The sequence below is a fragment of the Bufo bufo genome, chromosome 3 (genome assembly GCF_905171765.1).
Source record: "Bufo bufo chromosome 3, aBufBuf1.1, whole genome shotgun sequence".
Lineage (NCBI taxonomy): Eukaryota > Metazoa > Chordata > Amphibia > Anura > Bufonidae > Bufo > Bufo bufo.
This window is the reverse complement of record NC_053391.1, coordinates 176,331,940-176,476,118: the sequence shown is the minus strand read 5'-3', so window position 1 is coordinate 176,476,118 and position 144,179 is coordinate 176,331,940. Positions and strand designations below refer to the sequence as shown.

General features: G+C 44.8%; 3 protein-coding genes and 1 long non-coding RNA gene across 4 annotated transcripts; 2 read left to right on the top strand and 2 right to left on the bottom strand.

The window, feature by feature from the left end:
* The first annotated feature begins 10,070 nt into the window (after window positions 1-10,070).
* On the top strand, window positions 10,071-30,628 carry ATP6AP2 (ATPase H+ transporting accessory protein 2). The gene is made up of 9 exons (XM_040423770.1): window positions 10,071-10,233; window positions 15,025-15,152; window positions 15,926-16,054; window positions 17,845-17,940; window positions 20,730-20,867; window positions 22,295-22,348; window positions 23,579-23,728; window positions 26,665-26,784; window positions 28,588-30,628. The coding sequence occupies exons 1-9, from the start codon at window positions 10,188-10,190 to the stop codon at window positions 28,780-28,782; spliced, it is 1,056 nt and encodes a 351-aa protein (XP_040279704.1). The 5' UTR covers window positions 10,071-10,187; the 3' UTR covers window positions 28,783-30,628.
* Window positions 28,974-31,478, bottom strand: LOC120994896. Its single transcript, XR_005777495.1, has 2 exons — window positions 29,806-31,478; window positions 28,974-29,768 (listed from the first exon to the last, which is right to left on the bottom strand). It is a non-coding gene; the product is annotated as an uncharacterized LOC120994896 (long non-coding RNA).
* A 3,739-nt stretch (window positions 31,479-35,217) lies between these two features.
* On the bottom strand, window positions 35,218-90,451 carry C3HXorf38 (chromosome 3 CXorf38 homolog). The gene is made up of 7 exons (XM_040423771.1): window positions 90,133-90,451; window positions 70,360-70,494; window positions 59,211-59,333; window positions 54,546-54,695; window positions 46,878-47,090; window positions 45,888-46,005; window positions 35,218-35,660 (listed from the first exon to the last, which is right to left on the bottom strand). The coding sequence occupies exons 1-7, from the start codon at window positions 90,319-90,321 to the stop codon at window positions 35,572-35,574; spliced, it is 1,017 nt and encodes a 338-aa protein (XP_040279705.1). The 5' UTR covers window positions 90,322-90,451; the 3' UTR covers window positions 35,218-35,571.
* An 80-nt stretch (window positions 90,452-90,531) lies between these two features.
* DYNLT3 (dynein light chain Tctex-type 3) lies at window positions 90,532-123,078 on the top strand. The gene is made up of 5 exons (XM_040423772.1): window positions 90,532-90,665; window positions 96,255-96,296; window positions 106,796-106,919; window positions 115,722-115,799; window positions 122,360-123,078. The coding sequence occupies exons 1-5, from the start codon at window positions 90,639-90,641 to the stop codon at window positions 122,434-122,436; spliced, it is 348 nt and encodes a 115-aa protein (XP_040279706.1). The 5' UTR covers window positions 90,532-90,638; the 3' UTR covers window positions 122,437-123,078.
* Window positions 123,079-144,179: the final 21,101 nt, after the last annotated feature.

Here is a 144,179-nt window from a genome sequence, read left to right as displayed (position 1 = left end):
ACATACAGACGTTTGAATGGAGCCTTACAGGGGGGTGATCAATGACCCGGGGGTGATCAGGGAGTCTATATGGGGTGATCACCCCCCTATAAGGCTCCATTCAGATGTCCGTATGTGTTTTGCGGATCCGATCCATGTATCAGTGGATCCGTAAAAATCATACGGACGTCTGAATGGAGCCTTACAGGGGGGTGATCAATGACAGGGGGGTGATCAGGGAGTCTATATGGGGTGATCAGGGGTTAATAAGGGGTTAATAAGTGACAGGGGGGGGTGTAGTGTAGTGTGGTGTTTGGTGCTACTTATTACTGAGCTACCTGTGTCCTCTGGTGGTCGATCCAAACAAAAGGGACCACCAGAGGACCAGGTAGCAGGTATATTAGACGCTGTTATCAAAACAGCCTGTTAGGGGTTAAAAAAATCGCATCTCCAGCCTGCCAGCGAACGATCGCCGCTGGCAGGCTGGAGATCCACTCGCTTACCTTCCGATCCTGTGAACGCGCGCGCCTGTGTGCGCGCGTTCACAGGAAATCTCGCGTCTCGCGACAGGACGCGTATAAGCGTCCAGGAGGAATAAATCAACCACCTCCAGGACGCGTCGCTGCGTTCGGCGGTCCGGAGGTGGTTAAAGGGCATCTGTCATATTAGAAGGCATCTGTGTTGGTCCCATGTTCATATGTGCCCGCAGTGCTGAGAAAAATGATGTTTTAATATACACACTTGGACAAAATTCTTGGTACCCTTCCGTTAAAGAAAGTAAAAGCCACATTGGTCATTAAAATAGCTTGAAACAGACAAAAGTAATAAATAAAAATTTACTGAAAATCAGACATTGCTTTCGAATTGTGGTTCAACAGAATATAAAACAAACTAATGAAACTGGCCTTAAAGGGGTTATCCAAGACTATTAAATGCCCCCCACACTGAATATACTTACCTGGCTCCCCACTCCGCTCCTGGTCCCCATACTGCCGCTTCTCCCCGTGCACAGATGAAAACATCTGATGTCGGGGGGAGCAGCCAATGGCAGGCGGTGACAGGGACGAGCCTCCCTAACATCGCAGGTGACGCTAGGGAGGCTTGTCCCTTTCTGCTATTGGCTGCTCCCGCCCGACACCGGATGTTTTCATCCGCGCACAGGGAGAAGCTGGGATCAGGAGCGGTGCAGGGATCCAGGTAAGGGTACTTTCACACTTGCGGCAGAGGATTCCGGCAGGCAGTTCCGTCGCCGGGACTGCCTGCGGGATCCGTCAAAACACATGCAAACTGATGGCATTTGTCAGACGGATCAGGATCCTGATCCGTATGACAAATGCATTGAAATGCCGGATCCGTCTCTCCGGTGTCAGCCAGAAAAACGGATCCGTGATTTTTTTTTTTACATTTTTTGCGTTCTGAGCATGCGCAGACCGCAATGCAGGATCCATTTTGCCGGAAGACTCTGGGCCGGATACGGCATTAATGCATTTCAATGGGAAAAAATGCCGGATCCGTAATTCCAGCAAGTGTTCCGGAATTTTGGACGGAGATAAAAACACAGCATGCCGCGGTATTATCTCCGTCCTGAAAAGTAAAAAAGAACGAACTGAAGACATCCTGAACGGATTGCTCTCCATTCAGAATGCATTAGGATAAAACTGATCAGTTATTTTCCGATATTGAGCCCCTAGGACGGAACTCAATGCCGGAAAAGAATAACACTAGTGTGAAGAATACTACACCTTGTGCCCGCTTGACGTCACCTATGTCGAGCTCACGAGTCGCGGTATGGTCACGGGGTTACCAAAAACGTGAAGTTACGCCCTCCAGAGGAGCACGTAAGGTCAGCTTGGTACAGTTTACACAGACCCCTCCTGTCCACACGGGCACAGAGAAGCAACAAGCTGAGAGCGCCTTTTCACTGCCGCAGTGAAAACAGCGCTGTATCAGCCCAGGTATCTGCCACCAGCTTCTCGTTTGATATAAGCCCCCCCCGCTAACGGGATTATATAGGGTGAGAAACCAACCCGCAGTAGCTTATAACTAGGCCAAAACACGTACGCGGGGATTCGTGATCGAGATACAAGATAGCACAAGATTAAATTATATATTTAATCGCCGTAAGGGCACACTAGATATATCACAATATACAGAGAATATATACAGTGGTCTGAGGTTACAGATACAGGTTATATGGGAACAACAGGGTAAGCAGTGTAAAAGTCAGTTACCGGGTAAGATGAAAGTTCCTTTGGGTTGTGAGGTGTTCTTTGCTGTAGTCACATGAAGGGCAGTGATCTCCGCTAGTTCTTGGGTCCCCCTAAACACATTACACGATGTGATCCTTCTTCAGAGAAAGACTCGCCCACTTGCTGGCACAAGCCTTTTAACCTGTAGCCGGCCCCTCCCCTCCCGGCATTTGGTAGGGATCCACCCCCCTCTTCTGGACTGGCTGCAAATGACCCACAAAACCCTTTAGGGTTCATAGCTCCAGTCCAGAAGGTCACAGGGAGATGGTTCTGGGACCAACGGATCCGCCTGGGTTCCGGCTACAACTAGAGTCCAAACATGGTGCCGCTATTGGGTTTCTGTGGGGAGATATGGATATCTCCCTTCCCTGGCATGCCCCCATCCAACAAAGCCTATGGGCCTGTTCACCGTGGCCACCGGGACACAAATATGTATCCGGTTTGCGCCTGCGATGGCCGGGCGATTCATAATTCCTTATGAAATGTAGGTGCCAACATGTCTGGGAGGTATCATTGATCTTGGGCAAGAGCTGAGACCCCCTGCTGGGGGTTTTCCTGCAGATTTGGCTGCCTCCAAACTGACTGGTTGTGGTGTGACATTATCCACCTGGGGCCTCCTTGAAGCCTGGACCCCTGGGGCTTTCTCCCTTGCTAGCTGACAATCAAATGGCTGGAACATACACTGCTCAAAAAAATAAAGGGAACACAAAAATAACACATCCTAGATCTGAATTCATTAAATATTCTTCTGAAATACTTTGTTCTTTACATAGTTGAATGTGCTGACAACAAAATCACACAAAAATAAAAAAATGGAAATCAAATTTTTCAACCCATGGAGGTCTGGATTTGGAGTCACACTCAAAATTAAAGTGGAAAAACACACTACAGGCTGATCCAACTTTGATGTAATGTCCTTAAAACAAGTCAAAATGAGGCTCAGTAGTGTGTGTGGCCTCCACGTGCCTGTATGACCTCCCTACTATGCCTGTGCATGCTCCTGATGAGGTGGCGGACGGTCTCCTGAGGGATCTCCTCCCAGACCTGGACTAAAGCATCTGCCAACTCCTGGACAGTCTGTGGTGCAACGTGACGTTGGTGGATAGAGCGAGACATGATGTCCCAGATGTGCTCAATTGGATTCAGGTCTGGGGAACGGGTGGGCCAGTCCATAGCATCAATGCCTTCGTCCTGCAGGAACTGCTGACACACTCCAGCCACATGAGGTCTAGCATTGTCTTGGATTAAGAGGAACCCAGGGCCAACCGCACCAGCATATGGTCTGACAAGGGGTCTGAGGATCTCATCTCGGTACCTAATGGCAGTCAGGCTACCTCTGGCGAGCACATGGAGGGCTGTGCGGCCCTCCAAAGAAATGCCACCCCACACCATTACTGACCCACTGCCAAACCGGTCATGCTGGAGGATGTTGCAGGCAGCAGAACGTTCTCCACAGCGTCTCAAGACTCCGTCACGTCTGTCACATGTGCTCAGTGTGAACTTGCTTTCATCTGTGAAGAGCACAGGGCACCAGTGGCGAATTTGCCAATCTTGGTGTTCTCTGGCAAATGCCAAACGTCCTGCACGGTGTTGGACTGTAAGCACAACCCCCACCTGTGGACGTCGGGCCCTCATATCACCCTCATGGAGTCTGTTTCTGACCGTTTGAGCAGACACATGCACATTTGTGGCCTGCTGGAGGTCATTTTGCAGGGCTCTGGCAGTGCTCCTCCTTGCACAAAGGCGGAGGTAGCGGTCCTGCTGCTGGGTTGTTGCCCTCCTACGGCCTCCTCCACGTCTCCTGATGTACTGGCCTGTCTCCTGGTAGCGCCTCCATGCTCTGGACACTACGCTGACAGACACAGCAAACCTTCTTGCCACAGCTCGCATTGATGTGCCATCCTGGATAAGCTGCACTATCTGAGCCACTTGTGTGGGTTGTAGACTCCGTCTCATGCTACCACTAGAGTGAAAGCACCGCCAGCATTCAAAAGTGACCAAAACATCAGCCAGGAAGCATAGGAACTGAGAAGTGGTCTGTGCTCACCACCTGCAGAACAGCTCCTTTATTGGGGGTGTCTTGCTAATTGCCTATAATTTCCACCTGTTGTCTATCCCATTTGCACAACAGCATGTGAAATTGATTGTCACTCAGTGTTGCTTCCTAAGTGGACAGTTTGATTTCACAGAAGTGTGATTGACTTGGAGTTACATTATGTTGTTTAAGTGTTCCCTTTATTTTTTTGAGCAGTGTATTTTGCATGTACACTGTGTACAAGCCAAAAGGTGAATCAACTGACAATCAGGGCTGCCAGTAAATAATAACCCATTTTCCTCACAGCTAGTGTGAAAGTACCCGAAGTATATTTATTGTGAGGGGCTCGGGCGTATGGGGGGCATTTAATAGTTTTGGAGTTGGATAACCCCTTTAACTTAATATTTTGTTGCACAACCTTTTGCGGCAATCACTGGAATCAAGACATTTCTGTAACTCTCAATGAGACTTCTGCACCTGTCCACAGGTATTGTGGCCCACTCCTCCAGCTGTCTCAGGTTTGAAGGGTGTCTTCTCGTGTTTCAGCTCCTTCCACAGATGTTATAGGACTTAGATCAGGGCTCATAGAAGGTCACTTCAGAATAGTCCAATGCTTTGCTCTAAGCCATTCTTGGATGTTTTTAGCTGTGTGTTTTGGGTCATTATCCTGTTGGACAACCCATGACGTGTGATTGAGACCAGGCTTTCTGACACTGGGCAGCACATTGCAATCCAGAATGCCTTGATAGTCTTGAGATTTCATTGTACCCTACACAGTGGTGCGGCGAGTGCGGGCCGCACCGGGTGACACCAGTCTGAGGGGGTCCCAACACCACTAGCATTCCCCCCTGGTAAGCGATCTGTCTGCTAGAACCCCCAACCCCCCCCCCCTTTGGTGATCTGTCTGCTTAGCCCCCACCCCACGTCAGAGTTCTGTTTACTATCCAGGCCAGTTTCATTAGTTTTTTTTTTATTATTATTCTGTTGAACCACAATTTAAAAGCAATGTCACATTTTCATTAGCTGATTACAGTACATTTTTATTATTACTTTTGTTATTTTCAAGTTATTTCAGTGACCATTGTGGGTTTTTCTTTTTTTTAACGGAAGAGTACCAACAATTTTGTCCAAATGAGCCTCTAGGAGCAACAAGGGCATTGCCATTACACGTAGAAGCTCAGCTCTCTCTGCAACTGCCGCGCCCTCTGCACTTTGACAGGACCAGGCAGTGAAAACGTCATCATACCGGGCCCTGTCAATCAAAGTGGAGAGGGCGCGGCAGATGCAGAGAAAGAACGGATTTGCATATATAAAAATGCACTCTCCGCGCTCGCTTGGCTATTTTCGGAATGGTGGCGGTACAAGCGCACTGCGCTCTCCTTCACTTTCAGGGACCCATTGTAGAAATAGATGCCTGTGCCAGAGGTGGGATCCACACCTGACTTTGATGTCATGTCCTTGCGATGTGCCATACAAGTCAGAGATGGGCTAGCTCCTTTAACATGTAAAAAGTGAGGGGAAAATGGCAGCGCATCTAGTGACCGCTTTCATTATTATTCCATTATTAGTACACAGTAGGGCCAGCACTGCACTTGTCTGTGCTGAGTACAGCGTCAGGACGTAGTGCAGGTAAAGTGAGCACTATGTCTTGACGATGTGCAACATTGGGTCACAGTGCAGCGCTGCAGGAAGAGTGCACTGAACCAGCGCCATCCGGAGCAGGAGAGGTAATATTATTTACTTTATGTCTAATCTAAGGTCTGATGAAGATTGGGCGGCTGATCTGAGGTCTGATGAAGATTGGGGGGCTGATCTGAGGTCTGATGAAGATTGGGGGGCTGATCTGAGGTCTGATGAAGATTGGGGGGCTGATCTGAGGTCTGATGAAGATTGGGGGGCTGATCTGAGGTCTGGCGAGGATTGGGGTTCTGATTTGGGGGTCTTATGAAAACTGGGAGTCTGATTTGATGTCTGATAAAGATTAGGGGTTTGATCTGAGATTTGATGAAAAAAATTTTTTTCTTATTTTCCTCCTCTATAAACTAGGTGTGTCCTATAGAGTGAAAAATATGGTAATTGTCATCGCCTGGTCTGGAATGACCCAATCTATTAAAATATACCATTAATTAACCTGCAAGAACTGTAATTTCCCCTCAAAAATTTTTATTGAAAATTATCAAAAGGTCCCATATATCAGAAAATGGTATAAAAACTACAGCTCACCCCACAAAAAACAATCTTCACACATCTCCATCGGCAGAAAAATAAAACAGTTATGGCTTTTGAAATGCAAAGGTCAAACAAAAACCGCCGAGCCTTAAAGGGGTTGTCCAAGGTTTTTTCAGACCTCACAGCATGGCCAAACATGCAGTGGTAATTATACTTACCTGGTACCCACCACTGACTCTGCAGGTCCTAGGTCTCCTGGCATCAACATCCATGGCTAGAAATGAGCAAAGCTAGATCCGAAGTTGCTTCGCTCAAAACTTCGTTTTAATGCTGTACAGAGATTTGTCTCCGTACAGCATTAAAATGTATGGGCTCTGGCGAGGCAAATTCGTTATCACCAAAGTCTTGCGGAACTTCGGTGAATAACTTTGAGATTTCTTTTTCAACTTGAAAACCATTTTAAACCTTGGTTGCCAAGCCGGCTTCGGGACTGAGGTACCAGTCGGTACAGAATCCTACTTCTGATACCGGTTTTAAAATGGTTTTCCAAGTCTAATTATCAAACGCCAAAGTTATTAATGATAACTCAATACACCTCGCCGGAGCCCATACATTTTACTGCTATACGGAGATGGCTCTCTATACAGAATTCAAACTAAGTTTTGAGCGAAGCGACTTCGGATCTAGGTTCTGAAGTTCGCTTCGCTCATTCCTATCCGTGACTGCTGCAGCCAATCACTACGGCGGTCACGTGACGGGTGACAAGATATTGATGCCGGAGGACCCTGGACCTATGGGGCCAGAACCCAGCAGGGTTTTTCAAGGGTCATGCGACCAAAGCGTGGCTTGAATCACCTACTGACTAATTTTTTATTTGTGTACATAAAACTTATATCTTTATTATTTCACTTTAAAAGTTAAACTCTAAATTTGTGATTAAAACTCCTCAGAATGAGCGGTGAGACTGTTGTATATATTTATATACCTCTACTCAGTATATACCACTGGATGAAAGGGCTGCCTGATAACTTTCTCAGGGCTTACCCAAACTCCTAAATCTTCACAGCAACTTTTATATTTAGTTGCTTGTGTGTCTCTGCTATGAGAGCTCACTACGCTCTATCTGATTCTAAAAATTATGCTCCCGCTACCCTACATGTTTCGCCGAACCTTCGGCGTCCTCCGGGGATATGCAGGTTTGCAATGGAGGGGGCGGTCCCTAGGTTTTATGGGTTCGGTTCATGAAGGTCGGATGGCCTCGGCCAATCCGAGCTGTACTTTTAATGATTGGCATGGCTTGATACCAGTTATCCACGTCACCACCCCCTGGTGACGTGATCTCAGATACTCCCATTTGCCCGCGTCACTTCCACTTCCGCCTGTGACATAAACGGGCCTCCGAATGATGGAGTATCCGGTATCTAAAAAGTTCCGGTGCATAGGTAAACATGTAGTTGGTCCTTTACTAATGACGTACATCCCTGCGTCCAGCGCTTGGAGATGACGTCTATTTACAATCATCATCCTATGTTATACCTACGCATGCGCCGGTACTTTAGGATATTTGCAAAATATGTTATCCGATATTTATACAGGTATTGTGCCTTATGAATGGGCCTACATAAACACTTGGGGGAGTACTTACAGATATACCTCTTATGTCCCTTATTCTCTCAGAGCCAGGGGTGAATTAATATAGAATAATGAATATACAATCCATATAATATATATTCTGTTCGGTTTCATACTGTATATTTTAATCCATAATTACTACATGTTCTATTGATCAACATTGGTATATATCGAATATTATTTCATGTTTAGGTAAAGTATTCACTCTCTATTATACTATGCCATATACCCCTCTTATATAATATTTAATTATTTCCCCATTGATCACTCATTGTTGTGTACTCCGAAAAAGACAAAAAGCAAAAGGTGTTCTTCTTTTTTTATTATTATTTTCTTTTATTTATTTTTATTTATTTATTTATATTCTTAAATAAAAAATAAAAGAAAATAATAATAAAAAAAGAAGAACACCTTTTGCTTTTTGTCTTTTTCGGAGTACACAACAATGAGTGATCAATGGGGAAATAATTAAATATTATATAAGAGGGGTATATGGCATAGTATAATAGAGAGTGAATACTTTACCTAAACATGAAATAATATTCGATATATACCAATGTTGATCAATAGAACATGTAGTAATTATGGATTAAAATATACAGTATGAAACCGAACAGAATATATATTATATGGATTGTATATTCATTATTCTATATTAATTCACCCCTGGCTCTGAGAGAATAAGGGACATAAGAGGTATATCTGTAAGTACTCCCCCAAGTGTTTATGTAGGCCCATTCATAAGGCACAATACCTGTATAAATATCGGATAACATATTTTGCAAATATCCTAAAGTACCGGCGCATGCGTAGGTATAACATAGGATGATGATTGTAAATAGACGTCATCTCCAAGCGCTGGACGCAGGGATGTACGTCATTAGTAAAGGACCAACTACATGTTTACCTATGCACCGGAACTTTTTAGATACCGGATACTCCATCATTCGGAGGCCCGTTTATGTCACAGGCGGAAGTGGAAGTGACGCGGGCAAATGGGAGTATCTGAGATCACGTCACCAGGGGGTGGTGACGTGGATAACTGGTATCAAGCCATGCCAATCATTAAAAGTACAGCTCGGATTGGCCGAGGCCATCCGACCTTCATGAACCGAACCCATAAAACCTAGGGACCGCCCCCTCCATTGCAAACCTGCATATCCCCGGAGGACGCCGAAGGTTCGGCGAAACATGTAGGGTAGCGGGAGCATAATTTTTAGAATCAGATAGAGCGTAGTGAGCTCTCATAGCAGAGACACACAAGCAACTAAATATAAAAGTTGCTGTGAAGATTTAGGAGTTTGGGTAAGCCCTGAGAAAGTTATCAGGCAGCCCTTTCATCCAGTGGTATATACTGAGTAGAGGTATATAAATATATACAACAGTCTCACCGCTCATTCTGAGGAGTTTTAATCACAAATTTAGAGTTTAACTTTTAAAGTGAAATAATAAAGATATAAGTTTTATGTACACAAATAAAAAATTAGTCAGTAGGTGATTCAAGCCACGCTTTGGTCGCATGACCCTTGAAAAATTCTGCTATACATTGTAATAGCGTGGCCACCTCCTGTAGGACCTAATAGTCTGTTGCACACAAGAACCCAGCAGGGGGCACCAGGTAAGTATGACCACCCCCGCTGTGAGGTCTAAAAAAAATAGAAATAGGCACCATCCAAGGGGTTAAAATTTGGTAACGGTCCTCAATATCATGAAAAGAGTCGATGGCATCAGGACATGTGAACCTGTGTAACGTACAATAAGTGATACATAATAATTAGAGTAACACAAGGGCTGCCTGACCCAGGAGAAAACAAGCTCCCGGTTACTGCATTCACGTAGGACCCAGTCGGAGTCGGACTCGGCAGGTCACTAGGCACGACCTCAGTGTTACTTCCGCCTCAGCCATCCCTGAGTGGACGGCGCCTCTGTCAATCACACTTAGCCCCCTCCCCGGCTGCTTGCGGTCACATGATATAGCTCGGGTGGGGCTTACACTCAGTCGCGCTCTGATTGGTTGATGTGTTGTCAGTCAGCAGCTCTCCGGGAAGAGACGTCCTGCTCTGGGATTGCGGGTCTGCTGGATCGGCTTCTGAGAACCGGTCGTCGTGTCATCAGCAGTGACTATGGCTCGTCCAGCAGCGCTCACCCTCCTCTCTGCGATCATAGCAGGTAAGTGGTGAGGCTGGGTCCCGGGCCACCACCTCCCATTCAGTAACCTGTGTGTATGTCAGCTGACTGCTTCTAGGAGCCCCATCCGGTGTGATCGTGGATCGGGGGGTGGTGTGTAATGTGTGGGAGCACTGGTGACGGTCCCTGTATTCTGTACTGGGAGGGGAAGTGGTATGGCAGTGAAGGAGCTGGAGGCCCGGCTGTGAGGGGTTAATCGTGTATGTCACATGATAGCAGGTCCATTATATAGTCCATTCATTCCAGCAGATGGGGTGGACCCTCACCACCCCCTAATACTAACCTTCTCTTCTCCTTACCATGTGATATATTGTTTTACTCCAGGAGGACCTTAGATGTGGCCCTTTAATCTACCCAAGGGCCACATATTAGGATCCACTCCCCCATCTGCAGGGGCTGCACGTTCCTAGTCCCCACCAATTCTATCTTACAGCAGAGGTCAGCAACTCCTAGCATGCCCTATTCACTTCTATGGATCTTCAAGAGTGCGTATTGAGAGTGATAGTTTTGCAACAGGAGGTTGCCGTCCCCCACACTACAGTATGGGTGGGGTGACCGTTCTACTGAAAACAGGGGACACAGGGCCCTTTTTATGTTTTGGGGATCTGTCTCCCACCCATTACTGTGGCGTCTGATACATTTTATGATATAACATGCATGATCTTCTGCCCTATACGTTACACAAGAAGGAGATGGGGCCCTCAGGACGAGCACCTAAGGGCCACTCTTTGCCCCTCACTGGTTCAGACGTTCTATATTTTTAAAGATTTTTTTGGCTTATCTGAATGACAGAGGCACATATCATCCAAGGGCCCCGTGCATGGCCCAGGCGGTATATGCCACTACATACCAGCGGATTGTGTTTGTTCACTGCTGTGTGACTACTGTTCGTCACATGATGGATGATGGGCCATGCACTCTTCTCCTTTTTGTTTAACTCTTTCATGCTGCGTTGTAATGAAAAGCCTCTCGGCTCAGTGGTGGAAGACGACGTCTGTGTGATTTCTTTCCCCGCTTACTGAGTTCCTTATTCTTTAAGGCAATAATTTCCAGAAGAGTACTTCCTATTTCACATAACGTGTACACGTGGAGCTCTTTCTTTCTGCCATTGCCTTATACTGCGTTAAAGCGGTTCTCCGAGATTGGGAACCCCTTTTCTTATGGCCAGGCAGGGTACAGAGGATAAAAAACCTCACCTGTCATCGGGGCTCAGGTTTCAGTGCTGAGCTCCTTTATCATCTGCTTCTGGTGCCCACTTCATTGGACGTGTGCCATCGACACTCGTGTCATGTCATTTCTGCTGGGCAGTCAGTGGTGGCAGCAGACACGCCGTTGGCTGGCAGCGATGACATGTGTGTTTTTACCTCTGTACCCTGCCTGGTCTCAGAGAACCCCTTTAATCTTTCCTGTATGATTGTCTCCTTGTCCTCTGCTGCCCCTTGTGTCTCATGGGTTTCCGTATACACATGTGACCCGTCTCATATGGGACGCTCTGTCAGAAATCTAGGAGGACAGGCTGTAAGATACACATTGCTGCCCGAGGGCAGGAGGATTTGCCAGCTGTAAGCGTGGAGGAATACTCGCCATTTACCGTATTTTTCGTCCTATAAGACGCACCTAGATTTTAGAGGAGGAGAATATGAAAAAAAATGTGAATGACCCCCAGACCTCAGTACAGACCCCCTTGCTCAGAGCAAATAAAATAAAAAAGATCCAATTGCCTCTCCTGCTCTGGACACCTCTGCTCCCAGGATCCAGCTCCATCTCTTCCTGGCGCGCACAGTGTGAGATCACAGCGCGCTGATGTCCACACGCTGTGCGCAGTCGCAGCACAGCTGACGGGAGAGGACCAGGAAACGTTTTTTCTTTTTGGGGGTGGGGGGGGGGGGGAAGTTGTGTCTTAGGGCTCATGCACACGACCGTATGCCCTCCGAGATATACGGTCCGTGAGTGGGCCATATGTCCCGATGCGGCATACATCGTGCGCACAGGAGCACACAGCATTATAGGTTACCGATGCGCACAGCATCATAGTAACCTATAATGCTGTGCGCTCCCGTGCGCACGATGTATGCCGCATTGGGACATATGGCCCGCTCACGGACCGTATATATCTCGGAGGGCATACGGTCGTGTGCATGATCCCTTATGGAGCGAAAAATACTGTAGGTTGATTCATTCGTTTCACAAGGCCTCTGGAAAAAAATGAAAGCTGGAATCTGGTTGTGATTTTGAAGGACATCTTTAAAAATCAATAGTTTTGATAAAATGCTGCGTTTCCTGTCATGAAACCCTTTCCTCACATCTACCAAATACATAAAGGTGACCGATGGCCATCTTCCCCTGTGATTTATATGATGCCAAGTCAGATGTGTGGAGACCCAGCAGAGTCGCCCATTAATGTGGCTCTTGTTTGTAGGGAACATTTATAACGTTGTCAGTCGCAGCCTAGCAAAAGAAATAAAAATCCAGTAAAACTTATTTTGGTGGTGGACGTGTTCGCCACAGGATTTTACGGTAATGAAGAGAAACCAGCTGCAATCAGCGGTGAGGCGTGACTGGATGTGGAGATAGCGGAGAGCACTATGTCCTCAGATCTACACTCTCTAGAACAGCCGCACCATCTGTAATTTGGAAATTTTTTTATTTTTTTTTTTGAGCACTTCCACTTCAAAATCAGCTAAAGAAAAACGCCTCAAAACATTTTCCCATTAATTTTAATGGAAAGCAGCACTTTCTTTTTTTTTTTTTTCCACATGGAAGAAAGGAGCAGCAAGCCCAATCTCGGGGCGTAATCCGCTCTGAATCTACCATTGATATGAATGGCAAGTATTAAATAAACAGCTTTGTAAATATCCATGAGTTTTTTTTTTTGCGTGGATCTGTGCCAAAAACCACAAAATGAAAATGCAGTTTTGTATTGAACACTCATTGGATAAAAAAGTGTAAAACATGCAAAAAAAACACGGAAAATAAGGGTGGATTTTACACTGAATTTTGGAGGTAAATTTTTTAAATCAGTCATGTGACCATGCCCGAACTGTTGCTTCACACACACTTTTGTTAATAGTGGTTTTTGGGTCAAAAAACTGCTTCAAACACCCGGCTTGATTGAAGCAGTTTTTTGCCTAAAACTGTGACCCAGTTCTTGCTCCAGTTCACATTTGTAGTTGAGTAGCTCAAGGATTTCTGTGACTTTCTGAAGGGTTCTTCTATCATGGAATCAGCGATGATATGTGATTCTGGTCCTCCTCTCAGTAGAGCAGTTTTCTACAAGACGGCTGCCATTTATTATCAGACTGCGCTCCATGCAGAGAGATTTAGTCTAACATTTATAAATCGTGCAATCTACGGATTATAGATAATGTGTGAAGTGGCTGCTTGATGGTATTGTCTATGCTCAAGGGTACCTTATGAAATAAGTATGGTGGGGGCAGTCCGGAATAAGATGGCTCTAGGTTTCTTCAAGGGTTTAGAGTGGCTTGTTGACTGTAAAGCTCTGTATTTACAGTCAGCACATCGTCAGTGTGGTGTGTATGGCAGGTATGTGTCAAGTCGGGGAGAGCCGGTCTACAAGTGTGTGTATAGTAAACACATGGATGGCTTCTGGTGGGATCTAGCCAGTGTTTACCAGAATAATGTGAGGTCCCAAACCACCTTTATGTGCACGAGACAAATCTGAAGAAGCCAGCTGATTATAGGCTCGCGTCACTCTTGTCACAATGGCATCCGTCACAATAGAGTTTGATTGTAAATAAATAAAAAAAACTCTGCAGGATGGAAAAGCGTGGTGTGCTACGCTTTTGTATTTATTTATTTTTCTAATGTAAGCATACACACTCCTTGCACACGGCAGCAGGGAGCTTACCATGGCAGCCAAGGCTTCAGTAGCGTCCTGGCTGCCATGGTAACTGATCGGAGCCCCAGGATTACACTGCTGGGGCTCCGATCAGAAGCTGCCACTGCCACCAATGAAGAGGGGAGGGGACCCTGTGGCCACTGCCACCAATGATTATAATGCTGGGGGGTGGGGTGGCGCGGCGCACTGCGCCACCAATGAAGATAAGTAACCTTTTAATACAAGTATAGGAGGCGGGTGCCGGCTATTCTGTGGCATCTGAGGGGTTAACTGCCGCGGATCGCAGCACCTTGTCAGAGGTCGGGTGTCGGCTATGTGTTTCTGCAGCTGCCACCCGCCGCCTACATTTGTATTATCTTCATTGGTGGCGCAGTGGCCACAGCTCCTCTGCCCCTCTCTCTTCTCATTGGTAGCAGTGGCACAGGGGGAGGGAAAGACTCCTTCTCCCCTGTGCTGCTGAGGAGAACATGGAGTGCGCTGAGAGCAGTGTGCGCCATGTTCTTTGATACTCGGCTGCGCAGTAGCGGTAAATGTCAAATCCCGGAATCGATACCGGTACAAAAGTATTGATAATTCGATACCTGCTACAACCCTAAAAGGGACATTAAATCTGTGGATTATCCTAGTTACATATCTGTTGCTCCCATATATGTGAATGGTATTGGTGGCTGTATTTACAAGCTGAATATGATCGGTTGTTGTGGGAAGTTGCAGCCGGCCATAGATTTTCCCCTGCAGCATCTGAAGATTTACATGAAGACCATGAAAATAATGGACAGCCTCATGCTGGCAAAGCAGGGGAGTACTTCTTCTGCTGATAGTGGTGGTATTAATAATAATAATATTATACAGGTGTATGTGTAATATATAAAATGACTAATGTACGGTATATAAATTTTTATTTGATATTTTAGTTGCAGCTGCAGACTTTAGTGTCTTGAAGTCTCCCCAAAACCAGATCTTCAGGTCAGGAAACTGGCCACTTCCCGGAGAACGGATTCCAGATGTGATTGCCTTGTCTATGGGTTTTTCTGTTGAAGAGGTAGGTCTGCACTGGGGCAGGTTTACTAATACTGCCTAACAGTACGATAGTGTAAGCTTAGACGATGTAAAACTGCGCCAGATTTGTCATCTAGGCTGACGCTGGATGGTAAATGCGTCCAATAGTTAGACTGCGTAGTCTAGTTTTGCCATCTAAAGTTGGCTTAGTATTACTCCAAAAATGCTTCTCCCCGTGCGTGGATAAAAACATCCGTGATACTAGGGAGGCTCGTCCCTGTCACCGCCTGCCATTGGCTGCTTCCCCTACGACACCGGATGTTTTCATCCACGCACAGGGAAAAGCTGCGGCAATGCGGGGACAAGGAGCAGCAAGGGGAGGGACCCGGGCATATGGGGGGCATTTTTTAGTCTCGGAATACCCCTTTAAGCCATGCACCTTTACTGTTAAGCCAGGCCCCCTTATTGGACATGATTGTAAAACGATTACAAAAATGCAGTGCAAAGCCATGTACCCCACTTTTTGTTGGTGCGAATAAATCTGCCCCACTGTGTATATATAGATGACCCCTTTGGTCCTAAAACGGTTGACCCATAAAAACCCATATCGGAATAGCCTGGTTAACATACCAAAAACAAGTGCTTACATTTGCTAATTATTGTTTTGTCCGCCATGTTAGTAATCGTTCCATTTGGATTTGTAAGATTATTATTTTTTTTTTTTCTCTTTTCTTCTGGATATATGTTTTACAGAGACTGCTGTGTCTTGTGTGTGTATAGTTAATAGAACAATATGTCTCTTCTTGTGTCCTTCAGGATTTGCCTTGGCCTGGGCTTGGAGTTGGCAATATATTTCAGCGTCCACGTGCCACTGTTTTAGTAACTGTCACCGGTGTGGACAAACTTCCTCTGTCAGGCAATGAGATTTCTTACCCAGTAGAGAATGTAAGTATTTACATTCCAAGTGATATTGATGCATTATGCCCTCCGTGTATGCGGTCCATGTGACTGCCACGTTTCCTGGGTCAACAGTGGCTCATGTGAGCTGACTGCGTCGTAGTGATCTATGATGGTGCGAGTTCCAGCCCAACTTCTGTTCTACAGTTTCGTAGCTCCAGCATCGTTTGAGTACGAGACAATGGACCCGAGGTTTGGTTGGCCCTCGCAGCATTATTGGTCCAGGAAATGTTGCCTTCACACAGACTGCATTCCACTGCCACATAAAGGCATCCTTTGTGTGACTGGCATGACATGTGCAAATATTTCACACCTACTGTCAGTGAGGCACCGACCGTCTCCTAGAACCGATTTTCTGTCTTTTCTAAGTGAACGGTGAGGTACTTGTCTAACACATCAGTAGTCCATTGCATTAGTTGCAGGCACACTACAGGGCCTAAATGTGGGCCCAGGTAGAAATGGTTGGCCAGCTAAAAATACAGAAGTGCATAGACAGCCAGCTAATAGAAATGTAATGTTGGTAGACATATAATAAAATTTTCTGTGAAACTCAATCGGTGGGACCTGATATGTAATAGTTTATCAGGCGGCCATGACACAGTACATAAACCACATCTAACAGTAGAGAACCATCACAAAAAAAGCTCAACTCAAACTTTTAATGAAGAGCCTGCTAGTATAATGCTTCAATCCGAGGAAAACCATTAACATTTTACATTTGATACATTGCCGAAGTGCTACATATCCATCCAGATCTACTATTTAGGCCTCTTGCATACGAACGTGTGCGCCCCATTGCCATTCTGAGGGCATTCCACATCACGGATGCGGACCCATTCACTTCAATGGGTCCGGAGATGTGGAATGGTGCGGAACGGAAGCACTGCGGAATGCTTCCGTGGGGTTTCGTCCCGTACTTCCGTTCCGAAAAAAGATAGATGTCCTATCTTTTTGCGGAACGGTTGAATCGCGGACCCATTAAAGTGAAGGGGTCCGCGATCCGCTGCGGCTGCCCCATGGGCTATGCTCGTGCATTGCGGCCCGCATTTTGCGGGCCGCAGCATGACCACAGGGCGCACATGTTCGTGTGCAAGAGGCCTTAAAGGGATGGCCACCTTATCAGAATTTTCCAAGAATGTTGTTAAAATCAATATGTGACTTGCCCTTATACCATTATAATGGAATAGCTCTGATGACCTCATCAGAAGTCCGCTCCCTCTTGTTTCAGTACAGTCTCCTCACTGACTGTATGTGACTCCTGTCTGGAACATGGCTGCTGATGGAGAGACACATGACCAGATGAATCTGTAGGTGGCCTCCGTTGAATAACATTGTACATGTCACTGTGCATGCACTAGTTTCTGACGATGTGCGCAGCATTATTCAATGGAGGCCGCTGATGGATGGGTCTAGTCACATGTCCCGCTTCGGCGGCCACTTTATGGACAGGAGCACCATTCAGCCAGTGAAGAGACTATACTGTAGAAGGGGGAGCATATCATTGCACCCTGAATCTATTATAACACAAGAGTAAGTTGCTTCTAGTTTACAGCACTTTACAGTTTTGGTTAGGTGGCCAACTTTAAGGGCAAACAGTATTGCTATAAATGCCCCCAGAGGACTGTTGCTCAGCTTTTCCAGAAACAGATATACATTATTTTCTTTTTTCTATACCATTAAGCTACTTGTGACCATGCAAAGTAAAATTCCAATATTGTGCTGCTCTTTACTGTACAAGCGCTGCTCTGACATATTATTTAACTGCTGTTGTCTTACAGGCTGTTCCTTACAGTGTTGATGGTGTGGTGAACTCCATCCATTCACTGTTTTCTGAAGAGATGCCACTAGTTCTACAGTTGGCCCCCATCGAAGAAGTAAGTGTGTGTAGTATGTAATTGTGTGTGTGTGCGCGCGCGTGTATACGTATGTGTATATAAAATATATGTTCGCACTCCTCAGCATTGAAATTGCAACACCTAGAAGGAAAAGTCATGGAAGTTTGGAAATCACAGGACTGATGGACATATTAATGATATGCAAATTATAAAAAATGGAAATAAAATATTCGAAACCTATTGATTTTAGTATAAGTATCACCTATGACGGCCACACCCAGAAATACATGCACTTACAAGGCTTGGCATGCTACGAATGAAGCTATTATTGGTTGTCTGAGGAATGTTCTGCCACACTGAGTGCACTTGGGTGTGCCAGTCATCTGCAAGATCTGGTGCTCCGGAGATGCTGCATGCCACGGTAACACGTTTAGGCCATGTAGACTGCTCGTGGTAGCACGAGCAACATGCAGCCTGGTGTTGTCCTGTTGAAAAATGGCCCCCGGTACACTGGAGAAATGGCCGTATCACTGGCTCTGTGACTAAATCAATGTGACAACGAGCTGTTGGTGTACCTTGAAATAAAGCCAAGAAGGGTTCGGCTACCATATATTATGCCACACCACAACATAATCCCAGGAGTAGGACCGGTGTGACGTTACCTTGTAAATGTCTCTTCATGGTGTTGCCCACATGGTTTCCAGACTAATCTCCGGCTATAGTTGCATCTGAGACAAAAGCGGGACTTGTCAATGAAGAGGATAGACTTCCATTGTTGTCTTGCTTGGAGTGAGGTCAGTGGAGCACCTGTAGCTGGACATCTGGCTCGTAGCCCAATGTCATGCAAATGCCCTCTGATGGCTTGTGTAGAAACTGCTTGCTTCCCTAAGCTTGGGCTGTGACCTCCAATTTGTCTTGCAGTACAGAATGGACCACTACGCTCCAATCTTCTAAACAGAATCCGTCCGTGCAGAGGTTCGCCGCTGTGAACCTCTGGTCATTCCAGTTCCTCGTTGTTCTCCCAACCTCTGGGACACAGAACGTTGAACACTGCTCATGTATCTGGCTAGGTGTGTAGTGCTCTGCTGGAGTGATTAAAATAAAGTCTCTCAGTTCAGGACAAGTAATGATAACTGTCACATTGACAAACCTGAGGCCCATATAACTTGATCAGATTTTTGAGGTTTCATGTGGCTAAAAACTTTGCTTTCAATCTGGCTTTTATGGCCCTCCCACAGATTGGAGCTAGGTGCTGGAAAACATCATCATCTGCAGATCTTCATGACACCTGCTACTTCTTCAATTTGCATAACATTACGGCTTGTCCTTCTTGTTGTTGCAATTTAAATATTGAGGAGTGTATCTGTCCATCTATAATTCTTTAAGGATGCCATAATTTAAAGGGGTTGGCCACTTTTTTCTAAATGCTCTTAAAGTGCATATTTTGGCACTAGAATTTTCTCCTGGCTCATTGCTGGCAGAAGGACTGCCCCTCCATGGCCCATGTAAATACTGCAGAACTGTTGCTGACCCGTCTATGGCAGCCAGTATAGTAGCTGAACTGTTCCAGCGGTTGTGCAGAAGAGGATGCAGCTGGAGACTGCCAAGAAAGTGGTTAAGTGACTCAATCGCATGAGCACCACCATCTTTGTTGCAATAGAATGGGCAACACGGCTCTACACTTTGCACGTGGGCCATGGACAGGCAGCCAGGAACCGTCTAACCTTTGTCTCAGAGTCGATGTGCTAGGGATGCGGCACCTGGCCTGTAGACTGCTGAGGACAGTGATTGGCTGCAGTGGTCATCGCTGCGGTTTGTAAACAATGTCAGGGGTATCTGAGGAGCTCTGGAGTAAGGGGTGAGTATGTGATTATTTTTTTTATTTGTTTGTTTTTATTTTTTTAAGCTATTGAAGAAGTTGTCAGATTTTTTTTATTACGTCGCACTACCCCCTTAACTTTTCTAGTAAGACTTTTGCCATTTCAGTCCTTCATGTAGTATCTTTGCAAAAATAAAGCTTGATTTGTCATACCTAGGACTCGTCTCATAGTGCTCTTGGCCAGTGTCACCTTCTTTCCTTTGTTGATTGTTCCTCCTCCATGCATGGACAGTACTGGGTGCTGCTGGTTTGAGTGTGATCTGTGTGTGCATGTAAACACTTTAACTGGACTAAACTTATACACGACATAATGTTACCACCTCGCTCTCAAAGCGCTGTTTCCTCCTATTCTCTATTCCAATTCCATTATTATTTTTAAGGAATAGGTTATATGGTAGGGTAGCGAATTAATGGAGGAAAGCCATCAAAAACAACTCCTGGATGGATGCATGGGGGAGGGGGTCACCAATAGACTGTAGGAAGAAAGGCATTCTAGCGCCTTTCATCAGCATAAAAACTCTGAATCACATCTTTATGCATATTTAAGAAACTGTGTCCATCTCCTACGCATTTCAACCCAAGTCAATAAAGATTCTATTTTATGCTGATTCAGGGGTGCTGGAGTTCCTTTCTTTCTATTATTTATGGGGTTATATAGTGACAGCATATTTCCCTGAACTGGTTTGCAAGCCGACCAGAAACCAATTTTCCTAACCATTTTAAAGAAAAGCAGTAGATACACTACTAAACTTCTACGTCTTGGTAGGAAACCCAGTGAAATATATAGAGAAGGATGTGGCCATGCTGCCTTTGCAACCAATGAGTGAGAATTTATTTCCCTCTGCATCTGATATCTAAGATGCATGGAAGAAATGCCATATTCCTTTTGCAACTTCCATTTGAAGACGTTTAAGGTTGTGAATTCACCTTGTTTTTTTCTCCTCTCCAGAGGGTGTACATGGTTGGAAAGGCCAACACAGTGTTTGAAGACCTTGCAGTCACTTTACGACAACTGAGAAGTCGCTTGGAGCAGGATAACTCCATTCTTGCCTCTGTGTCTTTAGGATCTTTATATAAAAATGATGAAGTAAGTTCATGATGCTGCGCAGTCTAGGGCTGGGCGATATGGCCTAAAATCTATATTGCGATATAATGTGAAGCATATATGCATTATATACTTCTGTATGTATACAAATTAGAAAACTTCTCAAGAAATTTTTAATATGTGTATGGTGTAACAGATCTTTTTCCAAAGATGAAGACTAAGTGTTAGTAAAACACAAATTTCATACATGTCCCCCAGAGCCAGTGCCATCAGCCCCATGCCATCATCATCATCATGATGTGCATGCCAGGCCCTGGCTAGTACAGCGCGGTGTGGAGTCGGGAGGCCACGGAGCGGTGAGTGAGAAGCTTCTTCAATTCACTACCGCTCCGTAGTCATATCGCGGTCCGGCGATATAGACAAAATCTGTATCATTGCACAAATTCATGTCGTGCATATCGCCTATATCTCCCACCCCTACTGCGCACATGTATAACTTCACCTTTATCGGGGTAACATTTTTCCTGGCTATATTAATATACGGTACATTTATAATATGTTATTCGGAAGAAGTGTATGGTCTCATCCTGTGAGCTCAGGAGGAGGAAAGCCTGTGCTTCTGTGCTTTTCTTACTTAGGGTTCAGCTTTTAAAACCCCTGCAAAAAGCTGTGCTGTAAAAGAGGCCATAACCCTGCTCCATATCATGGATGTATGGCGCTGCAGGCCAAGCATTAACACCAATTTACAGCACAGCAGTTGTGCCCACACACTCACCCATGGTTGGTAACATGCAGCAATCCAGGTTTAACCTGCGATGCAGTAGTGGTAATGATTTTAGCAAGGGATAACTAACTGATCAGTGGGGGTCCAATCTCTGGGACCCCCACTAATTCTGAGAACGGGGGTAACGTTCCCACGTCCTGATGGAGCGGCAGGTCGAGCATGTGCCCTGGCGTTCCATTTATTTTCTATTGAACCTCCTGAAATGGCTGAGCACTGTACTTTAACTTCAGCAGTCCGATGGAGAATGAATGGGGCATGATCGACCTGTCGCTCCATCATGATGGGGGCAGGACCACCATACTTGGGATCAGTGGGGGTCCCAGAGGTCAAACCCCCACCTATCAGTTCGTTATCCCCGATCCTGTGGATCCGGGATAATATGAACATTTGGCGTAACCCCTTTAAGAGGTTAATGGCCAGTTCTGAAGTAGAAAAGTGCTGAGATTGAGTGGATTGGATCTATACCACCTTCTGTATTAAATAATACATTGCATCTATATTTATGTATACACAAGTAGGAGAAGGAAGCTTCAGCGCTGCAGGGTGATCCCGTAAAAGCTGTTTCTTCACTGTATTTTGTACTAGAACTCGCTTCCATGTGTCAGACGAAAAACCTCCTTAATCATAGGCAATTATTCATGTATACACAATGCTGACATTCAGATTGCAATGCCTGTTATTTCAGATTGACAGACTCTTCCTCTCTGAAATGCAAAGTCTTCAAGATATCCCAAGTTTGGTGAGTGTCTCATAAACTGATGAGAGATTGTGATAATGATGAACAAGCAGAACATTCAAGAAAATGAAGTTCGTATTTCTGAATATTGTCCACCCTTTCAGTAGGCTCGCGTCATATGTACAAAACTTCAGAGGACAAGGAGCTCTCAGCGCTATTTGGCTGAGGCTTCTGTTCTACTGGGACCTGGAATAATAAAAGATTTTTCCTCCTGAAGAACCACAGCTTGGAATTAAGGCTACTTTCACACTCTTGTTTGGCGCGGATCCGTCATGGATCTGCACAGACTGATCCGTTCAGATAATACAACCGTCTGCATCCGTTCAGAACGGATCCGTTTGGATTATCTTTAACATGGCCAAGACGGATCCGTCTTGAACACTATTGAAAGTCAATGGAAGATGGATCCGTTTTCTATTGTGTCATGGAAAACGGATCCGTCTCCATCGACTTACATTGTGTGTCAGGACGGATCCGTTTGGCTCAGTTTCGTCAGACTGACACCAAAACGCTGCAAGCAGCATTTTGGTGTCCATCTCCAGAGCGGATGGTGACTGAACGGAGGCAAACTGATGCATTCTGAGCGGATCCTTTTCCATTCAGAATGCATTAGGGCAAAACTGATCCGTTTTGGACCGCTTGTTAGAGCCCTGAACGGATCTCACAAACAGAAACAAAAACGCCAGTGTGAAAGTGGCCTTAAGCGGTTGTCCATTTTTAAAAAAAATCTAAATCCTCACTTCACCCCCACCCAGTGGCACCTGTGACTAGATGTATACTCTCTGCCACTTGGTTCCAGTTGTATGGGTCCCGGGATGTCTGCACTGCACTTCCAGTCAACACGTGTTAACGTCCTGCATGGGCATTGTGACTTGCGCCGCTACAGGTAATGCCTGACCGCACTTGTCATTGGCTGCAGCGGGGCATGCAGGAAGTTTACATGCGGGACTGGAAGTCCGGTCAAGACAACCCGGAATGCTGGAAGCAGTAAGTATTCTTCCCTTGCTGGGAGGAATAGGGCAGCAGTGATTAAAAAAAATAAAATAAAATTTAAAGAAAGTAGACAACCCCTTTTAATACATCTCGCGTACATGTCCATCTCTATATCCATCTGAACAGAAATAGGTCACCACCAAGAACTTCACCATGAAGAAATGACTGGCGAGCAGTCTGTTTTCTGCTTCTATTGTGCTGCATTTCTAGATAAATACATTTATTTCATTTTTAAACCAGCTTTCTCGGCATAAGCATCTTGCTAAAGATAACGTTCCAGACATTTACGCCTTGGAATTTACCGGTCTGGAAGAGATCAAGAAACGTTATGGAGAGGACTCTGTGAAGTTTAAGGACGCCATCAGAATTCTGTCAGAATGTCTACAGAAGGTAATTCAACTATATAGATTTCCAAATAGAAGGTCTTTCACAGTAAAGGTTTTTTTGGGTTGTACTCGCCTGACCAATCTCTAGCTGCTCTTGTACTGACATTACCTTTGAGTCCTGAAAAATTCTAACTTAACGATTTGTTTCACGGTATGCAACAGATCTCTCAATTTGTTCTGATGATGACTCTTTCAGTACTCAATTGTTACCATAGGTAGTACTAATAAAATCTTCACACTAAAGCTGATCATACATGAGACAGTGATTGGTCGCATTGCGAACGATCCCACCAGACTAAACTGGCCGACACAGAGTCAGATTATTTTTTTAAAGGGCAGATTTGTACCTATGACACTGGCTGACCTGTTACATGTGTGCTTGGCAGCTGAAGGCATCTGTGTTGGTCCGATGGTCATATGTGCCCGCACTGCTGAGAAAAATGAAGTTTTAATATATGTAAATGAGCCTCTAGGAGCAACAGGGGCGTTGCCATTACACCTAGAGGCTCCCCTTTTTTTGCAACTGCCATCCCCTCTGTAACGCCCCCATTGCTCTTAGAGGCTCATTTGCATATACTAATATATGCGGGCACATATGAACATTGGACCAACACAGATGTCTACAGCTGCCAAGTGCACATGTAACAAGTCAGCCAGTGTCATAGGTACAAATCTGCTGACAAATGGCCTTTAAAGGACTTCTGTCATCAGGAACATGGTTATTAAACTGGCTGACATTAGACATGTGCTAATATCAGCTGAAGCTAGCAGTCTCTGTCCCTTCTTTCCATGTGCCTCCGTTTTTGTGAAAAATGAACTTTTATTTTATGAAAATGAGCCTCTAGGAACAATGGGGTGTTGCCCCTACTCCTAGAGGCTCTGTTCTCCCTCCTCTGGCCCAGCCCTCATCATGCCCTCACATTTTAGAAACTACACCCCTCAAGTTATTCATACATTTTTCATCAATGTAGCTATGTGGGGGCTTGTTTTTTGTGGGACGGGATGTAGTTTTTATTATCATTTTGGGGTACATATGTCTTTTTGATCACTTTTTTTTTTTTGTGGATGTGAGGTGACAAAAACAACAATTCCGTCTTTCTTTTTTTTCTTTTTTTTTTTATACAGCGTTAACCTCGCGGGATTAGTAATATGATACTTTTATGGATCAGGTCGTTACGGACACGGCGATACCAATTATGTGTATTTTTTATTTATTAAGATTTTTTAATTACATAAATGAACAGATATGAGAAGACAAGACTATTTTTATAAAAAAACATATACCTTTCATCTATTGCAATGCACTGTATAGTATCGATTACAGACCCTGAGGGTCTTATCAGCCTTTTGTCTGCAGTTTATGACATTTATTAGTGTTACATCACATGGGATTTATGATCCAGTTACATTTTAGAAGATCCAGCGCCATTCAACATAAGAAGTCATACCAAGATAATAGACCGCTGAGGAAGGTCTTGATGGGCCAAAACGTCCGGTCGCCAAATCTAGTGAATGTGACTACTTTAAATCTTCTGAAATGTAACTGGATCATAAATTCCATGTGATGTAACACTAATAAATGTCATAAACTGCAGACAAAAGAAGCTGTGTCCCGCAATTTTCTATTTGGTTATGACTTACAAGTCCTTGCTTGCACCGGCAACAACGGTGTGCAGTGCTCTACCTCCATAACATTGATCAGCCTTAGGCACACGGCAGCCTGGACACCTTTGTAAGGCGCCCGATTGCCATGGCAACGATCGGGCCACTGCCATCGCAGCAGCAGCGGCGGCACGATGTAAGACAGAGGGAGCTCCTTCCCTCTCAACCCCATAGATGCCGCGGGCGGCTGCTGACCGTGGCATCTATGGGGTTAAACGGCGGAAATCTGTGCCAGCACCGATTTCGGCCACAGCAGCACAGTGTCAGTTGTAAATTACAGCAGACACTTTCTGTTCATGCAGTGGCTCTGTTCCTGAGCCGCTGCCATCAGAGCCCTCCCAGAGGATTGGGCTGCAGGGGGCAATTGTGGCATATGGGGGCAGTATAATCATTGGGGGCACAGTGGGGGCGTCATGGCTGATTTCAGGCTGTGATCTCCAGCGTGGAGATCACAGCCTGAAACCGGCATTTTAACACTAAAGCGCTCCGATTGGTTAGTCTACAGAGACTAACCAATCGGATCGCTTGCCGGCAAGGGACCACTCTGATTAGTCCCTTGCCGGCTTCCCCGGTGTCTGTTCTTCGGGAGAGCGGAGACTCCGCCCCGGTCAGCAAATTGGACATGACTGTACGTCTAAGTACAGTAAGTCACTTGCAATTTGTATGTACAGTGACGTCCAAATGTGTGAAAGGGTTAATCTTGTGTATGACCAGCTTAACAGCAGGATTTGGGACATTTTCATTCATTTGTAAACCTTTTGATCCACATTAGTGTCCCCTGTAATAATTATTATTATTATTTATTAAAGCGCCATTCATTCCATAGCGCTGTACATATGATAAGGGGTGCACATACATAATACAGACAATTGCACTAATCATAAACAAGACAAGTTACAAACTGGTACAGAAGGAGAGAGGGCACTCTGTAATGGCACTGAACTGTGGGAGCTGAGGACTGGAACTTCCCATTTCCTTCCTGGAATTTTTTCAGTTCGTGCGCAATTCCAGAGCGGCCCTCCATAGTATCATAATGTCTGTTTCCTTAGAAGCCCCCAATACCCTCCACATTCATATGGCGTTCAAGGGAAGATCTTTAAATCACTACCAAATCTTCCATTTAAAATCCTCTTTTTATGGTCACAGTGAATATTTGTTACCCATTGGCCTTCCTAGGATGTAACCACAATCTGTCTTCTATATTCTTGTCAATATATGCCATAAGGGGAAAAAATAACTTCCTTATGCTGATATCTAAGCTGCTTCCATGTTGTACAGTTTGCAGATGACATGCACAGTATCTATGGGGGAAATGCAATTGTGGAAGTTGTCGCAGTGGAAACATTCGAGACTCCCTTGACGAGGAAGAGTCGTTCTATCCTGGAAACACAAACTGCTGTAAGTACTAAAATATGGATTATTGCTCTCATTAAGAGAAACCGGTCTGATAACATTTAATGGCTAAAAAAATAGAAGTAATAATGTTACATAACAAGCTTTCAAGACAACTCTGGTCTGTTCCTCAGGCATAATGTAGCTGTGTCTGAAGAAACAGCTATATACCATATTTCTCGCCCTATAAGATGCACCTAGGGTTTAGAGGAGGAAAATAAGAAAAAATAATAATTTTCATGAGGCCTCAGCTCAGACCCCCAATGTTGATGAGCTCTCAGCTCAGACTAAATAAATCCACTCCTCTCCTGTTCTGGGAGCCGCTCCCGCTCCTGAGATCCAGTGGTTTTCCTGCCACACTGTGCTGTGACCTGACATCTCGCAGCGTGAGGTCACAGAGCATGTCCTGTCCACGCGCTGTGCGCAGATCACAGCACAACGTCCGGCATCAAGAAGACCAGGGAGAGGTGAGTAGAGTCAGCACAGGGAGCACTGTATTTACCACTCCTCGGTCCTATTGTGCTAATGAGCTCTTCCATAATAGAAGCGCTCATCATGGGACAACCCCTTGGGCTCCTGAGGTAATTTACATATCAATAAGATCGATTTTTTTATAAGAATCTAACACACACAGAGCATAAACAGTGGGATAATTTTAAACACTGCATGGAGACTAATGGGCACATATAGCGATATTTATATCGTTAATCCTGGTGACAGAATTTAAGCTTCTGTTCGGTTTCACTAACAGGACATATTGAAATATGTAATTTCAGGCCGTACCTGCCGCCAAGCTTAGGCCTCTTTCACACTTGCGTTGTCCGGATCCGGCGTGTACTCCACTTGCCGGAATTACACGCCGGATCCGGAAAAACGCAAGTGAACTGAAAGCATTTGAAGACGGATCCGTCTTCAAAATGTGTTCAGTGTTACTATGGCAGCCAGGACGCTATTAAAGTCCTGGTTGCCATAGTAGGAGCGGGGAGCGGGGGAGCAGTATACTTACCGTCCGTGCGGCTCCCCGGGCGCTCCAGAATGACGTCAGAGCGCCCCATGCGCATGGATGACGTGCCATGTGATCACGTCCCCCATGCGCCTGGGGCGCCCTGACGTCACTCTGGAGCGCCCGGGGAGCCGCACGGACGGTAAGTATACTGCTCCCCCGCACCCCACTACACTTTACCATGGCTGCCAGGACTTTAGCGTCCCGGCAGCCATGGTAATCATTCAGAAAAAGCTAAACGTCGGATCCGGCAATGCGCCGAAACGACGTTTAGCTTAAGGCCAGATCCGGATAAATGCCTTTCAATGGGCATTAATTCCAGATCCGGCCTTGCGGCAAGTGTTCAGGATTTTTGGCCGGACCAAAAAGCGCAGCATGCTGCGGTATTTTCTCCGGCCAAAAAACGTTCCGGTCCGGAACTGAAGACATCCTGATGCATCCTGAACGGATTTCTCTCCATTCAGAATGCATTAGGATAAAACTGATCAGGATTCTTCCGGCATAGAGCCCCGACGACGGAACTCTATGCCGGAAGAAAAGAACGCAGGTGTGAAAGAGCCCTTAGTCCCTAGAACCAGGCCTGTAAACCAGTGTGCATTGGTGGTTACGTGGAAGAGCCGGAGACAGCCACCTCCACTGGAATTTGGAGATTGGTAGGGTATTCTGTCACATTAGCAAAGTGTCTGTGTGTGTTTGTATGTATATGTGTATGTGTGTGTGTGTGTATATATATATATATATATATATATATATATATATATATAATAATATAATTTTTTTTTTTTTTTTTTTTTTTGTCTCTTTAGAGTACTCCCACTGATCCTTACAATCTGGCCTACGAATATAATTTTGACTATGCGGTCGTCTTCAACATCATCTTGTGGATCATGATTGGTCTGGCTCTTGCTGTTATCGCAATCTCATACAACCTCTGGAACATGGACCCTGGCTATGACAGTATCATCTACAGAATGACCAACCAGAAGATCAGGATGGACTAATGTTGAGATCTAGTAAATTATTTAATTTTTTTTTTGGTTGTTTTTTGTTTCTTAAACGTGAACCTGTCAGTATGCAACAAGGCGGGAAAATCTGGCTGTCCCCTGTAGTGATCTAAATAAAGGTGTAGTTAGAGAGATTATTGAAAGAAGAATTGGGTAAATGGCAGCTGCTACTTTTGTGTCCTGGTGTGGCACTTCAGCCCTTAGGTTATGGCCACATGGTTGGGTTTCTGCATGCAGTTTTGGAAGCCAAAATCAGGAGTGAATTTAAGAGAAGTCAAATGTGTCCTTTATACGTGCTGTCCTTTTATGATCCACTCCTGATTTTGGCTTCCAAAACGGCATCAGGATACCTGACCGTGTGGCCGTACCCTTACTTTGTATTGTGCATTTTTATCCTTTTTTAAATGGAAAATGATCATTAAAGGCCAAACGTCCTCCTTCCACCCCTCAGTGTCTCTTCTCTCCTCCTATTCTGCTAATTTATAACCTTAACATGGAGTCAGCAGACTAATGAGCATCCTATCTCTCTGCTTACGATATGGAGAAGCGTAACCTTGTTACCCAATCCATGCTTCATGCCCAGGGCAGCTTAGAAAAATTCCAGGTTGCTTTTGGCAACATGTCCAAGACAATATTAATACATGAGGTCCCATATATTACTGGAAGATGCTGCTATCCATCTGATCTATAATTATGTTGGGTAGGCAGATTCTGTTTAATCAAGAAGACTAGCTTAGTAGAATGCACCTACAATAGCTTAACCACTAGTACAAGCCCAAAATGGGGTTAATGGGCAAGGTGTAAATGGCGGCATGCAACAAACTGTGGTTTGAAATATGTGGTGGAAAAATCTGACAGCAGAATCCGAGGCAAATCCTCATACTGCAGACTTGCAGTCTGTCATACTGTGGTTTAGCCACAGTAGAGCTAATCTGTGTGTGTCGACCTGCCCGCCACAGTAGAGCTAATCTGTGTGTGTCGACCTGCCCGCCACAGTAGAGCTAATCTGTGTGTGTCGACCTGCCCACAGTTTGTCACTTTTTTTTTCTGCAATTTGAAATCTGCATAAGAATAAAAAAAATCAGTGCTGTATTCACTACGGCTCTGACTCCCATTGCAATCAGTGGCACTCTGAATACACACAGATTTCAGCACTGTATATGCATAAAAAATCTGCTAAGTGTGATTTCATGTCGTTAATGTAAATGCTCCCTACCATAATAGCCTCTAATATGCAGATTAATGTTCAGATATAAATATATTGATTTGATGAATAAATGTGATTTTATAGGTGTGTAGAATTAGCCTTGTGCTCTGTTAAATATCTGTATATTGAGAATACTGCTGGCGCTCACCTGGACATGGCTGTAAATGTTCTATTCTACTGATGTAAATATATAAAAAAATCCAGTAAAATCCTTGTCCATATTTATTCCCAAACTTGTGCACGTCTCATTGCATACTTTTCCCCAACCTCCCAAATGTCCTTGTGGATTTAAGGCGTTCAGCTTGTATTCCACTAGGACAGGGATGGCCAACCTTCAGCTGTTGTAAAACTAAAATTCCCACGATGCTCAGCTGTAGGCAGGTTGGCCATCCGGATGTCGGATAGGTGCAGGTCCCATCTCTGGAACTCGCACCTATCGTTAGAAAAGAGAATAGAGGGTGATTGTGCATGCGCAGCCACCCTACATTTATTTCTATGGGAGTGCAGAAAATAGTTGAGCAGCGCATTTTGGCTATTTTCAGAAGTCTGATAGAAATTAATAGGAAGCGCAAGCGTGGCCACCGCTCCATTCACTTTCATGGGGCTGACGGAATATTTTCAGCACTCCCATAAAAATGAATGGAGGGTGGCCACACATGCGTGATTAGCTCTTCACTTTGCGGACTGTTTTCTAAAGATAGGTGCGGATCCAACCTCTGAGACCTGCATCTATCAGACATTGGGGGCATATCCTAGCGATATGCTCCCATTGTATGAGATGGGCCAACCCCTTTAATGATTCCAAGAAGCGGGTTACTGATGGCCAAAGAGTACATTCTCACCCATGCATTGCTCAGCAAACTGTGGCGGTCTTGTGATGCTGTCTTTAGATGAAACAAGTTCTATCGGCTTGTATCTGTAGAAGCCATATAGGCAAATGCATCATAAACTGCAGCAATTTACAGTAAAAGGCACGTTGTTTTGCCACCCAGCACAATATCACTTCTATATGGCATGTTAGAACCCACCAAAAATATAGCCCTGTTTTATCATCACATGATCCACCAAAAATGAACAGCAATAGGTTTATAGTATATAAATGTTAATTATTAGATTATCAACAAATACAATAAACTGAGGATAGAAATATAGTAATATTTTGTGCCCACGATTGATTGCTCTGATGCTGATAACATCCCTCATGTAAATGGCAGAAAATGACTATTAAAACACTGAACTTTTTAGCACATATGAGAACAAGACCATACATTATATCGGTCCTGTGTGTTCAGGTGGACTCTATGCCAACCCTGGGTGGTACAGAGGGAAGACGCTACTATGAGGGTCTTGTAAAGCTATTTATTGTGAGCCCTTTACACACCCAGCTTATTGAATGTGAAAGTTATTCTGTTGAATATTGAGGAATATTTTCCCTGATCTGTCTTCTGAGTACTGGTAATTCTGTACAAATAAACTGTCCAAAATGGAGTAAGTTATTTGTTTATTGTAGTTAATTGTGCAAGTTATTTCCCTTAGGCCTCTTGCACACGAACGTAAGGGCTCCGTGCCTGTGCTGCAGGCCGCATACGGCGGTTCCGCAATACACGGGTCACCAGCCATGTGTATCCCGCATTCACTTGAATAAGTCCACAAATCCGGTGGTGCGGAACGGAACCCCACAGAAGAACTACAAAGTGCTTCTGTGGTGTTCCGTTCCACAAAAAGAGAGAACTTGTTCTATCTTTTTGCGGAACGGACGGATCGCGGACCCCATTCAAGTGAATGGGTCTGCGATCTGCAGCGGCTGCCCCACGATCGTTGCCAGTGCATTGCGGACCGCAGCATGGCCACGAAGCCCTTACGTTCGTGTGCAAGAGGCCTTAAAGGGGTTTTCTGGTAATTTTTATATTGATGGCCTATCCTTGGGGTAAGCCATCAATATCAGATTGGGGTCGGGGGGGTCCGACAGCTGTTCTGAAACTACAATTCCCAGAATGCTCCATTCACTTCTGTGGGAGTTACAAGAACAGCCGAGCAAGTGTGCATGCTGGGAGTTGTTGCCTCACAGCAGGAGTGCCAAAAGTAGCCGTCTCCTGCCTTAGAGGGTTTGTCCCACCGTTCCAGCGCTGCTGCTCCGATCTGTGTTTACACGCTGTAACAATGATGTAGCTGTATATGTCTACAACACCGCTGCAGTTTTAATGAAGAGCGTGATATTCTGGAAATGGCAGGGGATTAAAGGGGTTATCCGGGAAAACCTATTGATGGCCTATCCTAAGGATCGGTCATCAATATCAGATCGGCAGTGGTCTGACATCCAGGACTCTCGCCAATCAGCTTTTAGAAGAGGTCGGGAGCTCCATGAGCACTGCTGCTTCTTCCTAGGCCAGTGAAGTCACCGTACATCAGTCGCAGCTCAACCTCATTCAAGTCAATGAAGCAAAGCTGCAATACCAAGGACTGCTACTGCACGAAGTATGGCACTGCCGGGAGCCCGCATCGCTCACCAGCTCCCTGAAACGCCTCATGACTTATGCTCTGTATCAGTTCCCGATCATTGCCATGCTCTCGAACAAAGCAAAAGATTTATCAAAACTGGTATAAAGGGAAACTGGCTTAGTTGCTTGACGCAACCAATCAGATTCCACCTTTTTACTGTCTACAGGAGCTCTGAGAAATTAAAGGTAAAATCTGATTGGTTGCTATGGGCAACAAGGCCAGTTCTAGTTTACACCAGCTTGATAAATGACCCCATAAGTATTTATTACAGCTCGGCGATCGGTCACATGTGGTGCCTGTCGTGGAAGGGCTTCCAACTGGTATTTTTCAGCAGGATAATGCTTGCCCACACACAGCAAGGTTCCCAGAAATATCTGTGCCAGATTGTGACACCTCCTTGGCATGCCCATTCGCCAGATTTATTGACAATCAAGCATTTATGGGACACCATCTATGGCAACCTATGAGTGTGCAGGAACTACAGACCCAGCTGCAACATCTGTGGGCAAATGTGCCGCAGAATACCATGCAGAACCTGTATGCCTCCGTGCCCATCCGCATCTCATCTTGTATCCAGGCTACTACAGCCTCCTTTCAATTGTACAGTTTTTTTCAATAAACGTATCCTTTCTCTCTAATCTTGTAATCACCTACATATATCGCCATTACATTCACACATAAAGTGTCATTCGATTCCAACAACTCCTTCTTGGTGAGTGTACATGCATACACATTATAGCAATGAAGTGGGCATACATCTTCCCTGTCTCTTCCATCCCTGATAATAATATTGCACTTGTATGCACTATTGTATGGATAAGTAAAGAATAGAAAAACATCTAGAACAATAAAAATTAGGACAAAGGAGACATAAAGGTAAAAAGAAATGTTTGGTTGCTTTATTACAAATACATTCAAAACCTTCTGTGTCATAAAAATCAGTATAAATTATTCACTCATTGAATCCCCCGTCGCTGTGGTGGTCCCTGCTGGTCTGTCCATTTTCCTGCAGTGATTACATGCTGTACATCCACATGACTTCTGAAGCCGATGATTGGCTGCAGAGGTCACATGGAGGCTCATTGGTGCTGGAGCAGCAGGGGTTTTAAAGGTCATCTGTCAGCAGATTTATACCTATGAAACGGTTACATGTGCGCTTGGCAGCTGAAGGCATCTGTGTTGGTCCCATGTTCATACGTGCCCGCACTGCTGAGAAAAATGGGAGCGTTGCTGTTGCACCTAGAGGCTCTGCTGTCTCTGCGCCCTCTGACAGGACCAGGCAGTGTAAAAAAGACCACACCGGGCCCTGTCAATCAAAGTGCAGAGGGCACAGTAGTTGCAGAGAGAAACAGGTCAGCCAGTTTCATAGGTACAAATCTGTAAGTTTTTTTTTTTCCTTACCAGTTCCGGCAGGTGCTTTTATTCCTTACAGTGTCCCTGTATTTTAGCAAAACTTATGATATATCATAGCGATGAGACCCCCGCTGATCACTAGAATGAGGAGAGAGAAGCGCTCACGTAGACGGAAGTCTACTCTACTTCTTCATTCTTAGCACCGTAACAGAAGAGTAAGAAAACATAGTGGAAATATGAGGTAGATGTCCCATTCAGTAGATATACCTAAAGTACATTGGGGGAGATTTATCAAAAGTGGTATAAGGGAAAACTGGCTTAGCTGCCCATAACAACCAATCAGATTCCACAGTTTGGCAGCTCCTGGTACGCCACTACTGTAAAGACTATTATGTCGGTCATAAGTGAGACCGGACTAGTGTTCTAGTGAACCATTCTTCTCTGCTCGGAGCAGCCTTCAGATACAGTCACACCAGGGTTGTCAACCGTCCAGAAATTCCTGGACAGTCCGTAAAAATAGGCAACTTTTGTCCTGTGTCCGTAAAAAAAAAAAATTGATATGTCCGTGCTTTGTTTTGAGGCTGATGGTACTTGAGCAGGTTATCTGTGGTAATTAGTATTAATTCACAGTTTCCAATTAACACTAGTAATGAGTTTTTATCAGTATATTGAACTTATAGAAATGTATTACTTAGAATTTTTATTATTCATTATGGTTTTCCAATTTGTCAGTAAAAAATGTTGTCTATCCGTGATTTTTGCATAACTTGTCCAGTAAAAAGAAAGATTCCGGTTGGCAACCCTCGTAGCATAAATGCTGCAATTATCCACAGCGGAACAGGATGGGGAAAGTTCACAGCACCAGAAAAGTGGATGAAATTTCAGAAATCCTATCCATATCATGCAGAAAAAAAAACTGCGGTGTAAGGCCTCATGCACACGGCCGTGTTCCGTGGTAACCCGGCCGGGATTCCTTCTGACAGCAGGAGCGCACGGCGTCATTGGTTGCTATGACGCCGTGCGCTTCATGCCGCTGCTGCTGTACAGTGATACACTGGTATGATCTATACCAGTGTATCACTGTACAGCAACGGCGGCATGAAGCGCACGGCGTCATAGCAACCAATGACGCCGCGCGCTCCTGCTGTCAGAAGGAATCCCGGCCTGGTTACCACGGACCGCTCTCGGACGCGGAACACGGCCGTGTGCATGAGGCCTTAAGCGGCTTGCGCTGCGGGTTTTCAGTCCGCAGAATATCAATGTATGCTGTAGGTTTTACCCATAGCGTCCAACTTTTGCAATGCAAAGGGAGAAAACTGTGGAAACCCCACAATGCCGCTGCAAAAACCAGCCAGATCCTATGTAAATTTTCCGCAGCAGACCTGCCACAGATAGTTGTACCCTAAGGGCTCTTTCACATGAGCGTTTCCTTGTGGGAATCACGTTCCGGGACAGAGAGATCGTGCAGTCTGGACTACAGAAGAGCACGGCATTATCATGATTGCTGTGTGCCTCTGGCTGACCTTTTTGTGACTGAACCATACTGAGATAAAGCCGTCAGTATGATTCCATTATAGAAAGGTCAGGCAGAGGCACACAGCATTATCCATCATGATAATGCCGTGCTCTTCTGTAGTACAGAGCAATAATTACAAAAATGCCTCAAAAACACCAAAATGCTGTGTGGAGACTCTTCAATCCATTTCTATACACGTTAACGTCTGGCCTCAGTTTTTTTGACCTAAAAAAATTGCTGTTAAAATCACCAAACTAAACACTGTGAAAAATGAAGCAGACAGCTGTGTGTAACTCCAGCCTAAAGAAAGGGGGGAAAAAAATATGTTAAAAAGCATGTTTCACCTTTTTTTGTGAAGTGTGCTGTCTGAATTATCATTTTACCAGTTTATTGTAGCAATATGCAGGTTACAGCGCTATGAAGCCTCTATTGTATATAGTATGGCCGAAAAGATTAAAAAATCTATTAAAAACACTCAGTGAAGGCCATAGCAATCAATCACTTTACAGCGTTCTTTTTTTAAGGCATAGTTGAAAATGAGAGTGATTTGAAAGCGCTAGGACCCTTCTAATTATGGTCCCTTGCCCCCATTTGAATGGAGCACTGTACTGCTGCTCCATTCTTCTCTATGGTACTACAATTGCAACTGCTGCTCCATTGCAATGTGTGGGAGGAGGGGGCCAGGGACCCCTATCCTTCAATTTCTTACTCTGCATATACTCGAGAATGTATGCTGTAGTACCAGATACAACACATGCACAACAGTGGTATTCTCATGTTAGGTCCCATTCAAACATGCATATACTACCCAGCTGTACACAGTATGCTCTGTAGCTCCTCCTAGTGGGGTCTGCAGGCAGCCTGTACATCATCTTTTAAACCTTTGTCAAGGCAGGTGATCTGGAGCTACACTACTCACAAAAAGTTAGGTATATTTGGCTTGTGAGTGAAATTTCAGAATCAACCTAAAATGCACTCTAACCTTTACAGGTAAACTTAAAGGGGTATTCCTATCTTGCTATTTCATCCTCACCTGCAGCCAGCTCTGCCGCTCACTTCCTGGTTTCCTGCTTCTAAGACTGGGCGGGCTTACGTAGTTTGAGTGAAGGTTGGCCACGCCTCTGTATGACATCACACTGAGAACTGAGTTCTTATGTGCTCCTTAATGTGGATAGAATGAGTCATTAGGCTGCAGTGTCTGTGAAGCCCCTCCCCCCTGCTGGGGAATCGTTACTCAGAGAGCTGTGATAAGTGAGCTCAGTAACATGCTACATCTATCTTCCCTGAACCGCTTCATATACAGCTCTGCTACATCTGTCTTCCCTGAACCGCTTCTTAGGCTACTTTCACACTTGCGTTCGGGGTTCCGCTTGTGAGTTCCGTTTGAAGGCTCTCACAAGCGGCCCCGACGGATCCGTACAGCCCCAATGCATTCTGACTGGATGCGGATCCGCTCAGAATGCATCAGTTTGGCACCGTTTGGCCTCCGTTCCGCTCAGCAGGTGGACACCCGAACGCAGCTTCCAGCGTTTTCGTGTCCGCCTGGCCGTGCGGAGCCAAACGGATCCGTCCAGACTTACAATGCAAGTCAATAGGGACGGATCCGTTTGACGTTGACACAATATGCTGCAATTGCAAACGGATCCGTCCCCCATTGACTTTCAATGTAAAGTCAGGAGTCCCTATTAATATACCATCAGATCTGAGTTTTCTCCAATCCGATGGTATATTTTAACTTGAAGTGTCCCCATCACCATGGGAACGCCTCTGTTAGAATATACCATCGGATTTGAGTTAGATTGTGAAACTCAGATCCAACAGTATATTCTAACACAGAGGCGTTCCCATGGTGATGGGGACGCTTCAAGTTAGAATATACTAAAAGAACTGTGTACATGACTGCCCTCCCTCCCCTGTATTTAACTCATTGGTGGCCAGTGCACCCCCCCCCCCGTTTTAACTCATTGGTGGCCAGTGCGGCCAGCTCCCCCCTCCCTCCCCCCCTAATTAAAATGACCGACCCCCCCCCCATCATTGGTGGCAGCGGAGAGTTCCGATCGGAGTCCCAGTTTAATCGCTGGGACTCCGATCGGTAACCATGGCAACCAGGACGCTACTGCATTCCTGGCTGCCATGGTTACTTAGCAATTTTAGAAGCATTATACTTACCTGCGATGTCTGTGACCGGCCCGGCGCTCCTCCTACTGGTAAGTGAAAGGTCTGTGCGGCGCATTGCTTATAGCACAGACCTTTCACTTACCAGTAGGAGGAGCGCCCGGCCGGTCACAGACAGTGGCCACCAATGAGTTAAATACAGGGGAGGGAGGACCAATGAGTTAAATACAGGGGAGGGAGGGAGGGGTCTGCCCCCTGCTGCCTGGCAGCACCTGCCAGGCAGCAGGGGGCAGTCATGTACACAGTTCTTTTAGTATATTCTAACTTGAAGCGTCCCCATCACCATGGGAACGCCTCTGTGTTAGAATATACTGTCGGATCTGAGTTTTCACGAAGTGAAAAATCAGATCTGAAAAAAACAGTTATGCAGACGGATCCGTTCTGAACGGATGCAAGCGTTTGCATTATAGGAGCGGATCCGTCTGTACAGACACCAGACGGATCCGCTCCGAACGCAAGTGTGAAAGTAGCCTTATACAGCTCTACTACATCTGTCTTCCCTGAACCACTTCATATACAGCTTTGCTACATCTGTCTTCCCTGAACCACTTCATATACAGCTCTTCTACATCTGTCTTTCCTGAACCGCTTCATATACAGCTCTGCTACATCTGTCTGCCCTGAACCGCTTCATATACAGCTCTTCTACATCTGTCTTCCCTGAACCGCTTAATATACAGCTCTTCTACATCTGTCTTTCCTGAACCGCTTCATATACAGCTCTGCTATATCTGTCTTCCCCAGTCCCCTAGCAGCACTGTGGCTAAACCGCTTCTGATACAGCTCTGATACATCTGTCTCCGCTGACCAGCTTTAGATACAGCTCTGCTACATCTATCTTCCTCTCCACTACCAGCACTGAGTTTCAATCACTTCAAATACAGCTCTGCTACATCTGTCTTCCTCTCCACTACCAGCACTGAGTTTAAATCGCTTCAAATACAGCTGTGCTACATCTTTCTTCCCTAAACCGCTTCTGGGGTGCCAAAATGTGTGGGATTGTATGGGGGAGGGATTATGCTGAGGGAAGGGGTGAGTTGTGTGTTGGATTGTATGCGGAGACTTATTTGCATATTAATAAAATGCTGGATTTCTGTGCATTCCATCTGTGTAGTTAGTTTACTATGGGTAAGGGTACATTCACACAGCAGCCCCCCCAGCATACAATTCCACACATCCACCCACTAAGTATATAATCTCACACAGCAGCCCCCCCAGCATACAATTCCACACATCCACCCCCTAAGTATATAATCTCACACAGCAGCCCCCCCAGTATATAATCTCACACAGCAGACCCCCCCCCCAGCATACAATCCCACACATAATCACCCCCAGTATATAATCCCACACAGCAGCCCCCCAGTATATAATCTCACACAGCAGCCCCCCCAGTATATAATCTCACACAGCAGCCCCCCCAGTATACAATCCCACACAACATCACCCTCCTCAGTATATAATCTCACACAGCAGCCGCCCCAGTATATAATCTCACACAGCAGCCGCCCCAGTATATAATCTCACACAGCAGCCCCCCAGTATATAATCTCACACAGCAGACCCCCCCAGCATACAACCCCCCTACACATAATCACCCCCAGTATATAATCCCACACAGCAGCCCCCCAGTATATAATCTCACACAGCAGCCCCCCCAGTATACAATCCCACACAGCATCACCCTCCTCAGTATATAATCTCACACAGCATCACCCTCCTCAGTATATAATCTCACACAGCAGCCGCCCCAGTATATAATCTCACACAGCAGCCCCCCAGTATATAATCTCACACAGCAGCCCCCCAGTATATAATCTCACACAGCAGCCCCCCAGTATATAATCTCACACAGCAGCCCCCAGTATATAATCCCACACAGAATCACCCCCCCAGTATATAATCTCACACAGCAGCCCCCCCAGTATATAATCTCACACAGCAGCCCCCCCAGTATATAATCTCACACAGCAGCCCCCCAGCATATAATCCCACACAGAATCACCCCCTCAGTATATAATTTCACACAGCAGCCCCCCAGCATATAATCCCACACAGAATCACCCCCTCAGTATATAATTTCACACAGCAGCCCCCCAGTATATAATCTCACACAGCAGCCCCCCAGTATATAATCTCACACAGCAGCCCCCCAGTATATAATCTCACACAGTAGCCCCCCAGCATATAACCCCACACAGGATCACCCCCTCAGTATATCATCTCACACAGCACCCCCCAGTATATAATTTCACACAGCCCCCTCCCCCCTGTATACAGTCCCACAGGGCCCCCTACATACAATTCTCAGCCCCTCCCCAGTAGTTACATCCACCTCTCCACCACTGTCAGACTCTCTCCCCTCTCTACATCTGTCTTTCCTGAACCGCTTCATATACAGCTCTGCTACATCTGTCTTCCCCAGTCCCCTAGCAGCACTGTGGCTAAACCGCTTCTGATACAGCTCTGCTACATCTGTCTCCGCTGAACAGCTTTATATACAGCTCTGCTACATCTATCTTCCTCTCCACTACCAGCACTGAGTTTCAATCACTTCAAATACAGCTCTGCTACATCTGTCTTCCTCTCCACTACCAGCACTGAGTTTGAATCGCTTCAAATACAGCTGTGCTACATCTTTCTTCCCTAAACCGCTTCTGGGGTGCCAAAATGTGTGGGATTGTATGGGGGAGGGATTATGCTGAGGGAAGGGGTGAGTTGTGTGTTGGATTGTATGCGGAGACTTATTTGCATATTAATAAAATGCTGGATTTCTGTGCATTCCATCTGTGTAGTTAGTTTACTATGGGTAAGGGTACATTCACACAGCAGCCCCCCAGCATACAATTCCACACATCCACCCACTAAGTATATAATCTCACACAGCAGCCCCCCCAGTATATAATCTCACACAGCAGACCCCCCCCCCAGCATACAATCCCACACATAATCACCCCCAGTATATAATCCCACACAGCAGCCCCCCAGTATATAATCTCACACAGCAGCCCCCCCCAGTATACAATCCCACACAGCATCACCCTCCTCAGTATATAATCTCACTCAGCATCACCCTCCTCAGTATATAATCTCACTCAGCATCACCCTCCTCAGTATATAATCTCACACAGCAGCCACCCCAGTATATAATCTCACACAGCAGCCGCCCCAGTATATAATCTCACACAGCAGCCCCCCAGTATATAATCTCACACAGCAGCCCCCAGTATATAATCCCACACAGAATCACCCCCTCAGTATATCATCTCACACAGCAGCCCCCCCAGTATATCATCTCACACAGCAGCCCCCCAGCATATAATCCCACACAGAATTACCCCCTCAGTATATCATCTCACACAGCAGCCCCCCAGTATATAATTTCACACAGCAGCCCCCCCCCCCCCCCGTATATAATCTCACACAGCAGCCCCCCCCCCCCCCCAGTATATAATCTCACACAGCAGCCCCCCAGCATATAATCCCACACAGAATCACTGGCACCCTATTAATGATCACTGGCACCCTATTAACAGATTAAACTGTGTTTATTGTGATGGGAGTACCCCTTTAATGTGACCTTCTCTAAACTTTTGAATGCACATGTCCAACTGTTCAATGTTTCAGTACTTTTTGCACAACTTAAGGAGCTTAACGGCGAAATTCACAACAGGTGTTTGATCCATGAATCGTCCAATCAATTTCTAAGTTCAATTAGAATTGGTATTTAAACAGTCCTCCTCATCATGCTGTTCACATTTTTGAACAATGCCCTCCGGAACCTGATGATGAATGCCACACAACTCCAGCCACATTTAAGGGAGGTGAGAGGCACCCAACATGTCACGTAAGACCATTTGAAACCGTCTACATCGGTGTGGTCTGTGTGCTAGACGACTTGACCACACCACCAGGCACAGGCGTCTTCATCTTGCATGGGCCAGGGATCATTTACGCTGGACGAGGGACCAATGGGCCTCAGTGCTGTTCACTGATAAAAGTCGATTCATGCCAAGCAGAAATGGTGTCCGCCAACGATGTTGGAGACATCAAGCAGAGCGCTATGCATCAGCCACTGTTGTCACCAGACGAGTCTTTGGTGGTGGTGCTGTTACTGTGTGGGCAGGTGTGTCTAGTCAATACAGAACTGCCCTACACTTTGTGAATGGTACAGTGACAAGCCCATACTACTTGAATAACATCATTAATCCAGTCATTGTGCCTCTACATGCAAAAACAGGCCTAATTTCATCTTCATAGACGGCAATGCTCCAGCTCATGGATGTCGCATCATTAGGGAACGGCTGCTGGAGACTGGGGTACCTCAAATGGAGTGGCCTGCACTTTCTCCAGACCTGAATACCATTGAAAACCTATGGGATCAGCTGAGGCGCCGTGTAGAGGCTCGTAACTCTGTACCCCATAACCTCAATGACCTGAGGGCCACCCTTCAGAAGAGTGGGATGCCATGCCTCAGCAGACAATAAAGTCACATGAAAAGTTATTGAGACATTGAAAATTTGGCTTTTCTTCCAATAAATAGTTTGAGATGAGGAAATAACCATTGAATGCTTCTACTTGAAAGGGAACCTCTCATCAACTTTATGCTGCCCATACTAATCGAAGTATAAAGTAGAGACAGGTGAGTTGATTTCAGCGGTCTGTCATTTATAAGTAAAAAGTACGTGGTTGCTGGGAACCAACATCACAATCATTGAAGACTGGGCCTTGAAAAGAGTCACGGTCACCTGAAAAGAGTCATGGTTATTTATGAATTCCTGCTCTCCCTGCCACCTGCTGATGATTGAGAGTCTTCTACCTCATTTTCTCCCTTTCTCTCTAGGAGAGAACTGCCAATCATCAGCAGATGGTCGGGGAGAGCAGGAGATTATAATAACCAGGACTCTTCTCAGGTAGATTTGACTCCTCTCAAGGCCTGTGCTGCAATGATTATGATGCTGGTTCTCAGCAACCACTTACGTTTAGCTCATAAGTGACACCCCGCTGAAATCAGCATTTCTGTCACTAACTTATCCTGCGCTCAGTGAGGTCAGCATAAAGTTGATGACATGTTCCCTTTAAATGCCTTACTTTCATGATATACAGTCAGGTCCATAAATATTGGGACATGGACACAATTCTAACATTTTTGGCTCTATACACCACCACAATGGATTTGAAATGAAACGAACAAGATGCGCTTAAACTGCAGACTGTCAGCTTTAATTTGAGGGTATTTACATCCAAATCAGGTGAACGGTATAGGACTTACAACAGTTTGATATGTGCCTCCCACTTGTTAAGGGACCAAAAGTAATGGGACAGAATAGTAAACATAAATCAAACTTTCACTTTTTAATACTTAGTTGCAAATCCTTTGCAGTCAATTACAGCCTGAAGTCTGGAACGCATAGACATCACCAGATGCTGGGTTTCATCACTGGTGATGCTCTTCCAGGCCTCTACTGCAACTGTCTTCAGTTCCTGCTTGTTCTTGGGGCATTTTCTCTTCAGTTTTGTCTTCAGCAAGTGAAATGCCTGCTCAATCGGATTTAGGTCAGGTGATTGACTTGGCCATTGCATAACATTTCACATCTTTCCCTTAAAAAACTCTTTGGTTGCTTTTGCAGTATGCTATAAGTCATTGTCCATCTGCACTGTGAAGCGCTGTCTAATGAGTTCTGAAGCATTTGGCTGAATATGAGCAGATAATATTGCCCGAAACACTTCAGAATTCATCCTGCTGCTTTTGTCAGCAGTCACATCATCAATAAATACAAGAGAACCAGTTCCATTGGCAGCCATACATGCCCACGCGATGACACTACCACCACCATGCTTCACTGATGAGGTGGTATGCTTAGGATCATGAGCAGTTCCTGTCCTTCTCCATACTCTTCTCTTCCCATCACTCTGGTACAAGTTGATCTTGGTCTCATCTGTCCATAGGATGTTGTTCCAGAACTGTGAAGGCTTTTTTTAGATGTCGTTTGGGCAAACTCTAATCTGGCCTTCCTGTTTTTGAGGCTCACCAATGGTTTACATCTTGTGGTGAACCCTCTGTATTCATTCTGGTGAAGTCTTCTCTTGATTGTTGACTTTGACACACATACACCTACCTCCTGGAGAGTGTTCTTGATCTGGCCAACTGTTGTGAAGGGTTTTTTCTTCACCAGGGAAAGAATTCTTCGGTCATCCACCACAGTTGTTTTTCGTGGTCTTCTGGGTCTTTTGGTGTTGCTGAGCTCACCGATGCGTTCCTTCTTTTTAAGAATGTTCCAAACAGTTGTTTTGGCCACGCCTAATGTTTTTGCTATCTCTCAGATGGGTTTGTTTTGTTTTTTTCAGCCTAATGATGGCTTGCTTCACTGATAGTGACAGCTCTTTGAATCTCATCTTGAAAGTTGACAGCAGCAGATTCCAAATGCAAATAGCACACTTGAAATGAACTCTGGACCTTTTATCTGCTCATTGTAATTGGTATAATGACGGAATAACACACACCTGGCCATGGAACAGCTGAGAAGCCAATTGTCCCATTACTTTTGGTCCCTTAACAAGTGGGAGGCACATATGCAAACTGTTGTAATTCCTACACCGTTCACCTGATTTGGATGTAAATGCCCTCAAATTAAAGCTGACAGTCTGCAGTTAAAGCACATCTTGTTTGTTTCATTTCAAATCCATTGTGGTGGTGTATAGAGCCAAAAATGTTAGAATTGTGTCGATGTTCCATTATTTATGGACCTGACTGTAATATCATTGTATCGTGAACTTTTTACATTTTCCATAAAATTCACCCGAAAGCCAAACATCCCTAACTTTTTGTGAGTAGTGTATGTATCAATGGACGCCTAACCACTTAAGGTTAATTTCACTGGGTGATGTTTCTGTCCGGGTGTTTTTTTTTTTGTACATAGGACAGCACTCTGTCTAAACATTAAAGTCAATAGGTTTATTTATATGTCAGTTTTTTGGCATTAACCATCTGTTTATTCAGGAAAAATTGGAGCATGTTCTATCCTCATCCATTTTTCATGAAGCACTAGTCCAATAAAGACTACATGCACACGACCGTATGTGTTTTGCGGCCCGCAAATTGCGGATACGCAAAAAAAAAAAAAAAACAGATGACATCGCTATACCATCCGTTTTTATTGCGGATCCATTGTAACAATGCCTAAAACGGACATACTGATGCGGACAGCAGACGGTGTGCTGTCCGTGCTTTTTGCGGACCCATTGAAATGAATGGGTCCGCATCCTATCCGCAAAAAAAAAAAAAAAAACGAAACGGACACGGAAACAAACAACGTTCGTGTGCATGTAGCCAAAGTCAATGAAAAAAAAACTGACAGGACACAGATGCCATCCATTTGTTTTTCACACATGGCTGCTAGGAGATGCTGCGTGTGTGTTTTTTAACCTAAATGAACAACGGATGATAAACGGATGCACTGAACCTAATTATATTAAAAACTGATTCGAATTGCATGCAATATTATCCATTACTATCAAAAATCAGTGTAACATGATGAACCTATTTTTTTAAAATATTGTATTCAAGGATAAACATTCACTATACATGCATTAAAGGGAATCGATCACCATGATATTGCAGTATAATCTGCAGCCACCATGTTACAGTGCAGGTTGAGCTGATTTATATATACAGTATTTTTCAGACTATAAGATGCATTGAACTGTAAGACGCACCTAAGATTTTTCATCAGACCTCATATCAGACCCCAAAATCAGACCCCAAGCTCCATCAGCCTCAAATCAGACCCCCCCACCCCAACCTCCATGAGCCTCAGATCAGACATTTAAAAAATAAATAAACGTAGCTCGCTTGCTCCGGACAGTGCTGCCACTCTGCACATCCAGGACTATCCAATCCCGGTCTTCTTCTGGCGGGCGCTGCACTGTGACCTTATGTTGCACAGCTTCAAGTCATAGTGCATGACTGGAAGAAGACCCCGTTGGGTTAGTACAGCCAGCACAGTGTATCCCTTTCCGCTACCCGCACCTAATGACCGCTTCCATAATGGAAGCATTCTAACTATAAGATGCACTGCCATTTTTCCCTCAGTGAAACAGTGATTGACATCTATCCCTGTATGTACAGTCATAAGGGGAAAGCTGTTAATCACTAATAGGACCACTTCCTTGACTTGAAAGCCCAGAATGGGCAGGAATTTAAATGACTGAATTACAAGTTATACCAAATGTTTTACTATAAAACTATATATGAATCTGCTCAGCTCCTCCTACTCTTACACTGAATTTTGATGGTGATAGGTTCCCTTTACCTCCTATTTTGCAATCCTAGACTGATTAGCAAAAACTAACCTTCTGCATCATGAGTCTTACACAAGCTGTCAAGCTTCTTTATGTCTTTTTGGAAAGCAAATTTGAGATCTTCATTTTGGCACAAGAAGTTCTTTATTTTGCTGACTTTGTCCTCATCCTGCAGAAGAAAACGTATTTTGGTATTGGTCACTTTCCTTCATGTTATCAGCTTTAAAGAGGACCTTTCACCACTCCTCACATTCCTGTTTTAATAGCTTCATGCAGGGGCGTAGCTATAGGGGGTGCAGAGGTAGCAGTCGCTACCGGGCCCAGGAGCCTGAGGGGGCCCAAAGACCCTTGTCCTGCATAAGAAGACACCAGCATTATAGAAAGTGCATGCTGGTCAAGTTACACCTCTGGCTGGAATGAAGGGGTTAGGTCAAGAATTTGGCATGGTGGGGGGGGGGGGGGGGGGGGGGGGCGTTTCAATTTTTGCCTTGTACGGCACAAAGGTTTGTGCTTCCCTTCCCCTGGCCACAAAGCACTGAGGGAAGGGGGGGCCCAAGCTGAACTCTTGCACTAGAGCCCATGAGCCTTTAGCTACGCTCCTGGCTTCATGCACTCCCCATGTAATAAGAATTCTGGAGCATCTTCTCTTATGACTCTATGTTGTGCCATTCCTATATTATTCCTGCTAGAAGTTATGAATGAATTGCTATTAGCCTTTAGTAAAGGTACAGAGGGGTGTTAACCAGTTAGGGGGGTGTATCTGCACAGACTTACTATCCAATCAGTGCTGCCATTTTAAGACTGTGCAGGGACACACCCTCAACTTGTTACCTCCCCTCTGTACCCTTACTGAGGGCTAATAGGAATTCATTCATAACTTCTAGTAAGAATAATAAAGGAATGGCACAACATACAGACATAAAAATAGATGTTCCAGAATTGTTATTACATGGTGAATACATGATGTTATTAAAACAGGCATGTCAGGAGTGATGAAAGGTCCTCTTTAATGCAGTCTTGTCATTGCTGTTCCTCACTCACCTCTTTAGTCAGTGAACTTTGTTCCTCTATCTCTAGATACATTTCTTGGATCAGCTCCTGTATCAATTGTATCTCAACTTCATATGGAGATAAACTGGATAAACTGGCAGCCATTTGCGCTACAGGCCCCTGCAGAACAAATTTTCCTGCAGGAGGTAGTCCATCAAACTCATTTATGCCTAAATCTTCAACGTTCCAATCCGTCAAGAGAACCTGAATTATTTGTGAACATAGAAAGCTGAAGTTATAATAACATACTGTAGTTTTACTGTTGCTGCCACATTTCCAATATTTCATTAAATCCCTTGTGTACAAGCACTAACCGATGGAGACTTTATTGACAGATTTGGGGAATTCTTCCCATAATTAAACTTTTTTGATCTGCTTAGAGTACCCTATATTCTGGAAATATTTGCCCCATAGACATGTTTTTCATGTCAGCATTTCCATTCCTATTTTCTCAGCATTACTGAGAAATGTTTACATGCAGAACTTCCTATTTTCATCAGTTTCCTGCTGGGATTTCTAACCAAACCCAGCATGCTTTGCTCTGTAATGTTTTACAGGGCTTACTACTGTACGCCTAGCTAACGGGGAGAAGAGAGGACTACTGCAGAGAGTAGCAGGTGGAGCAAGCCCAGAAAAACATTACAGATCAAAGTATGCTAGGTTTGGTTAGCAGGAAGCAGATGAAAACAGGAAGTTCTGCATGTAAACATCCTGCCAGCTGAGAACAGGGGAAGGAAAGAGCTAACATGGAAAACAGGTATATAAGATAAAAACATATAGTGTTTGGGGTATTCCAGAAGACAAAATAAATGTTTGTTTTTTTCTTTTTTAAACTGCATTGTGTTGCCATATTCTACAAATCAGTTCTGTCATTGTTTTTTGCAATTTATTGAGTAGCATGTTACTCTTATTATTCTATGTGTTAATATGATCACCATGATACCAAATATATTTAGTTTTATTTGTGTTTTTCCACAATTATAGCATATCAAAAACAATACTTTTTATGTTGCCGCGTTCCAAGAGCTAGAACTTAAAGACGTTGGCCTATGTGATAAATTGGTGACACTAGAATAAATTGGTATCACTAGAATATGCCACTAATGTCCGATAGGTGTGGGTCACAGCACAGGGCCCCCAGAGCAGAGGAAAACACTCCATGCATATGCTGCGTGCGCTCCATTCACTTGTATGGGAGCTCAAAAATGAGCACACTCGGCTATTTCTGGAACGCCCATAAAAGTGAATGGAGAGTGCACTGCGCAAGCGCAGCCACCTCTGCATTCACTTCTATAGGAGTTTCGGAAATAGCTTCATGGAGTGGTTTAAAGAGGACCTTTCACCGCTCCTGACATATCTGTTTTAATAGCTTCATGCATTCCCCATGTACTAACAATTCTGGAACATCTATTCTTTTGACTCTATATTGTGCCATTCCTTTATTATTTCTACTAGAAGTTATGAATGAATTTCTAGCAGTCTGCAGTAAGGGTACAGAGGGGTGGTAACTAGTGTTGAGCGAAGTTGCGATTTGCAAGTTCGGTGTTCGGGTTATCTAAGAATTCCGTAATGGACTCCGTTACCACGGACCATAACGGAATTCTATGACGGCATGCACCACGGAAGCCTATGAGACTAATAGAAGTCTATGGCCAGCATAGACTTCTGTTATGACGGAATGCCTCTTATAGACTTCTGTGGTGCATGCCGTCATATAATTCCGTTATGGTCTGTGGTAACGGAATCCATTACGGAACTCTTAGAAAACCTGAACACCGAACTTGCAAATCGCAAGTTTGCTCAACACTAGTGGTAACCAGTTGGGGGTGTGGCCCTGCATAGTCTGACAATGGCAGCGCTGATTGGATAGAGTGAGTCTGTGCAGGTACACGTCCCCAACTGGTTAACACCCTCTGTACCTTTACTGCAGACTGCTAGCAATTCATTCATAACTTCTAGTGCAAGATGAGGAATGGCACAACATACAGACATAAGAATAGATGTTCCAGAATGGTTAGTACATGGGAAATGCATAGAGCTATTAAAACAGACATGTCAGGAATGGTGACAAGTCCTCTTTAAATAAAGCTATTATTATAAGGGTTGTGGAGAACACAGCAATACCATGTGTACCACTTTTACAAAATAAAACTAATTTTACTAATTTATTCTTTTTTAAACGAACTTTATTAATCCCTTCAGCCCCCAGTTTTTGCGCTTTCGCAACAAAGCAGTACCTGAGCGGGCACCATCCGGACTTTTTCGGCACATGTACAGCAGAAGTCCACAAAGAGTTAACTGTTACCTTGTTTAGTCCCACCAGCAGGCATGGCTTTTATAATGCAGTGGTATACCTTGTACACTAATGTTTTACAGCCTATCACTGTACCAGGCTGTGTCTGTGACTCAGTCTAATAGGCACACAGTTATTGCAGGCCTAGGGGACTTTGTTAGGCCATGGCAACACATCAGCACCCCGTGATTGCATTTGCAGGGGGCCGAAGGTGACAGGAAACCTCTTCTCTGTGTGTAATTACCTAGATGGCACAGTCGCTAACGGAGCTAACAGCGTTATCTCTGTTCTGGCCATTATACCAGGACCCTGGCTACAGTCAGTGCTAGACCCCCGATCTGGAGAATTGTACCGGTGCAGCCTGTGCAGGATCTCTTCAGCTCTTGCTGCTTGTGCCAGTATTATTGTTACAGAAGGCAGTGACGGAAATGACTACAGAGGATGTGCTGATACATGGCTCCATTTGAAAAAAAAAAAACAATATTACGATTTTGCAAAAATTATATCCCTGAACTCTAAATGGATGAATTAATCAAATTAATTTGATTTATTGCCCAGCTCCAGTGAGCTATAGTTTTTATTGGTACTGGTGTTTTGGGATACACACGACTTTCTAATCATTTTTTTACTTTTATTATTTACAATTTTAGGGGGAGAACAAGAAAACAGCAATTTCTGATATTCTGATATTCTTTTACAGCATTCACCCTGTGGGATAAATAATGCAATATCTTAATAATTTGGACTTTTCCAGATGCAGCAATACCAACTTTGTTTGTTTGTATGTTTAGATTTTTAGATGGTAAATGGGAAAAGATTATTATTATATATTTTTTTTAATTCCGGGTGTCTAAAAACTTTATTAAACCTTTTTTACTTTTATTTTTTTCAGCCCCACTAGGTGACTTGAACACGCGATCGCTTGTACTTTACGCATCAATGCTTCATTCATGCAATTTAAAGCCTCCTATGACATCAAGCCAGAGACACAGTGTAATAACGTCCTAACGTGGCAGGCCTGGGTGCCATCACCAGGCCCTGGGCTGTCAAGACAACTGATCGGCACCCCATGATTGAATCCTGGGGAGTAAGCTGAGGGACAAAGCCCCCTCCCTATGTCCAATCCCTCAAATGCCGTAGTTGCTATTAACCGTGGCATATGAGTGGTTACATAACCTGGATTGGATTTGGATCTGATCCCTGTCACTGCAGGCAGGTGAAGTGAAACCAGCAGCATATGGAGTGGGCTCAGCTCCTGACCCTGGCTCCAAACATACCCTGCTCCATACATACCGTTGCAACTTCCATCGCATACTGAATATGTCAGATGTCAGAAAGGGGTTACATTAGTAGTAAAAACATAAAAATCTACAATAAATTAAAATATAAATAAAAAAATTAGACATAATTTATCAATGTTTTGTTCAGAAAATGAAAACTGAACTTAAACTTGCATCAATTACATATATTTGACATCTGGCACAACATCATTAAGGTGGCCATGAATAGGGCTGCAGTAAATGATTATTTGAGAAATACAGTATTCTACCGATTATTTTTGCGATTAATCGAGTACTCTAATAAGAAAAAATGAATTAATAGACTGTTTTCCTTTATAAAAACTCATCAGACCCCCTGCCATCAGTCCAACACCCTTTGTCCCCCCCCTGTGCGATCAGCCCAAGTGCATCAGTTCCCCCCCAGTGCCATCAGCTCCGTTCCCCCCAGTGCCATCAACTCCACTAAACCGCAGTGCCATCAACTCCCCCCCCCCCCCGTGCCATCAGCTCCGTTCCCCCAGTGCCTTCAGCTCCACTCCCCCAGTGCCATCAGCCCCTCAATGCCATCCATTGCCATGTGATGTCCCCCACTCCCATCAAATCAGCCCCTCCATGCCATGTCCCCCACTCCCCCAGTGCCATCAGATCAGCCCCTCCATGCCATGTCCCCCACTCCCCCAGTGCCATCTGCCCATCCATTGCCATGTGATGTCCCCCACTCCCATCAGATCAGCCCCTCCATGCCATGTCCCCCACTCCCCCAGTGCCATCTGCCCATCCATGCCATCCATTGCCATGTGATGTCCCCCACTCCCATCAGATCAGCCCCTCCATGCCATGTCCCCCACTCCCCCAGTGCCATCTGCCCATCCATGCCATCCATTGCCATGTGATGTCCCCCACTCCCATCAGATCAGCCCCTCCATGCCATGTCCCCCACTCCCCCAGTGCCATCTGCCCATCCATGCCATCCATTGCTATGTCCCCCTCCCCAGTGCCTCCATGCCATCCATTGCCATGTCCCCCTCCCCCAGTGCCTCCATTGCGATCTGTCCCCCTCCCCCAGTGCCTCCATGCCATCCACTATGTCCCCCACTCCCCCAGTGCCATCAGCCCCTCCTTGCCATGTCCCCCAGCACCATCAGCCCTTCTATGCCATCCATGTCCAGTCCCCCAGTGCCATCAGCCCCTTCAAATCACAGGTGCCCCCCCGGCAGATTCGGATCCCTGCTGACTTATACTTACCTTCCCTGGCAGTGCGCTGACATAGAGTCCGCAGGAGACGGACTGCATCTTCTTCCCACTTCCCGGCATGCACTGAGCGGGACCTGACGTCACACACAGCGTCAGCCAGCACACTGATGATGTGTGCACGTAAGGCCCTGGCCCTGGCAGCGCGGTGCGGACGGGAGGCCACTAAGCGGTGAGTGAGAGGCTTCTCTTCACTCACGCTCCATGGTCACGTGATTTAAAGAAATTTTTTGCATCGATTACATCGATGAATCGTTGCAGCCCTAACCATGAACTTAGATAAATGTTGACCATCTAATGGCTAAAGAGGACTCCTGATGACATTTGTCAGGGGAAAGAACGATCAGGCAGCTGGATTTAAACATGCCGGGTCCTAAACCCAGACAAATGTTTAGAAATCATAGGCGCTATCCTATAATTGAATATTACATTTAGATCAGGTAAAATATAGCAAGTTTTCAATTTGAATAATTTTTTAAATATGCTGCTGTGTCTAGATGCAATGATTTCTAAACGTAAATTTATTTCCCCTTATTCCTAACTGCAACACAATAATGTGGTATTCCTGTCCCGTGTACTGGTAGGACTTAAAGAATTAAAGGGGTTGTCTCACTTCAGCATATAGTATTTATCATGTAGACAAAAGTTACTACAAGGCACTTAGTAATGTATTGTGATTGTCCATATTGCCTCCTTTGCTGGATTTATTCTTTTTTCCATCACTTTATACACTGCTTGTATGCAGGATTTACAGTCACCGCTACAGCACAGATACAAGGTGGCCGGGAAGGGAGCTTCTGGCCATGCATGCCTTTGTGAGCTCCCACGGTCCAGGTCACCAGAAAGGCCAGCACTTTTTTCCTACAGTGTGCAGGCACGACCACGGCTGCTGGATTGCAGGGTGGTCATAACTCCTGGATATGAACAGTGTATAATGTGATGGAAAAATTAATCAAGCCAGCAAAGGAGGCAATATCGACAATCACAATACATTAGTAAGGCTACTTTCATACCAACGTTTTTGCTGGATCCGTCACGGAGCAGCAGAAACGTTTCCGTCATGATAATACAACCAGAAGAAATAGAAACAGATGCAGCCGGCACTCTGATATATCAGCCTCGCGGTGCTCGCTTCCAGGGTCAGCGTCCCATAAATCAATGTGAAGTAGGACCGGCACTCGCAGTAAGGTATGATCTTCAATCTTTCTTTATTTCGCCATGTAGAGGACTAGAAAAACAACACGTTTCGACTCACATACTGAGTCTTTGTCAAGTACAATTTAAACAAAAAATATGGGATTTAAATAGTCCGCCACTGATGACATCAATAACACGTGACAACAGGGTTGTCATAGAGACAAAATACAAACAATAAGCGGCAGACTACATAGACATGGAAAACAACATGCCGACGATATAGATGTAGATATATATATATATATATGCACACACACAGTGGACTAAGGATGTTAAATCACAAACATAAAGAAAAGAAACATAGACATAATAAATTGTTAGTGCACATTAAATAAACATCAGTGGCGGACTGTTTAAATCCCATATTTTTTGTTTAAATTGTACTTGACAAAGACTCAGTATGTGAGTCGAAATGCGTTGTTTTTCTAGTCCTCTACATGGCGAAATAAAGAAAGATTGAAGATCATACCTTACTGCGAGTGCCAGTCCTTTACTTCACAATGATAATACAACCATCTGTGTCTGTTACGAACAGGTTGTATTATGTCTTCTATAGCCAAGACGGATCCGTCATGAACACCACTGAAAGTCAATGGGGGATGGATCCGTTTTCTATTGTGTTAGAGAAAACGGATCCGCCACCATTGACTTACATTGTGAGTCATGACGGATCCGTCTTGCTCCGCACCACATTGCGGACAGAAAAACGCTGCTTGCAGCGTTATTCTGTCCGCGATGGGGACGCAACCAAATGGAATAGAATGCATTTTGCTGCACTCCGTTTTGTTCAGTTCTGTCCCCCATTGACAATGAATTGGGGACAAAACGGAAGCGTTTTTCCCCCACTATTGAGATCCTATGACGGATCTCAATAGCGGAAAGGGAAAGCGCAGATGTGAAAGTAGCCTGAGTGAGACAACCCCTTTTAAGGGAGATAAATTGCTGCCATGGGTGTCTCACTCCCTATTGAAAACACATACAAAGCCAAGCAAGCATGTGTAGGGGGTATCAGAAGGAACTGTCCATCTGACAGCTAATGTGTATGGCCAGCCTTAGGCACACTGGCATTCATAGGACTGCGTGCACACTTCAAACAGGGAATTTGTAACCCCTTTCTGGATCAGTCCTATATATCTTAGGCAACTTTCACACTAGCGTTAATATTTTCCGGTATTGAGATCCGTCATAGGGTCTCAATACCGGAACAAAAACGCTTCAGTTTTGTCCCCATTTATTGTCAATGGGGACAAAACGTAACTGAACAGAACGGAGTGCTCCAAAATTCATTCCGTTCCATTTGGTTGCATTCCCATACCGGAGAGCAAACCGCAGCATGGGGGACGGATCCGTTTTCTCTGACACAATAGAAAACAGATCTGTCCCCCATTGACTTTCAATAGAGTTCATGACGGATCCGTCTTGGCTATGTTAAAGATAATACAACCGGATCCGTTCATAACGGATGCAGACGGTTGTATTATCTGTAACGGAAGCAGTTTTGCTGAACCCTGCCGGATCCAGCAAAAACGCTAGTGTGAAAGTAGCCTTAAATTTATGGTGTATCCAGTTTATATGTCATACAAGCCTTCCATGGAACAGCATGAAGCAGCAAATATAAATCATATATCAGGCTATTACCTCCTGCATTTTGTCACATTCTCTTACAAGGCCAGGCACATGTTTGAATTCTGTAACTAGATCGTACATCTTTTGTCCAAAGGCTGTTAACCAAGGAGTCGAGACCGTCATATCACAAGAATGCATCAACTCATTTCGGCACTTTATTATCTGTGAAAACATGAAGTGTTGTTCACGTTAGTCATTAAAAAGGTTGTCTGGTTGCAAAATCGAAACACCCCACCATAAAAAAAGTATTGCAATACTCGATACTTTGTGCACACGGCAGCAGCGAGCTTACCATGGCAGCCAGGGCTTCAGTAGCGTCCTGGCTGCCATGGTAACCAACTGGAGCCCCAGGATTACACTGCTGGGGCCCCGATCGGAAGCTGCCACTGCAGCACCAATGAAGAAGGGGGGAGTGAACCCTGTGGCCACTGCCACCAAAGACTTTAATACTGGTGGGGGTTGCGGGGGGGCGCACTTTAATACTGGGATTGGGCGCCACCAATGAAGATAACTAACGTTTAATACAAATAAAGGCGGCGAGTCCCGCCCCGGAGGGGTTAACTGCCGCTGATCGCAGCACCCTGTCATAGAGGTTGGGTGCCAGCTATGCGATTCTGCCGCCGGCATCCGCCGCCTGTATTTGTATTATTGGGTTAGTTATCGTCATTGGTGGCGCAGTGACCACAGCCCCTCCCCTCTCTCTTGTCATTGGCAGCAGCGGCACAATGGGGAGGGAGAGACTCCTCCTCCACTGTGCTGCTGAGGAGAACATGGCGCGGGCTGAGAGCAGTGTGCGCCATGTTCTGTGATACTAGACTGTGCAGTAGCGCAGCCAAATATCGGTAAAAGGCAAATCCCGGTATCAAATCGATCCGGGTACAAAAGTATCGATTGGATATTGATAATTCAATACCCAGTGCAACCCTACAATGCATATATATTCCCCCAATACCTGTTTTTCATGTCTGTGTTTTTCTTCCCCCTGTCTGGGCTTCAGCCTATCCTGGCAGGACGGTTTACATCCAGCACTTCCTTTTTCCTTTCTCAATCCCTGAAGGCCTAATATTTGTGATAACTATGAGATAAGCTCATAATTCTATCTGCTGAGCCTGTAAGATAGCCAGTCATGTGTGATACTGTCTGCCAAGGTGTGTATAAGGTGTGGGAACTTAAAGTGGCTCTGGAAAAAAACTAAAAATGGCCTCATGTTGTATGCAGGTCCAAATTGACAGAAGGCGGGACAACAGAAGAAGGCGGGAACAGCAATACCATAGTGCAGAACAAAATACCGCCCCAGCAGAACCCAATACCACAGTGCAGCACTAAATATGGCCTCGGCAAACCAAATACCACCTACACCGACCACAGTATGAAACTGTGTCATCGTCCTGAGCACGGTTGAATTCTGGAGGGCACCTGCGGCTGCTGGCTAGGTGCATAAGTGCCTGATGTTCCTACATGAATTAACACTGAGAGCATCAGATGTTTACATATCTGGCTGCCGGCCAAAAGGAGGGCTCTGGTAGCCCCTGGGTATCGGGCCACCAGGAAATGTCCCTGTAGAGTCTATGGCTAGTCCACCCATATATCTTAGCCTATCCTGTGTGATACAGTCTACAAAGTGGTAGGTGGCAGATGATAGGCTGTATTATATATTGTTATAAATCAAAAAATCTGGAGCAATCCAAAATATACAAAAATAAATATTCCAAAAAAGGCACCACCACTAGCTGGGTGGACTTCACCACCCATTGTTCTCAATGGCCATGCCCCCATTCATTCAACAGGCATGTTATAGCAGCAAAGTTGCCGCGTTTCGAAAACAGGTGTGTTCATAATCGTAACCATATGAGACTCCCCTTGCTGGATTTTTAAATACAAGTAACACCCCCAATCGAGTCGGGGCTGGGAATACACAAACCTAATGCAAAGCGAGTACTCATTAACTTGCCACATGTAACACACATTATCCACATTTAAAATTATATAAAGTGCGACATTTCATATTATGAATCAACATAATGGATATTATGCAAGGATATCCAGACTGGATGCTGACTAGGGCCCTCAATATCGTCAAAAATAAAAAGAGAAAGGAGTTACTGGATAATGTGTTACATGTGCCAAGTTAATGAGTACTCCCTTTGTATTAGGTTTGTGTATTCCCACCCCCGACTCGATTGGGGGGGGGCTGACTTGTATTTAAAAGGCAAGCAAGAGGGGGGTCACATATGGTTACGATTAAGAACACACCTGTGTTCGAAACGCGTCAACTTTGCTGGGGTGGAGGATTGTGTCTATGTGAGTTATTTGCTACAAGAAGAAATAAAACCGCAACAAAGTTTTATTGCGAGTGCTGGAACCATTCTTTCCTATTTTTCCATTTGAGAGATTTGCCTAGTTCGTTCTCTGCACAGGGCTGTGGAATATGAGGTGAGCTGGATCTTTCTACTGACTATGTTATAGCAGCAACTGTGCCCCAATAACAGAGCTTATTATACCAGAAACAACACACAGCAGAAAGGTGTTTCTGGAGGAAAGATTACTGTATTCGTAAAGTTGTTTCATTTTTATTTTAGATGCATGGAAACAGTATAAGAAATTGGTGGCAAAGCCTTGAACCAGACCTGTACTGTGTACGGTGCTGGGCATTAAACCTGCACCACTGTAAATGTATGGTGCGGGTTTAAAGTTGCAGTAATCTAGCAGGGGTAGATTGGGTCCCCGGATGTCTGTGACCCAGCATTTATAGCACTGGTTAAGTGGTTAATAGTGAAAGCGTCAATGCCACTTCTACTATTAAACCCGGTGATCACATTATTGCTGGGTGTTCCTCTGGGAAAGCAATGCTGCTGGGTCTTAGCAGACTCAGATCAGCTATGCCAGTTGTCAACATAGGGGTACAGTTACAGTGGCAAAAATACCATGCACTAAAATACCCACAACTGAAACCATAACCGCCCTTATTCACCCAAGACTATTAGAATGGGATCCCTAATTAATCTCAGTTGTTTTCATATTTAATATGCAGACTTCATATTGCAGTTAATTTGCAAATTTAAAGAGGACCTGTCACCACAAAATGCAGTCTGAAAGCACCATGTTATAAAGCAAGATGAGCTGAGCAGATTGATGTATAGTTTTATGGGAAACGATTCAGTAAAACCTGTAATTTATACATTTATATCTTTGCCTTTTTCACCTCCTGTGAACAGCTATCGGTACAGGAGAGAGGGGTTATCAGTGATTGATAGCATTGTGTGTATAAGTCTACATACAGAGAGCTGTCAGTCACTGATAACACTTCCCACTTGTACCAATAGCTCTTCACAGGAGGTGGAAAAATCAAAGATATAATATATGTATAAATTAAAGGTTTTACTGAATCTTTTCCCACTAAAATATATATCAATCTGCTCAGGTCCTCCTGCTCTATAACATGGTGCTTGGTGACAGGTCCTCTTTAGAGCTATAACTTACTTTTTTTTATTTTAATTTTTTTTATATTTCTTATTTTAACTTATTATTTTTCACAAATTATTGCACATGTATTTGTGTGTGTCAAAAAATTTCTTTGTAGGCAAACAAATAAAAAAGTTAGAAAATTATACCACGAATCCCATGGTCATTGAAGAGGACCTTTCATGGGTCTAGACATAATAAAATGTGGCACTTTAGGTAGGGCATCAAACAGGGATCTAATAGAGCTTACTATTATTCCTGGGCGCCGCTCCGTTCGCCCGCTGAGGCCCCCGGTAATTCTCGCGCCTGGTATGCTATACAGGGTTTCTCTGTGGGCGTCTCCTTCTCCCTGGCTGTAGCCAATCGCAGCACAGAGCGCCAGGGAGAAAAATCCTCCCTATTAGATCCCTGTTTGATGCCCTACCTAAAGTGCCACTTATTTTATAATGTCTGGACCCATGAAAGGTCCTCTTTAAAGGGGTTGGCCCATCTCAGACTTTAAAGGCATATCGTTAAGCTATGTCAATAAAGGTCAGATAAGTGTAAGTTCTCTCCTCTGAGACTCGCACCTATCTCCAGAACATGCTCCCCAAACTGAAGGAGAGCGCATGTGCTCTCCTTTCACTGCTATGGTAGTTCCAAAAATAGCTGAGCCAGCTCGGTTATTCTTGGAAGTCCCACAGTGGTGAATTAAGAGCGCACCATGCATGCATTGCCACCTTTCCATTTAGCTGCCGGAGATAGCCGAGCCAGCACTACTTTTCAGAACTCCTATATCGGTGAATTGAGAACACCCACGCATGTTCTCCCTCAACCTGCAATTTGTACATTTATAACTTTTTTATAAGCTTTTTCTAACAACTACAGGTACAGGGAGGAGGGGTTATCAGAGATCGACAGCACTGTGTGTATAAAGGAATAACTGTCAGTCACTGATAACCCCTCCCTCCTGTACTCATAGTTTTTCAGAAAGTGAAAAAAGAAAATATATAAATGACTACTTCTGCTGAATCTTCTCCCACAAAATTATATATCACTCTGCTCAGCTCCTCCTGCTCTATAACATGGTGCTTTCAGATTGCATTCTGTGGTGACAGGTCCTCTTTAAGGGGTTAAAGAAATATGTAACAAACATATGTAATATGTAACAAACATATGACAGATGAATACATGTTCCTGTGACAGTACCCATGAATATAAAGAAGTATATGTTACCTCTCTAACCCTCGATAAGTTTGGTACTCTAAAATAATCACAATTATTTATCAGGTTGAGAAGAGCTGCTGCATCACACTGCTTAGGTCCTCTGATCTGGGCTTGTCCACGTGGCATATACACCTAAGAAACAAATACTGATTAAGTGAGCTGAATTAGAAATCACTGTAGAAGAGGATTCAGCATTAGTCTCATACTGTTCACACATAGCAGAGTTGCTGTGTATTTCAGTTCAGATCATGCATTCGAATAAGATTTTAAAAAACATCCAATCCGGACACATTGCAGATTCCCTTCACGTTTTGTTGCAGGTTTCAGCCATTGCAGTACAAAGGGTAAAATCAAGAGCCAGATCCAGGATATTTCTGCAGAATGTTCATGTTCATGTATATATATTAACACTTTCTAAATCCACAGGATCTAGATCACATGTTGGTAAATGCTACTGGAAAGAAGGCCATGTAAACAATGTCAGTAACATGCCAATAATCGATATGGGGTCATCTTGTTCTTCTGCCACTTATTCACTCATCTGAAAATGGGGATTTTTTGAGTACTGTCAAATCCTTTTCTAGTACACTGGGAGACATAGGCACCTTTGATAAAGGCTATTTCCATTAGGAGATTAATCATATGCATAATAGAGCATTAGCTCCTCTTACCAGAATATACATCTCCTGCAGGCATTTAGCTAAACCAGAGGTTACTCAAGCAGTGAAAGAAGCAGAAACAAAAAAATGAATCACATTCTAGAGAACAAAAATCTTCAGTTTAGATTCAGAATTAGGAGACCATAATTAACAATAAACTGTGAACAGGAAACTTTATCATGGGAGCTGTGTCGGTCAATTAACTTGACGAGAAAGTATTTTACGGAGAGTACTCAAAATTGAGGGACACAGGCACCTATGGCTAGGTTCACACCTGAGCGTTTTGCAGCGTGTTCCTATGCGCTGTAAAACGCTCAACAGGCAAAAACCAATGTTTCCCTATGGGCATGGTTCTCACCTGAGCGTATGAATGCGCTGTAAAACGCCCTACGCCCCAAGAAGTACAGGAGCTTCTTTGGGGCGTATTGTTGCGCATATTGTGGCAGTTTTTCATTGGATGCCTCTGTGGTTAATCACACAAACGCGCGTACTACGCGCGTTTCCAAAATACAAAAACGCCCCAAAATATGCCTCAAAAACGCCCGATAAAAACGCCTGTAAAAAGCGCTTATCGAATACGCTCAGGTGTGAACCCAGCCTTAGGGAATCTCAAAGCTTGAGAGAACACCAAGGAAAGAGTGATTGGGACGGCCTAAGCCACTGGGGCCTGCAACAGCCTACAACAAAGAGGATGTAAATGTATTGATAGGTAAAGGTGTGAAAGGAAGACCAGGTGGCTTCTATGCACACCTGGACAGCAAAAGCCTGATGACGCACAGCTCAACCGTAGCAGAATGTACCATGATACAGAATGTGTGCTTTACTAATTGCCAACTGAATCAATTGAGCAATGGCAAACTTAAAGGTCAGCAGGCCCTTTCATGGACTCCCATGAACAAAAAAAAAGGAGTCTAAATAGTGGAAGTAGGAAGTGAAGGACAGGTAGACCCGCAAGGTTTGAATACTATCAAGATTGTGGGGGGAACATTTCCTAGGAGGATCTAGAGATAGGTTGGTATAGGGAAAGACACTATCCTCGTTAAGATGGAAGGAGGAAACCACCTTGGGACAGAAAGAAGGAACTGGGTAGAGAACTATCTAGTTCTTGTGGAGGATTGGGAAAGCACAGCAGCATGACATATCCGACAGTTCAGAAACCCTTCGGATGGATGCCAGCAGCCTAAGGAAGACCACCTTCCAAGTCAGTTGGTGAAGCAGGATCTCCCACAGAGGTTCAAAGGAAGCAAACTGTATGGCATTGAGGACAAGATCCTATTTTTTGGGGGCACTGCATATGATACACCCCACAAAAAGATACGGTTGATATACATGGAGGCCAGAGAGCAATGGAAAATAACAGATATGGAAGAAGCCTGTCTCTTGAGATAACTCAAATCTAGTGCAACTTTCATACAATGCTCGATCAGGCCAGGCCAGAGCTACCACGATTGATGGAATTACTGTGACCCATTTGAGAGTCCTGTGTATAAGAGGAGGAGTCTGGAAGACATATCTAAGGCTGAAACAACTCCAAGGTGCTACCAGGATATTGCCAAAGCTTCAGGATCCTGGCCTGTGACATGAATCAGTAGAACCTGGATTTCATCAGGTCCCACTTGGAGCCAATTTCAGGTCTCATCTAGAGCAGATTTAGTTAAAGAGCTACTGGCGGAGAAACCATTACCCTGAATACACATGGCTAAAGTTGTTGGTAACCCAGATGTCGACTCAAAGGATATGAACCAAGAAGGGAGCTAGAATGTGATTCTGCCTGCTCCTACCATAGTCGCTGCATTGTGGGTTACACCTTTGTGGTTGAGATCTCTGCTTGGACATAAACAAGGTGGCCTTCCACGAGAGCCTTCAAGTATTACACAGGAAAACTGCTCTCACTTCCAGAATGTCGATGGGAAGAGAGGATTCCTACAGGGACCAGACATCCTGGGCATCAGATTACCGAAAAACTCCCCCAAACTCGGGGGTTCGCATCAGTGGAGAGAGCTAGTAAATGAAAGGGCAGGAAGGAGCAGCCTCAGAATAGCTAGGGAGGAGAGCAGGTGCGTCTGCCTTCTATGGACTCTTAGCCCTATACCTGCAGGAGAAGTATAGTCTGATAGGAGGAGTTAATACTCTTTTTGAGCTTAGTGGCAGCACCCTAGTTGCAGCAGTCCATACCTAAGGTGCTTGTGACACAAGTAAGAAATAATTAAGCCTCAATCATGTAACACTGTTAGCTTAGCACCAGGATCTTGGCAGATAACATGATGCATTGAAAACTGATTGCACCATATGTTTTTTTGTCAGTCTTGCATGGCTTTATCCTAGCATTATCCAGGAGCATGGGCCTACATTGCCAGTGAATAACATAGTGACCAGATGCTGGTGTAGTGCTGACTTCCTATGTTGGCCATTTCGGCTGACTATGATTTGAAAAATTAGAGTGAACAATTGTTCGCAATCACCATCAACCCTGTGATTGACCAACTTAAAAAATTTCATACATGGGTTTGGTATGATCGCCATATTTGGCTGATCATTTGTCAGTGTGCTCAAGGAGCAGGGAGTCAGCCACTTAGGTCTAGCATGTTGCTGGTGGGATCGTTTCTAAGAGAGATCCATTGGCAGACTAATCGGCCACTAGGAGGCAGATGATTATCTTGTGTGGTTGGTTGGTTCACATTTTCCCTGCACAGCAGCATTCCTGCTGTACAAGGAACTGCAGACAAACCCATCCACTTGAATCGGACTCCTACAGGTCATAAAGTGATGACATACCATAGCATATGCTGCCATTTTAAAAGGCGAGAAGAAAACCCTTTCAAAAAGCTAGTCATTTGAAGACTTGCTACAATAAGTAGATTAAAAAGCCCTGGGACGGTTTGGGGTATTGTTGTGTTAAAGGAAATGTCTAGCTGTGAAAAACAGCCACTATAATCACTACAATCTCTCACCTACAGTGACCTTTAAACTGTACTAATCAATTGAAAAACAAACTGAAATGTTTTAGGTGGAGGGAAGAAAACAAGAAAAACTAAAATAATGTGGTTGCATAAGTGTGCACACCCTCTTATAACTGGGGATGTAGCTGTGTTCAGAATTAAGCAATCACATTTAAAATCATGTTAAATTGGAGTCAGCATACACCTGCCATCATTTAAAGTGCCTTTGATTAACCCTAAATAAAGTTCAGCTGCTCTAGTTGGTCTTTCCTGAAATGTTCTTCGTCGCATTCCACAGAAAAAAGCCATGGTCCACAGAGAGCTTCCAAAGCATTAGAGGGATCTCATTGTTAAAAGGTATGAGTCAGGAGAAGGGTACAAAAGAATTTCCAAGGCATTAGATATACCATGGAACACAGTGACGACAGTCATCATAAGTGGAGAAAATAGGGCACAACAGTGACATTACCAAGAACTGGACGTCTCTCCAAAATTGATGAAAAGACGAGAAGAAAACTGGTCTGGGAGGCTACCAAGAGGCCTACAGCAACATTAAAGGAGCTGCAGGAATATCTGCCAAGTACTGGCTGTGCGGTACATGTGACAACAATCTCCCGTATTCTTCATATGTCTGGGCTATGGGGTAGAGTGGCAAGACGAAAGAAAAACATCCAAGCCAGGCTACATTTTGCAAAAACACATCTGAAGTCTCCCAAAAGCATGTGGGAAAAGGTGCTATGGTCTGATGAAACCAAGGTTGAACTTTTTGGCCATAATTCCAAAAGATATGTTTGGCCCATAAACAACACTGCACATCACCAAAAGAACACCATACCCACAGTGAAGCATGGTGGTGGCAGCATCATGCCAAGGGGCTGTTTTTCTTCAGTTGGAACTGGGGCCTTAGTTAAGCTAGAGGGAATTATGAACAGTTCCAAATACCAGTCAATATTGGCACAAAACCTTCAGGCTTCTGCTAGAAAGCTGAACATGAAGAGGAACTTCATCTTTCTGCATGACAACGACCCAAAGCATACATCCAAATCAACAAAGAAATGGCTTCACCAGAAGAAGATTAAACTGATTCTGTCACCTCTTTTTACCCTATAGAGATGCGGACATGCACGGCTAGATCGCCGCTAGCATGTCCGCAATATGCCTGTCCCATATCTGTGAGTGGTTTTATTGAGTGTAAAAAATGATTTTATATATATATATATGTAAATCAGCCTGGTAAGGAGCTCAAGGGCCTGCACTAACCATTATGGAGCCCAGCCATGCCCCCCTGTGGAGCCCAGCACCGCCTGTATCCACGAATCTCCTCCTTGCTCACAAAGTCAGATCGCCGTAATCTCGCGATGCGCGAGCTCGCGCATGCACAGTTCCTTCCCTGAAGCTGATACCAGCACAGGGAAGGAACACTATGCCGACACTGCGCACTTCGTGAGCAAGGAGGAGATTCGTGGGTACAGGCGGTGCTGGGCTCCTTTACAGGAATGGGGGGGGGAGGGGGCGTGGCTGGGCTCCAGAACGGTTAGTGCAGTCCTTACCAGGCTGATTTACACATATATATATATATATATATAAAATCATTTTTTACACTCAATAAAACCACTCAGATGTGGGACAGGTATATTGCGGACATGCTAGCGGCGATCTAGCCGTGCATGTCCGCATCTCTATAGGGATACATGATGATTGATACCGCAGGCCTGAGTAACGTAAACCGGCGACAGACATTGAATAATAAACGTAGGCCTGAATAACGTAAACAGGCAACAGATATTCGAAATTAGTAAACGTAAGCCTGAATAACATAAACAGACAACAGTAATCAATTAACGTAAGCCTGAATAATGTAAACAGGCAACAGACATTAGAAGTTAGTAAACGTAAGCCTGAATGACGTAAACAGGCAACAGACGTTAAATAATAAACGTAGGCATGAATAGTGTGAACAGGCAGCAGATATCAATGACCAATGAACGCAGCCTGAAAGACGTAAACAGGCGACAGACATTAATGATCGATAAACGTAAACCTGAATAAACGACCTGGCAACAGACATTGGACGGTGTGATAAGCGTGAGCCTGACAACGTGACAGGCGGCAACATTGATAATTGAAAACATGAGCCAGATGAATCTACCGAGTGATGAGAACTGATCAACCGTGAGGGGAAAGAAGACGACCCTCGCCTTTATTTTTTTCCTCCCTTTAAGGCGACTGTACTCACATTAACGGGCTGCCAGACTGCTGCCCCCAGCAGTGGCAAAACAATGTTATTGAGCCCTAGCACCTGCTCCAACTTGAGACCAACTGCGGACTAAGATAGCTGTCATTTCTGCTGGCCAGAGGATGATGGTCACTGGCTGGACTGGAGCGGTAACTGGGGGAGCACCGAAGCTGGTTGCTCCTGCAGCCCTCGTACCGGTGAGGGCCACCAGGGGAGCGCCGCCGGCCTGAGTACCGTTAATACGGGAACGGGGAGCGGGGGATCTGGAACGGCGGGTTCTAGAGTGAGAGTGCCGGGTCTGGAGCAGGAGCGGCTGGGACTGGAGCGGGAGCGGCCGCCGGGTCTGGAGGGGGAGCGGGATTGGCCTCGACTCAGAGGAGTGGCCATGGCGGTGGAGTGGGGGGAGCGGCTGCCTGGAGAACGGCGGCGTCTTCCAGGAGAGCAGTACGGGGGCGGGGAGTGCGAACAGCTACTGTGAGAGATCGGGAAGTCCGGGAAAAGCCGTGACGCATCGGTGTCCGATGCATGACCGACTAGGGGCAACAAATCAAGCACTTCGTAGCAGAGCCGCGGGTCACAGGCCCTACGACGTGACGTCATCACGCCCAACGCCATCTTACCTGTTTTTTTTGTGAAAACTAAAATGCAGACGCAGATAGGAGAAGACAAATTTCATTTTTGCTAATCATGACCCTTCACCAAGACATACAAAGTAAATAGTAAAACTTCCTTATACCTGGTAGGAACTCACTCCTATTGTATTATTGGCTTCAGCTGAAGTAAATCGAAGCAGATTGTTTTGGCTAGCAAAGGCAAGGAGACCAAGCTGAGTGAATACGAACTGAGGCATGAATACAAACAGTAGCACAAAAACCAGCTCACCCAAGCAACACAGACCGCTTTTATTTATTTTTTTGTGACAGAACCGCTCTCCAGTAAAAAAAGCTATGCTTTAACCACCTCCGGACCGCCGAACGCAGCGACGCGTCCTGGAGGTGGTTGATTGATTCCTCCTGGACGCATATACGCGTCCTCTCGCGAGACGCGAGATTTCCTGTGAACGCGCGCACACAGGCGCGCGCGTTCACAGGATCGGAAGGTAAGCGAGTGGATCTCCAGCCTGCCAGCGGCGATCGTTTGCTGGCAGGCTGGAGATGTGATTTTTTTAACCCCTAACAGGTATATTAGACGCTGTTTTGATAACAGCGTCTAATATACCTGCTACCTGGTCCTCTGGTGGTCCCTTTTGTTTGTATCGACCACCAGAGGACACAGGCAGCTCAGTAATATGTAGCACCACACTACACTACACCCCCCCCCCCCTGGTCACTTATTAACCCCTTATTCACCTCTGATCACCCCATATAGACTCCCTGATCACCCCCCTGTCATTGATCACCCCCGTCATTGATCACCCCCCTGTAAGGCTCCATTCAGACGTCCGTATGATTTTTACGGATCCACTGATAGATGGATCGGATCCGCAAAACACATACGGACGTCTGAATGGAGCCTTACAGGGGAGTGATCAATGACGGAGGTGATCACCCCATATAGACTCTCTGATCACCCACCCCCCTGTCATTGATCACCCCCCTGTCATTGATCACCCCCCTGTAAGGCTCCATTCAGACGTCCGTATGATTTTTACGGATCCACTGATAGATGGATCGGATCCGCAAAACACATACGGGCGTCTGAATAGAGCCTTATAGGGGGGGGACTAATGACAGGGGGGTGATCACCCCATATAGACTCCCTGGTCACCCCCCTGTCATTGATCACCCCCCTGTCATTGATCACCCCCCTGTAAGGCTGCATTCAGATGTCCGTATGTTTTTTATGGATCCACGGATCGGATCCGCAAAACACATACGGACATCTGAATGGAGCCTTATAGGGGGGGGGGATCAATGACAGGGGGGTGATCACCCCATATAGACTCCCTGGTCACCCCCCTGTAATTGATCACCCCCCTGTCATTGATCACCCCCCTGTAAGGCTGCATTCAGATGTCCGTATGTTTTTTACGGATCCACGGATACATGGATCGGATCCGCAAAACACATACGGACATCTGAATGGAGACTTATAGGGGGGTGATCAATGACAGGGGGGTGATCACCCCATATAGACTCACTGGTCACCCCCCTGTCATTGATCACCCCCCTGTCATTGATCACCCCCCTGTAAGGCTCCATTCAGACATTTTTTTGGCCCAAGTTAGCGGAAATTTTTTTTTTTTTTTCTTACAAAGTCTCATATTCCACTAACTTGTGTCAAAAAATAAAATCTCACATGAAGTCACCATACCCCTCACGGAATCCAAATGCGTAAAATTTTTTAGACATTTATATTCCAGACTTCTTCTCACGCTTTAGGGCCACTAGAATGCCAGGGCAGTATAAATACCCCACATGTGACCCCATTTCGGAAAGAAGACACCCCAAGGTATTCCGTGAGGGGCATATTGAGTCCATGAAAGACTGAAATTTTTGTCCCAAGTTAGCGGAAAGGAAGACTTTGTGAGAAAAAAAAATAAAAAATCAATTTCCGCTAACTTGTGCCAAAAAAAAAAAAATTCGATGAACTCGCCATGCCCTTCATTGAATACCTTGGGGTGTCTTCTTTCCAAAATGGGGTCACATGTGGGGTATTTATACTGCCCTGGCATTTTAGGGGCCCTAAAGCGTGAGAAGAAGTCTGGGATCCAAATGTCTAAAAATGCCCTCATAAAAGGAATGTGGGCCCCTTTGCGCATCTAGGCTGCAAAAAAGTGGCACACATGTGGTATCGCCGTACTCAGGAGAAGTTGGGCAATGTGTTTTGGGGTATCATTTTACATATACCCATGCTGGGTGAGATAAATATCTTGGTCAAATGCCAACTTTGTATAAAAAAATGGGAAAAGTTGTCTTTTGCCGAGATATTTCTCTCACCCAGCATGAGTATATGTAAAAAGACACCCTAAAACACATTGCCCAACTTCTCCTGAATACGGCGATACCACATGTGTGACACTTTTTTGAAGCCTAGGTGGGCAAAAGGGCCCACATTCCAAAGAGCACCTTTAGGATTTCACAGGTCATTTACCTACTTACCACACATTTGGGCCCCTAGAATGCCAGGGCAGTATAACTACCCCACAAGTGACCCCATTTTGGAAAGAAGACACCCCAAGGTATTCCGTGAGGGGCATGGCGAGTTCCTAGAATTTTTTATTTTTTGTCAAAAGTTAGTGGAAAATTATGTTTTTTTTAAATTTATTTTTTCTTACAAAGTCTCATATTCCACTAACTTGTGACAAAAAATAAAAACTTCCATGAACTCACTATGCCCATCACGAAATACCTTGGGGTGTCTTCTTTCCAAAATGGGGTCACTTGTGGGGTAGTTATACTGCCCTGGCATTTTAGGGGCCCGAATGCGTGAGAAGTGGTTTGAAATCAAAATCTGTAAAAAATGGCCGTTGAAATCCGAAAGGTGCTCTTTGGAATGTGGGCCCCTTTGCCCACCTAGGCAGCAAAAAAGTGTCACACATCTGGTATTGCCGTACTCAGGAGAAGTTGGGCAATGTGTTTTGGGGTGTCATTTTACATATACCCATGCTGGGTGAGATAAATATCTCGGTCAAATGCCAACTTTGTATAAAAAAATGGGAAAAGTTGTCTTTTGCCAAGATATTTCTCTCACCCAACATGGGTATATGTAAAATGACACCCCAAAACACATTGCCCAACTTCTCCTGAGTACGGCAATACCACATGTGTGACACTTTTTTGCAGCCTAGGTGGGCAAAGGGGCCCACATTCCAAAGAGCACCTTTCGGATTTCACCGGCCATTTTTTACAGATTTTGATTTCAAACTACTTTGCACGCATTTGGGCCCCTAAAATGCCAGGGCAGTATAACTACCCCACAAGTGACCCCATTTTGGAAAGAAGACACCCCAAGGTATTTCGTGATGCGCATAGTGAGTTCATGGAAGTTTTTATTTTTTTGTCACAAGTTAGTGGAATATGAGACGTTGTAAGAAGAAAAATAAAAAAATCATCATTTTCCGCTAACTTGTGACAAAAAATAAAAAGTTCTATGAACTCACTATGCCCATCAGCGAATACCTTAGGGTGTCTACTTTCCGAAATGGGGTCATTTGTGGGGTGTTTGTACTGTCTGGCCATTGTAGAACCTCAGGAAACATGACAGGTGCTCAGAAAGTCAGAGCTGCTTCAAAAAGCGGAAATTCACATTTTTGTACCATAGTTTGTAAACGCTATAACTTTTACCCAAACCATTTTTTTTTTACCCAAACATTTTTTTTTTATCAAAGACATGTAGAACAATAAATTTTGAGAAAAATGTATATATGGATGTCGTTTTTTTTGCAAAATTTTACAACTGAAAGTGAAAAATGTCATTTTTTTGCAAAAAAATCGTTAAATTTCGATTAATAACAAAAAAAGTAAAAATGTCAGCAGCAATAAAATACCACCAAATGAAAGCTCTATTAGTGAGAAGAAAAGGAGGTAAAATTCATTTGGGTGGTAAGTTGCATGACCGAGCAATAAACGGTAAAAGTAGTGTAGGTCAGAAGTGTAAAAAGTGTGTTTAAGCTAAGGGGGCTGAGGTGGTTAACAGAACTGTTGCTATCCCTCCATTATTCCTCCTGGCAATGCTGGTGCAACATGGCGGCTTAGTGCCAGACAGACGGATCCAAGGGAGCATAGCCGGTAGGGTAGAGAATGCTGGAGGCAGATACCCCGTAGCTGCGACACTAGGAGCGGTGAATGAGAGACCAGGGTGGCGAACTAACAGACAGACGAAACAGCCACACCGTGCGAGACCGTGAGTGTGCCGCACGTGCAAGGAAGCCGATGGCGTGGGCGTGAATGCAGGTAAGGAAAGCTCAAGGCGGGGAGGGAGATCAGAATGATCCGTGTGCTTGAAAGCTGCGGGAGCCCTACCCGACCTGCAAGCCCAGGAGGAAACAAACCCAGAGCGGCGGTTGTCCTTGAGCCCGAGTTGCGCTTACCGTAGGAAACTTTGGCTGGCTCAGGGCACCGTGGCCCATGCATACTTACGAGTCGAGCGCACTTCAGCGCAGCTGCTGTTGGTGTGAGCTGCTTGGGTCAGGGATGAAAACACGCCCGCACGCACCTGAGAACTCACACCCGTGGGTGAGGCCGTGCCTCGTTTATGAAGTGCCTCCGCCCCTCCCACAAATACAGGCTGACTCATCAGCCTTAACTACGTATATGCAGAATATATGTAATTACAATATCAGTATAGAAATAATTGCCTCTTGGTGACGGCGGACATATTACCTTAGCCACTTCCCAGTAATGTGTAGGCCACAGTGACGGGTTGCTGTTTCCCCAGTAGATTTCTCCATTTCTGTTGTTATGGTGAGCTAGAATGAGTTCTTTCCACACTGCACACACTGGACAACCGGGCTCAAACTTGTGGGGAGAAAAAAAACAAAAAATAACTGCTGCACGCAGGACTTTTTCATCCGCTGAAAAATGGATCTCAGATGGATGCCAAATGTGCATATCAGATGCACAGAATCCGTTTTTTTAGAGGATGCTGTTTTTTTTTTCCTGTTCTTCTGGGTCAGAAGAATGGAAAAATAAGGGCTCATGACCCCGAACATAAGGGCTCTGTGCCCATGCTGCGGAGCGCAGATAGCAGTCCTCATTGCACAGGGACTGGCCGTCTGCACTCTCTTCCGCAGATGCGGACTCACTAACTTGAATGGGTCCGCAAGATACGGCAAAAGATAGGACATGTCTTATCTTTTGCAGAAAGGAGGCACAGATGTAGGTGCTTCGCAATGTTTCCGTTGGTTTCCGATCCGTGCCTCCAGTCTGCAAAAGATAGGACATGACAACAAATGTAGAAATGATATTCAGGCGGCACTCACCATTCGGTGCAACAAGCTTTTTTAATCCTCCGAAATGGATTGCTGGGTACATCAGAAGCTGAATACATTGAGAGCTCTGGCTGAATACATCAGGACGCTGAGTACATGTATAAAGCTGAGTACATCAATGGCTGAATACATCAGGACGCTGAGTACATGTATAAAGCTGAGTACATCAATGGCTGAATACATCAGGACGCTGAGTACATGTATAAAGCTGAGTACATCAGAGGCTGAATTCAAAAGCTGAATACAAATGTAATGTGGCTTGGGACGGACTTAGATACATGCAGTGGTTGTAGTTCGGCGATGGCCGTTTCGCGCGTCAGCACTTCATCTGGCCTTTGGTATAACTGCGCGTCTGCGCCAGTTATTACGCAGCTCCCACGTCTCACAATTGTGACGTCACCGGCTGCGCCGCAGAACTCGACGCCCTCGTGGGACGTCATCCCGGTGTTGTATAGTGTATTAAAACACATTTTTAAAAACAACAAATCTCTTTCAGACGTACTGGATGATCAAAGAAACACTTGCCAATCTATTTTGTCATTTAGACCTGACGGACCCATTGCGCCCGTGCGCAGTATCCATCTGCTCTCTCTCCTTAATAATTTGCGCTGCCTGTCTCCTCGCTGTGGGAGGTTCTGTACTGTTTCTATACCTGCGAACTTTAGTACATTGACATTTCCATTATGTATAGAGTTGACATGTTCTATTACACGTGGGCATCCCTTGCCTGATCTGATGGATAATATATGTTCCCTAATCCTTTCATTTAGGCTTCTGATGGTTTTGCCGATGTAGAATCTGCTGCATATGTAAATTAATAAATAGACAACAAACTTGGTTTTACAAGTAATTAGTGTTTTAACCCTATGTTGGACACCTCCAAAATATAGGGTTTCCCATTGGGGGTTAAATTTGCAGCACATGCAGTCTCCACAGCGGCGATTGACCTTGGGTCTCCACCCGTCTAACCAGGTTTTTGTCTGCTCCCTAAAGCGGCTGGGTACTATTTTATCTTTGAGCGTGTGGCACCTACTAAATGTAATAATAGGACGAGTACCCTTCATATCTGTTAGATTGTCATCTCCTTACAAAATGTCCAAATTGCTGCATATCACTTTTTTAATCTGTTCTGCCATGGGACTAAATTTGAAGGAGAAGACAAATGGCCTGGAGTCTTCCTGGTTTTTTTTTTGTTTCTTTTTTACTCTATCAGTATCACTTGTTTTTTCATTCTGCTGCCAATGTCTTACCCTCAACATAGCTTCGTTGAGTAGACTGGCTGGATATCCTCTAGCTAAGGCCTCATGCACACGGCCGTGTTCCGCGGCCAAGAGCGTTCCGTGGTATGCCGGGCTGGATTCCTGTTCAGAGCAGGAGCGCACGGCGTCATTGGTTGCTATGACGCCGTGCGCTTCATGCCGCCGCTGCACTACAGTAATACACTATACGAGTGTATTACTCTAGTGCAACGGCGGCATGAAGCGCACGGCGTCATAGCAACCAATGACGCAGTGCGCTCCTGCTCTCAACAGGAATCCAGGCCGTGTTACCACGGACCGCTCTCGGCCGCGGACAAGGCCGTGTGCATGAGGCCTAAGGGAGCATTCACACGACCGTGTTGGTTTTGCGGTCCGCAAATCACGGATCCGTGTGTAAGGAATCTCAACGTCCCACTTGGTACCCCTGGCACCAAACTTCTAGTATCGGCTTGGTTTGAGTCTTTTTCTGACGTCAGGAGAGCGCTTCACTCAGTAGGGAATAAAAGACACAACAGTGATGTACTGAATGAACACTCTGAGGTCTATATTTAATGCACACAGGTTATATAGAAGGGGCTTTACCCCCTTTATTAGCATATCATCATAAGTTATGTATTCAACCTATCATATTAACACGTTTTATTCTACAGACAGAAAAAGAGAAACAAAAACGGAACTTCCATATTAGGAATATTGTCCGGGAGTAGTGCCAACTGCCAAAGAGATAAGATTCAGGGTTACAGAGAAAAGAAACTTAACAGCAATCAGATTAACAGCAATCAGAGTTAGTTTCTAACAGAGAAATGAAACTACAGCAAAAAGCAGAATTGGTTTTGACATATAAACACTAATGACAGACAGAAGGAGGACCACAGCGTCCGACTAAAAGGGGTGGACTTAGATGACTGAGAGTAGGATTCATGGTAGATAGCAGTGCAACCTCAAGTGTGTTAAGTAAAGATTTGTTCATTAAGCTTGACTTACAAGTGTCAGCCAAAAATCAGGGCATAAGAGTACACTCAGATCTCATTCCAATCTCTACACCAGTGCCACTGATTCTTGCAAACATACAGAACCACCCAGAACTTAACAACATTAACCCTGCATTATGGTCTTCAAATGAATATGACACAGGATTCATAGATTGCACACCTTACAAAACTATTGTCAAACCAGGTGTCATTTCAGTGTTCCAGAAACAATACCTACTGCCAAAAGAGAAACTCGATGGACTTAGGCCAATGATAAAAGAATTCCTACAAAAGGGGAATCCTGGAAGAGGTGATTTCACCCTACAGCACGCCTGTGAATCCATTGACAAAGGCAGATGGTACTACCCACTTTGTACAGGATTTAAGGGCCATCAACAACATCATTGTGCCTAAAGCCCCTATTGTACCTGACATCACTCAATTACTATCTGCCATTCCAGCAGACGCTGTTTGGTTCAGTGTGATAGATCTGAAAAATGCATTCTTTTCTACCCCAGTTGACAAGAAGACCAGACTACTTTTTGCTTTTTCCTTTGACAGACGTCAACTGACCTGGCGCAGAATGCCCCAGGGATGTGCTGATTCACCTGTAGTGTAAAGCATAGTCCTCCAAGCCACGTTAGAACCATGGTACCCCCCCCCCCCCAAGGTTCTGTGCTGCTGCAATATGTCGATGATTTGTTACTGTGTAGCATGTCAGCGGAGGCCAGCATTCAGGAGGGTTTATCACTGTTACAATGGTTGTCAGGATGTGGTCACAAAGTGGCACTTAAGAAAATGCAATGGTGTAAAATGCAGGTTGAATACTTGGGCTTTGCCCTCACAAAAGGTGAAAGGAGAATCAACATAGAAAGAGTCCAGTCTATTGCGGGCCTGGTCACACCGCACACCAAGAAAGAAAGGTTATCTTTCCTTGGGATGATAAACTACTGTAGACAATGGATTCCTGATTGCTCCTATTATGACAATGTTTTGAGGCAAGCCACTCTGGAAAAAAAATCCAGATTTGATTAAATGGTCTTCTGAAATGTACAATGCATTTGATTATCTGAAATGTTCGCTCATGTCGAGTCCAGGGCTGGGCCTCCCTGACTATAATATGCCCTTCCAGATATTTGCACGCCAAAATTGTAAAACCATGGCGGGTGTACTGACACAAGAACACGGAGGCAAGTTGCGTCCTTGTGTAATTTTCTCAAAGGTAATGCCCACCCCTGTTCAAGGGATGCCGGCATGTCTGTGTTCTCTTGCAGCCTGTGCTATGATGGTAGAGTTGGCAACTCCTTTCACAATGTGACGTTACACCATTTTTGCACACTACACATGATGTTGTAGGCCTACTCAAGGGCATCTACACTCAACACAGCAGGTAGCTGAGCTCATTGCACTCACTAGAGCATGTATTCTACATGCTGGCAGACCTGTCACCATCTATACTGATAGTAGATACGCACATGGGGTAGTGTGGGACCATGGTATGATTTGACAGAGGAGAGGATTCACGGCAGCAGATGTTAAGGATCATGTCTCACAGGGCAATGCGCTGGCAGATAAGGTGGCGAAACGAGTGGCCAAATGCAACCCCACAGGTCCGTGTAACCATTGGGAGATGCCATGTCTGGCACCTCCAACCCCTGAGATGTCGCAAATGCTTAGTGATCTTCAAAGATATGCCACTGAACAGGAACAGCAAGACTGGTGTTATCCAGTATTGCAGAAAAATCCTAAAACAGGATTAGTCTGCAAAGAGGGGTAGGATATAACAGCATTGAGATACTCATGGGAAGGCCTTTTCCCACCCCCTGGGCAAGACGCCCAACGATTTAATAAGGGAAGAAAATGTCACCAAATTGATACAGGTAATTAATAAAACTGAGGAAAAAGTTGCTTGTAAGACTCCCTCTTTTCCACAGGAACCCACCCACCCATACAGGGTGGGGGATGAGGTAGTGATCAAAACACTGAAGAAAGGAAAATCCCAAGGTGACTTCGTATATGGCCCACCCACTACCGTGGTCGCAGTAACCAGAACAGCCGCGCTGACTGAACAATCTCCAACTTGGATCCACGCCACCCGAGTGAAGCTTGTGAAAAGGGTGGACACGCATTTTACTGCCCGATCTAGGAGAGTTAGAGGATGCCAGCTCAGCTAACACCGGGGCATGATCAGAGGGTCCCTGCGGTCCATGATGAATGTCCACTAAGTCTGTATACACTATGGAGTTGCCAAACAGATAGTCTATTCTAGATAGAGCGCCTCTAGAGGGTGAGAAACAAGAATATTCTCTAGTATGTGGATTCCTAGCCCTCCACATATCTATCCATCCCATCTCCTGAGAGATCCTAGCGAGGGACGTATTTTCACCACTCATCCCCACTCTGTCAGCCCTGCCACTAAATCTATCCAAGTCCTCCCTCATCACCTGGTTAAAGTCTCCCATACACAAGAAGCGAGCAGTGGGGTAATGAGTCACGAAACCCACGACTGACTGCAGCAGGGAGAGAGATGCAGGGGGTGAATTATACAAATTAACAATTACATAGGGGACACAGTCGATATGAGCAAATATGAAAATGTACTGACCTCCTGGATCAACCATAGAGTGATGAATCTCACACCTAAGACTTCTATGAAACAGGAGTGCTACTCCACTGGAGTGTGCACTGCCGGAGGCGCTAAATAAATGCTGGGCCCAGTTTTTTTTTTGCCTATTTCCCGTTTCCGGGGTGAGGTGGGTTTCTTGAAGTCCCAATATGTGAGGGTTAAAAGACCGAATCTGAGAGAATACTGCGATCCTCTTTTTAGGGTCTCCCAAGCCTCTGACATTCCATGACATGACTCTCAAGGGGGCCATAATGATGCAATTGCTGAATCAAGGACATGTAACCCCTTATACAATTCGTGCGCCGTCAGTGCATACACCTGAACTCTCCAATACAACAATCTCCCTGCAAAGAAGTTGAAGAAATTTGGCCATACTTGATACGAGTATACATGAGCGTGCAATAACATAACATATAACAATAACATGAATGACCTGAGTGTGTCAGGTACCGGACCAACTAACTGAATGGTCCTAAACTCGGGGACCTGTATGGTGTAGATGGTTGTTAATACCACACAGGTAATGCCCCTACCCTCATTACATCTAAATCATGAAAACTGCCACCATTAACTCAATAGAATGGGACATGTTGGTATAGCGTCCACGGATGAAATCGTAGAGACAATGTAGATAAAACTAGCCCTCTCCTGAGGCAAGATAATGCGGCCTTTTATAACATGGCGTAGAACCCTTAAAACTTGCAGTAAAGTCAGGGAGTCTCTAAACACGTCCCACCCGTGGGAGACATGAAGGAACAGATAATACTTGCTGTGTGAACGGTGAGCAAATGAGCGCGGAGGAGGGCGCGCAGCCATCCTCGAGGCCCAGTCCTCAGCCTCCCTGGGATCACTAAAGAAGACGGTCTTGTCGCTATCTATTACTCTAAGGCGAGCTGGGTAGGCCATAGAGTACTGTAGATTTAGCTCGTCGTTTAACCGCTACAAACGTGTCCCTTCTCTTCTGGAGATCAGCCGAGAAATCCGGAAAAAGGGAGATCCTCGCATTGTCATGCCTTATATCTTGCTTGTGCCTGGCTTGACTAAGGAGAAGGTCACGATCCCTCCAATTCAAAAGACGTGCCAGCAGTGGTCTTGGGGGAGCCCCAGGTGGTGGTTGTCTGGCTGGAACACGATGAGCTCTCTCCACCGCATAAGCAGGAGTAAAGGGTGCCTCAGGGAACTGCTCCTTGAACCAGGTCTCCAGGAACGCCGCCGGATCTCTGCCCTCAGCTTTATCAGGTAGGCCCAAGATCCTCACATTATTGCGACGCGATCTATTCTCCAGATCATCACACTTCTGTTGCCACTGACCCACAGATCTCTCCAGGTCTTGCACGCTCCCTTCAATCGGTCTGGTCAGATCTTCCAGGGCTGATACTCGGTCCTCAGTGGTTTTGACCCGATCCCGCAATTGTTGCATGTCATGGCGGAGCAAGCTGACATCAACTCTCACCTCCTCCAGCTTCCCGGTGAGCGAGGACTGGCATGATGAGATCGTCACCAACAGCTGGTCATATGCAGCCATGAGGGTGAATTCAGGCTCGGTGGGTTCCTCAGCCTCTGCCTGCTGAGCGGCCTGTCCCCGAGTGACCGCCGCGCGCGATGGTAATGCGGTCGCGGCGCCATTTTGGACCTCAGACCTAGCGAATTCTTTTAGCCTCTCCGCTGCAGTCTGTGTTTTGTTAGGCCCCATCGTCGGTGTGAGGGGTCTTCTCCTGCGTTTACACACCGTCCACTCTGTGCCTGGAGTCGGCAGTTTGTCAGGATGGTGCAGGATTACAGAGGGTAAGCGGAGCTGCTCTCAAACGCGTGCTCTCATGCCGGCAGTTGGCCACGCCCCCGAGAGTGAAGCTTGTGAGAGCAAGAGAGGAGGCAGGAACGGAGGCAGACAGCCTTGGCCTTGAAGAAGGACGAGAGGTACTAACGGGGGTAGACAGCCCTGACCTCCAACGAGGCCCAGAGGTACTAACGGGGGCAGACAGCCCTGACCTCCAACATGATGAGCTCCTCACTCTTTTCTGGGAAATGGTTGAATGTACTGACTAAGATTGCTTCAATAATCTTGTTGATTTTACCAATTAGTAGTATGGGAGAAGTAGCCGCAACTAGTAAGGGCGGCGTCATCACCTTTTGGTATAATTCATCTAACACTCACGTAGCTACCTACACCTTTTGTCTTTGTGATATATTGAAAACATGTTCATATTATAACTACTGTTCCAACAACTATGTAGAAGGACAGGCCTATATATATATGTGTAACAGACTCATACTGGGGAAAAAGTTGTGAATATTGGGGATCAGTGGGATGGAATACAGAGACGGAATATAAACCAGAAAGCGCCCTCAAAAGGAGGGATAAAAATTCTAAGTCCCTTTTGACTAGAATGACACTCCTTGAGAGAGGGACGTGTTATGTGGACACCTCCTCATTTAATTATTGCAAAAAAAGGTCAGCGGAAATGAAAATTGAATTGACAATAGAAAACCCTGGTAAATATGATGAAGGAGATTATGTATTGGGATGGTACTTCCATAAAATGTGGGGAGCCGCAACCTCCCAAGTAACGCAAATGTTCAAACTTAGAGATATGTATAAGTCTAAGGAATACCAACCCATCACAGGTGTCCCCAAAAACCCATTAGCCCCACATATAGTTTCTCTAAAAAACCTAAGGGCCATATCTGATCCCACATATGAGGATACTTTGGCCATGGAGGCGGGTTTTTCTGATGCTAATTTGTGGCTGGAGTGGATGAAGTATAGTGCAGCCTCTGTGCATAAAAGTAACTGTTACATATGCGGTGCTGCCAAACCACACCTAGGTACCGTACCCCTAGTGTTACCAGAAAGTGTTGAAGAATGTTTTTTGACTCTTTTTGTTAATATGTCTTATAACCACAGTGCATGTACAGAATGGAAATCAAAATACCCTCTGTTGTTAAAAAATCCTCGACCAGGGGCAGGTATCCAGGTATATCCAGGTAACTACACATGTTACAAAGGGAGTACACATGGGAGGAATGTACAGAATTTCACCAAAGGTTATTGTCACAAATACAGCAATCTGAACATATCCCTCACTCAGAACCAAGTATACTCCATAGGAGATGTGTACTGGATCTGTGGAGATGGAAAAATAAGATCCAGACTGGAAGGTGCCTGGAAAGGTGAATGTGCGCTTGCCAAAGTTATAATGAACGTGCACATTTTTACTGAATCAGATATTATAGAAACATATGTTTAGTTTACCGGTAAACTGCTTTCCAGGAGTCTGGAATGACAGCACCCATGGAGGATGTCCTTACTGGCTTCTGTTGGGACAGGAAGAGAGACAGTTTAAAGGGCCCCTCCCCACCCCCTTGCTCCAGTGTTTATAACTTACTACACCGGATAGGCTGCCACATCTTTATTTCAAGAACAAGTGTTAATTCACACTGTATACAGTAGCAGTATAAATATACAAACCAAAATAGTGTACCGGAAGGAACAAAAAATGGGGGGGTAGTATTGGGTGCTGTCATTCCGGACTCCTGGAAAGCAGTTTACCGGTAAACTAAACATATGTTTCCAGGACGTCCTCCATGACAGCACCCATGGAGAACTAACAACTTAGAACGCCATATTAGGGGGGGACCACTGCTTGTAGGACCTTACGGCCAAAAGCTAAGTCCTGATTGGCCATAGAGTCCAGCCTGTAGTGTCTGACAAAGGTAGTGGAGGAAGACCAGGTTGCTGCCCTGCAGATCTGGTCGATGGAAGCTCCGGCTTTCTCCGCCCAGGTTGTAGACATGGCTCTGGTAGAATGAGCCCTCAACGTTATGGGGCAGGATGAATTCTGCAGTCTATAACATTCCCTGATGGTCTCCTTGATCCAGCGGGCTAAAGAGGTTTTAGAGGCTTTGCATCCCTTGTTTCTACCACCGAACTGGATGAAAAGATTCGCTGACTTTCTCCAGGGTTTTGTCCGGTTGATGTAGGCGAGGACTGTTCTTCTCACATCTAGACAGTGGAACCGCTCCTCCTGTATGTTTTTGAGGGAGGTACAAAACGAAGGGAGAATTATCTCCTGTTCTCTGTGAAACGTTGAGACAACCTTGGGAAGAAAGGAATGATCCAACTTAAGAACTATCCTAAGGTCTGATGGATGTCCCCCAGTAATTTTTGAACTGAGTCTGCTATCAGTAAGAAGTCGTCCAGGTAGGGCACGATTGTAATTGAATTCTGGCGAAGGTAGGCCATCATTTCTGATACTACTTTTGTGAATAGACGGGGGGCAGATGAGATCCCGAACGGCAGGCACTGAAACTGGTAGTGAAAGGTCTCCTCCCTGTACTTGACCGCAAACCTTAAATACTGTTAGTGTTGAAGATGTATGGGGATGTGGTAGTACGCATCCTTGAGGTCCAGTGTCCAAAGATGAGCACCTGGAGGGATCAGAGGAGTGGAGGATCTTATTGACTCCATCTTGAACCTGTAGTACGACACCCACCTGTTCAGAAATTTTAAATTGATGATTGTCCTCACCGACCCGTCTGGCTTCTTCACAAAGAAAAGTCTCGAGTAGTGGCCTGTGAACTGCTGGGGAGGAGGAACCTGGGTGATAGCTCCCAGAACCAGAAGGCTTTGAATATGTGACCGTAGTTGCTGTTGAAGGAGAGGAGATTCGAAATAGGTCACCTGGAACGTTTGTGGAGGAGGAGTTCTGAAATCTATCCTGAAGCCGTCCCTGATGGAGTCCAGGATCCATTGATTGCAAGTAACTCTCTTCCATCTTTCCCAAAAGTGACTAAGTCTCCCTCCCACTGGTCTGGCGTCATGGTTTCCCTGTATTGGTGTTGGGGTTGAAGAGGAAACCCCTACCTCTACCCTTGGGGTAGCTCCAACGGCCCGATTTTCCTCTTCCTCTATAGGCCTTGGCCTGATTTTGGCCCGAGGGTCTACGAAAGGGCTGGGGCTTTTTAGGCTTCTCTTCAGGGAACCCTTTCTTGTTATCTGCCGCATTCTGGAGGATAGAGTCCAAAACTGGGCCGAACATAAAAGAGCCAGAGAACGGAATGGAGCAGAGTCTGTTCTTTGACGCTACGTCCCCACACCAGGACTTGAGCCAGAGGGCCCGTCTAGCAGCGTTAGTCTGAGACTGGGACTTGGCTGCGAATCTAATGGTTTCCGCTGAGGCATCCGCCAGGAAACTAGAGGCCATTTTTAGAAGCGGGAGGGACTCTAGGATTTCTTCCCTGGATGTTTTTGCCCTGAGGTGATTCTCCAGTTGATTAATCCATAAGATTAAGGCTCTGGAAACCGAAGTGGCTGCAATGTTGGTATTAATTGCGGTCGCCCCTGACTCCCAGGATTTTTTCAACAGGCCGTCCAGCTTCCTATCCATGGGGTCCCTCAGCTGCGACGAATCCTCAAAAGGTATTGAGGTCTTTTTCACGACCTTGGCCACCTGGATATCTACTTTGGGAACTTCGTCCCAGATGTTAGTGTCCTTTGGGTCAAAACGCAGTCGATTTTTAAAATCCCTGGGAATGAAGAGCTTCTTTTCGCCGTCAGCCCATTCCTCTGTGATGAGATCTTTAAGATTTTCATTTACTGGGAAGACCTTCTTTCTCCTGACTTTAAGACCCCCGAACATCTCGTCTTCAACCGAGCGAGTCTGTTCCTCCTCAATAGCCATGGTCTGTCTAATGGCGGTGAGCAGGGAATCTAAGTCCTCGGACAAAAAGAAGTATCTCCTTTGCTCATTCTGATAGAGGGACTCTATGTCATCGTTGTCTGAGACACATAACCCCTCTTCCTCCGAGTCAGAGCCTGACTGGATCCTGGCTTTTTTGGAGGGGGGGGGGGGGATGGAGGGTGTGGTGTCTGGCTAGAGGTTGCCGCCTGCACCTCCTCTCTTACAATATCCCTTAAATCTGAAAGTAGGGATGCCCGTTCGTCTTTCATAATTTTGGAAATACATTCTGGGCATAGCTGTTTTTTATATGACTCTAGCAGCTTTATTTGGCAGGTCGGGCATTTCCTGCCCTTCTTTTTAGGGTCCCCATGAGGCCTGTGCCCTGGTTCCTTAGAAGTCTAAGAGAAAGGGGGGATAAGGCCAATTAGGGAACTGCTGAGCCAAAAAAAACGTATCCCTGATCAAAGTACGCAAGGTGACTACTTACAGGGGCCTGGACGGGGGAGTCTGAACAAGTTTCAAGCTTGCTGGACGCCTGGACCTCCATGATGCAACCTACCAGGCTGCCATCTGGCGTCTTAAATAAGTTTCAGCTGACTTATCAGTCCGCCCGTCGCCGCCTGGCTCCGCCTCCGCTTGCTCTTTCCCAGGGGGACTGATTCCAGGGAAGAGTCAACCCCCAGGACATGCGAGACCACCGGTTCGGCGTGTCTCCAGCATGCTGATGCGCGTCGCCATACACTTTTGGTGACGCGTACTGGCTTCCGGTCACGTGAGCGCGGCCGGGATTCTGACATCAGAGGAGCGCAGGAGCCGTAGCCGAGCCCAGAGCTCCGATGGGGAGAAGCGGCTACAGCGTCCCCGATTCGTGCGGCCGGCCAGAGAGGGAATCAGGGACTTAACCAGGGGACCGCTTCCCAGAGTGGTGCTGGTTCGGGGGCCTGCCGGAGTCTGAAGAGGAGAGGTAAGTACCCCCCGACCAGACTCGCCCCGTTCCCTACCTATCTTGCTAGGAGAGAGCTGTCTAACTCCTCCTATCCCTGTTGGGACAGGAAGAACACTGGAGCAAGGGGGTGGGGAGGGGCCCTTTAAACTGTCTCTCTTCCTGTCCCAACAGAAGCCAGTAAGGACATCCTCCATGGGTGCTGTCATGGAGGACGTCCTGGAAAAAGGGGTGCTAAAGATAAACAAAAGAAGCAGCCCCCTTTCAAGTTTTGATCCCCATGTGTATATAGATGCAATAGGTGTTCCAAGAGGGGTCCCAGATGAGTTTAAAGCTAGTGATCAAGTAGCCGCCGGATTTGAATCAATATTTCCCATCACTACTGTGAATAAAAATGTGGATTGGATAAATTACATATACTACAATCATCAAAGGTTTGTAAACTATACCAGAGATGCATTACAAGGGGTAGCAGAAGAACTACAAGCAGACTCAATCATGACATTCCAGAATCGAATGGTGTTAGATATGATTCTTGCAGAGAAGGGCGGAGTGTGCCGAGTATTGACTGATCCAACCTCCTGTTGCACACAGGGCCGTTTCTAGGGGCGGGCGGGCCGGGCGGCCGCCCGGGGCGCTGTCAGAAGGGGGGCGCCGGCAGGGGCGCCCTCTTGTCGTTTCTCTGCCGTGCGCCCTGGCTCCCTCCCTCTGAGATCTCTCCTGCCCTGCGACCTGCGCCCGAGTGCCGAGTCCTCTCACTCAGGGCCGGCGCCACCACCCGGCAAACCCGGGCAAATGCCGGGGCCCCCTGCTCCTGGGGGGGCCCACTGTGCCTGCTCACTTCTGCAGCTGTGTCCTGCCTGTTCTGAGTTCTGGGGCAGCTTACCCCAGCAATGCAGACAATTTTCGCCATGTGCACTGCTGGGGTGGGCGGCCCCAGGACTCAGAACAGGGTAGATGGAGTTGTTTCGGTAGATGATCGATCCTATGCTAGAATGTAGTTGTTAGAAGGAGTTCTGTGACATCACTGGTCACATGCTCCTTCATGGTCACATGACAAACCCTGACGGCAGCAGCAGCTTGTTTAAGGAGGAGGGGCTGTGCCTGCAAGATGCAGAGTGAGGTAGGATGTGCTGCTGGAGAACCAGAACTTGTGAGGGGCAGCATATGGAGCTCATATATCAGGGGGCAGGTGTAGCTGAGATATGAGGGGGGCAGGTGGAGCTGAGATATGAGGGGGGCATGTGGAGCTGAGATATGAGGGGGGCAGGTGGAGCTGAGATATGAGGGGGGCAGGTGGAGCTGAGATATGAGGGGGGCAGGTGGAGCTGAGATATGAGGGGGGCAGGTGGAGCTGAGATATGAGGGGGGCAGGTGGAGCTGAGATATGAGGGGGGCAGGTGGAGCTGAGATATGAGGGGGCAGGTGGAGCACTCAGGGGCAGTGGGGTTCAAGTGGAGTGGAATCTGGTGCAATTAAGGGGGTTTATCATACAGATCCAGGTGTATTCTGAGGGCCATGATGTGTGTGTCAGTCTGTCCCTGTGTGTGTGTGTGTGTGTGTGTGTGTGTGTCAGTCTGTCCCTGTGTGTGTGTGTGTGTGTCTGTCTGTCCCTGTGTGTGTGTGTCTGTCCCTGTGTGTGTGTGTCCCTGTGTGTGTGTGTGTCTGTCCCTGTGTGTGTGTGTGTCTGTCCCTGTGTGTGTGTGTGTGTGTCTGTCCCTGTGTGTGTGTGTGTGTCTGTCCCTGTGTGTGTGTGTGTCTGTCCCTGTGTGTGTGTGTCTGTCCCTGTGTGTTTGTGTGTGTCTGTCTGTCCCTGTGTGTGTGTGTCTGTCCCTGTGTGTGTGTGTCCCTGTGTGTGTGTGTGTCTGTCCCTGTGTGTGTGTCTGTCCCTGTGTGTGTGTGTCTGTCCCTGTGTGTGTCTGTCCCTGTGTGTGTGTCTGTCCCTGTGTGTGTGTGTGTCTGTCCCTGTGTGTGTGTGTGTGTGTCTGTCCGTGTGTGTGTGTGTGTGTCTGTCCCTGTGTGTGTGTGTGTGTGTCTGTCCCTGTGTGTGTGTGTGTGTGTGTGTCTGTCTGTCCCTGTGTGTGTGTGTGTCTGTCCCTGTGTGTGTGTGTGTCTGTCCCTGTGTGTGTGTGTGTGTGTCTGTCTGTCTGTCCCTGTGTGTGTGTGTGTGTCTGTCCGTGTGTGCGTGTGTGTGTGTGTGTCTGTCCCTGTGTGTGTGTCACCATCACCATGCCCACAGTGTTCCCTTTGTCTTGACACAGCTGCATCAGGACATTCTGTGCGGGGCAAGATGAAGATGGAAGAGGAGGCAGCGCCGCCAGCATGGAGTCTGTGGTAGAGGCACAGGGAGGCACACTAAGGACGCAGGTAACACTACTACATGATCTACACTAGTGTTATCTGTGGTTTACATAGGACTACAGGTAACACTATCACATTATCTGCACTAGTGTTATCTGTGGTTTTACATAGGACTGCAGGTAACACTACTACATTTTCTGTACTCAGATAGCCATGACTGTGTTATCTATGCTGTTACATAGGACTGCAGGTGATATCTACTGTATTATCTGTACTCAGAGAGTTACCACTGTGTAAGGGGGCCCACTGAGACTTTATCGCCCAAGGGCCCACATGATCCTTGAGCCGGCCCTGTTCTCACTCTTCAGACAGTGCCCGTACGTACTACCGAGTCCAGTCACTCAGCTCCGGTACGTGCGGGCGGCACTTACTGACGTCACGCGCCTGCTCCTCCCACTAGGCGGCGCAGGCACGTGACGTACAGTGAGTGAGTGAGCGCCCCACTGCCTGCCTGTTACCGCCCGCCCTGAGCCCCTGAGCAGTGCTGATGCTGAAAAGAAGCCTGCTGTGAGGCGAGTGATGGTCTGTGGGGGGGGGGAATTAATTACAATGGGGGCGGGGGCCACTGTGGGAGACATGAAAATGGGGGCCACTGTCACTGTGGGGTACATTAAGTTTAATAAGGATCACTATGGATATTATTTAGAATGGAGGCTGCTGTGGGTGTCATTACTCATTATAACTATAATGTCTGATAGGCCTAGTCCTGAGCTGAGTTATATTACCCTGCCCATGCCCTGTATAATAATGTACCCATCCCTGGGGTAATATAACTAAGGGGTATCAGGGTACATTATTATACAGGGCAGGGTAATATAACTCAGGACTAGGCCTATCAGACATTATACAGTTATAATGACACCCACAGCAGCCTCCATTCTAAATAATTTCCATAGTGATCCTTATTAAAAATAATGTCCCCCCACAGGCAGGCTCTGCGGGCGGCAGTGCTCACTCACTGTACGTCACGCGGCGCGTGACGTACAGTGAGTAAGGTGAGCACCGCCGCCCGCAGAGCCTGCCTGTTACCGCCCGCCTGGAGCAGTGATGAGAAAGAAGCCTGCTGTGAGTGAGAGCCTGAGTCTGTGGGACAGTGGGTCACTGGGTGCGTCACTGTGACCGTCCGTGCAATGTGGTGACACATTTTTTACAATGGGGAGACACTTATTTCATCGAGCAGTTTTGAGGGGGGGGGGGGGCGGGGGAGTTTTTTTTTGACACTCGCCCTGAGAGAAATTTTACCTAGAAACTGCACTGGTTGCACATACATACCAAATAATACTGGTCCCACTGGTAAGGTTACAATAGCTATAAAAAAGCTTGAAGATCTGTCAATAGAACTGAAAAAGAACTCAGGTATAAATAATCCATGGGATCAATACTTTGGGTGGTTCACAAGTTGGAAACAAGGTCTCATGCAACTAGGGATTGTCATACTAACAGTAATTGTAGTAATAGGTGTAGTAGCATTATGTGTTATTCCTTGCGTGAGACGAATGCTATAAAAAAGGGCTCTCTAATATGTCATTATATCAGACTACTGTACCCCAGGAGGATCGAAGCCCAGATGGGTATAAGAATTACCTAATATCATATAGAGAGAAAAAGGACAAGAAAGGAAAGAACCATGTAGTGTGATACACTGAAGGTTCTTAAGAGGGGATTTGAAAGGAATCCATGTTTTTTTTTTATATATATGTCAAAACCAATTCTGCTTTTTGCTGTAGTTTCATTTCTCTGTTAGAAACTAACTCTGATTGCTGTTAATCTGATTGCTGTTAAGTTTCTTTTCTCTGTAACCCTGAATCTTATCTCTTTGGCAGTTGGCACTACTCCCGGACAATATTCCTAATATGGAAGTTCCGTTTTTGTTTCTCTTTTTCTGTCTGTAGAATAAAACGTGTTAATATGATAGGTTGAATACATAACTTACGATGATATGCTAATAAAGGGGGTAAAGCCCCTTCTATATAACCTGTGTGCATTAAATATAGACCTCAGAGTGTTCATTCAGTACATCACTGTTGTGTCTTTTATTCCCTACTGAGTGAAGCGCTCTCCTGACGTCAGAAAAAGACTCAAACCAAGCCGATACTAGAAGTTTGGTGCCAGGGGTACCAAGTGGGACGTTGAGATTCCTTACACTGTGTGTTCCATATGTCTTCAGTTATCTTTCCATTTCCGTTCCGTAAGTCTGTATAATACGGACATGGTGCTTCCGTGTGTCATCATTTTTTCACGGTCCGCAAAAAACTGAAATGGGACTGTAATGGGGTTTCCTAGAATGTTTTCAGTCCAGGGGTCCACAAAAAACGGATGACATACAGATGCATTTCCGTGTGCTATCCGTTTTTTACGGACCCATTGACTTTCTATAGGGCCACAGACCGCAATTTGCGGCCAAGTATAGGACATGTTCTAAAATAAAAGGAACGGACACACGGAATGGACAGCACACGGATGACAATGAAAGGCATTCCGCAATTTTTGCGGACCCATAGAAATGAATGGGTCCAAGCATTGTCCGCAAGAATTGCGGAACGGACGCAGAAGAAAAACACGGTCGTTTGAATGCTCCCTTAGAGGCGTCTTTTTAAGTCTGAGGCCTGCTTTATGTAATCCTCCTCTGTTTTATTTATACGCCTCAATCTCAAAAATTGGCCATAAGGAGCCGCCTTCTTGACGCTTAGGGGATGAGCTTTCATGAAGCCTAAATGAAAGGATTAGGGAACATATATTATCCATCAGATCAGGCAAGGGATGCCCACGTGTAATAGAACATGTCAACTCTATACATAATGGAAATGTCAATGTACTAAAGTTCGCAGGTATAGAAACAGTACAGAACCTCCCACAGCGAGGAGACAGGCAGCGCAAATTATTAAGGAGAGAGAGCAGATGGATACTGCGCACGGGTGCAATGGGTCCGTCAGGTCTAAATGACAAAATAGATTGGCAAGTGTTTCTTTGATCATCCAGTACGTCTGAAAGAGATTTGTTGTTTTTAAGGCCTCTTTCACACGACCGTATGGCTTTTTCAGTGTTTTGCGGCCCGTTTTTTCCGGATCAATTGTTCAGTTTTTTGTTTCCGTTGTGTTTACGTTTTGGTTCCGTTTTTCCGTATGGCCTATACAGTATACAGTAATTACATAGAAAAAATTGGGCTGGGCATAACATTTTCAATAGATGGTTCCGCAAAAAACGGAACGGATACGGAAGACATACGGATGCATTTCCGTATGTGTTCCGTTTTTTTTTGCGGACCCATTGACTTGAATGGAGCCACGGACCGTGATTTGCGGAATAGAATAGGACAAGACTCAAAATCTAGCAGAACGGAATTGCGGACATACGGAAACGGAATGCTCACAGAGTACATTCCCTTTTTTTTTTGCTGACCCATTGAAATGATTGGTTCTGTATACAGACCGTATACAGAACGCAATAAACGGCCGTATACGGAACGCAAACAACGTTTGTGTGAACGAGCCCTAAAAATGTGTTTTAATACACTATACAGCACCAGGATGACGTCCCACGAGGGCGTCGAGTTCTGCGGCGCAGCCGGTGATGTCACAGTTGTGAGACGTGGGAGCTGTTTAAATAACTGGCGCGGACGCGCAGTTATACCAAAGGCCAGGTGAAGTGCTGACGTGCGAAACGGCCATCGCCGAACCTCAACCACTGCATGTATGTAAGTCCGTCCCAAGCCACATTACATTTGTATTTAGCTTTTGAATCCAGCCATTGATGTACTTAGCTTTATACATGTACTCAGCGTCCAGATAGGGGCATGGCCTGAATGGGCTTTGCCCCTCATGGTGCCATTGAAACATGGATTTTGGTTCTGTGGTGTTTCCAACCCCCCCCCACACCTATTTCTCCTCAGATGTCAAGTGAGCCGGTGTTATGCTGGACAGCTTCAGGATTGGACAATTAGATGGCTGGTCAGCGTTGCTATTGGTTAAATCGGTTGCTGTCCAGTTGCTGGGCCTGTTTCTATTTTTATCTAGTTTCCTGATTGGTTTTCGGTGGTTTGTGGTGGGAATGTCACCTATTTATTGAGGCACCTTACCTGTGGATTTCAGTCGCCGTGTCAAGATCAAGAAAAAGCTCGTCCCACCCGCCCTCCCTGCAATATTTGTTGCGGTCTTTGTTGTATTTTGGGGGGGGTCAGTCGCTCAGAATTCTGGGTGGACTTAAATTAATTCAGTAATGGACTTTAATATTTATATAGAATGGTATTTATATCGGTATTTTAAAGTTGGTTGATTTATGTAACCCCCAAGATTTTAATAAAGATCGCGGCCTTTTCATCCACAAGAGGTTTGTGTCAATTATTTATTAATTAGTTAATTATTGTTGAATATGGCACCATGATGTATTCAGTCACAGCTCTCAATGTGTTCAGCCTCTGATGTACCCAGCTTTATACATGTACTCAGCGTCCTGATGTATTCAGCCAGAGCTCTCAATGTGTTCAGCTTCTGATGTACCCAGCGATCCATTTTGGAGGATTAAAAAAGCTAGTTGCACCGAATGGCGAATGCCGCCTGAATATCCTTTCTACATTGGTTGTCATTATACCGCTGTGGGCAGAGCGCCATCAGGTAGCACATTACTACCTCCAGTGCGTTAATAGTGACGTTTTTTTCAGCACTGAAAGGGGAAAGTCAGCAGTGCCACTCAAAACGGTTTTCTAAATAATTGTCAAAAGATAGGGCCTGTCCATGAGTCCCAAAGGAGAGTTCACATCACCGTTAGGGCTCATGCACTGTGCTGCAAACCGCAAAAAGCCCACGGAAACGCTACAAAACGCTTCCGTGGGCGACGGAAACATTGCGAAGCACCTACATGGGCTTCCAATCCGTTCCTCCGCACCACATAGGATAAGACTATCTTTTGCCGTATCTTGTGGACTGCGGACCCATTCAAGTCAATGGCTCCGCATCCACACCACGGATCGCAATATGGCATAAGCCCTAAGTCTGGGGCTACGTGGCGACATGTGTCTCACGATATTGGATCTAATGATTGTCAATGGTGTTGCCGCGCGATATCCGACGGTTGCAAAAAATCCAGACCTGATGGATTTTGGGTCACAAGTCGTATTGACTTGGCCGTGTTTTCACAGCAAGTTGCAGACAAGTCGCATATATTTTTGTTGCCCAACTTGTACGACAAGTTGTCATGTTGTCCCTGCCTCAGGCAACAAGTCTCAGAAAAGCTGTGCAACAAAACCATTTCTGCCTGTTATCTGCACGCACATCAGCAGCTTGCAGTGTGACTTGTGACTTGCATTGTGTCTGCTGCTGCCCTCTCACCTGCTTCCCTCTGGCACGGCACTGACATCTCCTCCTCTGTCTGGGCGCCCTGATGCCCAGCTGCTGGTGAAACCTCTGCATCTCCCCGTCTATGTAGCCCTGCAGGCGGCTCTGCAGAATCAGCAGGCAGTGGCCGGCCTTCATCCAGTTCTTGTACTCCCTGCAGTTCAGCCTGGCAAGCAGTGCCATGTCTCCCGTGTGGCACACACACTCCAGCCGCACTGATGGCTCCGCCCCGGTAACCAGACGTCTTTAGGCGGAGGCTGCATACGGTTTCCTTCCTAGGACAATGTACAAACCGGTGTATGTTTGTGTAATGATGCCGTCTGGCCACCAGGTGGCAGCACCGTGTGTGCCCTGTAATAAGCTGGTAATGTTCCGCACACAGCGTGGCTCCTCCCTCGCACAATGACAGAAGGAGAATAATCCAGGAAGCTGGGGTGGGACGGCGACTCCTCCAGAGCCCAGTGTGGGATGTGTGTGCACCGGGGAGGCGGCTGAGCGACATGGAGGACCACCAGCACAAGGCGGAGGTACTGTACCCCGGGGGGCACTGCGATGTGTGCCAGCTGCAGGGGAAATCGCATGTGTCTGTATGAGGGCATGGTAAATGCTGCATATATGAGCAATGTATTATCTATTGTGCTTTGTATCTGTACTAGACCGTAGGCTGTGGAGTATCTGCATCACAGGGAAACCCTCTGATCATAATATACTAATCAGCAAAAGCCAACTGCTGTCATACACCATACATAACATATACTATCTATACACTGCTCACAAAAAGTTAGGGATATTTGGCTTGAAATTTATGGAAACCGCTAAAAGTTGACGCTACAGTGATATTATGAATAGAGTTGGGAGAACTTGCCTTTTGGCAGGTTCGGGGTTTAAGTGAGTTTCGGAATCCATCGTGCAATTCAAGGACGGAATTCATAACGGCAACCTGACGGATCCGTCATGCTGGCCATAGACTGGTGTTATTCGGTTATGCATTCCGTCCTTGAATTGCGTTATGGTCCGTGGTCACGGGATCCATAACGCCATTCAGCATTAACCGACACCCGAATGCGAACTTCAAAACTTAAAGTTCGCTCATCACTAATGATGAAAGTAGGACATTTAAGTAGAAGACTGTAATGGTGATTTCCTCATCTCAAGTAACTTATTGAAACAAAAGCCAACACCAGTGGTGGGTATACCCCCACCAAAATGTCATTGTCTCAATAACTTGTCAGGTGGCCTTGAGCATCAATTACAGCTTGACAACGACGTCTCATGCTGTACACAAGCCGACTTATTGTCTGCTGAGGCATGGCATCCCACTTTTCTTGAAGGGTGGCCCTCAGGTCATTGAGGTACAGAGAGTATGGGCTTGTCACTGTACCATTCACAGAGTGTAGGCCAGTTCTGTATTGACTAGACACACCTGCCCACACTGTAACACCTCCACCACCAAAGGCTCGTCTGGTGACAACAGTGGCTGATGCCTAGTACTCTCCTTGATGTCTCCAACATCGTTGGCGGCCATCATTTCTGCTCAGCGTAAATCGACTTTCATCAGTGAACAGCACTGAGGCCCACTGGTCCCTCATCCATTGTAGATGCTCCTGGCTCATGCAAGACGATGACGCCTGTGGTCAGGTACCCTTGCAGGCCGTCTAGCACGCAGACCACACTGATGTAAACGGTTTTGAATGGTCTGACGTGACACTTGGGTGCCTCTCACCACCCTTAAATGTGCCTGGAGTTGGGAGCCATTCATCATCTGGTTCCGCTGAACATTGCTCACAATGAAGAGGTTATCTGTGTGGGATGTGGCCAAAGGATGTCCACTTTTATGCCTTTCTGTGACTCTCTAAGCTGAGAAAATGCTGCTTAAAGACTCGCAATGGCAAGGTACTGTTGATCAATTGTTAGGTGTCGTCTTGGGCTACTTTCACACTGGCGTTTTGGTTTCCGTTTGTGAGATCCGTTCAGGGCTCTCACAATTGGTCCAAGACGGATCCGTTTTGGCTATGTTAAAGATAATACAAACGGATCTGTTCTGAACGGATGCATGCAGTTGTATTATCTGATCGGATGCGTTTGTGCAGATCCATGACGGATCCGCACCAAACGCAAGTGTGAAAGTAGCCTTGGTCTCATGATGTCAAAATGTGAACAGCATGATGAGGAGGACTGTTTAAATACCAATTCTAATTGAACCAGGAAATTTATAAGGCGATTCATGGATCAAACACCTTGTATAAAGGAGTAGAAATCCAGCTCACCAATTCAGTCGTGCAACGGAAAAGCCAGGTCAGCTTAACGTTAACTTCATTGAAATAAACAGATTTCCAGCACGAAGGAGACAAAATCTTGCATGTTCTTTATTGAATATTCCAAACGTACACGCGGTGCAGTGAAAAAGGTCCCTCCATGTCCCTGGTCAGACCGACATGTTTCGAGCCAGCCGCCGCTTAGTCATGATTTTATCTCCTTCGTGCTGGAAATCTGTTTATTTGAAAGGATCAAACACCTTTTTGTGGATTTTGCCGTTAAGCTCCTTGTTAGAGAACAGCAAGTTGTGCAAAAAGTACTGAGACATTGAATAGTAGGATATACTTTTGAATGCACATGTCCAGAGGACAGGTCATCAATATCAGAATCTCGGAAAACCCCTTTAATATCAGTGCTCTGGAGTCAGTAGAAACTTACCAATATCAACTCTAGTTGTTTTCCCGCATTTTACGTTTATTACTGTTTGTCAGGATTGCAATTGTAGGAATAGCCTCTATAGAATACCTGAAGCAAAGATATAGAATATCCTTAGGTCCTTGCAGCCACACATAATTTTAACATAGTAACATAGTTTATAAGGCTGAAAAAAAGACGTCCATCCAGTTCAGCCTGTTATCCTGCAAGTTGATCCATAGAAAGGCAAAAAAAACAAAAAACCTTGTGAGGTAGAAGCCAATATTCCTAATATTAGGGGAAAAATTCCTTCCCGACTCCAATCATGCAATCAGAATAACTCCCTGGATCGACGACCCCTCTCTAGTAGCTATAGCCTGTAATATTATTACACTCCAGAAATACATCCAGGCCCCTCTTGAATTCCTTTATTGTACTCACAGTCACCACCTCCTCAGGCAGAGAGTTCCATAGTCTCACTGCTCTTACCGTAAAGAATCCTCTTCTATGTTTCTGTACAAACCTTCTTTCCTCTGGATGTATTTAGGAAAGTAAAGGATCTAAATTTTACTGACCTTTTACCCCATTACTACTTTAGACCACCAGGGATGTACCCTTTATTGCCCTAGATCACTCCAGATACAGTAATACTACTTTCTGGAACAGTTTTTTATGGGGGGCACTCTCCTGACAGATTTGTTGATGGGGGCACTCTGCTGGCCATGAGGGGCTATTAACAGTAGCACAGTAATAATGCTGCCATTATATGGCCATGTTATCTGTGTACTGTAGTGACAGTGTTGTTCTGTACAGTATAATGGCATCACTGTTGTATACTGTATGGCAGTATCTATTTTAGTGGAATCATTTATTCTCTTTATTATTCTGACTCTGTCCATTAAGTGGTTTGTATGTTTAGGTCTGTGTCTACCTCCCAGTTTATTTCTTACTCTGGTTCTTAGTCTCGCTGATAATATTTTAACCAAGTGATTTTCCAAGAAACATCTGTTGCCCAGGGCGTCTGCATGACCATCATGTGGAAATACTTGCAAATGATAAAGTCCCAGTTCTGTTGGATAAATTCAGAATTGACAAATTCAACGACAAATGTCCTTGAGTCTTTAGCCAAGGTCACTCCCATACTGTGTTTCATTAGGGCTTATTCACATTGAGCCGTTTTATTTGCATATTTTATAGCGCACACAGAGTCTGTTTTGTCCGTTGGAGCAATACACGTAGCTACTTTTCAGAATGTCTTCTATTTGATTGTGTCTTCCACGTTGAAGTTTGTGGAGACCGAAAAATTATGGTTCAAAGTTATTTTATTCTCAAGCAAGATCCAAAAAATAAATAAAAGAAGTGCTTCCTAGAATGACTGGTCAAATGGTTTCCCTCCTAAAGGTAGAAAACTCTCTAGAGTGCCACTTGTATCTGATGTATTGTGCCAATCCTCTGCTCACTCCAAAAGGACTCATTAAAGGGGCTGTTCAGGATTATTTTTTTAAATCCCCCCCCCCCCCCCCCCCTCTCAAGCCTCCCTGAGAAGATATTACTTACAGGCTCCTTGCCTCTCTGCACCGGTTTCCTAGCTCCTGGACTCTCTTCGCGGTCCCCATCTATCAACTTCCTGCAGGGATGGAGTCATGAGCACTGCTACAGCCAATGACTGGCCTCAGCAGTGACATGTCCCCAAGCAGGACTTCACTGTCGGGCCACATGCCCACTTGGGGTCACCACTGAGGGCAGTCTTTGGCTGCAACAGTGCTTGAGACCCCATCTATGTGGATGTTGACAGGCGGGGAATAGAAATGCAGGGAAGACAGCCTTGTAGTCGGAGAGCCAGAACAGAGCGGCGGGGAGCAAGTCAGTGTGGATCTCTTCACGGGGACTGCCGCAGGATGGAGAAGGATTTAGAAAATACGTAATAATCCTGTACAACCCCTTGGAAGGTCCTGGAATAGTGGATATGTGAACTAGAGTCCTCATTGACCCTGGACAATGCTGTCAACTTTTTATTCAATGTTTAAACCCGGTCAAAATGTATTAGCCAGCCTGCTGAGCGCTGATGAGTCCGAAAGAGGCAATTTTTCAGATTCTGTCTGCTCTTGCATGATACAGACTTTATAGTTTTACAAACTTAAAGGGGTATTCCCATCACAGACAAAGGGGGCATATCGCTAGGATATGCTCTCTTTGTCTGATAGGTGCGGGTCCCACCTCTGGGACCCGCACCTGCAATGAGAACTGAGCGTGGAAACGAACGGAGGGCGCACTGCGCCTGCGCAGCCGCCCTCCATTCATTTCTATGGGGCCGCCGAAGATAGCCGAGCGCTCGGCTATTTCCGTCTGCCCCATAGAAATGAATGGGAGCAGCGCTTGGTGGTGGACGGACCCTGGGAAATCCAGGGTCCTCCAGCCACAGCTCAACCCGCTTGGTTCTCGTTGTAGGTGCTGGTCCCAGAGGTGGGACCCGCACCTATCAGACAATGGGGGTATATCCTAGCAATATGCCCCCATTGTCTGTGATGGGAATACCCCTTTAAATTAGCGCTGTTAGTGATGTCCTGTCCATCGGTCTTGGGATTGAGCTGGAGTACCAAGCACAGCTGCTATTCTACCTATGCTGCTGTTTTTAGTATGCTGTGAAGAGGCTGCAGACCCCCCACTCATCTGATATCGATGACCTACAGCAGGGGTCAGCAACCTCCGGAGCTCCAGGTGTTGTGAAATGACATCTCCCATCATGCACACTTGCTTGGCTGCTCTTTAAACTCAAACACAAGTGGAAAGAGCAGGTTGGGAGTTGTAGTTTCTGGTTGCTGATCCCTGACCTACAGTATCATGAGCATTGGTCATCAATATTTAATTCCCAGAAAGCCCCTTTAAGCTGGCTGTGATAATAGTTTCTGGTCAAATCTACATTGTGGCTTTGATTATTAGCAGGAGCCACATTACTGTTCTGGATGCTTTGCACAACGGATGCCACCCACAGCTGATATACTCCACTGACCCATAATGGGGTCTGTCTGGGTTCCATCATGGTTTCCATCGCTTCAACAGAAAGAATGGTGGCCCGTGTAACAAAACTGCCATCAAATTTTCTGTGTCTTTTATCATGGAACTTTGGCACAGACACCTGCGCTGAAATGTCTCTGGTGGCTGCGTGGTTTCTGCCTCCCATTCATTTCAATGGGAAGCAGTGCTGATGATCACAGAGCGGCCGCCGCGCCGAGAAGGATTATGTCCATTCTTGCCGTGGCTTTAAACCATCACTCCACAATCCTTAGTGCTGCCTCCCATTGAAATAAATGGGAGGCAGAAACCACGCGACTGCGGGATTTCGCATCAGATTGTAAAACCTGCTTTGTACATGAGAAATTCGTCATGATACGCCACCTGATTTTTTTCATACCTTAAATTCAGCACTTTCTTTTTTATCATTGCAGAACACTTTCAGTGGAGATGAAGCGAGCAGCATTGTCAAAGAGGTAAACCTGTTATATGTGCGTTGTAGAATCCCAAAAATGTTAAAGGGGTTGTACAAAGGTAATAGCCTGAAATAAAGAATCATCTTATACTCACCCCTTTCTTCAGCTCAGTTCTTTGTGGTGCTGGTGTGGTCCTCCTGTCGCTGCTTGTGAAGTACAGGTATATAGAACATGACTGCTGCAGCCACTCCCTGTAGACACTGATTGGCAGCAGCGGTCACGCGCTGTATACCGGCATGTCCCAGCTGCAATATGTAGATAGCAGCGGCACGAGAACCGGACCAGCACCATAGAAAATGGCACAGATGAAAGAGGTGTTCATGATTTATTTTCTTTCCCAGAAGAAATTGGTGAGTATAAGGTAAGCCCAAAATAAAATTAGGGAAATACTACCATACAGGCATTAAAAGGGTGGTCTCTCTTCAACAAACAGCATTTATTATGAAGTTAATACAAGGCACTTACTAATGTGTTGTGATTTCCCATATTGCCTCCTTTGCTGGTTGGATTCATTTTTCCATCACATTATACACGGCTCGTTTCCGTATTGAGACCACCCTAGAATCCATCAGCGCCGGCCATGCTTGCAATCCAGGTCTGGAATATGCAGTGCGGAGGCACGGAGTGGAAGGCCACGGAAGCACTACGGAGCGCGCTTCTGTGGCATTTCAGTCCGTGCCTCTGCACTGCAAAAATATAGAACATGCTCTATTTTTTTTTTTGCGGTGTGGGCAGATCGCGGATCTATTCAAGTTGTATGTGTCTGCATCCGTTAGCACAGGCCACACAGAAGGTGCACGTACATTGCGGTCTCCAATGTACAGCTCGGGTGGTACACAGTTTCAGGCCACAATAAAACATTCTTAGGGTCCATTCACACGTCCGTTTTTTCTTTCCTGATCTGTTCCGTTTTTTGCTGAACAGATCTGGACCAGATCTGGACTTATTCATTTTCAATGGGTCCTGGAAAAAAACGGACAGCACAATGTGTGCTGTCCGTTTCCGTTGTTCCGTTCCGCATGTCCGTTTAAATATAAAACATGTCCTATTCTTTTCCGCAAATTTCGGATCCTGGTACAATACAAATTCAATGGATCCGCAAAAAACGGAAGACATTCGGATGTCATTACGTATGTCATCCGTTTTATGCGGATTCCGTTCCTGGAAATTACATAAATTTTTTTTATTTTTTTTCAAAGAAATCCAAACAACTTTATTTGCTTATTGAAATTTATACATGTTTCCGTTTTTTGCGGATCCGCAAAAAACGGATGACATACGGAAACATTTTCAGGAACAACGGATCCGCAAAAAACGGACCGAAAATCGGGATATAGAAAAATACTGACGTGTGAATGTAGCCTTAGGCTTATGTTCAGAAGGAGCCGATCTCTTGTAAGTTTGCCATTTCAAAAATTCCTAAAATCTGCAACAAGGTACAGTACATGTGACAAGGTCACTTGAAACCCTATTCCCATGAAGCCGATTTTCCCGCTGAGGATTTCAGGACATGTGGGGCATTCTCAAATCCACAGGACGAAAACCAGCAGCAAGATCTGCACGTAGCAAATCGTATCGCATAAATCCTGTGGAACCCTGTTATTCAGTGAGAGAATGGTATTTCCAAGTAGACAAATACCCCCAAATGTAGAGACTGGGCATAATGACCTCAGACAAGAAGCCCAAGCTGAGAAAGCGTGTCCTGTCCAGGGCGGCTTTTTCCTTTACGCTTTACCCTGCGCAGCCAGTTTGTGCTCGTCTCATCCGTTAAAGCGGCTCTTCCAATCATGCAGAACAGATTTCTCATAGTTTCCACACTAATCTTCAGCCATGGATTTTGTTACGTAGTTTAGTATGATTAATGTTCCTTGCAGTTATTACAGTTACAGTATGCGCATACTGATAAGCCGAGATCTAGATTTCAGTTCACATGGAAACGCTTTGTCTAGAAATGTACAGTAAGCATGGAGAAGTGTTTCCTGACCTCGTACTTCGAAAGAGTCGCTGATCAGTCTTCATCTGATGGTAGTTATATTATTTATTAGTTTTTTATATTTAGTACCTTTCATTTGAACGGAAAAAGCCATTCGGATCCATGGTAAATCATCTTCAACATTTCTAAACCGCAGCTGATGACTTATTGTTGTAGGGATTACTTGATTACTTTTTACGATGTGTTGCTTTTTTATGGTTTATGTTTTAATTTTTTGAGAAGATTAACATTTGTTGTATCAATTGCATAGGTATTGTAGGAAGCTTAGGTCCCACTTTTTCACTGATTATACACTACCCATTGATTCATCTTTTTCCATTGTAAAAATTAATCAGTTGCCATATTACAGTAGATCCATGTTTAGTGGTATAAAAGCTGGCCATACACATAAGACTTAGGTTGGCCAAGGAAAAGTGGTTACCAGTGTTGTCTGCCAGTGACTCATGCCCCATTCTCCATTGAAAACGCATGCACACTCGACCGAACCATATGTTCGCATGTATGAAAAGTTCCCTAATAATAACAACTTTTGGGGGAACAAGCTATTGAAAGTGTGGGGACAACCTAAAAGGATTCACCTTGTCAGTGGGTCACGTGATGCATGGGTGACACTGCGGCTAGTCATTGGCTGCAGCGGTTTCCGGGTGTTCACGCGGGGAGAACCAGGACCTTCTGAGTCAGTGGGGCAGCAATGGAGCCAGAGCCCAGTGTCGGAGATCAGGTAAGTGTGATTGCGGGCCTGGTCACGCTGTAGCGTCTGTGCAAAAGGTCATAAAGGTGAACAACCCCTTTAAGGGTCCATTCACACGTCCGTAATTTGGATCCGCATACGTTCCGCAATTTGCGGACCCATTCACTTTCAATGGGGCTGGAACGGATGCAAATCCACATTTCCTGGATCCGCATCCGCATTTTCGGGATCCGCATCCGTTTTTTCGGGATCCGCAATTTCGTTCCTGAAAATAATAGAACATGTCCTATTCTTGTCCGCAATTGCGGACCAGAAAAGGCATTTTCTATTATAGTGTCTGTGATGTGCGGATCTGCAACTTGCGGATCGCACATTGCAGGTGTCCGTGTTTTGCGGATCCGCAAAACACTTACGGACGTGTGAATGGACCCTAAGGCCCCTTTCACATGAGCGAGTTTTCCGTGCGGGTGCAATGCGTGACGTGAACATTCATTTCAATGTGTCTGTGTACATGAGCGTTGTTTTTCACGCATAACTTCTGCGTTGCATGAAAATTGCTGCATGTTCTATATTCAGCGTTTTTCGCGCAGCCCTGGCCCCATAGAAGTGAATGGGGCTGCGTGAAAATCGCATTGCATCCGGAAGCAAGTATGGGTGCGATGCGTTTTTCACTGATGCTTGCTAAGAGATGTTGTTTGTAAACCTTCAGTTTTTTTTCACGCACGTGAAAAACGCATCAAAACGCATTGCACCTGAACGCAATCGCAGACAAAACTGATTGAACTTGCCTGCAAAATGGTGAGAGTTTCACTGAACGCATCCGGACCTAATCCGTCACTTCTGCGTTATGTGAGAATCGCAGCATGTTCTATATTTAGAAGTGAATGGGGCTCCAGTGAAAAACGCATTGTATCCGGAAGCAAGTGCAGACAAAACTGACTGAACTTGCTTGCAAAATGGTGCAAGTTTCACTGAACGCATCCGGAGCCAATCCGTCACGCTCGTGTGAAAGGAGCCTAAGGCCCCCTTCACACGGGAGTCGCAGGTGAGGGCCAGATGCGTTCAGGGTGCATTGCGGGAAACCCCCGCGCGTAGGCATGCAATCGCAGTCAGTTTTTTTTTCTGTGATTGCGTTGCAATGTTCAGTTTTTTCCGCGCAAGTGCAGTGCGTTTTGCACGCGCGTGAGAAAAAACTGAATGTGGTGCCAAGACCCGAACCCGGACTTCTTCACTGAAGTTCGGGTTCGGTGTTCTGTAGATTTTATTATTTTCCCTTATAACATGGTTATAAGGGAAAATAATAGCATTCTTAATACAGAATGCAAAGTCTAATGTCAATTGAGGGTTAACAAATAATTAAAACATAACTCATCGACTTGTTCGCGCAGCCGGCATCGTCTTCTTTCTTCTTCTTTCAGGACCTGCAAAAGGACCTTTGACGTAATCGCGCTCACCACGGTGAAGTCAGCGCAGGTCCTGCTGAATGAAGATAGAAGGATCTTCTATCTTCATTCATCGGGACCTGCGCTGACGTCACCTCACGCATTGCACCCGCACGGAAAGGGGCCTAAGAGTTTTGGTTCAGGTTTCCTATTTGGATTGGCAGCTGCATGTTCTGAAAGCAGGGCTACAGATGACCTAGTGATTGTAGTTATTAGGGTCTCGAATGGCCCAATGTTTCATTAGTGGGAGCAAGACAAATGGGAGATTTACTATCCAAGAAAAGGTGAATTCTTGCACACATTTTGCTAGAAATATGGCATACATGGTGTGCACTAACTTTATTATGTGTTTTTAGACATTTTTTTACTCTTCCCTCGACAGTTTTAACATGCATAAGATTTAACACGTGTTCGGTTTATTTAGGGCATGCAGCATTAAGAAAGAAAATTGTGAAACGTGTCTAGAAAGTTGTGCCAAATGTCTCACACCAGGTGCACATAGTGATAAATCTTTTGCAGTTTTTGCCTGTTTGGTCCAATTTTATCCGAAGTATTAATAAAATCTGCCCCCTAATGTGAATTATGGACGTACATGGCTATATGCCTACCGTTATTATATTATAACACTATATCATAGTGCACAGTAAGTCTATGTTACTAGACTTGAAGATATTGACTGATATTAGAATCCTATCCGGTTCATGTTACTGTTGTACAGCGCTCATTCCTGAATATTAATGGGAATGGAAGTACAGATTGCTGTACATTATAAATTTGCCCATGGTTTTCACATGGCTACGACTGTCTGCACTCTGTAACCATGTCGACATACTGGATTCTTCTGGATCATAAAACATAAATGAGGTTTAAATGACTTAGGGTCCATTCACACGTCCGTGCGTGTTTTGCGGATCCGCAAAACACGGACATCGGCGATGTGTGTGTGTTTCGCATTTTGCGGACCGCACATCGCCAGCACTTAATAGAAAATGCCTAATCTTGTCCGCAATTGAGGACAAGAATAGGACATGTTCTATTTTTTTCGGCAACGGAATTGCGGACCCATAGAAATGCGGAACAGAATTGCGGACGTGTGAATGGACCCTTAACGTGAATGTATCAGGTCCCAAGCCCAATTCAGTGCAGTATTACATGAATAGTGCTGATCCAGATGACTGCAGATTGCTAACTTATACTGTACCGTATGTCCATACACACTCAGTTTCCCATAATATGTCCTTAGACTGTTGATGGAATAAATTAACCCCTTAGTGACCAAGTATGTTTGGGCCTTTATGACCAAGCGTTCATTTTTCGGTATAAATAACATAATATCTTTATTCTCTGGGTCAGTATGATTACAGTGATACCAAATACATATAGTTTTTGTTACGTTTTACTACTTAAAATTACGTTACGTTTTACTTACTAAAAATATAAATGTTTTTTGCATTGCTGCATCCCAAAACCCATAACTTTTTTTTTTATATTTTTTTATATGGAGTTGTGTGAGGGCTTGATTTTTGCGGGACGACTTGTATTTTTTATTGGTATCATTTTCGAGTAAATGGCGCTTTTTGGTCGCTTGTTATTAAGTTTTTTTCTGTGGCAACTAGGAATAAATGAGCAATTCTGTCTTTTTTTTTTTTTTCTGGGTTTTACTATAGAGATAATTTATGTGATATTTATGTATTCCGGGTCGTTACAGACGCGGCAATACCAAACATATGGGGGAGATTTTTTTTTTTGCAATTTTTTTTTTCATTGAAAAGTGTATTTTCAATGGAAAAAAAGCGTTGTTTTTTTTTTATGGAAATTGTTTTTATTTAATAAATGTGTTTCTTTTTTTACCACTTAATAGTCCCACAAGGGGACTATAACAGACAGTATTTTGATTGCTTTTAAAATGCAGTGTATTATCCTTATAGTGTATTGCATTTTAATGGCAATGCTATTCCAATGGCCTGCTGGAAATTACTACAGCCTGGACCAGGGCCTACAACAGATGCCAGGTAGCCTTTAAACACATCGGCACCACTTATGTCTAAGTTTACATGGTTTTCAATAAAAATAAATTGAACCATTAACACATCGGCACCCCGCGATCACATTTGCGGGGTGCCGATGGGAGACAGAGGGAGTCTGCTCCCTCTGTCAGCACTTTACATGCTGCCTGCGCCATTGCCCGCGACATGTAAAGTGTTAAAAAGCCTGGATCGGCACTCCTGCCGGTCCGGCCTGTTAGAGCAGGGCTGCGGCTCTCATGTGAGAGCCGGGTCCGCACTGCCCACTGCACAAGGGACCCGTGCAGCACTTAGACTGGGCACCGTAAAAAAGCGGCGGCCCAACCTAAGGCCCCTTAGTGACCGATGTAAAAACACCTATGGGTGGTCACTAAGGGGTTAAGAGGACTCATCGTTGCACACTAAGGAGTCCTCTCCATTATGTGTGCATGCTCTGGAGTCTTCTCAATGTATTCCAGCTTTGGTTTATGGGGCTTCCCCTGGGGAAGGGGTTGAGTATTGACAAATAAATTAGTCATTAGGAGCAGGACTATTCATGTAGTGCTGCACTTAGAGGGGTTATCCCACGGTTAATGAAAAAAATTAAAACCAGACAATATGTAGTACATAACAATCTCTTTCTAACAAAGCTAGAATCAGCCCTGTACCCCACATGGATCCAGAGACCCACCAATTCATTGCTCTGCTATATTTATATCAAGCTGATAGCTCAAGGGGAGTGTCCTTTCTGCTGCAGCAAAGGGGGCGTGTCTCAGCTCTCCCTATCACAGCTCAGGAGGCAGTTGAAGGATGAAACTGAGCATGTGCTGCCTTCTCCCTGAGCAGGTCAAAGAAATAAGAAAAGAAGCAAACAGCAGGTGGCGCTATACAGATACATTTTACTCATGTGGCCATGCAAAATTTTTAATTACATGCAATTACAAAAGTAATCAGATCCAGGTGCTGGTTTAAACATTTTTTTTTAAAAATTGTGGGACAACCCCTTTAATAGGATTTAGGGAGGTGGCCGGCTCCCTTTAAGACGTAGCTTCCAGTTTATTATTTATTATAGTGTATATGTCATGTGCCTTTCACTTATAGGACATTTCCACCTAATATCAATGAATCTAAGTTAGGGATCGACCGATTATCGGTTTGGCCGATATTATCGGCCGATATTGAGGATTTTGAACGTTATCGGCATCTATTTTGCCGATATACCGATAACGTATTGGGAATACAGAACGCGCTGCTCTCAGCGCTCTCCGTGTTCCCTCCGCAGCACAGGGGAGAAGGAAGCAGTGTCTCCCTCCCCCTGTGCTGCTGCTGCCGCCAATGAGAGGAGAGAACATAAGAGGAGGGGAGGGGCTGTGGCCAGCGCTCCACCAATGAAGATAAGCCTTTCATTAATTCATATACAGGAGGCGGGAGCTGGCTGCAGAATCACATAGCCGGCTCCCGACCTCTATGAACTGTAGCTGCGATCTGCGGTAGTTAACTCCTCAGGTGCCGCGGATTGCAGCTACCGCTCATAGAGGTCGGGAGCCGGCTATGTGATTCTGCAGCCAGCTCCCGCCTCCTGTATATGATTGAGAGACTTATCTTCATTGGTGGCGCAGTGCGCCCCCCCCCCAAGCCCCCCAGTATTAATCATTGGTGGCGCAGTGCGCCCCCCCCAAGCCCCCCAGTATTAATCATTGGTGGCGCAGTGCGCCCCCCACCCCCATCCCAATAGTAAAAACATTGGTGGCGCAGTGCGCCCCCCCCCCCCATCCAGTATTACTCATTGGTGGCAGTGGCCACAGGGTCCCCTCTCCCCTGCTCCTCCGATCGGAGCCCCAGCAGTGTAAGCCTGGAGCTCCGATCGGTTACCATGGCAGCCAGGACGCTATTGAAGCCCTGGCTGCCATGATAAGCTCCATACTGCTGTGTGCACTATGCACAGAGCAGCAGGGACAGTGTGAGCTCCTATTCACCCTGATAGAGATCTATCAGGGGGAATAGGACAAGGGTTCTAGTCCCTAAGGGGGCTAAAAGTTAGTAAAAAAAAAAAAACACAAAAATATTAAGTATAAATGAAAAAGATTTAAAAAAACAAAAATAAATACACATTAACAATAAACATTAATTTTCAGCAGATTTGTGTAGGAATTTTTTTTTTTCTCAAAAATGAAAATTCCCAGAATATCGGTATAAATTATCGGCTATCGGCCTGAAAGTTCACAAATTATCGGTATCGGCCCTAAAAAATCAATATCGGTCGATCCCTAATCTAAGTTATAGGTCTTCAAGCAACCCATCAACCACATTGGTCGCCAGCTCCCATAGGGTTAATAAATAGCTTTCTAGAAATTTCATAGGCAGTGTTACATGTTTCAGATCAGTTCTGCCTATACAATTAGGCCCCTTTCACACGGGCGAGTTTTCCACGCGGGTGCAATGCGTGAGTTGAACGCATTGCACCCGCACTGAATCCTGACCCATTCATTTCTATGGGGCTGTTCACATGAGCGGTGATTTTCACGCATCACTTGTGCGTTGCATGAAAATCGCAGCAAGCTCTATTTTGTGCGTTTTTCACGCAATGCAGGCCCCATAGAAGTGAATGGGGCTGCGTGAAAATTGCAAGCAAGTGCGGATGCGGTGCGATTTTCACGCACTGTTGCTAGGGGACGATCGGGATGGGGACCCGATCTTTATTATTTTCCCTTATAACATGGTTATAAGGGAAAATAATAGCATTCTGAATACAGAATGCATAGTACAATAGTGATGGAGGGGTTAAAAAAAATAAAAATAAATTTAACTCGCCTTAATCCACTTGCTCGCGCAGCCCGGCTTCTCAGCTTTGCTGTGTACAGGAAAAGGACCTGTGGTGACGTCACTCCGGTCATCACATGGTCCATCACATGATCTTTTACCATGGTGATGGATCATGTGATGACCGGAGTGACGTCACCACAGGTCCTTTTCCTGTACACAGCAAAGAAGAGAAGCCGGGCTGCGCGAGCAAGTGGATTAAGGTGAGTTAAATTCTTTAAAAAAAAAATTTAACCCTCTATCACTATTGTACTATGCATTCTAAATTCAGAATGCTATTATTTTCCCTTATAACCATGTTATAAGGGAAAATAATACAATCTACAGAACACCGATCCCAAGCCCGAACTTCTGTGAAGAAGTTCGGGTCTGGGTACCAAACATGACGATTTTTCTCACGCGCGTGCAAAACGCATTACAATGTTTTGCACTCGCGCGGAAAAATCGTGCATGTTCCCGCAACACCCGTGTGAAAGAGGCCTTAGGGAGAGTCAGCATTCAGGTGACTAGGGAAACTGGGTGGCCCATGATGGGCTTACTGGTTGTCTCCCAGTATTCCCAGAGATGGCTGCATTTATATATATTTTTTTTGTTGTTTTTTACTACAGTGTAGCTGTAAAGTCGGGATACATTTTCAGAGTCCACAGTATGCAGAGAGTTAAATAAGAAGTAACAGTGTCCTTGTTCTTTATTGCTGGTACATCCATATTTGTGTGTGGGATTTCACGACATGTCCTATGAACATTGACCTCATGAAGGCCATGCTGTTGTGTATACAGTGTATCTGTAATACATTACATCATTCCTGACTAGGACAATACTGCTATTCATTCAGTGTATAAATGAGAGCAACATGTGGTAAGAAGACTCCTTTGTGCTGCAGGAGATTAACCCTTTAGGGGGGAGGGCTCTGGTTACTGACACTTTTGGGGGGCTATTGTTACTGGCTAGTGAGGGCAGGCGGGATTAGCCTCAGGGTGAGGGCAGTGGCGGCCATCTTAACTGAATAGTGAAATTGCAGTTTTATGCAGACTGGTTGCTATGGGCTGAATCTTATTAAATGTGGGGTAAGTCAGTCTAATAGTAACTGATTCTGGAATATCATGTTATTAGTAACTACATATATGAAAATTGAAATTAGGGTCTAAATGTGACAGTTATCCTTTAAGGCCCAATCACACAGGGGAATCCACAGGCAATTATCAGGAACAAATCATTCTCTACCTTTTTCGTTGCGCCCATGCTATGCCGATCGTTTGTCCCCATACAGATTCATTGTTGGCATCATATTGCCGTTTGCACAGGGCCATGTACAGCCCATAGACAATAATTTTATGTGCCGCATGAGAGAGGCAGATGCTCATTCATTGGAGGATTGGTAGCACATATATTCAAGGCAATTATTGGGCACTTTGTTTCTAATTATTCTTTATTGCCTTATTATATAATTCTGTGCTGTAGACCACAATATTTGCACATGTTAATTTTAATAAAAGTCATCATTTATATTGACATTGCCCTGCTAATATTTATCTCTTTCCATGATACAGTGTGTAGAAGTCATCCTGGGTGGAGTAGACTACGATGATAGTAGAGTCAATGAGTGGATGTCAGCCGTTGTGGAACAGTCTTTAACCCATCTAGTAAAGATGGAAAAAGCCTTTAAATATATCGGTAAGTTTTGTTACAGTAAGTTTTGACATTATTACTTACCGTGAAATACTTCACAGATGTGACAACATACTACGTAGCTCTGCACGTAACCGCATACTGTGCTCGTTCCAGTATGTGCCGGCAACACAGCCTGTTTCACGGGTGGCAGAGCCCTGTGCATGAAGCCTCTAGGCAATGCATGGAACCGGTTCTTCATAAAGAGCTGCACAGCCTCCTTGCATTGCCATACAGGCTCTTTCGTACATTCCACAGAAGGCAATGCTTCCATGGAAGAATAATACCATACATACAGCATTGGATTTAGCATGGCGCCATTAGCACCGCCACAAAACAGATTTATTCTCTGACCTGTTAGAAAAGCACATGATGTAAACTGTAGTGAATGTAATCTTACCAGTTAATGTATTTGTGATTTATAACCTCCCTTCTGATCCTCAGCTGTGTCATGTGAATAACTCTGTCTGATTGTTGGTCACATGATACAGATAAGGGTCAGAAGGGAGGTGATAACTCACAAATACAGTCACTGGTAAGAAGATTACCTTCACTACAGATTACATCATGTACTTTTCTTACAGGTCAGAGAATAAAAAAAATTGTGGGAGTTCTTTAAATTATACAGGAAAAACTTTTGTATAATATCAGAGGCAAGACAGAGATACTGTAGAGGCCCCATACTTCTCTAAAGCAGCCCTAATAGAACCATACTGAGGCTGTGTGCATGACCCCCACCTCTGAATTCATCATAAAATGGAATAAGCAGCTGTTTCATCAGGAAAGAAAGGGCAGCAGTTGGTTTTCAGCAATGGTGTAACCATTAGACCAGGAGTCAGCAACCTTCAGCACTCCAGATACTGTGAAACTACAACTCCCAGCATGCACACATGCCTAGCTGTTCTTGTAACTCCCATAGAAGTGAATGGAGCATTCTGGGAGTTGTAGTTTCATAACAGCTGGGGTGCTGATCCCTGCATTAGTTGTTTTGTGTAGCTGGCTTCTTTATTAAAATGACGCTCACTTTCAAGATTTCTAAACATTTTGTATATAAACCTGATGAATGAAATTGGTATCCGCTTTGTAATGAAATACTTTTTTCTATTGTTAATCATTCTCTGATAACCTTTTTATACTCATCCAAATGATCTTATTGTAATTGCCTCTGTATCACTAAAAGGGCTTGTCCCATCTGAAGGCCAAGTGGCAGTTAGCTGATCACCATGGAATCTATAATGTGTACCTGCACTTATGCTCTCCCTCCTGACCTGACTGTCTGGCTTAGTGAGGCAATTCTGCATATTGGTTGATACAGTTGCTATACCACTACCGAAGGGTATTGCCGTATTTTTCGCTTTATGAGACTCACCTGCTGATAAGACGCACACCAGATTTTAAAGGAGGAAAATAAGAAAAAAATATTTTTCATCACACCTCATATCAGAGCCTCAGAGCTGACCCCCAAGACATTACATCACACCCCCATAACAGGATATCACATCAGACTCCCATATCAGGACATTACATGAGACCCCCACATCAGGACATTACATGAGACCTTCATATCAGACCTCATATCAGACCTTTATTTGAGACCCTCTTCAGACCTCAGATCAGACCCTAAAATAAAAAAACTTCTCTTACCTCTCCTGCGCCGCGGCTCCACTCCAGGTCCAGCGGTCTCTTTAGAATTTGCGCTCCCCTGTCTTCTCTGGCCGGCGCTGCACAGTCACCTGACTTCGTGCAGCGTCGGGTCATACATAGTATGTGCACTACGTCCTGACGCTGTATGAGGTCAGGACAGTGCGCTCGCAGCGCTTCACTCCCCTCTCCCAGCACCTAATGTATACTAGTGAGCGCTTCCATAATTGAAACGCTCACTAGTATTCGCTTTATAAGACGCACAACATTTCCCCCCCCCACTTTTGGGGGGAAAAAGTATGTCTTATTAAGCAAAAAATACGGTAATTAGACTAGGACCCATGCATGATACTCTTAGGGGATGTGTCACTTCAGCAAATAGCATTTATTATGTAGAGAAAGTTAATACAAACCACTTTCTAATGTATTGTTATTATCCATATTGCTTCCTTTGCTGGCTTCATTCATTTTTACCATCACATTATACACTGCTTGTTTCACTTTATTTACATGTAACTAAAAGTAAGAATTTCTCTGCCGATTTCAGATAAAAACGGCTCATTTTAGTCACTATGATCACCATGATTTTATGTAATAGACCAACATAAAGCAGCAAGTATTTGTGAAGTGAAAAAGAAACGATACATGGCTTTTAGACTTTGTCATTGTGGGGAGTGGGGGAAACTCCCCACAGTACGATATTAAGAATGCGGGGAAGCAGCTAGGCCTGGATGCTGGGAAAAGGGAGCAGGTCACCTCCTAAAGCATCCCTAATCCTCACCGTATGAGCGGACCTGGATGGTAGGATGGCTCATACCCAGGATACCTAGGACCCTGAGTTGCCCCGATAATCCCTCACATAGGAGCAGTGGAGAGACTACCTGTTCTTCCAAGACACGGAAGAGCAGGAGTCTCTGCAGGCCTAACAGCAAGGAGAGAAAGCCAGGTGGAACAGCAGGTAAGTATCCAGTGATGGGGATAACCACTGAACCAAGAACCCAGGAAGGCATGGTAACTTACCTGCCGCAGCTGCTGGACGGCACAACAGAAGAGCACACCAAGGTAAACTGGAACCCATACACACGTACTGCAATCCAAACACCAAAAGGATGCAGTACGTAAGTACGACACACAGGAACCAGCACTCCAGCAACAGCTCACAGACTTGACTTTTGGTTCACCCCTCCGGGAAACCATGGAGCCCCCTTTCCGGAGGCACAACAAACAGGGTATGACTTGCATACATGCCGGACATAAAACACCAACTGACCAGACATGTAACAACAACAAGAGAAGACACCAAACCCTGAACATAAACCTAGACCAAACAACCACACAGGTAAGGTAAGGGAACATGGAGACATCGCTGGAGCTGAAGATAGAACAACCAGACAAGGAGCATAACTCCAGCACACACCAAGGCTGGAGTACAAATGACTCCTGGCCTTAAGCCACAGGAATTAGAAGCACCTAGTGACCACACCCAGCAAGGTAGTTAACCCCTCCAGCACCAGACAGAGGAGGAACCGCCAGGAGAAGGGGAGCAAAGCACACACATGCAGACAACCATGCGTTGCCCCTGGCAACCGGCATGTACGGCAAACGTGTCATAGCGCGCAACACCAAGGCCGTGACAGACTTTTAATAAATAAAAATCTGGAAAGTGTGGAGTGCATTTGTATTCAGCCCCTTGATACCCCTAAATAAAATTCTGTGTGACCAGAAGTCACCTAATTAGTAAATAGAGACCATCTGTGTGTGATGTATTCTCAGTATATCTACAACTTTTCTCTGAAGGCCTCAGATGTTTGCTAAAGAACATTAGGGATCAAACAGTATCATGAAAACCAAGGAACACACCAGACAGGTCAGGCATAAAGTTGTGTAGAAGTGTAAAATAGGGTTAAGTTGTAAAAAAAATATCCCAGGCTCTGAAAATCTTATGGAGCACTGTTCAATCCATCATACGAAAATGGAAGGAATATGGAACAGCTACAAACCAAGACATGGCCATCCACCTAAACCGACATCCCAGACAAGGAGACCACAAATTAGAGAAGCAGCCAAGAGGCCCATGGTCACTTTGGAGTAGCTGCAGAAATCCACAGCTCACATGGGAGAATCTACCCACAGGAAAACTATTAGTTGTGTACTACTCAAATTTGGCCTTTATAGAAGAGTGGCAAGATGAAGGCCATTTTTGAAAGCAAGCCATAAGACGTCACGTTTGCCACAAACATGGTGAAGAAGGTGCTCTGGTCAAATGAGACCAAAGTTGAACTTTTTGGTCTAAATGCAAAACGCTATATATGGGGGGAAAACTAACACTGCACATCATTCTGAACATACCACCCCCAACTTGAAACATGGTGGTGGCAGCATCACACTGTGGGGATGCTTTTCTTCAGCAGGGACAGGGAAGCTGGTCAGAGTTGATGGGAACCTCCAGGATTGAGACTGAGGTGGAGGTTCACATTCCAGCAGGACAACGACCCTAAACAGACAGAGCTACAATGGAATGGTTTAGATTAAAGCATATTCATGTGTTAGAATGGCCCAGTCAAAGACGTAAATCCCATTGAGAATCTGTGGCAAGACCTGAAAATTAATGTTCACAGACGCTCTCTATCCAATCTGACTGCCCTTGAGTTATTTTGCAAATAATGGGCAAAAATTTCAGCCTGTAGAAGTGCAAAGCTGGTAGAGACATACCCCAAAAGACTTGCAGCTGTGATTGCAGCGAAAGGTGGTCCTACAAATTGACTATGGGGGGCTGAATACAAATGCAGGCCACACTTTCCATAATTTTATTATTTATTAAAAATTATTTTCTTTTCACTTACACATACTTGCTACTTTGTAGCATCCTAATAAAATACATTTCAATTTATTTGTTGGTGTAAAGTAATAAAATGTGGAAAAGTTCAAGAAGTATGCAAACCTTTTCAAGGCATTTCATATCAATGGAGGATACAGTACCTTCAGGTGTGATTACAGTTTCTCTTACTTAACTACATTACCTATAAACTGAAGGGTGTTCCCCAAGCGCAAACAGCTTGTAGACAGTCATGTCAGCAGGTTACTCATCATAATAATTGTAGGCCGGTATTTTAAAACCTTTTACTGGTTTGGCAGCTGTGCCTTTCATGCTTTTTAATACTTATGTGGATATTAAAGATGCCATCACCATCAGTTGATGCCATAAGTGTTTTAATAAAATTAATATTAGTATGCCTGAACTCACTTACAGAAAACTCCTCGAGACATCTTCAGCCTCTGTGTAGTGGCATGAGAAGAATTGGTGACTTGTCAGTAAGAGCCTGTATCACCTATCCCAGTGGTCAGACTCCCGACAGTCCCAAGAACAGGGGTCCTCGAGTACCCTGTCTAAACTGAGCGGTTTGTCGCTTATCGGTCCACCAGTCCATTCACTTCTATGGGACCGATGTAGACAGTGTAGAAGTGAATGGAGCAGTGCACTACCACTCCATTCAGACACAGCACTCAGAGATCCTCTTTCTCTGGATCACTGCAGGTGGACCTCGGCAATCTGACATTTATCACTTATCCTGTGGATGGCTTATAAATGCTGTTCGTGGGATAACCCCCTAACAAAAGTTTATGATCGGCCAGAATGTGGCCGCTCAATCATCTGATTGTTCGTATGATATGGTATGGCCAATACAAGAGCGATTAAAAAACAACAGAGTGGGCTTCAACAAAGTGAGAAATGATTGGTCCGATTCAGCTGATTGCACTATTCACTTGAAGTTTCAGCCTTATAATTCTGAAAAATAGTCGACCAAAATTAACAAAATTGGCTATTTTGGGCGACTTTTACTGTGTTTGAGCCGCTTTACAGTGAATATAAGAGACTTTCATGTGGCTGCCAGTGTTGGTATTGTGAGATTTTTGATCAGGATCGATCCATCCATAGAAAGCCAACAGCAACTTATCGTTGTAAGCTGACCCGTAGTCAGGTTCCATTGGGAAGGTTGCAAACATAGAATAAAACAAAACAGCAAAAGAATTCCTAGCCTGTCCGGCACTCAGAGTAACATCCCCAGGTTACAAAAGAACGCTTCCAGCAACCGTTTTATTCTCACATAGACAGGCGTTCTGGGTCCCAAAGCGGAGAGCTAACTGCCCTCCTGGCTCTGTTAAAGGCTATGGACACCTTTGGGGGAAATGTTTTATTATTGCGTTGTACTGATTTTGAGTTAAAATAATTTTTTTCAATTGGTCTTTATTAAAAATGTTAAAGTCACAGCGAAGGGGCAGGGAAGTTGGCGTGGTTACCGTGACTTGAAGCAAGGAGGCCGCTGCTTCCGTGACTCCAAGCCTGACTAGAGAAGCGCGCCGGTAGGGGATTAAAGATCGTTTTTACAGCTTTTGCTTCATCTGCCTGCAGGAAGAAAATGATTGTTACAAACATGCTGCTGGCTACTCTGAGGTACTGCTGCCGGCTTGGGATGTTTGTTGGAGGTGACAGGTTCCCTTTAAGCCCCTTTCTCTATACATCCTTGAGATTCTCTAGTAGCAGGCTCTGTGTTTTTACTGCGTTCAGTCAGACAGCTTAGCTGAGGACTTTTTATCTCTGATTTCTGACCTTGTAAACACTGATAAGAATGTTGCTTAAGTCTACTTTCACACCTGCGTTCGGTGCGGATCCGTCTTGTATCTGCACAGACGGATCCGCACCGATAAAGCAAACGCTTGTATCTGTTCATAACGGATCCATTTGCATTATTCATTCAAAAAAAGTCTAAGTCAAAACGGATCCGTCTTGACTTACATTGAAAGTCAATGGGGGACGGATCCCTTTTCAATTGCACCATATTGTGTCAGTGAAAAACTGATTCGTCCCCATTGACTTACATTGTCAGACAAGGACGGATCCGTTTGGCTCCGCATCGTCAGGCGGACACCAAAACGCTGCAAGCTGCGTTTTAGTGACCGCCTAAAAAATGCTACGGAGACCAAACGCAGCCAAATTGATGCATTCTGAATGGATCCGCATCCATTCAGAATGCATTGGGGTGGAACTGATCCGTTTTGGGTCGCTTGTGAGAGCCCTGAAACGGATCTCACAAGCGGACCCAGAAACGCTAGTGTGAAAGTAGCCTTAGGCTGTATTAGACAGCCTGATTCTGCCGGCGATTGTCAGGAAGGAAGCGTTCCTTCCCGGGAATCGCCTGCTCGTTTTACATGCAGTGATCTCCTCCTCAGTATAGGTGATGAGCGATCATTATACCATCACTCTTCCCTATACTGAAGCATTGTTTGCGCATCACGATCTGCCGCTTTTCAAAAGATCATTTTTTAAACCTGTCAAAAAATTTGGATTGCCCGATGAACGAGTGTTTGCTCGTTGGTTAGCAATCATCTGGCAGAAAATCTGCCTATCTAATATAAAATTTAAATACGTGTTTTTGAGCTATTAATAATTTAGAGATACAAGTTATTAGATGACCGGCACAAAGTGAAAGTACGATTCTCACGGCTAGGCAGAAGTTAACCCTTTATGATGAAGACCCTTTTTATAAAGACCAATTTAAAAAAAAATTATTTTAATCTCAAAATGAGTAAATTCTAATCATAAAAATATTCCCCAGGTAGATCCAGAACTATACCTCTCATGGATGCAGAGATCTCACTATTCATTGCTCCTATTGCTCTAGATTTATATCAAGATGGCAGCTCAGGTGGCATGCCTTTCTGCCGCATCTCCCTCCCTATCACAGCTCAGGGGGCAGTTGAAAGATGAAACAGAGCATGTGTGTCCACCTCAGCGAGGTGGACAAAGAAATAATAATAAAAAAAATGCAGATACATTTTATTGACTAACTGGGTGGCTATACTAAAAAATAAATTATATGCAATTACAAAAGTATTCAGATCAATGTGCTGGTTTGAAAACTTCAGAATATTTTTTTTTAAACAACTCCTTTAAAGGGTTTCTGTCATAGAAAAATCGTTATGTAGCTGACTGACATTAGCGATGTGCTGATGTTTGTTTAGTCCCTGCCTGCCGCCGTTCTCTTAAAAAACAGACTTTTATAATATGCTAATGAGCCTCTAGGACGTGCTATGAGGGCATTGCTGCAGCACCTAGAGGATCGGTCTACTTGCCTTTTGGCACGCCCAGGTCCACTTGATTGACGTCCTTCTTCTCCGCATCGTCCTCATAATCCCGCGCCTGCGCCGTCCCGTTTAGTATTCGGCGCAGTGAGTGAAGGACGCTCGGCTACTGCCAGCTTCCTCACTGCGCCTGCGCCGATTACGTCACGGGATGGCGCGGGCGCGGGATTATGAGAACAATGCGGAGAAGAAGGACGTCAATCAAGTGGACCTGGGCGTGCCAAAAGGCAAGTAGACCGAGCCTCTAGCACATCGCTAATGTCAGTCAGCTACATAACGATTTTTCCCATGACAGAAACCCTTTAATTACCTCACAGTCTCTCAACTGCTACTTGACATAGGAGAGGAATCTTGGAGAAATATGCCCTCTCCTCTACAACCAGTCCTGCTTATGGTGTCACAGTATGGTTTAAACTTATTTGAGTCACTGCTTAGCGAAGAACAAATCCTAAAAATGATTTTTCAGACTTCCTGATGATTAAATGCTATGAGAAACCCCATTTTCTCTGGTGTTTCCATTTTAATTTTGGTGCATATTGTTATTTCCAAGATGGAGGCCATGAAGCTGTCCCACTTCTTCATATTTAATATAGACACAGCTCAGCTTTGAAAGTATAAATCTAGTCATATCAAAGCCCAGTAGACAAACATATGCATACAAAGACTCCTTTTCCAAATGTAGGCCTGATGTGGGTTAGTTAATTGCATGGATTGTGAATTTTGGCTGCTGAAACCTCCAGCGATCAACATCAGTGGGTGACACTGGAGGTGCATGTATAATTAATTGATGGTGCGGCTTCTTCATTCTTTAGTTTTAGGTGAGAATTTACAGATTTTTTATGTTTTACTTTATATTTTTGATTCCAGTAATCTGTTCACATACAGTTGGAAAGATGTGTTCTTCTGTAAGTTGTCAGTGATCCTGGTAAATATATACACTGCTCATTTGTCCATTACTTAGTTAGATTATCATTCATGCTAGACTAAGATTGATAACTGTGTGCTTTTTGGTTTGATATCTTTCAGTAACCTGTACAGTCATGCAGAAAAGAGGAGGTGGTCTTCACACTGCAAGTTCCTCATTTTGGGATAACTCCACTGATGGTAAATCAGAATGCTAATCATTGAATACACGCCTATGGGTGACCTTCCTAGATCATCTTCTTTTAACCATTCCACTGTCCTCCACCAGGAATCTTAACTTTAACCATTTGGATGTTGTAAACTCCCGGGGAATCTTACATTTACCCCCTCACTGCGCTACACCACCAAGTACACTGAAATGAACCCCTTTGCTGCCCTAGACAACTAAGCATACAGGCATTATCCCCCTTCACTGTGAAGTCCACCAGAAATCTAGAAGAAAAAAAAAAACGAGAAAAAAATGGTGCTTCACTAAGGTAATACAGTTGCAAAAAAAAGTATGTGAACCCTTTGGAATGATATGGATTTCGACACAAATTGGTCATAAAATGCGATCTGATCTTCATCTACGTCACAACAATAGACAATCACAGTCTGCTTAAACTAATAACACACAAAGAATTAAATGTTACCATGTTTTTATTGAACACACCATGTAAACATTCACAGTGCAGGTGGAAAAAGTATGTGAACCCTTGGATTCAATAACTGGTTGAACCTCCTTTGGCAGCAATAACTTCAACCAAACGTTTCCTGTAGTTGCAGATCAGACGTGCACAACGGTCAGGAGTAATTCTTGACCATTCCTCTTTACAGAACTGTTTCTGTTCAGCAATATTCTTGGGATGTCTGGTGTGAATCGCTTTCTTGAGGTCATGCCACAGCATCTCAATCGGGTTGAGGTCAGGACTCTGACTGGGCCACTCCAGAAGGTGTATTTTCTTCTGTTTAAGCCATTCGGTTGTTGATTTACTTCTATGCTTTGGGTCGTTGTCCTGTTGCAACATCCATCTTCTGTTGAGCTTCAGCTGGTGGACAGATGGCCTTAAGTTCTCCTGCAAAATGTCTTGGGAATTAATTTTTCCTTCTATGGTAGCAATCCGTCAAGGCCCTGATGCAGCAAAGCAGCCCCAAACCATGATGCCCCCACCACCATACTTTACAGTTGGGATGAGGTTTTGATTTTGGTGTGCTGTCCCTCTTTTTCTCCACACATAGTGTTGTGTGTTTCTTCCAAACAACTCAACTTTTGTTTTATCTGTCCACAGAATATTTTGCCAGTACTGCTGTGGAACATCCAGGTGCTCTTGTGCAAACTGTAAACGTGCAGCAATGTTTTTTTTGGACAGCAGTGGCTTCCTCTGTGGTTTCCTCCCATAAAATCCATTCTTGTTTAGTGTTTTACGTATCGTAGATTCGCTAACAGGGATGTGAGCATATGCCAGAGACTTTTGTAAGTCTTTAGCTGACACTCTAGGATTCTTCTTCACCTCATTGAGCAGTCTGCGCTGTGCTCTTGCAGTCATCTTTATAGGACGGCCACTCCTAGGGAGAGTAGCAGCAGTGCTGAACTTTCTCCATTTATAGACAATTTCTCTTACCGTGGACTGATGAACAGCAAGGCTTTTGGGGATACTTTTATAACCCTTTCCAGCTTTATGCAAGTCAACAATCCTTAATCGTAGGTCTTCTGAGAGCTCTTTTGTGCGAGGCATCAATCACATCAGGCAAGGCTTCTTGTGAAAAGCAAACCCAGAACTGGTGTGTGTTTTTTATAGGGCAGGGCAGCTGTAACCAACACCTCCAATCTCATCTCATTGATGGGACTCCAGTTGGCTGACACCTCACTCCAATTAGCTCTTGGAGAGGTCATTAGTCTAGGGGTTCACATACTTTTTCCACCTGCACTGTGAATATCTACATGGTGTGTTAAATAAAAACATGGTAACATTTAATTCTTTGTGTATTATTAGTTTAAGCAGACTGTGATTGTCTATTGTTGTGACTAAGATGAAGATCAGATCACATTTTATGACCAATTTGTGCAGAAATCCATATCATTCCAAAGGGTTCACATACTTTTTCTTGCAACTGTATATCACTGTGCCCTGATTCCCATGAAAGAGAGGCCCTCACCTTATTTGTTTGTGCTGTTAAAGGCTATGTACACCTTATAGGGGCAATTATTGCATTGTACTCATTTTGAGCTAAGAATAATTTTTAAAATTGGTATTTATTAAAAATATGGAGCCCATTTTTCTGTATGTAGCGGAGATGCTCTAGTAAAAGCCTCTCAATTTTCTCTCATGTGACAGCTCCTTATCTCTGCTCTCTGACATTATAAACACTCATTATAGCTCAATCCTTATCTTCCTGATAAGAACGTGGATTAAATAAGTGTTTATGACCTCTTAGTCATTTACAGATAAGGTTTATTAGATGACCTGCACAAAGTGAAAGTACCAGTCACACAGCTAGAAAAATAGTTTACCCTTTGTGACAGAACAGCGCAATATTTCTAATAAAGATCAATTGAAAAAATGATTTTTAGCCCAAAACGTGTAAAATGCAATCATTAAAAAATTGCCTCCGAAGGTGTATATAGCCCTTAACCGCCTCAGGACCGCGGTACGCAGGATTGCGTCCTGGCGGCGGCCCTGCTATTCTGGGTGGACGCATATACGCGTCATCTCGCGAGAGGCGAGATTTCCTGTGAACGCGCGCACACAGGCGCGCACGTTCACAGGATTGGAAGGTAAGCAAGTGGATCTCCAGCCTGCCAGCGGCGATCGTTCGCTGGCAGGCTGTAGATGCGATTTTTTTTTTTAACCCCTAACAGATATATTAGACGCTGTTTTGATAACAGCGTCTAATATACCTGCTGCCTGGTCCTCTGGTGGTCCCTTTTGCTTGGATCGACCCCCAGAGGACACAGGCAGCTCAGTAATAAGTAGCACCAAACACCACTACACTACACCCCCCCCCTGTCACTTATTAACCCTTGATCACCCCATATAGACTCCCTGATCACCCCCCTGTCATTGATAACCCCCTTGTAAGGCTCCATTCAGACGTCCGTATGTTTTTTACGGATCCACTGATACATGGATCGGATCCGCAAAACACATACGGATGTCTGAATGGAGCCTTACAGGGGGGTGATCAATGACGGGGGTGATCACCCCATATAGACTCCCTGATCACCCTTCTGTCATTGATCACCCCCCTGTCATTGATCACCCCCCTGTAAGGCTCCATTCAGACGTCCGTATGTTTTTTACGGATCCACGGATCGGATCCGCAAAACACATACGGACATCTGAATGGAGCCTTACAGGAGGGTGATCAATGACAGGGGGGTGATCACCCCATATAGACTCCCTGATCACCCCCGTCATTGATCACCCCCCTGTCATTGATCACCCCCCTGTAAGGCTCCATTCAGACGTCCGTATGTTTTTTACGGATACATGGATCGGATCCGCAAAACACATACAGACGTCTGACTAGAGCCTTACAGGGGGGTGATCACCCCATATAGACTCCCTGATCACCCCCCGTCATTGATCACCCCCCTGTCATTGATCACCCCCCTGTAAGGCTCCATTCAGACGTCCGTATGTTTTTTACAGATCCACGGATACATGGATCGGATCCGCAAAACACATACGGACGTCTGAATGGAACCTTACAGGGGGGTGATCAATGACAGGGGGGTGATCAGGGAGTCTATATGGGGTGATCACCCCCCTGTCATTGATCACCCCCCTGTAAGGCTCCATTCAGACGTCCGTATGTGTTTTGCGGATCCGATCCATGTATCCGTGGATCCGTAAAAAACATACGGACGTCTGAATGGAGCCTTACAGGGGGGTGATCAATGACAGGGGGGTGATCACCCCATATAGACTCCCTGATCACCCCCCTGTCATTGATCACCCCCCTGTAAGGCTCCATTCAGACATTTTTTTGGCCCAAGTTAGCGGAAATTTTTTTTTCTTTTTTTTTTTCTTACAAAGTCTCATATTCCACTAACTTGTGTCAAAAAATAAAATCTCGCATGAACTCACCATACCCCTCACGGAATCCAAATGCGTAAAATTTTTTAGACATTTATATTCCAGACTTCTTCTCACGCTTTAGGGCCCCTAAAATGCCAGGGCAGTATAAATACCCCACATGTGACCCCATTTCGGAAAGTAGACACCCCAAGGTATTCGCTGAGGGGCATATTGAGTCCATGAAAGATTGACATTTTTGTCCCAAGTTAGCGGAAATGGAGACTTTGTGAGAAAAAAAAATTCTATTAACTCACCATGCCCCTCATTGAATACCTTGGGGTGTCTTTCCAAAATGGGGTCACATGTGGGGTATTTTTACTGCCCTGGCATTTTAGGGGCCCTAAAGCGTGAGAAGAAGTCTGGGATCCAAATGTCTAAAAATGCCCCCCTAAAAGGAATGTGGGCCCCTTTGCGCATCTAGGCTGCAAAAAAGTGTCACACATCTGGTATCACCGTACTCAGGAGAAGTTGGGGAATGTGTTTTGCGGTGTCATTTTACATATACCCATGCTGGGTGAGATAAATATCTTGGTCAAATGCCAACTTTGTATAAAAAAATGGGAAAAGTTGTCTTTTGCCGAGATATTTATCTCACCCAGCATGGGTATATGTAAAATGACACCCCAAAACAAATTGCCCAACTTCTCCTGAGTACGGCAATACCAGATGTGTGACACTTTTTTGCAGCCTAGGTGGGCAAAGGGGCCCACATTCCAAAGAGCACCTTTCGAATTTCACCGGCCATTTTTTACAGATTTTGATTTCAAACTACTTTGCACGCATTTGGGCCCCTAAAATGCCAGGGCAGTATAACTACCCCACAAGTGACCCCATTTTGGAAAGAAGACACCCTAAGGTATTTTGTGATGGGCATAGTGAGTTCATGGAAGTTTTTATTTTTTGTCACAAGTTAGTGGAATATGAGACTTTGTAAGGAAAAAAAATCATCATTTTCCGCTAACTTGTGACAAAAAAAAAAAAGTTCTATGAACTCACTATGCCCATAAGCGAATACCTTAGGTTGTCTACTTTCCGAAATGGGGTCATTTGTGGGGTGTTTGTACTGTCTGGCCATTGTAGAACCTCAGGAAACATGACAGGTGCTCAGAAAGTCAGAGCTGCTTCAAAAAGCGGAAATTCACATTTTTGTACCATAGTTTGTAAACGCTATAACTTTTACCCAAACCATTTTTTTTTTTTACCCAAACATTTTTTTTTTATCAAAGACATGTAGAACAATAAATTTAGAGAAAAATTTATATATGGATGTCGTTTTTTTTGCAAAATTTTACAACTGAAAGTGAAAAATGTCATTTTTTTGCTAAAAAATCGTTAAATTTAGATTAATAACAAAAAAAGTTAAAATGTCAGCAGCAATGAAATACCACCAAATGAAAGCTCTATTAGTGAGAAGAAAAGGAGGTAAAATTCATTTGGGTGGTAAGTTGCATGACCGAGCAATAAACGGTGAAAGTAGTGTAGGTCAGAAGTGTAAAAAGTGGCCTGGTCATTAAGGGTGTTTAAGCTGGGGTGGCTGAAGTGGTTAAAGACAGAACACTATTGTGGGCATATAGTAAAACATTCATTGGCTGCTTCTCATCCAAAGTAATTGGGTATGGGTCCTGATTGCTGCCAAAAGGATGATCAAAAATAAATCATAAAAAATAGATGTACTGTGCCTCCCACAAGCAAAGGTCAGGAAAACATAATTATAGTAGGTAGGATGAGAGTTAATTGGACCACGTGTTTCAAGAGTGCACCACTCTTCATCTGTTAACCCCCTGACTGTCCTAGACCACCCATTATCCCTTTGCTGCACTAGACCACCATTAACCTCTTCACTGGTTTAGATCACCAGTAATATTGATCCTTTCACTGCCCTAGATAACTGAGGATGCCAATATTAACACCTTTACTGCCACAGACAACCCAGCATATAGACATTAACACCTTCACGGCCCTAAACCAGCAGGTGTACATCATTAGTCCTTTCCTTAACCCCTAGATCACTAGGTATATAGTCAGAAACTTCCAATGCACTTGACTTGTACGTTGTATAACACATTTGCCTGGATGCTGTGTGGCCTTGTTTATCTGGCTGCCAGTCATTGGCTGCAGAGGCACACACGACCCTGTCCATGCCAGATGTTTACATGTGGTGCTGGAAGTCAACATAAGGCTTCATGCACATGACCGCGCCATGTTTTGCAGTCCGAAAATTGCGGATCTGCAAAACATGGATGCCGCCCTTGTACATGAACGGAACAGGCCATCCATAATAGAAATGCCTATAGGACATGTTCTATTTTTTTGCAGGGCCACGGAACAGAGCAACGGATCCTGACAGCACTTGGAGTGCTGTCCGCATCTTCGCCCCCATTGAAGTGACTGGGTCCACATCTGAGCCGCACAAAATGCGGCTCGGATGTGGATGCAAACAACTGTCGTGTGCATGAGGCCTAAGGCAGCAGTGGACACGAGGAGCTGAAACCATTGGGGAGGAGGGTTATATGTGTCTCCTGACAAGTCCCGATCGGTGGGGGGGTTAAAATTTATATAGGGGATGGACAACCTTTTTAACTGCCCTGCTCACAAGCTGCAAAGGCTTAGCTGGAACATTGCTCATCTAGCTAGTAATCTAGCTTTTCACCTTACTAAAACCTGTTTTATTCTGTTCAGGTAGCTGCACAGTGCGATGGGAAAACCGGACCATGTACTGCATTGTCAACGTCTTTGCTGTGGCCATACACCTATAAGTGAATGTCAGGAAAATGTTTGCCATTTGCACGCTTAATGTTAAAAAAAGAAAAGATAAAAAAAGACACTTGCAAGTAAATCTGACTATACGTAGGTATTACCAAACTATAGCAGCTTTATTTTAAACGCAGGATAAAGCACAATTTATCTTGTGCCACTGAAGTTGCATCTAGGAATAACACGCTACTGCCATAGCCTGCCACATGATGTATTACTGATGTGTAACAGAATATTTCCTATAAAAATGTATTCAATGATATGCAAACTCTCAGGAATAGAAATATATAAACTGTTAGTAAAATAGAGCACCCTAAGCCACAGTATACAGAAAACTGCTTTATATATTGTTCATTCAGTGATATTCCTTCTATAATTTGGGAATAACTGCAAATGGTAATTCATTTTAATACCGGTACATACAACGCTCTTTGCATCTAGACCTTTATTAAAGGGGTTATCCCATGATTAATGTAAAAAATAAAAATCAGATATCATAGTATCACAGCCTCAACTAGCCCTGTACCTGACATGAAACCAGAGATCTCCACATTCACTGCTTGATTTGCTTTGCTAGATTTATTTCAAGCTGCAAGCTCAGGGGGCACGTCCTTTATCAGGGGGTGTGTCTTTTCTGCTGCAGCTGGTTAGAGTTGAAGGATGGAACTGAGCATGTGCGTCCGCCTCAGTAGGTGGACAAGAAATAAGGAAAAGAGCAAACAGCAGGTGGCGCTATACAGTTACATTTTATGGAATATCTTAATTGTACTGCATTTTTAATTACATGCAATTAAAAAAGTATTACGATCAGGTGCTAGAATATGTTTTGTGGGACAACCCCTTTAACTATCATGTTTGGAGGATAACATTTCCATTCCTTTTAGCTTTATTATTGCTTTACGTTGGTCATTTATCGCCTTGTTACAGCATGGTTCCATTTACTTGCTATTGGACATTTGCACTGCTTTTTAACTTGAAGATATATTGATTATATTGATTCAGTTACTTATAGTAATATAATGTAAACCTTTTAAACCAATTTTACATTGACAGGACTGAACAAAGATTGTATCATGTATACTGAAAGATTTGTATGGATCTTAAGTTAAACCAATAAATGTAAACAGAACTCAGTGTGAAAGTTTTTTTTTTTTTTCTAATATGATGCCATCTGATGTCAGCTAGTAAGGAGCCTATTGTACTTCCAGGATGAGTGCCCATTGACTGTGAACACGCCGGTCATTTGCATCGGCTTATTACACTGGCAGATGTTACACTGCCAGATATTACACTGGCAGATGCCTCATTCTGTTGATTATCCATGATGTGCTGTGGGTAATTGGGCATCCTTCATTCTGATGAACGATGCAAATCAGCCAACAAACAAGAGTGTTCATTTATTGGCTGATACGGGCTAATTATCAGGAATGAGTATTCTAATGAACAATCCTTCCCAATAATTGGCCTGAAAATCACTCAGTGTAATAGGACTTTAACCCTTTCGCTACCACCAGCTACATGTACGGCGCTGGAGCGATGCATCATGGCCGGCAGGTCTCTGCTGTTTTAAACAGCAGAGTCCTGCGGCTAATTACTGCAATAATGCCGATCTCGGTAAATAAAGGCTTTAGATACCGTGAGGAAGTGAGATCACAGCATCCAATGTGTCAAAAACCTACTTACATCCCATGCAGCCAATGGGGATGTCGGTAGTTGCTTTCAATGCTCTGAGTCTTGCTGACGAGACCCACAGAGGGCAGGCCAATATAAGAAATGAGCAATAGACAGTAATAAACTCATTTTAAAAATACATGATTGTTAAAAATTAAAAAACTGATTTTATAGGCTCATGTATGAGTTTCAAAATCATTCCAAAAAAAAAAAAAAAAAAGCTTAAAAATATATATAAAAAAAATAAGTTTAACCCCTTAAGGACCCTGGGAGGCAATGCTCAAAAACCCCAAACACTGTGGCGTGTTTATAACCGAATAGAAAAACAGACATATTTGGTATCGCCGTGTCCGTAACCACCATAATAATATCACGTGACCTAAACCCTCAGACGAACACCGTCCAAAAAATGTAATAAAAATTGTGCTAAAAAAAATAAAAATTGTTACTTTACATCACTAAAAGTGCAGCACCAAGCAATCAAAAAGGTGTATGTCCCCCAAAATAGTACCAATCTGTCACATAATCCCGCAAAAAAATGAGCCCCTAGCCCCCTACTTAAGACAATCGCCCAAAAAAATTAAAAAACTATGGCTCTCAGACTATAGAGACACTAAAACATGATTTTTTTTTGTTTCAAAAATGCTTTTATTGTGTTAAATTTTTTAAAAAAATCAAAAAGTAAATTAGGTATTGCCGTGTCCGTAACAATCTGCTCTATAAAAATACCACATGACCTAACCCCTCAGGTATACACAGTAAAAAAATAAAATAAAAACTCTGCCAAAAAAGCAATTTTTGGTCACCTTACATCACAAGTAATGTAATACCAAGTGATCAAAAAGTCATATGTACCTTAAAATAGTACCAATCAAACTGTCATCTCATCCTGAAAAAAAATGAGCCCCTACATAACAGTCTCCCAAAAAATAAATAAAAACGATGGCTTTCAGAATATGGAGACACTAAAAAAATTATTTTTCAAAAATGCTTTATTATGTAAAACTGAAACAAACAACCAAAAACAGTAGTCATATTTAGTATTGTCGCATCCATAACATCCTGCTCTATAAAAATACTACATGATCTAACCTGTCAGATGAACATTGTAAATAACAAAAAGTTAAAACTGTGCCAAAACAGCTATTTTTTGTTACCTTGCCTCACAAAAAGTGTAATATAGAGCAACCAAAAATCATATGTACCCTAAAATAGTAGCAATAAAACTCCTACCTTATCCCGTAGTTTCCAAAATGGGGTCATTTTTGGAGTTTCTACTCTAGGGGTGCATCAGGGGGTCTTCAAATGTGACATGGCAACTTTAAATTATCCCAGTGAAATCTGCCCTCCAAAAACCATATGGCATTCCTTTCCTTCTATGCCCTGCCGTGTGCCCATAGAGTTTATCCCATTACTGTTTCTGTAAACCACAGATTCAGGCTAATAAATATTGAGTTTTGTTTGCCTGTTAACTCTTGCTTTGTTAGTGGAAAAAATGGATTAAAATAGAAAATCTAGCAAAAAAATTCTGAAATTAAAGGGTTAACAAAGTGAGTAAAACCAGTTTTGAATACCTTGAGGGGTGTAATTTCTAAAATGGGGTAATTTTTGGGTGGTTTCTATTATGTAAGCCTCACAAAGTGACTTCACACCTGAACTGGTCCTTAAAAAGTGATGTGAGGATTTGCTCTGGTAGGCAGGATTTGCTCTGGTAGGCAGGGTAAGCGGACGCAGTACAGAGGCAAAACAAGTTTCCTAAATCAAAATGTCAGTGTTTATTCACACAAAAGGCAAAAGAAAAACGACTCATTACAGTCTTGGTGTTAATTCACACACTGAAAAGTCCATAGAACAGACACGTCACCTTGCTAGCCGTTTTATCCCCGGCAGTCCACAGCATGCTTTAGGGGGCCTGTTTCCCAGCGTGCAGCCCTCATGTGGCTCTCAACCTTCCAGCACAGCACCATGCTTCAGATCCCAAAACAGAGACTCAGCTGCTGATCCCAGCTGCCTATTTAAAGGACAGCCAGGTGCTGCCAAAACCCGGTCCGGTATTTGATCTCACCTGGCTGGAAATCAGCCCAGCCGCCCATGTTGGGAGGAAAATACCTGCCTTCCCAAACAAAACCCCTTGCTATGTCAGTGAGTTTTGGAAATTTAAAAAAAAAAATGTCAAGACTTCTAAGCCTCCTAACTAGGAATGAGCGAATCGACTTTGTCCATGGCTGTTAAAAAAACAAAAAAACAAACAGCAAGCTCTAGGCAGCTATATGGAAAAATGCCTGAAAAAAAAACCCATTAAGTTAAAGGGGTTGTCCAAGATTGTTAAAATTCTTAGACAATCCCTACAATGTAATAAAATTAAGTGTACAGTTGCAAGAAAAAGTATGTGAACCCTTTGGAATGATCTGGATTTCTGCACAAATTGGGTTTGCTTTTCACAAGAAGCATTGCCTGATGTGAATGATGCCTCGCACAAAAGAGCTCTCTCTCAGAAGACCTACGATTAAGAATTGTTGACTTGCATAAAGCTGGAAAGGGTTATAAAAGTATCTCCAAAAGCCTTGCTGTTCATCAGTCCACGGTAAGACAAATTGTCTATAAATGGAGAAAGTTCAGCACTGCTGCTACTCTCCCTAGGAGTGGCAGTCCTGTAAAGATGACTGCAAGAGCACAGTGCAGACTGCTCAATGAGGTGAAGAAGAATCCTAGAGTGTCAGCTAAAGACTTTACAGTTTGCACAAGAGCACCTGGATGTTCCACAGAAGTACTGGCAAAATATTCTGTGGACAGATGAAACCAAATTTGAGTTGTTTGGAAGAAACACACAACACTATGTGTGGAGAAAAAGAGGCACAGCACACCAACATCAAAACCTCATCCCAACTGTGAAGTATGGTGGTGGGGGCTTCATGGTTTGGGGCTGCTTTGCTGCGTCGGGGCCTGGATGGATTGCTATCATCGAAGGAGAAATGAATTCCCAAGACATTTTGCAGGAGAACTTAACCACCTCCGGACCGCCTAACGCAGGATCGCGTTCCGGAGGTGGCAGCCCTGCGCAGAGTCACGCATATATGCGTCATCTCGCGATGGGCGAGATTTCCTGTGAACGCGCGCACACAGGCGCGCGCGCTCACAGGAACGGAAGGTAAGAGAGTTGATCTCCAGCCTGCCAGCGGCGATCGTTCGCTGGCAGGCTGGAGATGTGTTTTTTTTAACCCCTAACAGGTATATTAGACGCTGTTTTGATAACAGCGTCTAATATACCTGCTACCTGGTCCTCTGGTGGTCCCCTTTGTTTGGATCGACCACCAGAGGACACAGGTAGCTCAGTAAAGTCCCACCAAGCACCACTACACTACACTACACCCCCCCCCGTCACTTATTAACCCCTTATTAGCCCCTGATCACCCCTGATCACCCCATATAGACTCCCTGATCACCCCCCTGTCATTGATCACCCCCCTGTCATTGATTACCCCCCTGTAAAGCTCCATTCAGATGTCCGCATGATTTTTACGGATCCACTGATAGATGGATCGGATCCGCAAAACGCATCCGGACGTCTGAATGAAGCCTTACAGGGGCGTGATCAATGACTGTGGTTATCACCCCATATAGACTCCCTGATCACCCCCCCTGTCATTGATTACACCCCTGTCATTGATCAACCCCCTGTAAAGCTCCATTCAGATGTCCGCATGATTTTTACGGATGCACTGATAGATGGATCCGATCCGCAAAACGCATCCGGACGTCTGAATGAAGCCTTACAGGGGCATGATCAATGACTGTGGTGATCACCCCATATAGACTCCCTGATCACCCCCCTGTAAAGCTCCATTCAGATGTCCGCATGATTTTTACGGATGCACTGATAGATGGATCCGATCCGCAAAACGCATCCGGACGTCTGAATGAAGCCTTACAGGGGCGTGATCAATGACTGTGGTGATCACCCCATATAGACTCCCTGATCACCCCCCTGTCATTGATCACCCCCCTGTAAAGCTCCATTCAGATGTCCGCATGATTTTTACGGATGCACTGATAGATGGATCCGATCCGCAAAACGCATCCGGACGTCTGAATGAAGCCTTACAGGGGCATGATCAATGACTGTGGTGATCACCCCATATAGACTCCCTGATCACCCCCCTGTCATTGATCACCCCCCTGTAAAGCTCCATTCAGATGTCCGCATGATTTTTACGGATCCACTGATAGATGGATCGGATCCGCAAAACGCATCCGGACGTCTGAATGAAGCCTTACAGGGGAGTGATCAATGACTGTGGTGATCACCCCATATAGACTCCCTGATCACCCCCCTGTCATTGATTACCCCCCTGTAAAGCTCCATTCAGATGTCCGCATGATTTTTACGGATGCACTGATAGATGGATCGGATCCGCAAAACGCATCCGGACGTCTGAATGAAGCCTTACAGGGGCGTGATCAATGACTGTGGTGATCACCCCATATAGACTCCCTGATCACCCCCCTGTCATTGATCAACCCCCCTGTCATTGATCAACCCCCCTGTCATTGATCACCCCCCCTGTCATTGATCACCCCCCTGTCATTGATCACCCCTCTGTAAGGCTCCATTCAGATATTTTTTTGGCCCAAGTTAGCAGAATTTTTTTTTTTTTTCTTACAAAGTCTCATATTCCACTAACTTGTGTCAAAAAATAAAATCTCACATGAACTCACCATACCCCTCACGGAATCCAAATGCGTAAAATTTTTTAGACATTTATATTCCAGACTTCTTCTCACGCTTTAGGGCCCCTAGAATGCCAGGGCAGTATAAATACCCCACATGTGACCCCATTTCGGAAAGAAGACACCCCCAGGTATTCCGTGAGGGGCATATTGAGTCCATGAAAGATTGAAATTTTTGTCCCAAGTTAGCGGAACGGGAGACTTTGTGAGAAAAAAATTAAAAATATCAATTTCCGCTAACTTGTGCCAAAAAAAAAAAATTTCTATGAACTCGCCATGCCCCTCATTGAATACCTTGGGGTGTCTTCTTTCCAAAATGGGGTCACATGTGGGGTATTTATACTGCTCTGGCATTCTAGGGGCCCCAAAGCGTGAGAAGAAGTCTGGTATCCAAATGTCTAAAAATGCCCTCCTAAAAGGAATTTGGGCACCTTTGCGCATCTAGGCTGCAAAAAAGTGTCACACATCTGGTATCGCCGTACTCAGGAGAAGTTGGGGAATGTGTTTTGGGGTGTCATTTTACATATACCCATGCTGGGTGAGAGAAATATCTTGGTCAAATGCCAACTTTGTATAAAAAAATGGGAAAAGTTGTCTTTTGCCAAGATATTTCTCTCACCCAGCATGGGTATATGTAAAATGACACCCCAAAACACATTCCCCAACTTCTCCTGAATACGGCGATACCACATGTGTGACACTTTTTTGCAGCCTAGGTGGGCAAAGGGGCCCATATTCCAAAGAGCACCTTTAGGATTTCACAGGTCATTTACCTACTTACCACACATTAGGGCCCCTGGAAAATGCCAGGGCAGTATAACTACCCCACAAGTGACCCCATTTTGGAAAGAAGACACCCCAAGGTATTCCGTGAGGGGCATGGCGAGTTCCTAGAATTTTTTATTTTTTGTCACAAGTTAGTGGAAAATGATGATTTTTTTTTTTTTTTTTTTTTCATACAAAGTCTCATATTCCACTAACTTGTGACAAAAAATAAAAAGTTCCATGAACTCACTATGCCCATCAGCGAATACCTTGGGGTCTCTTCTTTCCAAAATGGGGTCACTTGTGGGGTAGTTATACTGCCCTGGCATTCTAGGGGCCCAAATGTGTGGTAAGGAGTTTGAAATCAAATTCTGTAAAAAATGACCTGTGAAATCCGAAAGGTGCTCTTTTGAATATGGGCCCCTTTGCCCACCTAGGCTGCAAAAAAGTGTCACACATCTGGTATCTCCGTAATCGGGAGAAGTTGGGGAATGTGTTTTGGGGTGTCATTTTACATATACCCATGCTGGGTGAGAGAAATATCTTGGCAAAAGACAACTTTTCCCATTTTTTTATACAAAGTTGGCATTTGACCAAGATATTTATCTCACCCAGCATGGGTATATGTAAAAAGACACCCCAAAACACATTCCTCAACTTCTCCTGAATACAGAGATACCAGATGTGTGACACTTTTTTGCAGCCTAGGTGGGCAAAGGGGCCCACATTCCAAAGAGCACCTTTCGGATTTCACAGGTCATTTACCTACTTACCACACATTTGGGCCCCTAGAATGCCAGGGCAGTATAACTACCCCACAAGTGACCCCATTTTGGAAAGAAGAGACCCCAAGGTATTCGCTGATGGGCATAGTGAGTTCATGGAAGTTTTTATTTTTTGTCACAAGTTTGTGGAATATGAGACTTTGTATGAAAAAAAAAATAAAAAAAAAATCATCATTTTCCACAAACTTGTGACAAAAAATAAAAAATTCTAGGAACTCGCCATGCCCCTCACGGAATACCTTGGGGTGTCTTCTTTCCAAAATGGGGTCACTTGTGGGGTAGTTATACTGCCCTGGTATTCTAGGGGCCCAAATGTGTGGTAAGGAGTTTGAAATCAAATTCAGGAAAAAATGAGGAGTGAAATCCGAAAGGTGCTCTTTGGAATATGGGCCCCTTTGCCCACCTAGGCTGCAAAAAAGTGTCACACATCTGGTATCCCCGTACTCAGGAGAAGTTGAGGAATGTGTTTTGGGGTGTCTTTTTACATATACCCATGCTGGGTGAGATAAATATCTTGGTCAAATGACAACTTTGTATAAAAAAATGGGAAAAGTTGTCTTTTGCCAAGATATTTCTCTCACCCAGCATGGGTATATATAAAATGACACCCCAAAACACATTCCCCACCTTCTCCTGAGTACGGAGATACCAGATGTGTGACACTTTTTTGCAGCCTAGGTGGGCAAAGGGGCCCATATTCCAAAGAGCACCTTTCGGATTTCACTGGTCATTTTTTACAGAATTTGATTTCAAACTCCTTACCACACATTTGGGCCCCTAGAATGCCAGGGCAGTATAACTTCCCCACAAGTGACCCCATTTTGGAAAGAAGAGACCCCAAGGTATTCGCTGATGGGCATAGTGAGTTCATAGAACTTTTTATTTTTTGTCACAAGTTAGTGGAATATGAGACTTTGTAAGAAAAAAAAAAAAAAAAAAAATCATAATTTTCCGCTAACTTGTGACAAAAAATAAAAAGTTCTATGAACTCACTATGCCCATCAGTGAATACCTTAGGGTGTGTACTTTCAGAAATGGGGTCATTTGTGGGGTGTTTGTACTGTCTGGGCATTATAGAACCTCAGGAAACATGACAGGTGCTCAGAAAGTCAGAGCTGCTTCAAAAAGCGGAAATTCACATTTTTGTACCATAGTTTGTAAACGCTATAACTTTTACCCAAACCATTTTTTTTTTACCCAAACATTTTTTTTTTATCAAAGACATGTAGAACTATAAATTTAGAGCAAAATTTCTATATGGATGTCGTTTTTTTTTGCAAAATTTTACAACTGAAAGTGAAAAATGTCATTTTTTTGCAAAAAAATCGTTAAATTTCGATTAATAACAAAAAAAGTAAAAATGTCAGCAGCAATGAAATACCACCAAATGAAAGCTCTATTAGTGAGAAGAAAAGGAGGTAAAATTCATTTGGGTGGTAAGTTGCATGACCGAGCAATAAATGGTGAAAGTAGTGTAGGTCAGAAGTGTAAAAAGTGGCCTGGTCTTTCAGGGTGTTTAAGCACTGGGGGCTGAGGTGGTTAAAGAGGACCTTTCACCGAATCTTACCCTATGAACTAAGTATACAGCCATGTGGAGCGGCGCCCGGGGATCTCACTGCACTTACTATTATCCCCAGGCGCCGCTCCGTTCTCCTGCTATGCCCTCCGGTATCTCCGTTCCCTAAGTTATGGTAGGCGGAGTCTGCCCTAGCGCTGGCCAATCGCATTGCAGAGCTCACAGCCTGGGAGAAAATAACCTCACAGGCTTTGAGCTCTGCGCTGCGATTGGCCAGCGCTAGGGCAGACTCCGCCTACCATAACTTAGGGACTGGTATCTCCGCCTACTATAACTTAGGGAACGGAGATACCGGAGGGCATAACGGCAGAACGGAGCGGCGCCTGGGGATAATAGTAAGTGCAGTGAGATCCCCGGGCGCCGCTCCACATGGCTGTATACTTAGTTCATAGGGTAGGAATAGGTGAAAGGTCCTCTTTAAGGCCATCTGTCCACCAGCTGAAGCTCAACAGAAGATGGATGTTGCAACAGGACAAAGACCCAAAGCATAGAAGTAAATCAACAACAGAATGGCTTAAACAGAAGAAAATACGCCTTCTGGAGTGGCCCAGTCAGAGTCCTGACCTCAACCCGATTGAGATCCTGTGGCATGACCTCAAGAAAGCGATTCACACCAGACATCCCAAGAATATTGCTGAACTGAAACAGTTGTGTAAAGAGGAATGGTCAAGAATTACTCCTGACCGTTGTGCACGTCTGATCTGCAACTACAGGAAACGTTTGGTTAAAGTTATTGCTGCCAAAGGAGGTTCAACCAGTTATTAAATCCAAGGGTTCACATACTTTTTCCACCTGCACTGTGAATGTTTACGTGGTGTGTTCAATAAAAACATGGTAACATTTAATTCTTTGTGTGTTATTAGTTTAACCTCTTAAGGACATAGGGCGTACAGGTACGCCCTTGTGCCCTGGTACTTAAGGACACAGGGCGTACATGTACGCCCTGTGTATTTTCGATCACCGCCGCGCGGCGGGCGGTGATCGGAACCCCGTGCCTGCTCAAATCATTGAGCAGTGATTCCCCCATGTATGCGATCGCAGAAAACCGCAGGTCAATTCAGACCTGCGGTTTTCTGCGTTTCCGGGTTGTTCGGGTCTCTGACGACCCGATAACCCGGAACAGGATGGTGGTGTGATTTCACCCCACCAATCACCATCCAGCGATCCTGAGTGGTGATGGTGACATCACCACTCAGGATCGCTTTCTGATTGGTCTGTGGGCGTTCCGGCGGCAGATTCAAAAGAGGCAGGCGCTCCTCTCCTCCTCCTTTTGTGTTCCGGAGCCGGAGGAGAGAGGAGCTGCCTGCACGTGTGTCCACCATCGCTGCCAGCACCCCCAGGACCCGATCTGTGCCCCCAGGACCCGTTCTGTGCCCCAGCACCCCCCATCAGGTACATAGGGACAGCAAAGGGAAAGTTTGGTTTAGGCAGGGAAAAAAAAGGGAAAGTTAGTTTCTGAACTTTTCTGAACTTTGATTGCATCACCCTAAGTTAGGGTGTCTGGGGTCCACAGCACAGCTGTGTGACCCTAGACCCCCCAGGGGTGCTGCCACTTGCCCCACTTTACAGTACAGCCATGACACGCTCCCGGTTTGAGGCCATCCGGAAATGTCTGCATTATTCCGATAATGCAGCATGTCCCCCTCGAGGTGATCCTGCCCATGACGTCTGTATAAGATACGGCCGGTCATCGATCACTTTGGGGCCAAATTCATGGAGGCCTATGTACCTGGAAGGGAGGTCGCGGTTGATGAGTCTCTCATTGCGTTCAAGGGGAGACTCATTTTCCGCCAGTATGTGCCCTCCAAGCGGGCGAGGTATGGCGTGAAGCTATACAAAATTTGTGAGAGTACCTCAGGGTACACTTACAAATTTCGTGTGTACGAGGGGCGAGATTCCCGGATTCAACCCCCAGAATGTCCCCCCACTCTGGGTGTTACCGGGAAACTTATGTGGGACCTTATGTACCCACTGCTGGATAAGGGTTACCACCTTTACGTGGATAACTTTTATACCAGTATCCCCTTGTTCCAGTCCCTTGCCGCCAGATCCACGTCCGCTTGTGGGACCGTGCGGAAAAATCAACGCGGCCCTTCTGCTCACCCCCTCCAGGTACCTATCCCCAGGGGTGAGACCCGTGCCCTTACCACTGGAAACCTGTTGCTGGTCAGGTATAAGGACAAGAGGGATGTCCTTATGCTGTCCACAATTCATGGTAACGGCATCACCCCTGTCCCTGTGCGAGGTACCGCGGCAACGGTCCTCAAGCCCGATTGTATCGTCGCCTACAATCGGTATATGGGAGGAGTTGATCTCTCTGATCAAGTCCTCAAGCCATATAATGCCATGCGCAAAACCCGGGCATGGTACAAAAAAGTTGCGGTCTACTTGGTGCAGGTTGCCATGTACAACTCTTTTGTACTATCCCGAAGCGCTGGCAGCACAGGGACATTCCTCCAGTTCTATGAGGCAGTCCTCAAGGCCCTGATCTTTTCGGACCGGGAAAGAGCAGGCCGGAGTACCTCGGGAACTGTAGGTGCCCGGATCGTCCCTGGCCAACACTTTCCAGGTGTGGTCCCCCATACTGGAAAGAAGGGACGAACCCAAAAAAAGTGCAGAGTGTGTCACAGGAGGGGGATACGGAAGGACACGACTACTCAGTGCGACACGTGCCCCGATCATCCGGGCCTCTGCATTGACGGTTGCTTCAGGGAGTATCACACTTCCATGGAGTACTAAATTTATATCCCAATTTAGCACTGACATCGGATAAAAAAAACTGGTTCTCAGACTTGAGACACCCAAAAAAACTAAAATAATTTATTAAAAGTAGACATATTAGGTATCGCCGCGTCGGTAATAATCTCCTCTAAATTTGTATCAAAAAAGATAATATAGTCTAAAACCTAAATAATTGTAAAAAAAAATAGACTTATTAGGTATTGCCGCGTCCGTAAGAATCTCCTCTATAAAAATACCCCATGACCCAACCCCCCAGATTAACACGGTCAAAAATAAAATAAAAAATAGGTGCAAAAAAAGATTTTTTTTTGTCACCTTACATAACAAAAAGTTTAATAGCAAGCGATAAAAAAGTCATATAGCCCCCAAAATACTGCCAATAAAACCGTCCGCTCATCCCGCAAAAAATGAGCCCCCACATGAGATAATTGGATAAAAAAAAAATGACCCTTAGACTTTAGAGATACCCAAAAAAAAGATTTGTATCAAAAAAGATAATATAGTCAAAAACCTAAATAATTGTAAAAAAAGTAGACTTATAAGTAGACTTATTAGGTATTGCCGCGTCCGTAAGAATCTCCTCTATAAAAATATCCCATTACCTAACCCCCCAGATTAACACGGTTAAAAAAAAAAAAAAAAAACTGTGCCAAAACCGCTATTTTTGGCACTTTTCCATTTCAATCCGTTTTTTCCGGTAACAAAACAAGGGTTAACAACCAAACAAAACTTAATATTTATTACCCTGATACTGCAGTTTACAGAAACACCACATTTGTGGTCGTAAACTGCTGTATCAGTAAAAGGGAGGCCGCAAAAGGAAAGGACCGACATGGTTTCTGGAAGGCCGATTTTGATGGCCTTTTTTATTGAGCCTTTTTTATTGACACCATGTCCCTTTTGACGCCCCCCTGATGCACCCTAGAGTAAAAACTCCCCAAAACTGACCCCATCTAAGAAACTACACCCCTCAAGGTATTCAAAACTGATTATACAAACTTTATTAACCCTTTAGGTGTTCCTCAACAGTTAATGGCAAATGGAGATGAAATTTCAGAATTTCTATTTTTGGTAACCTTGCCTCACAAAAATGTAATATAGAGCAACCAAAAATCATATTTACCCTAAAAATAGTCCCCAAAAAAATGCCACCTTATCCCGTAGTTTCCAAAATGGGGTCACTTTTAGGGAGTTTCTACTCCAGGGGTGCATCAGAGGGGTTGAAACAGGACACGGTGTAAATAAACCGGTCCATAAAAATCAGCCCTCCAAAAACCATACGGCGCACCTTTCACTCTACGCCCCGCTGTGTGGCCGTACAGTAGTTTACGGCCACATATTGGGTGTTTCTGTAAACAGCAGAGTCGGCAATAAAGATACAGTCTTGTTTGGCTGTTAACCCTTGCTTTGTTAGTGGAAAAAATGGGTTAAAATGGAAAATAAGGCAAATAAATGAAATTTTCAAATTTCATCCCCATTTGCCAATAACTCTTGTGCAACACCTAAAGGGTTAACGACGTATGTAAAATCAGTTTTGAATACCTTGAGGGGTGTAGTTTCTTAGATGGGGTCACTTTTAGGGAGTTTCTACTCAGGGGTGCATCAGAGGGGTTGAAACAGGACACGGTGTAAATAAACCGGTCCATAAAAATCAGCCCTCCAAAAACCAAACGGCGCACCTTTCCCTCTACGCCCCGCTGTGTGGCCGTACAGTAGTTTACGGCCACATATTGGGTGTTTATGTAAACGGCAGAGTCAGGGCAATAAATATACAGTCTTGTTTGGCTGTTAACCCTTGCTTTGTTAGTGGAAAAAATGGGTTAAAATGGAAAATTAGACAAAAAAATGAAATTTGCAAATTTCATCCCCATTTGCCAATAACTCTTGTGCAACACCTAAAGGGTTAACGACGTATGTAAAATCAGTTTTGATTACCTTGAGGGGTGTAGTTTCTTAGATGGGGTCACTTTTAGGGAGTTTCTACTCTAGGGGTGCATCAGGGGGCTTCAAATGGGACATGGTGTAAATAAACCAGTCCATAAAAATCAGCCCTCCAAAAAGCAAACGGCGCACCTTTCCCTCTACGCCCCGCTGTGTGGCCGTACAGTAGTTTACAAAAAAATGAAATTCTCAAATTTCATCCCCATTTGCCAATTACTCTTGTGCAACACCTAAAGGGTTAACAACGTATGTAAAATCAGTTTTGAATACCTTGAGGGGTGTAGTTTCTTAGATGGGGGTCATTTTTGGGTGGTTTCTATTATGTAAACCTCGCAAAGTGACTTCAGACCTGAACTGGTCCCTAAAAATGTAGTTTTTGTAAATTGCTGAAAAATTTCAAGATTTGCTTCTAAACTAGTAGACATATGGGGAATGTAAAGTCATCACAATTTCTGGGGGTATTACTATGTATTACAGAAGTAGAGAAACTGAAACTTTGAAATTTGCAAATTTTTCCAAATTTTTGTCAAATTAGGTATTTTTTGGTGCAAAAAAAATATTTTTTTTTTACTTCATTTTACCAGTGTCATGAAGTACAATATGTGACGAACAAACAATCTCAGAACGGCCTGGATAAGTCAAAGCGTTTTAAAGTTATCAGCACTTAAAGTGACACTGGTCAGATTTGCAAAAAATGGCCTGGTCCTAAGGTGTAAAAAGGCTGTGTCCTTAAGGGGTTAAAGGGCTTCTGTCACCCCCAAAACACATTTTTCAATTTTGGGCTTGTTAAAATCCTTATTGAACGACTATTCCCTAAGGCTCTTACCTTGGTCTGTGGCTTTGTTTCATTAAAAATCGATCTTTTAAAATATGCAAATGACTTCACTACCAGCAAGTAGGGCGTCTACTTGCTGGTAGCCGCGCAAAAAAACGCCCCCTCCTCCTGTTGATTGACAGGGCCAGCGAGCGCTCTCCTCCTCCGGCTGGCCCTGTCAGCATTTCAAATCCCGCGCACTGTCTTCATTCGGCGCAGGCGCTCTGAGAGAAGGACGCTCTCCTCCTCAGCACTCCCTCAGTGCGCCTGCGCCGATGACGTCTTCTCTTTCGGTGACATCATTGGCGCAGGCGCACTGAGGAAGTGCTGAGGAGGCGAGCGTCCTTCTCTCAGAGTGCCTGCGCCGAATGAAGACAGGCACGGGATTTGAAATGCTGACAGGGCCAGCCGGAGGAGGAGAGCGCTCGCTGGCCCTGTCAATCAACAGGAGGAGGGGGCGCTTTTTTGCGGCGGCTACCAGCAAGTAGACGCCCTACTTGCTGGTAGTGAAGCAATTTGCAAATTTTAAAAGATCGATTTTTTAATGAAACGAAGCCACAGACCAAGGTAAGAGCCCTATATAGGGAATAGTCGTTCAATAAGGATTTTAACAAGCCCAAAATTGAAAAATGCGTTTTGGGGGTGACAGAAGCCCTTTAACCCCTTAAGGACGCAGGGCATACCGGTACGCCCTATTTCCCGAGTCCTTAAGGACTCAGGACGTATCGGTACGTCCTAACTTTAAATGAAGATTCCGGCGCCGCGGGGGTTAATGGGAACGGGATGCCGGCTGAAATCATTCAGCCGGCATCCTGTCACAACGCCAGGGGGGGTCATGTGACCGCCCCCTATCGGCGATCGCCGCAAACCACAGGTCAATTCAGACCTGCGGTTTGCTGCGCTTTCTGCAGTTTCTGAAGTAGACATATGGGGAATGTAAAGTCGTCACAATTTTTGGGGGTATTACTATGTATTACAGAAGTAGAGAAACTGAAACTTTGAAATTTGCTAATTTTTCAAAAAATTTTGTAAATCTGGTAATCAGATAACATTTTATGACCAATTTGTGCAGAAATCCATATCATTCCAAAGGGTTCACATACTTTCTCTTGCAACTGTATGTATATATATATATATATATATATATACACACAGTGTGTGTGTGTGTGTGTGTGTGTGCGTGTATATATATATATATATACAGTATAGACCAAAAGTTTGGACACACCTCATTCAAAGAGTTTTCTTTATTTTCATGACTATGAAGGCATCAAAATTATGAATTAACACATGTGGAATTATATACATAACAAACAAGTGTGAAACAACTGAAAATATGTCATATTCTGGAATGGGGGTGTACTGGGGAGGTCACACTACCAAACCTACCTTCCCAGTCCAAATAAAATCCAGCCCCTATTCACTTCAATGGGGCCGCAAAAGATGCGGACAGCACTGCGTTTGCTGTTCTCATCCGTTGCTCAGTTCCGTGACCCCGCAAAAAAAACATAGCATGTCCTATTCTTGTCCGTTTTGCGGACAAGAATAGGCATTTCTACAATGGGCCGCCCGCACCGTTACGCAAATTGCGGAAGGCACACGGGTGACTTCCGTTTTTTGCGGACCGCAAAAAACTGAACGGTCGTGTGCATGAGGCCTAAGTCAGTCAATGGTGCTGCAACTGAGGCAAAGTTTGGTACGAACCGGCGGTAGTACCCCGTTATGCCAAGGAAGGCCCTGATTTGTTTTTTCGTTAAGGGCTTAGGCCAGTTCTGTATTGCCTCTACTTTATTGACCTGGGATTTAACCAGCCCTTTACCAATAATGTAGCCCAGGTATTTCGCTTCCTCTAGACCCACTGCACACTTCTCAGGATTTATGGTTAGGCCCGCATCACTAAGGGAGTCTATCATGGCCTGTACCTTCCAGAGGTGACTTTTACAATCAGGTGAAAAAATGACCACATCATCAAGGTAAGCGGCAGCATAGTCACGATGTGGCCTCAAGATTAGGTCCATCAACCTCTGAAACGTAGCAGGGGCTCAATGTAGCCCGACGGCATCACTGTCTACTGGAACAGCCCCTCTGGAGTGGAGAATGCAGTCTTTCCTTTAGCCTCATCTGACAATGGTATCTGCCAATAACCCTTTGTAAGGTCAAGGGTTGTGATATATCTGGGTTTCCCAAGCCTTTCAATCAGTTCATCTACTCTGGGAATGGGGTACGCGTCTAATTTTGACACCTCATTTAGCTTCCGAAAATCATTACAGAACCTCCAGGTCCCATTGGGCTTCGGGGGTATTTTTGTAATATACTTTAGTTACTAAAATCGTACATTTGTATTAGATAAATAGCTCTAAAGTGGCCCATATTGAGCCTTAGGAACGCTCCTCTGTCTTCTGTTTACATAACAGAGTCAGTGTTGAGCAAGTCTCCATATTTATGTAAACAGAAGACAAAGGAAAGTTCCTAAGGCTCAAAATGGGCCACTTTAGAGCTATTTTAGAGCAATGTATGATTTCAGTAATTAAAGTATATTGCAAAAATGGTCAGCATCACTGCCCCTACACATTACATAAATAAAAAAAAGAATGACAGTTAGAATTTAACCCCTTCCTGACCTGATTTCCATGCGGGGATCGAAGCTGCCATCGGGTCCCCGCACTGCTGTGACGGGGACCCGATGGCAGGGAAGGCAGCCCGATGCCTTCCTTAGGCATTGTGGCTGCCATCCCTCTTAGGCCTCATGCACACGACCGTTGTGTGCACCCGTGGCCGTTGTGCCGTTTTCCGTTTTTTTTCGCGGACCCATTGACTTTCAATGGGTCCGTGGAAAAATCGGAAAATGCACCGTTTGGCAGCCGCATCCGTGAGCCGTGTTTCCTGGCCGTGAAAAAAATATGACCTGTCCTATTTTTTTCACGGCCAACGGTTCACGGACCCATTCAAGTCAATGGGTCCGTGAAAGAACACGGATGCACACAAGATTGGCATCCGTGTCCGTGATCCGTGGCCGTAGGTTAGTTTTTATACAGACGGATCCGAAGATCCGTCTGCATAAAAGCTTTTTCAAAGCTGAGTTTTCACTTCGTGAAAACTCAGAACCGACAGTATATTCTAACACAGAAGCGTTCCCATGGTGATGGGGACGCTTCTAGTTAGAATACACTACAAACTGTGTAAAAGACTGCCCCCTGCTGCCTGGCAGCACCCGATCTCTTACAGGGGGCCGTGATCAGCACAATTAACCCCTTCAGGTGCGGCACCTGAAAGGGTTAATTGTACTATCATATCCCCCTGTAAAAGATCAGGGCTGCCAGGCAGCAGGGGGCAGACCTCCCCCCCCCCCCCCCCCCAGTTTGAATATCATTGATGGCCAGTGCGGCCTCCCCCCCCCCCTCCCTCTATTGTAATAATTAGTTGGTGGCACAGTGTGCGCCCCCCCCCCCCTCCCTCCCTCTATTGTAATAATTCGTTGGTGGCACAGTGTGCGCCCCCCATCGGCCCCCCCTCCCTCTATAGCATTAGCAACATTGGTGGCCAGTGTGCGGCCTCCCATCTCTCCCCCCCCCCCATCATTGGTGGCAGCGGAGTTCCGATCGGAGTCCCAGTTTAATCGCTGGGGCTCCGATCGGTAACCATGGCAACCGGGACGCTACTACAGTCCTGGTTGCCATGGTTACTTAGCAATAGTACAATAGTAGAAGATTCATACTTACCTGCTGCTGGCTGCTGCTGCGATGTTCGTGTCCGGCCGGGAGCTCCACCTACTGGTAAGTGACAGGGTCTGTGCGGCGCATTGCTAAATGAACTGTCACTTACCAGTAGGAGGAGCTCCCGGCCGGACACGAACATCGAGCTCACAGGTAAGTATGAATCTTTAACTATTGTACTATTGCTAGTAACCCGCTGCCACCAATGATCGGGGGGGGGGGGGGGGGGGGGGGGGGGGGAGATGGGAGGCCGCACACTGGCCACCAATGTTGTTAATGCTATAGAGGGAGGGGGGGCCGATGGGGGCGCACACTGTGCCACCAACGATTTTTTACAATAGAGGGAGGAAGGGGGGGGGGGGGGGCGCACACTGTGCCACCATCGATTTATTACAATAGAGGGAGGAAGGGGGGGGGCGGGGGGGCGCACACTGTGCCACCAACGATTTATTACAATAGAGGGAGGAAGGGGGGGGGGCCGCACTGGCCACCAATGATATTCAAACTGGGGATGGGGGGGGGGTCTGCCCCCTGCTGCCTGGCAGCCCTGATCTCTTACAGGGGGATATGATAGTACAATTAACCCCTTCAGGTGCGGCACTTGAGGGGTTAATTGTGCTGATCACGGCCCCCTGTAAGAGATCGGATGCTGCTAGGCAGCAGGGGGCAGTCATATACACAGTTTGTAGTATATTCTAACTAGAAGCGTCCCCATCACCATGGGAACGCCTCTGTGTTAGAATATACTGTCGGAAATGAGGTTTCACGATCTAACTCATATCCGACAGTATATTCTAACATAGAGGCGTTCCCATGGTGATGGGGACGCTTCAAGTTAAAATATACCATCGGATTGGAGAAAACTCCGATCCTATGGTATATTAACTCCTGACTTTACATTGAAAGTCAATGGGGACGGATCCGTTTGAAATGGCACCATATTGTGTCAACGTCAAACGGATCCGTCCCCATTGACTTGCATTGTAATTCAGGACGGATCCGTTTGGCTCCGCACGGCCAGGCGGACACCAAAACGACTTTTTTTTCAGGTCCGTGGATCCTCCAAAAATCAAGGAAGACCCACGGACTAAAAAACGGTCACGGATCACGGACCTACGGACCCTGTTTTTGCGGACCGTGAAAAAAAACGTTCGTGTGCATGAGGCCTTAGCCTGTGAGATTCAGCCCCCTGGATCTCACAGGCAAGCAGGCTGTAAGTGTATTACACTGGTAATACACTTACAGCTAATGCATGACAATACAGAAGTATTGTAATGCATTGTAAAGGGGATCAGACCCCCAAAAGTTGAAGTCCCAGAGTGGGACAAAAAATAAAGTGAAAAAAAAAGAAGTAAAAAAAATAAAAAATTTTGTTTCAAATAAGTAAAAAAAGCGTCCTTTTCCCAAATTAAAGTTAATATTTTTTTTTTAAATAGGGAAAAAAGAAAAGTAGCCATATTAGGTATCGCCGCGACCGACTCTATAAAAATATCACATTAACCCCTTAAGGACTCAGCCCTATTTCACCTTAAGGACTTGGCCATTTTTTGCAAATCTGACCAGTGTCACTTTAAGTGATGATAACTTTAAAACGCTTTGACTTATCCAGGCCGTTCTGAGATTGTTTTTTCGTCACATATATATACTTCATGACACTGCTAAAATTGGGTCAAAAAAGTTAATTTTTTTGCATAATAAAAATACCATATTTACCAAAAATTTTGAAAAATTTGCAAATTTCAAAGTTTCAGTTTCTCTACTTCTGTAATACATAGTAATACCCCCAAAAATTTTGATGACTTTACATTCCCCATATGTCTACTTCATGTTTGTAGCATTTTGGGATTGATATTTTATTTTTTGGGGATGTTATAAGGCTTAGAAGTTTAGAAGCAAATCTTGAAATTTTTCAGAAATTTACAAAAACCAAATTTTTAGGGACCACTACAGGTCTGAAGTCACTTTGCGAGGCTTACATAATAGAAACCGCCCAAAAATGACCCCATTCTATAAACTACACCCCTCAAGGTATTCAAAACTGATTTTACAAGCTTCGTTAACCCTTTAGGTATTGCACAAGAGTTATTGGCAAATGGGGATGAAATTTGAGAATTTCATTTTTTTGCCTAATTTTCCATTTTAACCCATTTTTTCCACTAACAAAGCAAGGGTTAACAGCTAAACAAGACTGTATCTTTATTGCCCTGACTCTGCCGTTTACAGAAACACCCCATATGTGGCCGTAAACTACTGTACGGGCACACAGTAGGGCGTAGAGTGAAAGGTGCGCCGTTTGGTTTTTGGAGGGCTGATTTTGCTGGACTGTTTTTTTGACACCATGTCCCATTTGAAGCCCCCTGATGCACCCCTAGAGTAGAAACTCCATAAAAGTGACCCCATCTAAGAAACTACACCCCTCAAGGTATTCAAAACTGATTTTACAAACTTTGTTAACCCTTTAGGTGTTGCACAAGAGTTATTGGCAAATGGGGATGAAATTTGAGAATTTCATTTTTTTGCCTAATTTTCCATTTTAACCCATTTTTTCCACTAACAAAGCAAGGGTTAACAGCCAAACAAGACTGTATCTTTATTGCCCTGACTCTGCCGTTTACAGAAACACCCCATATGTGGCCGTAAACTACTGTACGGCCACACAGCGGGGCGTAGAGTGAAAGGTGCGCCGTATGGTTTTTGGAAGCCAGATTTTGCTGGACTGTTTTTTTGACACCATGTCCCATTTGAAGCCCCCCTGATGCACCCCTAGAGTAGAAACTCCATAAAAGTGACCCCATCTAAGAAACTACACCCCTCAAGGTATTCAAAACTGATTTTACAAACTTTGTTAACCCTTTAGGTGTTGCACAAGATTTAATGGAAAATAGAGATACAATTTCAAAATTTCACTTTTTTGGCAGATTTTCCATTTTAATATTTTTTTTCCAGTAACAAAGCAAGGGTTAACAGCCAAACAAAACTCATTATTTATGGCCCTTATTCTGTAGTTTAC

What these genes read in the sequence shown, in the direction of transcription:
- ATP6AP2 (XM_040423770.1), top strand. Translation starts at nt 10,188, where the DNA reads ATGGCTCGTCCAGCAGCGCTCACCCTCCTCTCTGCGATCATAGCAG. An exon ending in AGTTGGCCCCCATCGAAGAA is followed by an intron (nt 17,941 to 20,729) that starts GTAAGTGTGTGT and finishes TCTCCTCTCCAG; the next exon opens with AGGGTGTACATGGTTGGAAA. An exon ending in CTTTATATAAAAATGATGAA is followed by an intron (nt 20,868 to 22,294) that starts GTAAGTTCATGA and finishes CTGTTATTTCAG; the next exon opens with ATTGACAGACTCTTCCTCTC.
- DYNLT3 (XM_040423772.1), top strand. Translation starts at nt 90,639, where the DNA reads ATGGAGGACCACCAGCACAAGGCGGAG. An exon ending in ACCACCAGCACAAGGCGGAG is followed by an intron (nt 90,666 to 96,254) that starts GTACTGTACCCC and finishes TTATCATTGCAG; the next exon opens with AACACTTTCAGTGGAGATGA. An exon ending in AAAAGCCTTTAAATATATCG is followed by an intron (nt 106,920 to 115,721) that starts GTAAGTTTTGTT and finishes GATATCTTTCAG; the next exon opens with TAACCTGTACAGTCATGCAG.
- C3HXorf38 (XM_040423771.1), bottom strand. Translation starts at nt 90,321, where the DNA reads ATGGCACTGCTTGCCAGGCTGAACTGCAGGGAGTACAAGAACTGGATG. An exon ending in GCCGTGCCAGAGGGAAGCAG is followed by an intron (nt 70,495 to 90,132) that starts GTGAGAGGGCAG and finishes TCTCCCCACAAG; the next exon opens with TTTGAGCCCGGTTGTCCAGT. An exon ending in ATTACTGGGAAGTGGCTAAG is followed by an intron (nt 59,334 to 70,359) that starts GTAATATGTCCG and finishes TTTGTTTCTTAG; the next exon opens with GTGTATATGCCACGTGGACA.